At 29.2% G+C, this 144,179-nt stretch overlaps 1 protein-coding gene, 2 long non-coding RNA genes, 1 other non-coding gene and 1 pseudogene across 6 annotated transcripts; 2 read left to right on the top strand and 3 right to left on the bottom strand.

Annotated features, from left to right (window-relative positions):
- The first annotated feature begins 12,217 nt into the window (after nt 1-12,217).
- Nucleotides 12,218-29,291, top strand: LOC129959503 (uncharacterized). Its single transcript, XR_008783449.1, has 3 exons — nt 12,218-12,283; nt 15,667-15,809; nt 29,209-29,291. It is a non-coding gene; the product is annotated as an uncharacterized LOC129959503 (long non-coding RNA).
- A 26,238-nt stretch (nt 29,292-55,529) lies between these two features.
- LOC129959342 (uncharacterized) lies at nt 55,530-56,204 on the bottom strand. Its single transcript, XM_056072161.1, has one exon. The coding sequence runs from the start codon at nt 56,202-56,204 to the stop codon at nt 55,530-55,532; it is 675 nt and encodes a 224-aa protein (XP_055928136.1).
- A 28,448-nt stretch (nt 56,205-84,652) lies between these two features.
- On the bottom strand, nt 84,653-122,213 carry LOC129959494 (uncharacterized). 3 transcript variants are annotated; one of them, XR_008783447.1, is made up of 8 exons: nt 108,653-108,757; nt 106,908-106,963; nt 104,809-104,869; nt 96,464-96,538; nt 92,387-92,442; nt 91,698-91,797; nt 90,596-90,656; nt 84,653-84,855 (listed from the first exon to the last, which is right to left on the bottom strand). It is a non-coding gene; the product is annotated as an uncharacterized LOC129959494 (long non-coding RNA). The 3 variants fall into 3 exon arrangements; XR_008783446.1 differs by lacking the exons at nt 84,653-84,855; nt 108,653-108,757 and adding exons at nt 89,260-89,584; nt 122,003-122,213; XR_008783445.1 differs by lacking the exon at nt 84,653-84,855 and adding an exon at nt 89,260-89,584.
- A 4,805-nt stretch (nt 122,214-127,018) lies between these two features.
- On the bottom strand, nt 127,019-127,113 carry LOC129959576 (U6 spliceosomal RNA; annotated as a pseudogene).
- A 575-nt stretch (nt 127,114-127,688) lies between these two features.
- On the top strand, nt 127,689-127,849 carry LOC129959581 (U1 spliceosomal RNA). Its single transcript, XR_008783469.1, has one exon. It is a non-coding gene; the product is annotated as a U1 spliceosomal RNA (small nuclear RNA).
- The last annotated feature ends 16,330 nt before the right edge of the window (nt 127,850-144,179 follow it).

Here is a 144,179-nt window from a genome sequence, read left to right as displayed (position 1 = left end):
GTTTGTCTTCACACTTTAAAAGATGTCCGAAAGCTAGCTATCTTCAGCATTCAGCAAAAAAAGTGCCATTATCTTATCAGAATAAAAGTCTGACAGGAAACGAAAACAAGCAGAACTGTCCTAACAGTCTTTTCCTTTCTCCATAATGTTAAAGGAAGGCCAATGCCACAGCCTTTTTATTCTATGTGAAGGGAGGGATATTGACATTTCTTGTAGAAGAAAATTTTTCTTTCTTTGTCTTTTTATAACTGAGAACTGTTGATTTGTGAATCAGTTAGCGAAAGAAAGAAAGCTAGAACTCACTTATCCGTAAACAAACTTGAAATAAATAAATCCTAAGAAAAATATTCTAAAATTTGAACTAAAGTTTATTTAAATTAGAATTAATTAAAATACAGCATCCGTGTAAATTAAAATAAGTTGCCTATTTGATTTAGAAAAAAAAAGGATTTGGATCATCGTGCAAAATAGATTTTGAGCCCCTCTCCTAGGTATTCAGTCACGAAGCCATCGCCTTCAACGCCAACGCGAATAATCACCACTGATAACAGCATTAAGTTAAACTAAGCAAAAGATTGATAGCACAAATTCGCAAATTTGGTCATCAGTTGCCAGGACAATTTGAAATGATCAAAAGGCAAGCCGTCAAAACTACATCATTCTCCGCTATTTATCATTATTTTAAAATATAATTTAAATGAGAAAAAATTGAAAAATTTAAAATATTTAACTTACAGGGCCTTCTTTCTCAGTAACTCCAGGGTTTCCTTTTTGACGTTTAATTTCTCGTGCTTCTATTTTGAAAATAAAAATAAAACGAATATTTTAAAAGGAGTGCTCCAACATAGAAATTATACAAAAACAATAAATAAACTCGCCGAGTCCCCCCCCTAAAAAACTATATTCACGGTTTGATAATAGCTGCCACAAGGTTCGTTACATAGAAGCAACGAAAATAATCCAATACCAATATTAACTCTAATAAATTAATACATTAATTACAATAGACATTAACAAGTTTATGAATTTTAACTGTGAATCGTTTGAAGACAAAAATTTGGCGTTGGAATTCCTTTGAATGCATTATTAGATTGAAAAGAGAATACCAAGTTCTTTTAAATGAAATTAGAAATATAAATTAAAAAAACTTTATAAACTTACCACTCTCAAGGTCACTAGCCTTACGTTTGCTTCCTCGGAGTACTCTTTCTTCAATTGGAGCACTTTAAAAACAAATATTATGTTATTATCCAATCTTATATAAAAAATAATTTGCCTTTAATTTTACATACAAAGTGTACTATTTTGGATGCAATGAATCAGCTAAGATAGAAATTGAAATAAATTTTCCAGAAAAAGAAAAATTAGTATTCATAAATTTAAAATATAAGAAATGTTCTTAAATATGATGTTTTTATTAAAGATAGCCGCCTTTGGCGACCAGCCGGTTCGCCATTATCAATGCTCATTAAAATTTTAATAATTAAATATTTTATGTAACTCCTATTTTAAGAGCTTCTTCATCAAAATATTTTAAAGCTTCAAATTTTGATAATCATATAATTCATTCATATTATAAAGACCTTCAGCCATAACGTAATATGTATCTCTCTAATTTTCTCTTAGCTCACGTAGAATTTATGCTATAAATTAAAGTGGAAAAATGGTTAAATTGCAATTAATATAAGAACAATTTTTACTGAAACGAGGCATTTTTTTAAATATGAGTACTAAAAACAGAGTCTCTCAGTATTTAAACCTTATGAGTACTAAAAAATCTCTTTCTTAATTTATGTAACATCTCAAGAAGTTTTCCACAAAACTTTCTCAGATTCATCATGAACAGATCAATTAATTAACAATGTTTAGTTTTAAATGCATGAAACTCTAAGAAAATAAACAGAATCGCTTGAAATAATTGGTCGGAAACATGTTAAGCCTTCAAAACCAAGTCCTTATACGTTGAAAATAGAGTTGTCAACAATCAGAACACAACGCGCATGCGTGAATTTTTTATGCCAGTTGGGGGTAATGCTACGCAGATTAGCATGCGTGAATTTTTTACGCCAGTTGGGGGTAATGCTGCGCAGATTAGAAGTTTTTAATTTCCTTTTTTCTGTTTTATTTTAATTCAAAAGTACTTCAGAATGAATCTCAGAGATCGATTAAATAACAATGTTTAATTTTAAATGCAAAAAACACTAAGAAAATAAACAGAATCGTTTGAAATAATCAGTCGAAAATATGTTAAGCCTATCCTCGTTAGCGTGGTAAAAAAAAACTGAGGATTTACTCATTTGGCGGTGGAGAAATGGAAAGATTTTTTTGCGGGAAAGTTAGTTTTTAATTAATAATTAAAATTCTAATTAAAAATTCAAAAAAAAGGGACCCAGGTGCACATTCCCGACCTCCAAGATATGCATGTGCCAAATTTTGTAGCTGTAGGTTGAACGATCTGGTCTGTAGAGTGCTAACACACACACACACATACACATTGAGCTTTATATAAGTATAGCTTTCAACGTCAAAAAAACCATTAATCCATTAATATTTTAAAAATTGGAGGATTTTTCGAAGTTATTTTCAAAGTTATATATATATATATATATATAGTTTGGTCTATATTATTAAAAATTAAAATCACGGAAAAAATCTTTATAAAATTAGCTTGGATAAAGCAACTGTCGGAAATCTAAAATTTCTTTCATTAAAAAACTGACATTAAATTTTCTATAATTTGTTTAAGAGTGATATTGAAATTTCAGTATTTTCATCAAATTGTCAACAAAACACTAACAGCGGATTATAATAAAAGCTCATGAAATACAAATATGAGGGGGGAAAACAATAACCCTTTATTTCATTTTAAGATTATTATTTTTAGAAAAAACTGAAATAATCAAAAATATATAATGCTAATTCAATAAAAAATAAATTACTAATGTGCAAAGTATCCACGCTCGAATACTGTGTGGTTATAATTAGTCTCACTTTCAAAATGCTGTAAATGAAAAAAAAAATAATAATAATAAAGAATCATTGATCAGAATGCTTTCAAATTTTAAATGAACATCCTTGAAGAAGGGAGAAACAGCATGGCATAAGGAAAAAAAGTTCCAAAGTGTATCAATAGATTGCTATGCAAGCTGTATTCTATGCAAATTAAAAAACATTTATGCCCATGACACACTGCATTTGTTATAAAAACGCAGAGTGCATGGCGTTCTCCTCACATGGCAGATGAGGAGCTTGCCAAGAATCTCTCAGTGAAGGATCCTGCTCTGCTTGTGAAACTCTTTTACAAGAACGGCGACTGTGCGCTGGCAGCTTTAAAGAAATTCCGGCCATTAAAGGATATGAAAAAGGCCGTGATCCGATGTCTGCCAAGGATCTGAAGAAAATTATTAAGAAATTCGAAGAGATGGGTTCTTTTGAAGTGAAATCTGACAGAGGGAGGAAATCAATTGCTTTGACGTCAGTAGAAGGAGTCGCCACAGCATGACAGGAAGGCGAGAGCAATGGTGTGCAAATGTGCAATGCGCGGGTAATTGCCCGATCTGTAGACGTGCCTGTGAGCATGATGTATAAAATTGTAAGCAATATCTTACATTGCTATCTACACAAAATTACTCATGTTCAGGAGTTGTTTCCTACTAACCTGCCAGTAAGACATACTTTTGCTCTAGAATTTCTTGCTCGCACGGAAGTGGACAATGAATGGCCATGGAACATTTCTTGGTCTCACGAAGCCCATTTCTATCTCCGAGACTTTTCACAGAAAATCCATTCACACATGCACCAGAACAGCAAATGTAACTGCGTAGTGCGGGTTTATACCATCATTTACTGTAAGGTCATTCTTTTTTCGTGGAGATGTGTCCTGCAGGTCCCGTTACCTGTACCGTCAATGGTAAATGTCAAGAGAACAACCAAGTCATTCCAACACTTGAACAGCGAGCATACTTGGATAGAATCATTTTGATGCAAGATGGTGCTCCTCCGTACATTGTAAAACCCGTTATGCAACTGCTCAACAGACAATTTGGAATTGAGTGAATTATCAGCTGTCATATTCCAACAACCTGGTCTTCAAGATCACCGGATACTGTGACTTCTGAGTATGGGGTTATTTTAAAAAATTGTGTTCATTGGCCCTATTTATGGAATCGAAAGCACAAATTACGCAACACACTCACAAAGTGTCCTCTGAGACACTTATGCCTGTGGTGGAACATGCTATTTATAAATTTCAACTTGTAATAGAAAATAGTGGACAGCATATTGAACATGTCTTGCGCAAGTCTAGGAATAATTAATGGCATTTTCATTGCTTCTTTTTACGCGCGATTTGACCCCAGGACAATTAAAAACCGAATCATTATTTATCATTATCATTAATGCGCACTATTTGGTCTAAGGATCATTAAAAACCGATTTCTCTCATACAATGTGGTATGACCTTGCCGTGGTAGATGGGCTTTGCACTAAAAGTACCATAAATGTTAAATAACTTGGAAGTCATTTTTTCCGTCAAAAAACAATCATGCACATTCAATATACAGTTGATTTAATGTACAACTCAAGCAAAGGCGTCGTATCGAGAATCGAAATTCAAAATGTCACTTGTAGCCGAATCCACTTTCGTTACTCCACTCACAGTGCCATCTATTTGAATTTTTTTTCTTTCTTGTGCCATACCATTTCTCCCTTCTTTAAGAATATTCAGTTCAAATTTGAAGCTATTCTGACGAATGGTTATTTTTTACAGCACTTTGACAGAGAGACTTTGATTATAATTATCTTGTACATTTATGAGAAAAGAGCTTTAATCATCATGATGACACTCTTTATAAAAGTGTGTATCGTGAACTTTTTTGAGAGCCAGAGAGTGAATAAGCCTTGACTTATTGGATATTTTTAGGATATTCCAATTCTTTCAGATATCTGGGTTTGGAATATAACAAGCATTAAATTTTAAACATCTTTATATTGACTATGTTTTCAAAAGTAATTTATAAAGTTTGGCAATAATTTTCAAGAATTTTTTCAATTTTTATTCAATGAATTCAGGAAAAAAAAAATTTTTAATTTTATATTGTGAAGCTTCTAACTTGGAAAATCACCAATAGGTGGATTTGAGAAATGGAAAAAGCTTCACTTTTTAACGTTTCAACTTCTTTCAAATTTTGAGGAGAAAGAATAAACGCTAAGTATAAAAAATTATGTTATTTTAGTACGTTATATATCAGTATATAATAATGTATAAACAAACCAGTAAAAAGTAAGAGAAAGCGAAAAATAATTAAAACACAAAACTCTAACTGCTAAATTGTAAAGATTTTTAAAGAGAATAATGATATCTACATATAAATGTGAGAAGAATTGTCGTAAGTTTTAATTTAATTCGGTAAATGATTAATATCATATAGTAAAATATATCCTAATATTAATTACCTCGAAGTTGATGGCACATCAATAAATGGAACTCCTTCCTGTACAAATAAAAATACAATTACTTTTTGACGAAAAACGCAAGATAAATTAACCAAGTTATGAAAAGAAAAAAACATAACAAACGTAGAAAGCAGCATCATTTATCAATATTTTAGTAAAGAAACAACTTTTAATGTCAGGCTTTTTCGCAAAATCTACATTTTAAAATATAAAATACAAGTAAAAATTATTACAATGGAATAAAAAAAATAAAATTATTTTATTGCTTTTGAAAATTTTTCTTTAACATTTTTTTTTTTTCATTTTTAACAAATCACATTACTTTCCTCTAAATTATTTTTTTAAAGTATTTCATTTATTTATGTCTTTCTCAGTCAAGAAGAATAAAAACATCTATAACATAAATACTCCTGAAAACCTACAGTATTCTGAAAACTTACTGAAAATACGCTGAAAATATTTATATTTTAATGTCATTCATTTTACCTGTAATTTCAAGACTTCATTTTACCATCATTCATTTTCAGATAACTATCGGATTTTTATTTAAAAATAACTGAAACGCCGACCTCTATGATTCTTTAATGAAATTCGATTCTAGTGCATTCGATTCTAGTGCCGAAGTTGCCTTTAAAACTAACTACTTGCTTTTTATATGAATATGAAATAAACGATAAATCTGTTTTCCTGGTTGGTGTGTATTTTATGAATTTTGTAGTATATTTCTCTTAAATTTCTTTTAAGGTTTGATTAATAAAGCTGTAATTTTTTATTGGTTTTGATTTGCTGATTCCCTTCGAATTAAAAAATAATCCATTTCACTGATATTCTGAGATAAAGGAAAACTGATTTTATTCGACTTCATAAAGTCAAAAATATAACCAGATAAAAAATGTAAGTTTCATTTCTGTCATCGGAGGGAGAAAGGAAGAGGGGAATAACAGCAACAAAATAAAGGCATGGCTATCATCTCAGTTGTCACAGATGGTAACTGTATTAATTATAAGATAAGCATATTCCAATTGGTCGCTTTCATCATTGAAAAATCTGACTATTTTTTCTTTAGTCAGTATTTTCATCTGCATTTTTTATATGATTAACATTTACTTTCGATCATTAGAAAATTTAGCTAAACCAATAGTTATTCCATTTTCTGTTATTTTTAACACATCAGGTTTTCAAATTAAAATTATTTAAAATTCACAACTTAACACATAAAAAATACAAATAAATAAATAAATGCAATTTTAACGCAATTTTTAAATTATATATAAAAAACTTTGCAGTTAACTATTTTACCTAAACTAATTCATTCATTCAAAATGAATAATTTTAATTACATAATTATGTTAAAAATATCATTTAAAAGATAAAAGAGACATTTTTGAAATTGAAATTATTTTATCTTACCACTTCTCGTATCGTCTGAGTTGAAACTGAAAATGATAAAAGAAAGATAATTAAAAAACTTATATAAGTATCATAATGAGAAAAATTAGCATATTATATCCAAAAACATTTTTACACTTTACATACATCTCATTTAAACAAGAAATATTATGATACAATGTTTCAAAACTCTGATTAAATAATGACAATTGACAATGTGGCTTATTGATTAACTTCTCATGCTTTATGGTTGTAAAGATGCAATTTTGTAATGGATTTTTCATTTATTTCCTCGTGTAGAAGAGTTCTGAAATTTCGTAAGACAATTATTACTACAGTTGTTATATTATTGTTACTCTTTACTGATTTCAAATATTTTAACAATTTTAGAGTTCCTAATTATTAATTAATATATTAATTTAATTAAAAATTGATTTCATAGGAACTTCCACATATAAATTAATTTCAGAAACATAACTTTCCGATTCCGTAAAATATCTAACCACGAATAACGAAATATATTTAAAACTAAAAAGCAGAAAATAATAAAACTATAAAGGTATTAAAGATAATTTTCATAGCGTAGTAAAAAGTAAGAAATATTGGTTATTTTACTATCGAAAAATCCAGCAATATCATAGAAACAGTAAGATATAAAGCAGCCATAGAAATAGTAATAAATTCTTCTATATTTATTGAAAGTAGTATTATAAATGAGATTAAAATTTCAGAGTATTTTCTTTTGAATATCACATTTTTTACGGTCTTGTTTTGATATCCATGCTTTTGATTTAAAAAATAATCTGAAGTAAGAAATGAAGAATATTATAGTAAGAATTAAGAAATTTGTTGTTGAAACATGAATATAACTTATTCGAGCAAGAATATTTACTGTTCTAAAACAAACTGTATATACATAACGCTAATGTGAATGCAAAATCAGACCGAATGTGTTAATAGCTGCTTGGCAACAGCTCGGACGTTCGGATTGTTTATACTCTTGCGGAAAATCTGAGTCTTCAATGTTATTAATTAATTAATTATTATTACTTTGAGTGGATTAATACGAAAAATGAAGTCGAGTGGTTTCTATTACGAATCGATTTTAACGAAAATGGACTGTTAGCGCAATTGAAGGCTTTCATAAGAAGTTCTAGTCGGAATGAAGGAAATAAAGCGTTTTTATCTTTGGAGGAACATTTCCGATCTGCAGGAGCATCGTCAATTAATTTCGCCGCTTTGAAGTACAATTGACCATACAGAATGTTCCATCATTATTGTTCAAGTATAATTTGAAATAATATGATCAAAATAAAATGGCATCTTTTATAGATATAGTTCTTCAAAATTGACTCAAATGACTAAATTACTGACTGATCTTACTTAAACTACTTACTTATTTACTAATCTTACTGATACTCGCCATCTTCGGCCATTATTTCGAGCTTATTAACTTTAAGCTGATCAATTTTAATGAAATGCATTTTAGCAAAACAGGGAAAAAGAAGCAAATTTAATTTTGATTTTTAGACATCTTAGATTTATATATTTTTGTCTTCTAACATTTACATTATTATATCTCTCTGCTACCAGAAAATGTTAGTTTTATAAACTGACGACTTAGTACTTAGTAATTGAGGAAAAATTAATGTTAGTATTTCATGCAATTTAAAAAATTTAATTTTACTTTTAGTAATAAATGTATTTATAAAATCTTATTACTAGCAGAAATAAACGATGAGAGTGCGAAACAACATGCAATCATGTAATGATCTAGAGAAAATTACTACATGATTCTTGGAAATAGATGAGTGGAGAGAGAAAGAGATGTAATCTCCTAGTATTAAACTGGTTATGTACAAATTAGAAAATTTATTCTTATAAATCTAAAATTTTAATAGATGATAATTTACTTCATAACTGAATTTCAGATTACTACTTAGAATATGGATGTGAAATCAGTAAAAAACGCCCGATTTAATAAAATAGTTTTCTTATGGCGTTCCAATGCCAATATTAAAGAAACCATTTATAACCATATTTAACCATTATATAAACCATGTTTTAGATGTTTTGAGCCTTTTTTAAAATCTCAATGAGTTTCACAAGAAATAAAGTCCAAATCCAGATAATAATAGCTAGGAAAACGTTTTATTAGAAATTATTACGTTTATCAGGATACTAAAAAAGCAAAATATGATTTTTTTTTTTTTGAAGGTTGAAATGAAAACTGTAATAGAATGGAGCACAAAAAATAATATGAATATATATCGCAAAGAAAAAATAAATACCAAAATTTTATTAATAAAAATTAAGATACATTATAAATGTGATTACGCTTACATTTATTTAAAGGTTTTATCTGCATCCCAAGATTTTACTGTTTTTGTTTTGACTTCCAGGTATTTGATTTTAAAATCATTTTTCATATGCTAATGAAAATGATTATTTTCATTCTTTATATTAAATACAAATTTCTTTCAATGGGTAAATTTAATGGTGAAAGTAAAACAATGTTTAAGGTTAAAGACCAGTTGACGAGTTAGGAACAAAGAATCAAAGAGATTGTTTGGATGGATTAACGAAACATGGATTAACGAGAGATAAACATGGATTAACGAAAGATATGCTCAGCCGCGCTTGCAATTCCCATCAGTCGGAGTTATTATCAATAGTAATAACTGTCCCATAACGGCAAATTTTGAGACTATTCATTATAGCCACACTTGCATGATTAACATAAATGTATAAGCCATTTAAGAATTTAACTACATTGTTACGCGGGGTAGGAGCATCTGCATTACCATATCATGTCTTTTTCACGTTTCTGGAAACTGTGTTGTCTAGGGGGGAAATACACTACTTTTCGATTTTTGGCTGTTATAATATAAAAAAGAAAACTCGTTATTAAAGAATGTTTTTCATTTTTCCTAATAAAGGATTTTTATTCTTAAATCAGATGAGGTATTTTTTTTTTATTTTTTTATTATTATTATTATCTCTGGAACTGCTGGGACGCACACACCAGTGTATATATTTGTTTATAATTTTAGAACACTAAAATGTAATATAATAAATCTATAATTATAAAAGAAAGTGCCATTTACATGCAAATGTTGCTCAGACGAAACTTTCGTACTTGCAGACATAAAATTTGGCCCAGATGTACTCATATTTATGACTTTAATATACTTCGATACCTACAATTTAAACTTGAATTTTAAACTTTAATTTGAAAAGGTTTGATTGAATATGTCGTTGTTTTTGCTAGTTTTATACGTGGATTTGTCCACAATATCGTCTTTTGCCTAAAACCACGAATTGCACCACAAAATTGTTTGGTATCTTCCCGACATTGACCGGTATTCGGAATATCGAACAACAGATACTGTACAATAGGCAATAGATGCAATACAAAAGATATCATACAATATTTTGTGCTATTAGGGTGATGGTTATAGACAGGGAAAAATCGATGGCTCATCATGGATCACACAATCGCAATTCTAATGTATTTGTTTTGAACATTTAACGCACTTTTCTTAAGTTCATGGAATTTTAAATATATAATTAATTGTTCAAGATGATTTTAATAATTTAATTTAAAACTATAATTTTGTTATAGTTTTTTTAATTTTATGCGTCAGTAATTAAAATATTTCCAACGATATATTTAAAGCAAGAACGATTGAAATACTCATTTTTTTAATTGATTGCTCAGCTTGTAAGTCCAAAGATTTTATTTTTCTTTCATACCTGCAGTAAAATATATGTTGAGGCATACGTGTTTTGCTAATTTTAGTTAGCACTAAGCCAAATGAGATATTATTAGTGTTCCAAGAATCATAACAGAGTAACACAGCCACAATGCTGTTAGTAAAATTTAAAAAAAAAAATTAGTAAGTATGTTATAGAATTCTAAAAAAAAAAAAAAAAAAAAAATATTAATTTAGGTAAGGCCTGCTCAGATGAAGCTAACAATACGAAAGAAATGAATGTGGACAAAATATATATATAATGAATAAACTTCGTAAAACAGTTGTAAAAAATAACTTTTATTGCTTTACAGAAAAATAGAAATTGCATCATTTTAAGATTTTTGTACGTTTTCTTAGGCTTCAACTTATAATTTGTTATTTTAATTACCAATAAATGTTGAAATTAATTTTTTTTGTCAGGTGAAAAAACTAGTATTTATTCAGAATTTAAACATAAAAAATCAAATGATAAATAAGTTTTAGAGATATAAAAAAGTGTATTACCATCTAGAACACAGAAGTGTGCAAAATTTCCAAATTCTAACAAAGAGGTGAGTGGAAGATCGGTTACAAGAGGGAAAAATTAGCAGTAAAAATACCAATACACCATTAAGAGTTCTTTTTAACTTCAGAATACTTTCCATTTATCTCGTGAATATAAATTTCAACCATAGGTACTCCTTGGATAGATAATAATATTTTTATATTTGTAATAATTAATTTGAATTATGAAAATTGATGTGTTTTATTAGTTCTGAATGTAATGGCTTTTCGTTTTTAAAGAATACATTTTAAAAGAAATATGGGTCTACGAAGCCTGTTGAAATGAAAATTGGTACTAAACACTGAATAATCATTGAAAATAATGATCCGATTTTATGAAAAAAGCAAATTTTTTAAACGTTGAAAAGCTGTAAAAAAAATTAAGTCTGAAATAACCATGTTGCTTTATAGAAAAGAAGAACTGTTGCTCAGCCATGCATGAAAACTCCTGTTTGAATTTTAACTGTTATTTTAACTGTTTACGATAAAACTTTTGGTTTCATTTTAGCGCGTTTTTTCTTTGGTTGCTAGGGGTAATGAAGAGATTTTTTTAAAATTATAATTTAAGAAGTTATTAAAAAATAAAGAATGAATGTAAAAAATTATAATACTCTTTAAAAAGACCGTATTTATACAAATTTATTTATTTTTAAATAGGAGTAAACAGTAAAAATATTTCTTAGATGTGGTGTGAACCATGAAGTTACTAAGTTTCATTGGTAGCACATTTTAGTTTTTCATTTAAATAGTAACACTTATTCGTAAATAAATGTAATTTGCATCCAAAATGTCTGAATTTTCGAATAAAAATATTTTTTCAGCAAGCATTTGATTTAAAAAATAATTATAAAACTCTTCTCCAATATTGATTTCTATAGAAAGTTTTGGCGTATTTAAATGGTTCTTTAGGACATCAATTTATCTCCTCATTTCACATATTTATTTTCATTATCTAAATATGTGATTCAGCCTTTACCTTTTGTGTGAATTCAATTAATTTTTTTAATGAAAAGTCAAAATTCATTATTATTGTAAACATAAATTATATAAAAACTCTTTTTTTCTTTTAAATAGTTTCTGAATTAAAAAATATTACATAGAATAAGAAACTTTATTTTCTGGATTATTAAATTACACAGGTAAATAGAAAAACTTTCTGTTTTATATAAGGTGTGATTCTAGAATTTTTAACCATTTATTGATCAAATTTTTTTTTCTCATGGCTATTAATTTAAAAAAAAAAACTGATTTCATTATCATCATGAAAAATTAAGGTGTCTTTATAGCATTAACTTGCATAATATTTCCGTACATCCAGTGTTTTGTTGCCTTTTTAGTATATTGAAAATGTACTGGAATAAAAATAATATAAGAAAAAGCTGAAATATTTTTTACATCAGATTGATTATTTTTAGCCTTATAGCATTTTTTGGGGTTTTAATAAGGTAGTAAAAATATTTTAAACTTACCAGACACATTCTCTGCTTGCCTTTCTTCAGCAGCTTGTTCAGTTTGGCTTGCATCAGGTTGATTTTCTTCAACCTCTTCTATTTTGCTGTAATTATATACATCATTATCTTATTAAATATATTATATATAGGTGTAATTAATCTATAATTTTTTTAGATTGAAAATGGTAGAGTAATTGGTTGATGGAATACTTGTAATAGTTTTGGAAGAAACAGAAAATTAAACTTTTAAAAATCTTGAATTAAAAAAGTGTCAATTATGTTTAAGAATTAATTTGTACCTGCGAATCTATGAATTATCAGCTAATCTTTTTCAAGTTTAAGAGTTCAAACAGTATATTTGTTTATAATGTGTGTTTTCTATGATTAATTATTAATTTTGTGGAAATTTAGTCTTTTTCTTGTTCTTTAAGAAATCATTACAAATCTTTTACCACTGTCAGTATTCCAGTAAGGAACTATAAAACTGGAAATTTTTTTTAAAAAGGTTTAAACTTAACAACTATCTAAAATTCTGTTATCTAAAAAAATCTAAAATTCAATTTTCATTAAAAAAATAATAATACTAAATGTTTAATAAGTTGATTTTGTATGATATTTAAATTTCAGTGCTCAAACTAGAAGAGCAAGTTATAATAAATATAATCAAAAGAGTCAAATATAATTATAAATTAATTAACATTATGCATTCAGAAATATGATTATTTTTGTAAAATTGATAAGCAAAAAGTATATTATCATAATAACGGTCCATCATTCAACATTGTTTGGCACGCTTATCAAGTTCATGTATGTTCATACCAAACATGTTTAATATTTTACACAGATATTCATCATAACTATTTTATATGAATTTTTTTGAAAAACAATCTATTGAATGAATTCCATATTATTGTATACTAAACTTGAATCTATAAATGTTATCACAAATGCAAAAAAGAAAATTATGAATTAAGATTTTAGGAAATATATCTTAGTTCTTTTTTTATTCGGTAATTGTACTTTAATGCCTAGTTGTAGAATAGCCAATTGCATCTTTTTATGATCTTTATAAAGTTTGTTAAAAAAAACATTTTTTCATCCATATCTGAAAATCTATTTTGATCATTTGTTGTTGAAAGTGTGGGTAAGTAATAGGAATTCTAATTTTGAATAATAATTTGTATGTAGTACGCTTCATATTATGATGAAAATAATGTTAAAATAAATTTGTAATAAGGTTCTTATTAGATATGGGTGTGGCCGAAAATAGTTCAAAGATGACTGATTTTGGTTCCAGAATCGTTTAGCTAATTAGGAATGTACCTTGTACAGAAGTACGAAGCCTCAGAGCTGCATTTTTAAAATGATGTTATTGATCATATCTTTTGACAATAGATGACATTTCTCTAATTAGGTATGATATAATTGCTTGTCACCCCATTTTGCAGATACTCTCTTTTTCTAAAATGTGATCTGTCAACTGAGTTTCCTGTAACCTTACACTATTCATAAAATGGAAATATCCTCAAGGCTTCTTGAGCAAATCTCTTACATGGGATTTTACAATCCCTTACCTCTTTATTGGGAAACAGTGGTAGGTTTCAGGATATCCTCAGATGAAGAATTACTGAAAATCAAATTGTGTATTACATCTCAGTTTATCGGTAAAGAAAGCATAACCTAATCTGCTATATCTAAGAATAGCATTTTTTTTTTTTTTTTTTGCTTGATTTTACACATATAATATCCAACTATCTTTTTCTTCTAAATTACTCTTTTTATATTTGATTTGGAGAATCCATTAAAAAAATGCATTCTTTAACATGAATACCAATCTTTTAAATTATTAGAATTTTTCTTGAAAAAAATAAATCTATGATTGCTCATGTATTTTAAGGTTTTTCCCTTGCACTTGTATACAGGTATGTGGATTTTTATTTTCTTTCATTTTTAATATTGAATAGAAGATTTATTTTCTGTTTCTTTATATTATATTACAAATGGATATTTAATGTATTACAACAATATTCATGTGTAAAATTACTTTTCATAATCATTGTTTATAATTTTTTTCAAAATTTACTTTAGAATTTTGTTACAAAATTTAAAATGCCATGGTCTTCCAACATTTTAAAAAATGTTAGGCTTTTCTGTTATTCATGCCATTTGGTAAAAATAGGAATTCAGTTATGTAAATTAAGCCTATTAACTGTGTTATTACATTATGGCTACAAAACAAAAAGAAGTCAGTTATTGAAGTGTTATTTTTACAGTTTTTAAATGATATACAAACACAAATTCTTTGTAATATTTGATTTTTTAGTATTTAAAATTTAGTAATAAATTTAGTATTAGAGCATCTTTTTTTATTTCACTTCATTTTCATTTGCCTGTATAAATAAAAATGAAGTTAACAAATTGTTAATATATAATAGAAATTCGTGTTCCTAAACATATTTTTTTCAAATATGCTCAAAAATTGTAAGAAGAATGAGATAGATTTTTTGACATTTAATTCAATTATTCCAACAATCCTTCTTTTGATTGTAAAGCATATCCTCCAACAGCCATGGAAAATCGAGGAAAACTACAGATTTACAGATATACAGAGAAAAGCTACAGAAAATTACAAAAAATGCCAAATATCCTCACTCAGAGCAGTGCTAGTAGTGAATGAATTTTTAGCATAGTTAAAGAAAATAAATAAATGGAATCTTGTACTAGCATGAATACAAAAACTGGACTCGCTTTTCATTACAAAAATAAATATGAGAATTTGCTATGATGTTAAAATTAGCAATGATGACTTAAGAAAAACAAAAGTCATTGCTATTTAACGAAACAAAATTATTAATATCTAAAAAATAATGTGGTTTTATTTGATCAACAATATCATGTTGTGTGTGTGTTTTTTAAAAATTATTTCACTTATATATTTAGTCAATAATAAATGTCTATAAAATAATTTCGAATAATGTTTGAAAATATTTGTTTTAATTAATTAAAATCCTTTGGAAATATCTATTCTTCAGCAATGTGCTGATAGTAGATTATATGTAATATATTTCTAGGAAGTCCTACTGTTGACTGGGTAACCAATGTTGGAGGTATTGGTAAAGGAATTTTAACAAGCATCTTTTATCAGTAAAAGTTGGAATCCTGCACATTGAACCTATTTCTGGAAATCCATTGTGTGATCAGTTTCAGTTCAAAGGTATTGTCATCAACCAAAGAAATCTCTATAACTTTATTATCTATTATTGTATTTTCATAAAGCTAGTGTCAATTGCATTTACTCAACAAGACAGTTTATTTAAATTAAAAAACTGATTATATGAGTTAATTAGAATCTCAGAATTTCCCCATTACAGGAATTCAGATTTTCCCATAATTCAATCCAATATCGATTTTACGCATGTGTATCAAGTTTCATTCCAAAATTTGCATTGGGCTTTGCAATATAATTCATTTTATTTACTTGAAATTTTGCCTGCAGAGAAACTACCCACTAAGAACCATATATTAAGTAAATCTTAGTTTGTTTACACCAAACTTTGCATTTCTTTCATTTTATTTCACTGAGATTGCAAAAAATTAAATAAAAGTAAATTAAATTTATCTTGAATCGATGGATTTCTAATTTCAATGGGTGTGATTTTTTTTTATAGGAAATTTGAGCATTTTGTTTCTTTTCAAAATATTTTTGAATTCTACTTTACAGTTGATCTGGTTCAGTTTTAACCATAAACAATTCCCATTTATATGAAATTTTTTGAAAAAAATGAAACTTTTAATAATTGTACATCAAATTTTACTTCGCTGGGAAAAGACAAATTTGCATCATGAGTATTTAAGCCATTGAATTTTTCAGCATTTATATAAAAGAAGAATTTTTATTTTCATCTTGAAGCTATATATGGTATTTACACCAAAAATTTAGTATTCTGATTGAGTTTTGATTAAATCAAAATAAGAAAGGTTAACATGTTTGTCTAGCCAGCCACATGTATGTGAACATGTTATCTCAAAAAAGAAAAATCTGGATGGATGAAATTTGGTATAAAGTTTTATTATAAGACTTAAACAACTATATCAAAATTTTGACCAGCTCTATCTAAGGGTTGACTGCCTGTTATTCTGTCAATTCCTGAGTGTTCAAATGAAATTGCCCTAAGATGCATCAAGCTAAATATATAAAAAAAAATTTATATACTTTTAGCACTAAAACTGCAGTTATATGTTGAATTTTTCAATTTAATCAGTTAATGTTGAAAAGACATTTTTATTTACTTTAAATTAATTAAAAGATGAATTGCCTTTAGAATATTTTCATCAGTAGTACACATCTGCAATACAGACATAATGAGGGCAATCGAAGTTAGAAAAGCAGTAAGTGAAAGGATCGAATGGCCATTAATTTGTGTCTGAAATTAGTGATAATGAATTTTCTCATTCATATCCTATTACAGACATCAAAAACCATAAAAAGAAGTAAGAAAATGCAATCAACAGAATTGTATCAAATATGAACTATGTCATTATATATTTTTTAATATACCTTTGTGTTATTGCTACATAACTTTTGTTTTTTTAAATACTTATTTTAGATATCTTTATATAATAAGGTTATGTGATGAGAACAAGCGATTTATTATTCTAATTTGAATGAGAATGTTGTTATTGTTATTGCTAATCTCTTATAACCAAATTAACATAAAAGAATAAAAGGCATTTATTTGACAATTTCAAATGAGAGATTTAATTAGAATAAATGGCTGATTTAGCCGCAGGAGGGATATAAAAAGGAATATGTTTGAAAGAAAAGAAATTCACATTCATATCACAAAAGAAGATAATTATCATAAAAACATTTATTTTGTATCGACTTTGATTTACGCCGCCTCTGGTATTTTCTAAAATGAAGCTGTCTATAAATTAAACTACTACTTCAGATCAAAGCACGGGCATTTATTACTGCAACAAGAAAAGGGAAGATACATTTTATTTACTTCAACTTTTGTGATAATTGGTTGACTACCATTTAACATAGATTCAATGATTTAATTTCTTTGAATTATACCATCTCAATTTGAAATTTCAGGAAAAGTTTATAATTGTTTTTGAAGCACAGATGAGATAGAAATTTTAACCAAATGTCTTGATTGTAATTCCAATACAGTTTTATAAATAATTATAAAATAGCATTCTTTTTTTCATTTCTCGAAAAGAAAATTTTTAATATGAGAAAAAGAAATTTATAACTATCTTTGTCTGTCATGTATAAATAAAACAATTTTTATCACCCTTATTTGAAATCTTGTATTTAAATTATAGAATTTCTGCCCAAATTTTGCTTAAAATTTTATAAAAATGCATTACTTGTACATCTAATTATTTATCATTAAATCTTGGAAAGAAAGACAAAACTTAAATGATTCGTTAAAAATTGCAATCCAGCAACATAAGTATTCTTTCATCTAATAAGAGATTCTTCTACATCTTTTAGATCTACATCTTTTTCTACAGATTTTATATCAATTGATAAAATGTTTTTATTTTTGATAAGAAAGGAAATCCTACTTCATATAAAATCATCAGATCTAGAAATTATCCAAAGCAGTTTTATAACTGTAGTTAAAAATAATGTTCCTGATGAGTAGATCAATAGAAACAATTCGAAATTATATATAGTCCTTAAACAAAAAAGCATATCAAGACATTATGAATCAACAGTGGGAATTTTGCAAGTTTTTGGAAATATTTCAAAAACTATTATAGGTATGCATAATTTATGGGAATCCAATGTTTTATTATCTTATCTTTGCTGTCATGTAAAATTTTTACTTTCTTACAATTCACTTTTGTATCACAGAGAAATTTAAAGATGAGTAAAAAATAGATTTTTTTAAAATTTATAAATTTACTTCATCTATATGTGGAGTAAAAGTATGTTCTTTAAACAAATAAAAAAAAATCTTTTTGTGAAATATATTTTTTGAGATATCATCTAAAGTTTTTAACATTGGACGCTCAATGTTTTAAAGCTTTTATGACATTTGTATTTTTTTCGTGGCTAATTTCATTATGATCGATTAATTAAAGATAAAACAAGTAGGCGTAATGTTAAGATTTTGGAATTCTAATGAATTAACTTATAATTGGTTCACTCAATTAATTTATCTATCTAAACAAATGTATCCTCTTAATCTACTTCCATTGAAACCGGTTTTGTGAAGATGTGAAAATAAATAGTAGGGAAACAGAGGTGTTCCATTATTTTTGTAGATGACTGTACCTGTTGCTCAGAGGTGGGGGGGGATTAATTTATAATATGTGCTTTGATATTCTCATGCATAGCGAAATATGAAAACTATAAATTTGATTTTAAAATTTGAAATGTCAAAAATAAATTAGCATATTAATATAGTTAGAACATGTATTTCAGTTTGATGAGTTTGAAAAGATTATTTTTCATGGTCTACTAGTGAATATTTGATTTAATGCATGGATTCCAAGATTAACTCTAATGTAATTTATTTTGGAATCAAATCAAACCAATGAAATAAAATTATATTTTAAAAAATATACACTATAGACTTCATCTAGGCTAGTTAAACTTGAAATTTGTGGTTATTTTAGGACAATCATCATAATAGATGACATACATATTCATGGTAATTAATGGCGGACATAAACATGGTCTGCCAGAGAAATCTCAAAATTATACCCCATAGGAGAATACCTGAATCCCACTTTCATTTGAATGACTCTTTTAAAGGCTTAGTTTTAAAATTTAACAATTGTTTTTTTATATTGATCAGTATTGTGCTATCTTACTTGCTTATTAACTTGTACTATCTTAAAAAATTCATAATTATTACTTTCAAAGAATTAGTATTAAATTCGTAGCAATAAAAATTATCAAACAGAAAGACAATAAATACCTTGACTTTTCTTCATCACTGTGGCTTGAAGACATTATTACTGCCTAATAAGACGTGGAATTCAACTTTAGCTATATAATGGAAAAGAAATATGTCAAACTAAAGAATAATGTTGTACTTTTGTTAAAATGTGTTATAAATACTAATACTTCAAAGTTTATATAAATGAAAAGGTTTATCATTAATATTTTAGCATGTTTTGATACAGTTAATTCACTCATAGTTGAAGTTAAAAACATTGTTTACTTCTCAGACCGACATTATTTCATCTTTTCAGCTATATTATATTGCCTTCATCCTACAGTATTTTACTGAAGAAGAATAAAATGTAATTATTTTCCATACTGAAAATGTTTAATAGCAATACTTTCACGCATTTTTAATACCGTTATTTCAGTCAGAATCGAAATTAAGAAACTGAATGTGCTTTCTTTCTTTTTTAGACTGTCAACAAATTTCATTAGAAAATGCAAAATAATCTTTCAACATTTTACAGAAAATGAACGTAAAATGATTATTTACGTATTATTTAAAATGAAATTATAACTTTTCTTACCTTTCTGGTTTGTCAATTTCCGTAGGAATTTGAAGTTCGTTCTTTCGACGTTCGAGCTATTGTAAAGACCCGGATTGATGGAAGTGAACGGTTCTATCGCATACCTTATAACCGAAAAAGGCAAAGCAGTTCATATTATATTTGGAATCCAAGTCCAAAACGATATTCCATAATAAAATTTAATAGCAAATATATATATATATATATAAATTTTTAAAATATTATATATAATATTCTAAAAATTTATATACAGTAAATTTTGGATTATTCACAGATTTTAATCTCAAAATGAAATTTAAAAAATGTTCCTCACAAATATAAAAAGAGAAGTTTTAAAACAGGAGGAAAAAAAACCTTTTATTTTTTTAAAAAAAAAGGTATACCAACAAACTACTAAATGTTGAAGTCTACTAATTATTAAGTCGTGATAATATGTATAGACAGACCTTTACTATATTTAAAAACTGCCGAAAAATATTTTTGGATTTGGAAGTTTCTGTGTTTTTGTTTTTTTTTTGTTTTTTTTTTTTTTGTTTTTTCTTCCCCATTATGGAAATTCTGATGATTATCGAATTCGGATTCAATTCATTTTTCCAGTGATTCGCGAATTTGTATGTGCGAGTTTCTGCTGTGAAACAATTACGCGGTTGAAATTATCTGCATATAAATTTAAAATTACTTTTCCTTCAAATGAGATTCAATAGCACTTTATGGAAGGAATTTAAAAAAATTATGAAGTACAAATAAATATAGGGCTGTTGAATATTGATTTGCATTGTATAAGATAATATTGTTTTTCAAATTATTTTACTGAAAAAAATTTGTTTTCATTTCTCAAATCACCTTTGTTTAGTTGAATGTCAGAATTATATTGCTAAGCAACAACTTTCATTGTTTAGATAATTTATTCTTTATTGTTTTATTTATATACAGAGATTACAGATTTTTGGCTTAATTTAAATATAAATTATCAAAATCAGAAAGACAAATTGCATTTTATTTGGTATTTAATATTCTAGCTTCAGTGATCATTCAGTTCTGATGTCAGTGGTAATTTGTCTTTGTAAACGGAGGGTCCCTGTTTCGAATCTTTATTCCATGGTGGAGCTGTTGTATAAGCAAATCGGGTACAAGTTAAGACAACAAGGCAAAATCTTCTCTTGCCAGTTTCTACTGTTGTGTGCAAGTTTGTGAAGAGGGTATTAGTTCAGATATCGCCCTAATTCTGATCCTGGTTCGAAATTACTAGGTCTGTCCCAAAATACTTGTAATGTTGCTTCCAAATGGTACATTAGCATAATCAAATTAAAAAAGCTTATCACTTTTGAAACTCAAATGGAATGTATTTAAGCTTGTTATTTAGTGATGAATGATTGTATTCTTCTGATAATTATTACTGTGTATAAAAATTGTTTCTGAAATTATTTTCATGAGCTTGTAAATTTAAGTATTATATGTTAGGTAACAATTTTAAAGAGCAGAGGTTGAGTTATGTTTTGATAACCAAAATAGAATTTCTACTTTATGATATTGTTAATTCGCCAGTTCTACGCACACATTTAATGTAATTCACAACACAAATCAGATGGCAGAGACTTTAGAACAACTCCATTTTATTGGCGTGCTTTCCACGCTCTCTCTCTCTCTCTCTCTACACAGCCACTCTCGCGTTACAGAATTATTTTCGCTTCACTTTGGGGGCGCCACCATACAATCATTTCACAACACCGAACATCCACCCCAGGGTTGAATGATACATTCAAAAACTTAAAAGTAAACAACAACAATACAAATGAACACATACCACTTAATACAATAAACAGTATGCAACATTGCAAAAACAAGAAATACTCAATTTATCAAATATACACAGTTGAATTCACACAAAAGGTAACAAGTATAATACTCAAAAACAACCAGTGATCATAACACAAAGAGAAATTTTCGCACAAATTACTCGTTTGGGATGGGTAAAATACAAATTTTAGTAATAGGACGTTTAAAAACTCCATTTTTAGTTTTCACTAACACGACTCTGATTTTATTATCTTTACCATAATACACTTCAAGAATTCGACCAAGAGGCCAGTTACACACAGACAAATCTTCTTTCAAAATTACCATATCATTTATTTTTACATTATTTTTCTCAAAAAACCATTTATTTCGATTTTGAAGTGTACTTAGGTAGTTATTTGACCAACGTTTCCAAATCTGTTGTAAAATTTTTGTTAGTTTTTGCCATACCTTTAACCTGTTATCAGGCAGTTCAGTTAAACTCGGTTCAACAATTGCTGAAATCGGACGACCAACAAGGAAATGACCAGGAGTCAAAACATCAAAATCGTTAGGGTCACATGATAAAGGATAGAGGGGACGTGAGTTGAGAATTCCCTCAATCTGGTTAAGAATCGTTAAAAATTCTTCATAAGTGAATTTTAAATTACCCATAATTCGTTTTATATGATATTTGACGGCCTTGACTCCAGCCTCCCAGAGGCCTCTATGATTTGGTGCTCTTGGTGGAATGAAACTCCACTCAACACGTTCATCACACAAAAATTTACTCATATTATTGTTACTATTACTCAGAATTTTTCTCAGTCTCTTTAACTCTAATTGTGTGCCTACAAAGTTGGAAGCATTGTCTGAAAATATACTTTCAGATTTTCCTCTTCTACTAAAAAATCGTTTTAAAGCCGCAATGAAGGCTTCGCTAGTTAGATCTGAAACTAATTCAAGGTGACATGCTTTTGTGACCATGCACACGAAAACACACACGTAAACTTTATTGAAAACACCTTTTCTCTGATTAGGATATTTAATCCAGAAATGCCCACAGAAATCTACTCCCACTTTGTTAAAAGGAAAATTTTGAGAAATTCTCTCGGTTGGCAATTGACCCATAATTTGTGAACAAATAACGGGTTTTGCTTTAAAACAAATTGTACAGTTATTAACTAATTTCCTGCACATATTACGACCATTTAAGGGCCAGAATCTCTGTCTAACAATAGACAATAAAGTTTGTGGACCTACATGCAATTGTCTCTTGTGAGTCAATTCAAGAATCAAATTAGTTAACTTGTGATTCTTAGGAAGAATTATTTGGTGTTTTTTGTCATAATTTAAATTACTATGTGCCAGTCTGCCTCCTACTCTTAGTACCTTTTCAGAGTCTAGAAATGGAGAGAGATTTTTTTATCTTACTTTGAGGGCTAACCATACCCTTAGTGGACAAGTCCTTTAATTCTGATTCAAATTCTACCTGTTGCACCAACTTCACAAGCGTAGTTTCCGCTCGTTGGACTTCGGATATCTTCAATGGTCCAATTTGTTTGTTAAATGGTTGCTTACAATTATCGATGAACCTGTAAATATGACTAAGAACACATAAAATTTTCTGGAAATTATTAGATACAGAAAGAATTTTGTTCAAAAAACTATTGTCCAAAGTCACAGCCAAAGTTTTTCTCTCAGACGATTTTAGTTCTTCCTGACACACACTGTCATCACTAAGTATCACATCATCATTTTTAGGGACAATGTTTTCTTCATGTAGGAAACTCGGTCCATTCCACCACTTCTCACAGTTCAACAGTGAGTCGGCGCTGATGCCTCTCGTAAGAAGATCAGATGGATTGTCCTTTCCAGGACAATGGTGCCACGTATCTTTGTTTGTCTAGGATTGTATTTCCTTCACACGGTTGGCGACAAAGACTTTCCATCTGCTGCTGGAACCTTGAATCCAACTCAAGGCTATAGTGGAATCTGTCCAAAAGTGGTTGGTTGCTGGTATTTTCTCACTGAGGACTCTTGATACTTCTTTTGCCAATCTCGCAGCAAGTAACGCACCCATTAATTCCAAACGGGGAAGGGATAATGGCTTTAGAGGAGCCACACGGCATTTTGAAGCTAAAAGATACACACAGATTTTGTTAGGAGTTTTCAGTCTTAAATATGAGACAGCTCCATACGCTTTAATGCTAGAATCGGAAAATGTGTGTATTTCACACTCTGGGGGATTCTCACTATCACATTCAAGGACATATCTAGGAATCTGAAGTTTACCTAAGAAAGACGCTTCTGAACACCACTGTTCAAACTTCTCATTAACATCTGGCAGTAACTCTTCGTCCCAGTCTGTTTTACTTTGCCAGATTTCTTGAAATAAGATTTTAAATCTTATAGTGAAGGGGAATACAAATCCCATTGGATCAAATATTCTGCCTGCGGCCATCAACAAGAATCGTTTAGTATTTTTCCTTTTCAGAAGGAAGTCCAATAGACCTTTTAAATTAAGACTAACATAGTCATTCTGAGGACTCCACGAAAGTCCCAAAACACGATGTGGTTGGTTCACGAAATCGTTAATATTTAAATATTCGAAATGTTCTGTCTGCTATTGTTTCATTAAATCACAGTCATTTGAAATCCACTTCCGCAAATTCATCCCTGCATCATCCATGATTTTTGCTGCTGTGTTTGACAAGTCAAATGCTGATGATACGTCGTCTTCACCAGCGACGAGATCGTCCACGTAAAAACAACTATCGAGTGTCCGCACAGTAACGGGATATTGTTCCTTATATTTCTCAATATGGGTTTTTATAGTTGCGGCCAATAGAAATGGAGACGAGTTCACATCAAAAAGAACTCGATTGAATCTATACACTTGAACATAGTTTTCACTGTTAGCCACAAGAAACCTAACTGCGTCTTTATCTTTTGCAGTCAAAGAAATCTGGAGAAAGGCTTTTTCCATATCAGCTAAAATGGCTATTTTGTTCAAGCGAAAGGATATCAACAAATCAAAAATGTTTGGATTTAAATTAACTCCTTGATGTAAACAATCGTTCAGCGATAATTGTCCTATTTCATGTGCACTAGCATCAAAAACTATACGTAATTTTGTTGTTAGAGATTCATTTTTTATTATCACTTGGTGAGGAAGATAAAACACTGGGTTATTTGTTGAAGCAAACGGATCTGTTACCCTCTCAATTATCCCCTCATCTAGGTAACCCTTTAAAATTTAAAACACCTTATCATTTTGCATTTTTCTCATAAGACTGCTGAGTCGTCTTTTTGCTAAATTAAAAATTATCGCTCAACTCATTACTATCTCTTTTCCACGGGAGTCCCACCTCATACCTACCATTTTTAAAACATATATTTTCCTTAAACAATTCTAAATTCATGTCCTCCTCACTAGTAATACCCTCGTCCTTGACACCTATTGATTCTAACTCCCAAAAGGTCTTTAATGTTGTATTTAAATCACTATCTCGAATTAAACCACAGTGAATTTTGTTATTCACCTCCTCATCTACACTTCCGCTAGCGACATATCCGAACACTGTATTTTGCAAAAGTAGTCGAGAATCTCCTGTATAAATTTGACCTGGCCTAAGCAATTCATAAAATATTTCCGCGCCTAATAAAACATCAATTTTTCCAGGAATATTAAATTTGTAGTCTGCCATCTCAATATTGTTAGGTAAATCAATTGAAACATTAATCATTCTTGACGGAATTAAATCGGTTATTTATTTATTTTTTTTGACAACTAGCAAATTAAGCTCTTTTTTAAAACTCATATCAAGATTATTTATGGTTACCATAACACACCCATTAACCGTCACTGATGAATCATTTAAACAAGATACAAGTAAATTAATTTTCTCATTCCTCAACTGCAATCTATCCGCACAATCCTTCGTTATAAAATTTGACTCGCTTCCTCCGTCTAGGAGGCACCTCACTTCATGTCTCGCGCCGTATCTGTCTCGTATTAAGCATCGCACGGTACTCAATAAAACTGTTTTTGTTTTGTTTTGCAAAAAACTCGTAGCCACTACTGATGCATTTCTCTCGCTCTCAATTTGGGGGAAGGCAATATTTGCTGACTCTGACTGACGTAAGCATGTGCATTTGGATTCAACGGCGTCGAATCATTGGCTCCTGTTGCTGTTTGTGTCTGGGCGGAAGAGTTATCTCTTTTGGGATAATGAATTAATCTATTGTGCGGTTTCCCACAAAAACAATTTTTAGCTCTACACGGCTTCTTAACGAAACAATTTGAGGAAAAACATTTATAACATAAGCAATTAGTTTTCACGATATCTATTCTTTCGTCAACGCTAAGAGATTTGAACACAGGACACAAATACAGCGGGTGGGATTCCTTTGTTTTACAACTATTTACAATGCATTTCGCATTTTTAACGGAAGACAGATAAACACTTGAAGTATTTTTTGACCCACGACTATTATTTTGATTACTGACATCATAACGCCGCGGTTCATATTTAGATTTATAATTAGGTATTAAACTTTGTTCTCCTTTAATTTTTCCCTTCGACGATATGAAAATATCGCATTCTCGGCCTAACTCATGTGGTTTAAACCACGTCTCTCCTTGTTTTACACCAATATGAGTAGTTAATTCTCCATCCAACGTCTCGATTATTTTATCTGACACTATTAATTCACAAATTGATTTTAAGTCTTTTACCTCCCGTAACTGACAATAGTATTCAAAGGTTGCACTCAATCTAGATGCGAACTGCACATAACTTTCATTGGGTAACCTTTGCGCCTTTTTAAAGTGATTTAGACATTCTTGGGGTGTTGGTTGAAACTCCTTTAACACTATGGCTTTAAGTTTATCATAATTACTCAAATCTTCTTCTCGAAGATAAATCATTAAATTACACGCTTTCTCTCCAAGGATATTTAAAAGAATTTCGGGTTTTAATTTCTCGGGAACATCTTTGGTTTTAAATGCCTTCTCAATCGACTGAAAAAATAAATTAAATGATTCGGCTCTCTGAGGAATCGGAATAGTTAGAGTTTTAATACTCTTAATCAAACTCTCTACATTACACTCTGTTCCGATTGTTTTAATGTCATTTTGTGATGGCTCACTCTCTCGAGATTGTTCACGCAATTTTGCAATTTCTAATTCCCTTTCTAACTGGGACAGTTTAATTCTCTCAAATTCTAGTCGATTTTCGTTTTCTAATTTTTCCCGCTCAAGTTTATCTTTTCTCTCGTTTATTTCCTCAAGTACACAGTCAACAATAGCTTGATACGATTCTTTATCTGTTTTATAAATCTTACTCTCCTGTATTAACTCTCTTAAATCTAGAACTTTAGCATTATCAGGTATAGGTAATTTTAACTCCTCGGCAATAGCCTTTAACTCCTCTTTTTTAAACTTAGTAATACTCATTTTCACAAAAATTAACTCAATCACAAATGAAATTAATAAAACACAAATTAATTACGTCTTAAAACACTAGATATAACAATATCAATATCATAAAATTTGAATAACTAACCTCTCACCAAGTAACAATAACAACTGAATCTCCGTGAAACCCAAACTTGAACTCTGAACAACACAAGACTATCGCTTTCGTTTTCAATTAATTTTCGATGCACTATTTTCAAAATTTTTGTTCTTCGGTCCCAGCCACCTCCGGCTCGACGGACCATGTTAATTCGCCAGTTCTACGCACACATTTAATGTAATTCACAACACAAATCAGATGGCAGAGACTTTAGAACAACTCCATTTTATTCGCGTACTTTCCACACACTCTCTCTCTCTACACAGCCACTCTCGCGTTACAGAATTATTTTCGCTTCACTTTGGGGACGCCACCATACAATCATTTCACAACACCGAACAGATATTATGGAATTCATTCTTTTATACATAGAGTTTTATATAGAGAGTTTTATTATCCCACATTCCATTTCAATCGTAATTGACTGTGAAATAAATGAAAATACTAATTTGAACAATATATTCTGTAGCTTTCACGAATCTGAGTTTGCTGTTTGTTTGTGTTGTTTCTTGGGAATCCAAACATTGGGTAGACAGTTTGGCTGTCATACAGTTAATGTTGTTGAAAACTCTACCTGACTACTGTGATAGTTCGTGTTTAAAGTCTTCTTTGTGTTTTCTATAAGACTGACTCATTTTGTTAGTTATTAGATAAAGAATTATTTCAAAGGGCATAGATAAACTTAATCAACAATAAAATGATGGCAGTGATGCTAAATTGACTCATAAAAATATGATAATTTATATGAAAGTAGTTTTGAAACACATTGAACTGCAAAAAGAAACTTGAAGTATGAATATGTTACTTCTTTAAGAATTAGCAAAGAAGAATCATATTCATACTGCAAGCTATATAATACAATATCTATAAAACAACAACATCTATATAATATTCATCTTTCTACTTGCAACTTAAAGTTGCATACATCCATAAACCTGTTTTCACTTTCTAGATTTGCTTAAAGGCTGTTTTCACTTTTTTTAATAAGGTTGTTTTGAGTAATTTGATAACTTCATTTCCAAATATGTAATGACAGCTATTAATATATGATATAAATTAGCCAGGGTAAAACCAAACAATAGCAGGAGCTGGTGGGAAATTCAATAACAAGTGCCCTTTGATTCTCCTCATATCTGCCAGACTGACCATTGAAGTTTTGCTGATAATGGCCAATGCACATATTAGGATGCGAAATATAAAATTTTATTTATAAGTGAATAATTTAAGTATCCTTTTTTCCCTCTGCAGATTTTTTTTTTGTCTTTGTTTTTATAAACAATTCTGATAGAATAAAATGTTTCTCCAGCTGATCACTGTCAGTGCACTCCTATAATTTAATATTATGCTCAGCATATATTGTCTGGCTAATAATCCATTTATTCCAGCCGAATGGAAGATGAAAGGCTGCTGAGCCTAGGATCTTACTAGTAGGGTTTGACGATTTTCAAACCCTTTTTTAAAAAAACGGTTTTTTGAAATAAATTTGTCACATTCGAAAACCGGTTTTTTGAAGTAAATTTGTCACATTCGAAAACTGGTTTTTAAATTAAGAAAACCGGTTTTAAAAATTCATATTATTATGTAAAAATTAATTTTGAACTTATTTGATTTGCTATTCATTCTATGCAACGTGCAGCAAACATATTTTTTTAATGTTGCAAGTTGCGTTGGCCAGTGCTTGTGCACTGCACAGTTGCGCCTCGAATTCGTCAATTCATGTTTTTCATGAACATCCCTTTTCATTTTTTTTTCTAGGTGAAACAAAAGTTTGATAAAGTTAATCTCTTGCTTCTCGTCGGATGTTTTGTCTATCGATATGAAGTCGGTGCTAATAGAAACTTCAGCAATTTGACTGGCTCGTTTCGAAGAACATGTGAAAGGAATAAATAATTCCCGTTTTCTGCTTCTTGATCACAGTATTTAATGATATCATATAAAATTTCTTCGTACCACTCCTGAAAGCTTTTTTACACCACTTGAACTAGCCATATCAATACGAAATATTCAGTTAAAATAAAATTCTGTCAGAAATAACATAACACTCACATACACGTGAAAAAAAATAGAACTAAAAAAGTATCTAATGCGAGAAATCCATGATCAAATGTGCTCATCGTTCCGCGTCTCACCCATTAATGAAATGGAATTGTCGATATGTGTTCTCAGAATCCGATCCGTATCGAGTCACGACAGGTTTGTTAATATTGTGAACGTGAAAACTGGGAATAAAAATATAAAGTTGTTAGATTTGGTAAAAATAACGTAAATATTAAGTATGCTTAATTTTTATGTTTATATTTTCTATTTTCCATTTTAAAATTTAAATTTTATTATATAAATTTCCTCGATCAAAAATTAGTGTAAAATAAGAAGTTCTGGCTTCTGTTTAATGGAATTTTAAATAAAACACAGGGTGTTAAAATATTCCATATTTTCTTTCGCAATGTTTTAACATAAATTATGTCTTTAGCAAGCATCGTAATTAGATTAAGAAGTGTTTTTTTTTAAATTCCTAGAAAATGTGTAGATTAGATTATTTTAAATTGCATTAATATTAATAGTTAAAATAATAAAATTGTAAAGTAAACGTCAAAAATATTTATTCAATAACTTTAATTTCATTTTTAGATAAAAATGTGTAAGTAGGAAGTTTGGGATTGTTTCAAAAAGTTCGGGATAGACAAGGCAATCTAAAATCATTGTAATAAAATGTTGAGCTGCAAAGGATTGACTACGAGCAATCTACATAATCATTTGAAATCAGTTCATAAAATAATTGTCGGAAATAATATAATTGTTTAGTTTCTTGAAGACCCTGAAGAAAAACTTACAAATCCAAAGACACTGAAAGCTGAATTTTCATTATTTGAACAAACGAATAAAAGAACAAAAAACTTAGATTTGTAATTTGATGCCAAACTCAGTAACTAGTGAAAGAGTATTTTCAATTTCAGGAAATATTGTGTCCAAAATAAGAACGAGACTTAGCCACCGTTCAGTGGATATTTCATGTTTTTAAAAATCCTATTTTCTTAGAAGAAAATAAAATTAGTGAAATAATATAAATATTATTTGAAATTTTTGTTTGAATTTTCGTTATTTTATGTAAGTAATATGTATATGTAATCTTTAATTTTGTTTTTTATATTTTGGCTTTGATATTGATTTCGTTTTTTGCTATTTAATATAAATTAAAATAAAATAAAAAAATAGAAAAATATTATAGAATAGGGGAAAATACTTTATTTTTCCCTATTCAATTTTTTTTTACAAAAATTCGAAAACCGGCTAAAACCGGTTTTTTTGGAAATGTCGAATTTGAAAACCGGTTTTTTAAAAAGTCGGTTTTTGTATAAACCCTACTTACTAGCAACCACCAAAACATTGCCATTCACATGTAATCCCATGTAAACAAATTTCATATAAATTATTACACTTTACTTTATATTAGATTGCTATTGTAAGGACTTAAGGGATATGTGAAAATATTAGATAATTAAATTATTTTGTAGGAATATTTTAATCGTTAATAAATGAAATTAAAATCTTTGCTTTATAAATTACACTTTATTATGTAAATCACTAGAAGTGTATTTATTTTCTCCTATGTTTTATAAAAATTTCTTGACAAAATCGTCATAATTTAATCTATTGGCTAATTCGGATTTGTTGGATGAATTGATTAAGGTGATAAATTATTGTTGACTAATGCAAGATTCTAATTATTTTCTATCCTGAGAAAATTTGCAGAACTGTAAAAAAGTTTGGATACAATTCCAATATATATTGTAACACAATATTTGTCATATTGTGAGCCCTGTAAACAGAATTCAAAAATACGTTTTGATTTCATTAAATATATCAATGCATTCAATTTGGTCTTGGAATTCCATATAGCCTTTAAGCATAATTCTAATAATTTTTAGGGGCATTTTTCTAATTATATTAGAAATTATAGCATGCCACATATTATGATAAATTTTGAATATTTTCTTAAAAGAATTAATAGCTTTGTTGCACAACTAGAAAACAGTAAATTTGTAAATATTCTTTTCCTAATGTTGAATTAATTTTTTCCAACAAAATTTTGTGTGTCTTCCAGTTCTTAAATTTTTATATTCAGTTATCATTTTCAATCCCTTAGATATTTTCTTTGCAATTATTAAAAACTATGTCAATCTCAATGTATACTACTTTTCAAAAAATATTTAAATATGAATTCACTATACTGTATCTGTATTAAAATACTATAGTTATACTGTACTATACTTATCTGTATTAAAATTTTGTGTTATCTTGCATGCATTATTTACTTCATTCAATATTTCTTACCTGATGACCACACTTAATAAAAATTCAAATGAATGCCACTTTTGATTGATTGAATTTCACACTTCATTTGCATGTCACTGGTATATTTATAAAGATATCTAAGAAATTATGTTGCTTAATATCTTCCAGATTTCGCACTTTTGAGGCAACATTCCCTCTACATTTCCAGAACCGTACCTATATAAAGTGGTGCTAGTGCAAATATTTAAATAGTGCCTTCATAGAAATTAAATCTAAATAACTGCATAAAAACCCTCTTGAAATAATATTGTCTAGCTGACAATCCATGCTTTTTAATTATTCAATCAGATATAGTATAAAAATTAAATAATATAACAATTATAATGGCAGTCATAACACAAAATATAATTGGGATGTGTAAAAGCGTTTTAAAATGTAATAACTGACAAATTGAAATGTATGTTATTATTTTCAAGGGGATCCCCAAAATATTGTTGCTGGAATTCAGCGCCATTGTGATGGCTCCATAAAATTTATTTCGACTCTGATGAGATCAACGAAATACATATTCATTTTATATTTTTTCTGCTGTATCGAATTTATGTATACATATTCATTTTATATTTTTGCACAAACAATTGTTCATTTTTTTATTATTTAAAGGTAAAAGCATTAATGTATCAAAAATTTTCTGAGCAAGGTACACAAATTTCATTAAAATATTTGAAACCATTCTGTACAAATTTTTATATGTTCTTATGATATCTGTAAGAAAAATGAGTTGTTCCTTTTTTAAAATTCATTCTGGTAATATCTCTACTAAAATTACAAGGGAAAATGTATAAAAGTATCACTATATAAATGTATAAATAAATGCATTTATATATAAATGTATCACTATCTGTTTGTTTGTACAATATAGTCCAAACCATCTGATTTTATGTTATCTTATTTGATGTAAATACATTTTTGGAAGTTGAGAATATGCATCCCGGAGGAATTTTTTCAAGACTGTGATCAGTTTTTACTAATTAAAAAAAAAGGTAGCAAAACGTCATCGGAGGTAGTGATAATTTCTGAAGATGTTGACATGCAGAAATAAATATTACATCTTTTGATAATTAAAAATCTCATCTTTTCAGTGGTACATTCAATTGCTTTACAATTTTCTATAAATGTTAGCAAATTTTATAATATATTAGTAAATCTGATTGATTACAATAGTTTTCATTGTTGAAATTTATTTATTTTAATGTTCCATCAAATCTATAAATCGTCTTTAAAAAAAAATACTAATATTAAAATAATTTTTTTAGGGACAGAAAACTAGTACTTTGAAATTAAATGAAGATGGGGAGATTAGTAAGTATCATTTTTAAAAATAAAATTAAAAATTAGGCATGCAATTTCTGTATCTGAAAATATTTTGAAGTTCACTGAAATTTATAATTTTTATTTCTCTTTTAAAATTCGGTGAGTTTGCCATTTTTTTATTAATCATTCAGTTTTGAATACTATTTAGCAATTATTCTATATATTAAATGAATTTGATCTTCCTAGATCGCGTCAGGGCATAGTCCACAAGGATTTATCATCCATTTTTAGTGGCGTACTCAAAAGTCCCGATCGCATTTCACTTCATCAGAGGACGATAATGACCTGCAAATGAGTTGTGGTTTATCGCCAATTCCATCGAATGCTCTTAGTACTTCTCAAGTGACAGTTTCTTGATGGGTACTTTCGTCTCTTGGAACTGTCATGGTACTCGGTCCAAATTAAATGAAATCAGGACCATTCTAATCAAATTTCATCCCACTTGCTTCTGTCTCCAAGAAACTTTCTTCAAAACCAATATTCCGCTAAAATTGAGGGGTTATAATGCTATTCAGAAAGATGCAGATCACGACTCGCATAATTCTGTTGGCGTCTGCATCATAACCTCCAATTCCTTTCCGAGCACACCTCTCTCCTTCCATACTGAGTTGCAGTCAGTGGCTGTTCAAGTGCATGTGCAAACACTTATTACAGTCTGCTGTGTTTATTTTCCACCCAATTCTAAGATCAGCAAGATCTTGACAATTTACTTGATCAACTTCCTGTGCCATTTATTTTACTTAGTGATTTCAATGGTCATAGCACCTTATGGGGTTCTGAAAATACAAATTCTCGTGGGCGGCAGATTGAATACTTTATTAATAATAATTGCCTATGTCCTCAACAACAAAACTTACTTTCACCAACCCACACGCACTTTCCACAGTTTAGATCTTGTCAAATGTTCCCTCGTACTCTTGCCATTGATGAATTTTACTGTTAAAATGATTTGTACGATAGTGATAATTTTCCTGTAGTAGTGTCTCACGCTGATAGCGGGGATGATATCTAAGGTCCATCTAGTTTCTAGTTCCAGCGGGCAGACTGAGATTATTTCAAGCAATTGGCCCAAATCACCGAAACAAAGATTAACACCGTAGATATATAGGCTGCAGTATAGCTTGTCCTCGACTGCATTTTAAAAGCAGCAAATAAAAGTTTCTCCAAAAGGTGACCCTGTCTACAGAAATTCCGCAGACCATGGTGAACAAGGCTTGTCGCAACTGTTACAAGAAACAAAAACAGCTTTGGAACAAATTCCGTAGATATTCAACAACGGAAAATCTTGTTGCATTTAAGCTAGTCAAAGCTATGCTCACCGCATTCGACGGATTAGTCAGAGGGAATCCTGGCTGAAATATGTTTCTTATTCTACGCCCAGTAAAAAATTATCGAAAAAAAAGTCAAAGCAGCCAATGGAATTTATCCTGAATTTTCACTGCCAGTGTTGAAATCAGAAAATATAATATATTCCTCGCCTCTGGAAGTTGCTAATGTTCTCGGGCGAGATTTGAAAAAGTCTCCGCCATTGATTCTTACAGTCACACGTTCCTAGTCACTACGAATCGAGCGGAAGAAAATTGTTTAAATTTCACTGCTAGTAAGTATATTGCATATAATAGGCCTTTTAGTCTGAGTTAAAAAAAGCATTGATTCACACCCATGGTACTAGCCCAGGTCGTCCTGATGGAATCACTTATAATATGCTTCGTCATTTGAATGAGATAGAAATTTTTTAAAAGAATATGAATTGAGCAAATATTTCCCTCACAATGGCATGATGCTATAGTGATTTCAATCCTTAAACTCGGAAAGGATCCTTCTAGCCCTTTGAACTACAGACCAATCGCTCTGACGAGTTGTTTGTGCAAATCTCTCAAGCGCATGGTCAATGCCCGCCTAGTGTTTGAATTAGAAAAGCATGGACGCATCTCGCCGTTACAGAGTGACTTCCGAAGAGGACGCTGAACATTTGATAACATAGCCTTCTGGAAACACAAATTCGTAATGCTTTTGTTCGCAGGAATTATCTTGTTTCCATCTTCTTCGACAATGAAAAGGATTATTATCGTATACTTTGGTATACTTCATACACTTTTTAATTTGGACTTTAGGGGAAATCTCCCTATTTTTATTCAAAACTTTTTGACTTCTCGAATTTTTCGCGTACGTATCGGTAATTTTTATTCTGACTCTTTTATCCAAGCTGAGGGTGTTCCACAAGAAAGTGTCCTCAGTGTTACACTTTTTATCACTCACTTTAGCGAAATTCTATGCCAACTTCCTCCATCTGTTCACAGGACACTATATGTTGATGATTTGAAGATTTCTACTCATGGCTGTAATATGCGGTTGATTGAACGGCAACTGCAAAATGCAGTGAACAAACTGGTTTTCTGGTATGAAATAAATGGGCACACTCTTTTTCCAGAGAAGAGTCGTCGCGTTCATTTCTGCCGGAAGCGAAACATGCATCCAGACCCAATAATTAATATTCGAAGAATCGCTATCCCCATTGATAATGACGTGCAATTTTTGGGTGTAATTTTTGACAGAAAGTTCGCCTTCCTTCCGCATATTCTACATCTGCGGAAGAAGCGTTAAAAATCTCTTAACATCCTAAAAGTGCTGTCAAATACTTCTTAGGGTGCCGATCGCCCATCCCTTCTCCGAATATACCAAGCCGTCATTTTATCCCGCCTTGATGACGGGTGCATGGTGTATGGTTTTGCACGCTATTCTATTTTGCCTAGACTTGATATAGTGCATCATTCTGCTCTTAGAATTTGCTCTGGTGCTTTCAGCATATCAGCTGTGGAAAGTCTGTATGCTATCTGCAATCAAATGTCTTTAGATTTGCGACGTCGGAAATTAAATGCACAATATTATTTCCGAGTGCAGTCGATACCGAAACACCCTGTTAGCCAGTTGCCTCCTCCAGTTGGTCTTCGGAGAATTTATGATGCACGCCCCTTTACATTCTCCCCTTTAGTGAGAGTTAAAATTCTGCTTCATGTTGCGGGACTTCATGATGTTGCAATTCAGACTTTTAATTACTTTTCTTTCCTGCCTTAGGATATTCTAAAGTTTTCATTTTTAAATCCATTTGCAGGATTTGATAAATCCACAGCTGCACCGATTATTTTTAACAACTCTTTAACTATCATCGCTGTCAGTATTATTCCTACACAGGGGTCTTCATTGATGGATCAAAATGTAATAGACATGTCGGCAGTGGAGTTGTGTTACCAACTGAGACGCATAACTACTCTCTTCCCCCATCATTCTCAGTTCTGACTGCTGAACTTGTCGCAATAATATATGCCCTTCAAGTGATTTCGATTTCCTGTTCTGTCTATTTCTTACCGACTATTTATTATACCGACAATATGAGTGCTTTGGTTTTAGTTACAATTGTTTAGTTTAGTCTTTCCAATTTTAATTATCGAATAAATCCAGTTGCTTTAGAAATTCTGGTTTTTCTTCGCACCCTCGAAAACAGATGTTTTAAAATGTTATTTTGCTGGGTTCCGAGTCATGTCGGAATACCGGGAAATGAGAGGGCGGATGCTGCAGAAAAAGCGACAAGCTCTCTTCTTCAGCAAGAACTTCTACATGGCGATGCAAAAACATTTTTTCCTCGTCATGTCTGTATGTTGTGGCACCGATCTTGGGTTCAGCAGACTTCCAACAAGCTGCATTCGCTCGAGCCAATGATTCGTCTTTGGTCTACCATCTCAGTGCGTAGGCTCGACATTAAATTAACTTGGCTCCGCATTGGTCATACTGGCTTCAGCGACAAACACCTTTTATTTGGTGAACCATGTCAAACATGTACGACATGCCATACAGTTTTAAGTATACGTCATGTTTTAATTGATTGTCCTGTTTTTAATAATCAACGGTTACAATTTTTTAATTCAGTTTCTATAGACATGAATGAACTAGTGGGTGACAGTCCTCACCCTAATATTTTTTAAATTTTTACACACCATTGATTTGTTGAATTTTATTTAGGTTTCATATACATTTCAAAAAGAATCATATGTCGGTAATTAATGCAATTGTACTCTATTTCATGAAAGTTTTTAAAGTGCCGTTTAAATACATTTGGATTATTTTTATAATTTTACTTTTACCTAATTTAAAGAACCTTTTAATAGCATTGAATTTAAATTTTACCATTTGATTGGCGCAGCATGGCCAGATTTGGTTTTTGTGCCAAAATAACTTATCAACCAACCAATCAGATACCAAATCCAAACGAAACATTGAAATACTATACTCTTAATAGAATCACACTTGTAATTGAAGTCATAAACACATATCTCCAAAAGAATCCTTCCTTCTCACATTGAAAATCGCACATGCTTTAATTAGCTATCTGAGAAAAATCAACGAGAAAGTTATATTGAAAAGACACAAATATCAATGCAAAGATCTCGACATCATTGCTGACAAGCAATATAGCTTATGATCCAAACATTGATGTATTCACCAGCATTTTCGAGTCACAAATAAAGCACGGTTTCTATAATCACTTCTATAGAAGTAGTATTTTTCTTCATGCAAGAAAGAATTGAATAGAATGTGGTATTGTCTACATAAATAAACTACCGTTCTTCCTCACTGAAATTCTAATTAATTAAATTCCACACTAATAGAGCATTCCAAGTGAAAATACATATTACTCCTTCTACAAACGGTGAAATTGGTGCTCATCAAGGGAACATCCTCAGTCCCTTACTTTATACTAGTAACACTATCGCCTAGCCTCCCCCCTCCCCGATCAATTTTATTACTTATTGCTACTTTGCTGACAATACTACAATCCTTATCCAGGGAAACCACAAAACTTCTCATCAAAACTCTTCAGCGAGGACTATTCAATATTTAAATCTGGTGTATGCTTGTAACAATATTGAAAGACCCATGCTATCATGTTTAACCCTTATCGTGGCAAGATCGCTTTTTTGAAGAAAAGCAAAAATATTATATTATATAAAATTATTATTATATATTTTATAATTATACAAAATTATATATACAATTTCATAATTATACAAAAATTATATATCATATATTTTTTTATTTTTTATATTTTATATATATTTTTATTTTATAGTGGTAGTATATTTTTATAAAGTTGTATCTATGGTATACTATACAAATTGAACATAAGGGTTAAAACAAGATAGCCATTACCTACAACTAAAAAATGGGGGGAAAAATTGCAGTATCTTGGACCGATTCTAGATAGTAAACTCACAGTGAAAGTTGAAAAGCAGTATCCACTATCACAAAGAAATATTCGAGACTAAATTTCATCTCATCCTTCCTCTGATTGGCAAACGCTTCTTCTTTTCCCTAAAGAATAAATTACTTTCATATAAAAAAAAGTTTTAATACCTATTCTAACTTAAGCTTCTCAAATATGGGGACTTGCGCTTAAAACTAACGTGAACAAAAATACTTCGTATTATCATCAATTCTCACTGGTTTATTCAGAACACTGAGATCTTAAAATCTCTAGGCTTGATGATTTCGTCAAAGAACTCTAACGAAAATTCTTTAATCAAATCAAAACCCATGAAGATTAAATAATTAAGGAGCTAATCAATTATGCTCATTGCAATGGCAAAATAAACATTCCCTTATTCTACTGTTAAATGGACATTGCTATTAAAATCATCTTAACATCTTCCAAAATTAATTACTTCAATTCCAACCGTTTCTCTTCTCATTTTAAACGTCAATAAGAAATCTTTTTACTTTTCAATTAGATAAACTTTTGGAACATTTCCTATTATTTTTCCTCTACTACTATCAATCTCAAGACGAGTTAGTGTTAATGCGCTATGGCCCTTCGCATAACTAAGCAAGCAATTTGTTTTAAAATTAGAAGAAGAAAAGAAAAAAAAATAATAGTAAGAACAAAACATTATTTTCTAAGATCATTTTAAGATTCGAGAAATCAAATGATAGAGATAGCATGTTATTAAAAAACTATTTTTCTATAAGAGATCGCTTAAAGAATTGGTTAAGTGTATGTAACATTATTTCTATTTTTGAGATGCTAATTTCAATCTGTCTTTGAGAATTAAAAACCTTTCAAGAGATTCTATTATAAGCATGTCCAACATTACAATTTCAAATTATGTTAAAATAACAAAATGCAATAATTTCAAGTTCCAACAAGAATGTCTGTTAATATTTTATCACAGAATTGCAAAGCCAGAGGTAATGCAGAATAAAGCAATGGACTTTATGTGTGTAAAGCAATGGCGCTCTTGTCATTTCCTTCATGTTGGACAAGCGCTGCAGCGCCTCTCGGTCTAGAAAGTTCATTTTAATTAATTTCCTGACAATATGTATCGATTAATGCATTATCTCCGGAAGTATATCCTATAAAAATAAACAAACAATACTAAAGCTTCATAATAACTTTACATGGTCTCGAATTCTTGATTAAGTTTCGTCAGAAAAATGTACTGATATACATTCGCATTTCATTATACACAGTTTACAATCAATAAATTTGAAGTAACATTTAAGAGAAAATAAAAGCATTTTATTATATAACAACTTTTTAATAAATAAATGTTCCTGGTATAATCATACAAATCAATTACAGTATTCATTCTTTTTATTAATAAAAGGAAGGAAACATCCAAACCTTTAATTTCACCATTTTATAATATTTGAACTAGAAATTCTGTAAAGCAAGATATTTTATTAATAATTTTTATCTGCAAATAATCATACCACTATTTTTATAAAAATTTACCTATGATATTTTTCGTCAACCGTACAATTAGCAACCGCTTCAGAAATCACTTTTCTGCTATCTTTCATGGAAGGGCGTGAAAACGGGTTGGGATAAAACAGAAGACTTAATCGATGCTTGTAGTTTTAAGTACGTTTTAATTATTACCCTCTAATGGGTTAACCGGTTGTGAAGGGGCTTTACATTACTTTGCCCGCTGTCCTCAAGTGATAATATCGTAAATATATTTGGGTGATCCCCAAATGTAATTAATACATTTGTGAATTCCCACGACACGGCAAATTTAGAGAATAGATTTGATCATTTTATAATTGTATTTAATTTTTTTAGTTTTTAGTGGTAAAAAATGTCTCATAAATAAACCTGTTATTTGTTTTGCTACTACATTTCGTAGGTTTTCCAGTTTATTGATGTGAGTTTTGGCGACTGCGCCCCACATTGGGAATGTTGCCCCACTCTTAACTTCGGAACGGCTGCTGCTGTATTTATAAAAGTGGTATTTAGGTATACTGAGAGCGACTGCGGTGCCACCTGCTGGAGAACTGTGGAGTATTCCTCTGTCGAAAACAGGACGGGGATACTTCCGAAACTGTAGATGGTCTCCAAGAGGTTATCGTCAAGTAGTAAACAAACCGAGGGATAGCTCACCGACATCTGTTGCCTACTCGTTTCTTCTCTGCAAGTGTCATGATCCTATAATCTATTAGGGGTGAAGCTGTTCTTATGGCTCCGCTTTAGCAAATAGTTCTTAATTTATCTAGCTTCGCGATAATGCGGTTTTGTTCATCGGCTTTGGTATAAAGTTTCATTTAGTAATGATATTATTATAAAAAAAGAATATTAATAAAATTAAATAATAAAAGTTAAATCATACACTAATTAATAAATAAATTTCTTATATAATTGAAAATGCTTTTTATAAAAATAATTTACTTCAATAATTATTTTATTCAAATATATTTTATAATATTTTTCTAGATTTTAAATATTTAGTATTGATTAATTTAGTAGCTTTTTATTCCTTAAGTAATATTGAATAATTTTTTCCGATAGGATATTCAAACTTAATTTTTTAAAACAATTAATATTTTCTTTTCTTTTTCAGTTAAAATTTCGGTATTCGACTACAATTTCGAAACCAATGTTGATAAAAAGGTTTCAGATTTAAAAAAAAATGTATTATTTGAATAAAATACTTTAAAAATGACAAAAAGAAAATGCAAAATTATATTTATATTATCTCTGTTTCAATTACACCTACTTAATTTTTAGGCTCCTTTTCTTCATTATAATAATATTTTTGCGTGTTTCTTTTCAGAAGTTAGACTGAAATATTCAGATAAATGAGGAGGCTAAAATTTGCATGGAATCAGAAGAAGTCATGTCACATTTCTTTCTTATCTCTTGGGTATGCATTTTTAAGAAAATAGGGGGAAAAAATACATAAAAAATTATTATAAAGATTATTAATCATTATCATTCATTTTATATTCTGCCTATTGCTGAAGTTCTTATACCCATTAAAGAGAAGTATTAAATATGGGATATTTGCAAGATCGCCTACAAATAACAGTTTGATTAAATATTTTGATAGAATCTATTTTGGGCCCAGAAATTGGAGTGAAAAGCATTTATAACTTTTGATTACACAAGATATATATATAAAAAATGTTATTTTCTTTTTGCAATTTAAATTTAGAAAATATTGTGGAATATTTTTATTACTATGCAATTATTATTAACAAGCAAAACTAAATTTTGTACAGGTGAAAAAAAATACGAATATAGTTAGAGGATTTCATTTAAATTATCTTCTTATCTGTTACATAATCAAAAAATGAAAATATTCTCTTATAAAAAAAACTTAAAAGATGAGGCCCGCTTCAAAGCGGTACAAATAATTTGCAAGTAATATTGTGTAAGGCTGAGATGCAAAAATAAGTTGGAATAAACAGTAATAGATGTATAAGTTTTAGGTTTTAAATTAACAAAATAAAAAAAAATCGTCTTGTGGAATTAAAGGAACTTTTCTGCGATTTTTAAAGTTTTTGAAAATGTGTAGAGATTTCTGATTGAAAGAGATTTTCGAAATAAAATCTGAAACTGAGAAGCTAAGCAGTAATAGCTTATTGTTCTAAAAAGTTTCAGATAATTTATTAAGTAAATCGGACAATAAGGTAGGGATTCTAGCGAAACGAGGTAAATAATAAGGCTAATTCCAGGAAATTCTAATTTTCTAATTCTTCTAATAAAAAGATATGAAGTTAAATTTTGAATATTTTTTCATTATTTCCAGAAAAGGGTGTGGCCTAAATTTTACCTAATTTCGCCGTTGTTTGGTTAATTCATTTTAGTTAATGATTAACATATTTTTTTTAATTTAACAAAATGAAATATTATCTCCGAATTTTATAATAGATTTTTTGGAGTTGCATAGGTAGTACTTTTCTTTTACCCCTGTTTCGAAGTATCCTTTTAATTATCTTATATAAGACAGTATTCAATCTTTATTTATAAGAAATGTAAAGTAACAGGTTGCATTTGATTGGATCAGTTGATCCACAAAATATTTCAGTTCGAAATTCTTTCAAGAAAATTTTCATAAAATCTACAAATTTCAAATTAGTAATAGTAAATGACAGATAATTTTTATAATGGATAAAAAAAAACTTATAAGAAAAAAAATAATAAGGAGGGTTAGAGACACAATTATTGATTTTTGAACTAAAGAAATTCATCTGGTACATTTTAATATTTTTAAAATATTAATTCAACCATAAAACTCAAAAAACATTTCTGCTTTATTTTTTTTTTCTCAAAATATATAGTCACTTTATATTATCAAAATCCTCTGGACCCCAAACGAATGTATTAGAGCTTAAAAAAAGTTCCAATTAATGTGATCATAACATCATTTAATGTTAGAAATTTTGAAATAAATCATTGAACGATCCGTCATTTTTAAGAAGAGAGTGGCATTCTTGGCATTCTTTGTTCCTCTTGTAAAGAAATATCTGAACTCGGTGTGATTTTCCCCTTAGGATGGGAGTTCATATTCTTTTGTATGGACAAAAGCGATCTGGATTGCAGAAATCTGTTAAAAAGACATACACTATTCAAAGCCTATTCTTTTTTAAATTTTGAAAAATCTTGAGATTTTTGAGAGCACGACCAAGCAATAAACGTTGTTGATTCCGATGAGGACAAATGTGTTGAAGAAAGCCCACCAACCAACACCAAAATGAGTCAAACATTTGATTATCTTGAAACGCGATGTACAGCCTCAATAAATTAAAAAAAAAAATACAAATACGAACTTTATATGAATGAACTATTAAGAAATAATTAATAATAAGTAACAATTAATGAATTCTTTAGCTATTATTTTCGAAATAAATTATCGACAGCCTTTAAGCATAATTTTTCTCTTTTCTTTGAACTGATAAAAATATACTTGATTTTACCCGATAAATTTATTGTTATTAATAGTCTCGAAGTGATCCTAATAAAAGGTAGCTACACTTCATCAATATATGCTGAATGTCAAATAAAGCTATCAAAAACTTTTTTTAAACATCTATAATTCTAGAAATTTAATTCTGTAAGAGTGGCATTTTTATTGGCTATCTAACTTTAATTTAATTTAATTAAATGAATAAATATTCAACAAATAATCTATGTATAATTGGTATATTAAGTTTCATTTTCATGAAAAAAAAAAGTGATAAACAAACTGAATAAGTATTTATCATAAAAATATATTCAGCTTTTCTGTAGGGAAAATTTAGAATAAAATCAATTAAATGCAAACGGCTTTACTCCGCAATTCCTTTCTATAGTATAAGAAAAAATAAAAAAGAAAGTCCCGAATTTTTTAAATAAAAAAAATGGCTAAATAAGGAGGAAGTACAATTTATAACATAACAATGAGTGATTTTGAAATGGTAGAGAGCTAAACCGTTAAAAAAATAATATTGATGGATGAAATTTTTTAGTGTTAAATCGCTGTGCATAAAATGTTAATAACTGATTTCATCAATATTATAAGATATATTTTCATGATTTGTACTACTTTGAGATAAATATTTCATTTCAATTGAGAAAAATGGTAGAAAACACATCCAGGATATGCCTTTTTAATTAGATTTTGTTAAATGATCTCACTAATGTGGTGTAGATATTTAGAGAGGAGTCCCGACTCAGTTGCTGTCCTCATCACTTGATTACGGTTGAAAATTACAAGGTTTATCTCAAAATAGGCATCATAACGCGCCATTTTTCAATCTTCTGTGGTTTGCGTGACTTAAAAGTTAACTCGCTTAATTTAAGTTTTAAGTAGCTAACTCGCAGTCAGGTGAATACAACCGTAAAAAAATCCTTCATGTTCTTCTCGTACTAGCAAAATTCAGCTGTATCATGCAATTACTATATTTCAGATTAATTACAATTATTCTATGAAAAATTCATTCGAATTATTAAAAAAAAACTATTCCAGAGGAAATAATTTTTTAAAGTTGATATATTAAGGTTGACGATGCAATTTTGCTTACTTAAAGAAAAAATTTGAACTGGAAATTTGACAGTCGTAAATTGAAAAAAAATATATTAAGTCATTGACTTTCTACTAATTATAATGCATTTCAGTACGTTTAAATTTTAATTATTAATTTTTAAATAGTTTATCCTGATTTGTATCGCTTTTGACCAACTTTATACCCGACTTTATACCAGCATTAATTGCTTCTATTTACCAGGTTTGGCCACTGTTATTTTATTTATTTAGTTAGCCACAGTTATTTTAAAGAAGAGGAGAAATTAATCTCAAAATTTTTTACAAACTCTATAAAATTAAATATCTTTATTTACTCTTACATGCAATACGATATATTATAGATCATGCAATAAATAACAATCAACCCAAATAATATCACTTCATTTTATTGAAGAAGAAAATTATTTTAAATCAATCCACTTAATATTAATAAGTATAGTTTAAACTCATTCAAACTAAGAAATTTGAATTAAAAATAAAGAGTGACTACCATTGTAAATTTAAAATCTATAATAATTAGAGGTTCTTATACTATATGATTGTTAATTTTTCAAGATTTAAAGAAACTGCAAACAATTGACTCGAGTCAAATTTTTAGCACACTGCTTCAAGTGACAAATTAAAACGTTTCTGGACTTAAAACTGCAAATTAAAATGATTATTATAAAAAAAAAAAAAAACAGAACTTTAAAACTACACGTATAAAATCTTTTCAATTTTTTTCTGGAACTCTGGATTTTTATATCATCATTCATTTTTTTATTATGTTTAATCATCATCCGGTCAAAAGAAGAAATAAAAAAAACGTTGTGCTTCATTTTTGTGTTCTATGTGATCATTAAAAAACTCTATACAAACCTGAATTAAAACAGTTTTGAATTTTTGACTTATACCATCTCTTTGGGGGGAAAAAATAAAGGCTAAATTATAAAAAAAGAAAATCATGTAGTTTAGCAACGAATTTTATCAAATATTCAGTTGGCCATTTCAATACCGATTTACACATATCATATTCTTTAAAATACAAAAAAAAAAAAAAAAATGTATAATTATCTAAAAATTTATCATGATTTATCAGTAACATTCTTCATTCAACGCATTCACGAGAAGACAATCTTTTGCTAAATAACCTGAAATACATGAAAAAACATTTCAATTTCATAGAATCATATATGTAGTGTTTGGGAATAAATTAATGCTGTCCTCTTGTGAATAACTGCTATACTTATTAATTTATTTGAAGAATTTCAGGTGGTTTCATTGCAATAATCATATAAATAAGAGGAATATTTCCTTATAATGAAAAAAGATTTTAATTGCTTTGTCAAAAATTTTCACACCTAAATTTTAATGCTTATCGTATTGAAATGATAATGCAAGTTTAAACATTACTAAAGTTTCAACTATTTTATAAACAGAAAAAAATGAAATTCTTTATGTTAATGTTTCTGCAATAAAGCACAAAGATATCTTTATCAAATATGAAATCACAATAAAAAGAATTAAGTAATGATTCTAGCAAATTTGTCAGTTGATGACAGTTTGTCTTTCTTCTTTTTTTAAATGACATTTTTGAAATAGACCGACATTTCCAAAAAGAAAAAAAAAATATTATTATTATTATTATTTGGCTCCCATATAAATTTAGTTTATTTTGGTCAGGGTAACATATGTGTTTGATATCTTTGCTATAAGGAATGAGAGGAATTTATGAAAAAGTTAATCATTTTAAAATGTAACTGGAGCAATATTTTGTGTAAATATTTAAAATAAATTAGTGAATCCATGGGTCAAGAATTTTTTCATTTAATAAATGTCGGTTTTATGATACTTGTAATTTGATGTCAGCTAATTATGTATTTCATTATTTTTTTATTACATACAAGTTAAAATTTCTGAATGTTGATTCCAAAGAGATATTTAAAGCAGATTATAAGGGAAACTGGTAATGCAAAATATCATATAGGCATACATATTGTAAATAACGTATAAGCATGTAAATTGAAAATAGCAAATATTAGCAATATTTTATGACTAGGATAGTTATGAAAGGATTAAGCTACAGAATTATGTTAAAAAGCTTTCTTTTTATGCAAAATAAAATTTCCTATGCATGAAGTTTACGATGGATAAAAAGTAACTTTAATTTACATAATTTTTATAAACATAACTTTAACTTAAAAATTATTTTTATATATTTTTAAAGCAGGGAACATATAGTAATGTAAATATAAATCAGATTAAAGTATTAAAATAATTATGACTAAGCATACTAAATATCATTAAAACCGGCAAATTTGTAAATTCATATATAAAGCAAATTTATTCAAAGGGTAGATTACAACAAGGAGTTATAGTAACTCAATTTCTCAATTCTAAAATTCAATATGCTTTGCAAATCTAAAATAATTTTGAATAATTCAGAATATTTATACGAAACAAAGATGTCTATTTAAAAAATTACTGGATTTGAGTAATTTACTCACACCAGAAGATTGATTATTTCACTGAACTTGATATTATCGAAAAGTTTTACATTTTTCCGATATGTTACTTAGAGATTTTTTTTTCTAAAATAAAATACAAGATATTGAACCTCTGAAAAATTCTTGCTTCGATTTTTTAAAAAATAGAATATATTCAGTCTAGTACAATAAAAAAATCTCAAGCTATTCTAATATTTCATATACAAACTTAAGAAGAACGGCAAACAGAAGTATTTGCGATTATTCATTTCACTCAGATTCCGTATTAGGGATATTTAACTGGCCTTTTTAATAATTTCATTGTATAAGAGTAGTTGGTATTTGAATTAAACCAATCACACAAAAAATATGTGAATTCAAATTTTAATTGTGGAACACATGACTCATTATATGTACGCACAAATAAGTTTTCATTACATGATATGATAGAAATTTTAACAATCATCAACATAACATTCCTTTAAAAAAATAAAGAAAATTTATATTTAAAAAAATTCTCAGTATAGTGACTTATACAAAGTATTTTATCAGGCAAGTATTTTTTTTTTTTTCTGAATACATAAAAATAATGTTTGCAGTTCTTTTCTTTTCATCAGATTATGAAATCATAGCTGTTATACAGAAAATCCATACGGAGCATATTATGAAAACAAATTTTATTCTTAAATATCAATATCGCATTAACTTTTCATTCACAATGTAATTTATAAATTTCTAAAAATTTTCATATGCTGTTTATGAAATGTATCACAAGAGTTGTTTTTTTTTTTTTTAATGCAAAACAATAATTACAAAGATAAGAAATAGGGATTTAAAAATAGACATTAATAGAGTAAAATTTAAAAATAATTTGTCTCATTAGATAATAAATTTTTTTCAACAACAACACAAAAAAAAAAATGATATTCTCATTCACATATAGAAGCAATGACAACACTTTCCCTCGTGCTCAGCGATTCAATTGAGCTGGGAAAAGTGTTACGCTACAATTCAGCATTTAAATGACAACACTTACCTGAGTGCCGTTCTCCCCCAAATAATCATACCAGTGAAAAGTAAAGTTTGCGACGGATTCGCCGATCCCATAGGGATAACTATTGCGATTGAGAGCTAGTACAAAATACAAGCATCAATTGAGCCTCTTTTTTTAACCCAGCGCCTGTAGCCAACACCAGAGTGCTAATAAAATTACATTTAACTTTTTTCAAAATCAGTAAATCACTAGTTTTGAAGATGTATCGATAAAAATATGTGTCAGGCAAAATGTACTTTCAAATAATTTCCAAGGTTCATTAATATCAGGAAATTCAGAACCCTGTAAAAACAGCAATAGTAGTGATTTAAAAAAAAAAAAAACAGTAGAAAAAAAGAAAAAGCCACCGAAAAAAAATAAAGTCTGAAATTTTTCATTTGTACTGAACGATTAACACTATGTCATTTTCCTCCAGCATTCGCTATAATGAAATAATATACAAAGGAAAGCATATACAATATGAAACGGAATTTATATTAATATTATTAAATGGAATTCTATTTCTGAATGAATTTCTATAAATATGATTAAATGGAATGTGTATTAAATATCGAATAAATAATTAGAAAGGTTGCTGAAAAATTTGTTTTAAGCAAATTTGTTAACATAGCCTTTCGAAAGTAATACCATTCCGTTCCTAAAACGCCAGGACAAGCGTTGTGATACAAGTGAACATTTCAAAGACGGCACTTATCCCCGGTGCCCTTCTTGATCAAACTCTCCTACTTGTGAAAAGTACGGTTTGCTCTCTGGATTCGCCCATACCATTAGAGATAAATGTTGGATTGAGACGCTAGGATTAAAATGTAATACTCTACAAACAAACAGCTTCGATTAAACTTCCTTTTTTATAATAGCGTGGATTTCCTCGCTTTCACGATACTGATTTTCTACTTTTTGATATGCTAAGCAAAATATAAACAGATGAGAGAAAAATTTTATATAGAATCCTTATAAATATAGTGGTGCGTTTGTTTGCAAATAAAAGTTATTAATAAAATATCTGGAAAACCGACGAAATATAGTAGCAAAACATATAACAGGTTTACCACCTATGGTTTATGAGACATTTATTACCACTAAAAACATTAAGTACAGGTAGAAAATGATCAAATCTGTTCTCTAAATTTGTCGTGTTGCGGGAATCTCCCAAATATATTTACGATGTTGTTCTTTGTGGACAACAGACAAAGAAATGTAGGGCCCCTCTGCGACCGTATTTTACGCATCAGACGTTAGTTATAAAATGTATTACAAAAACTACAACCATCCATAAAGTCTGCTTTTTTTATTCGAGCGCGGCGGTCCCGAGCGTAAGAAATATGAGTAGCTCCAGATATGGCAAACGCAATAACTTCACTGATGAGGAAAATTCTCATAAATGTACTTATAAAAATAGTGGTATAATTATTTGCAGATAAAAGTTATTAATAAAATATCTTGCTTTACAGAATTTCTAGTTCAAATATATTAAAATAGTGAATTTCACGGTTTGAATGTTTCCCTCCTTTTATTAATAAAAAGATAAATACTGTAATGGATTTGTATGATTATACCAGGAACATTTATTTATTAAAAAGTTGTTATTTATTAAAATGCTTTTATTTCTTCTTAAATGTTACTTCAAATTTATTGACTGTAAACTGTGTATAATGAAATGCGAATGTATATCAGTACATTTTTCTGACGGAACTTAATCAAGAATTCGAGACCATGTAAAGTTATTATGAAGCTTTAGTATTGTTTCTTTATTTTGATAGGATATACTTCTGGAGATAATGTATTAATCGATTTTTGATTGTGTTAACCCGGCAAAAGCTAAGAACTCGTTCAGGAGCATAAGTCGGAAAACAAACCTCCATTTCTTACTTCCTATTAATCGATACATATCGTCAGGAAATTAATTAGAATGAACTTTCTAGACCGAGAAGCGCTGCAGTGCCTGTTCAACAAGAAGGAAGCGACAAGAGCGCCTCTAAGTCCATTGCTTTATTCTGCATTGCTTTAATTTACATAACTTTAATTTAAAAATTATTTTTATATAAGATTTTTAAAGCAGGGAACATATAGTAATATAATCATAAATTAGATTAATGTATAAAAATAATTATGACTAAGCTTACTAAATATTACTAAAACCTGCAAACCTGCTAAATATATATATAAAAAAAAGAGAGTACACAGTACAAATTGGTACAAATTCCGGTAAAGTATTAAACAATTCATAAGTAGCAATTTAAAATAATTGACTGAAATGTATTATAATTAACAGAAAACCAGTGAAAATAAATAAAGACGTGACTTTATTTTCTATTCCAGTCATCTACTATAAAATTTACATTTCATATTTTCTCTTTCAGTATCCAAAACTGAAGTTGCTATCCTTATTATATTAATTTAAAAAATTATTTCCTGTGACATAGAATTCTTTTAATAATTTTATTGAATTTTTCATAGAACTGATTTAATGTAGTTTAATTTATCTGAAACTCATTACATGTTGCATCTTAATTTTTTTTAATAGAAACAAATATGAAAGAATTTTTTTTTGTCTTTTATTTCATTTTGTTACATAAAAAGAAAGAAAAAATTCGGGGTTTAAAAATGTTTCAAATTATTAGGGAAAATAATCTTGTAATTAAATTTGGTTGAGGTTAGGCCAATTTAATAAATATAGGGTGTTCTGAAATAGACTGATGATTTCAAAAATATATAACAGGAAATCGGATAAAGTTAAAATAATAATAATAATAATTAATAAATAAGCAATTGATTCAGCAAATTAATGTGACAGGGCATAAATTTTTCTTTCACAGTTTTGGTTTTAGTTCAAAACTTTGTCGATAGATGACGCTGCAGACAGTAAACATGCAAATAAAGAAATAAATGAAAATCACACATGACAATACAATTTTGCGATATCTTCTAATAAATGAAAATCACAGTACAGTATTTACGAAATGTCCACTATCAGCCGCGGTCACATGTCATAATCGGAGGACGAATCTAGTAGACATTTTCTGGAAAGTGGCCAATGAAATGGCTCTACATGTCTCACTGATTATTTTTTCAAGTTCTTTAAGTATTCGGGGATTTGTCTGTTACACCGCATCCTTCTAGTGACCTCAAAGCAAGAAATCGCAAGGATTTAATTCTGGTGAATGAAAAGCATGGGTAATTTAAAGCAATTACACGGTTATCAAATGTATTTAAATCTCTACATTGAGTCAAACCTCATATGGATAGTCGTATGTTCATATTTCTGTATTTTGCCATGAATAACACTGAAAACTATAAACATTAGCATGATTAGGAGCAAAACGTCAGCGAAACATGTGAGATATTTGGGCAAATGAAAATTTACTTGAATATCTATGGGGCAGTATGAATTGGGTAAAATCCACGCTACCTAGTGGTGGCTTTGGCAAAACATGAGTCACGTGACTCTGTCTTGAGATTAGGAATGACCCTCAAGTAAGAATCAATTCGAAACTGTAAGTTAAGTAAGTTAATTCGCTTAATTTGTTTTAAGTAGTTAACTCGCAGTCAGGTGAATACGACCGTAAAAAAATCATTCATGTTCTTTATGTACTAGCAAAATTCAGGTCTATCATGCAATTAGTGTATTTCAGATTAATTACAATTATTCAATGAAAAATTCGTTCGAATTATTAAAAAAGTATTCCAGAGGAAATATTTTTTAAAGCTGATATATCAACATAACTAATGCAATTTTGGGTACTTAAAGAGAAAATTTGACATGGAAATTTTACAGTGGTAAACTGGAAAAAATATATTTAGTCATTGGCTTTCTATTATAATACATTTCAGTAAACTTAAATTGCAATTATTAATTTTTAAATACTTTATCCCGATTTGTACCACTTTTGACCAATTTTATACCGAGTTTATACCAATATTAATTGCTTCTTTTTACCAGGTTTGGCCACTTTAATTTCATTTATCTTACCGTTATTTTAAAGGAAAGGAGAAATTAATCTCAGATGTTTTTACAAACTCTATAAAATTAAATATCTTTATTTACTCTTAGAGGAATAAATAACAAACAACCGTAACATGCAATAAATAACAAACAACCATAACATGCATTAAATAACAAACGACCATAATAATATCACTTTACTTTATTGAAAAAGAAAATTATTTAAAATCAATCCACTTAATATATTGCAACAAATATCGAATAACTGAAGAATATTAATAAGTATAGTTTAAAATCATTCAAACTAAGAAATTTGAATTAAAAATAAAGAGTGACTAGCATTGTAAATTTAAAATCTATGATAATTAGAGGTTCTGATACTATAAGATTGTTAATTTTTCAAGGTTGAAAGAAAACTGCAAAGAATTGACTCGAGTCAAATTTTCAGCACACTGCTTCAAGTGGCAAATTAAAACGTTTCTGGACTTAAAACAGCAAATTGAAATGATTATTACAAAGAAATGATCAAAAAATAACAAAACTTAAAAACTACACATATAAAATTTTTTCAATTTTTTTCTAGAAGTCTGGATTTTTATATCATCATTCATTTTCTTAATTATGTTTAATAATCATCCGGTCAAAAGAAGAAATAAAAAAAACGTTGTGCTTCATCTTTGTGTTTTATGTGATCATTAAAAAAACTCTATACAAACCTGAATTAAACAGTTTCGAATTTATGACTTGTACCGTCTCTTTGATGGAAAAAAAAATCATGTAGTTTAGCAATAAATTTTAACAAATATTCAGTTGATTATTTGAATCCCGATTTACACATATCATGTTCTTTAAAAAAAATGTATAATTATGTAAAATTTTATTTTGATTTATCAGTAACATTCTTCATTCAACGCATTCACGAGAAGACAATCTTTTGCTAAATTACCTGAAATACAAGAAAAAACATTTTGTTCCACAATATTTAGAGTACTTATGTCCAAGTTATATATGACATGTTCTTTATTTTCCTCCTTCAAGTTCTCAGAACTCTCATTCATTAAATCCAACAAGTATTTTTCTTATTTAAGGAGGCAAATTGAATTAAATTAGAAAAATCATCATTCTCGCATTTTATTTGTGGATTGTTTTAAAAAGTTACTGATTATTATTTTGTGACTCATATGTCTAAATGGATAGCGTCTGGGATATCTCTCAACTCTCCTCGTCGTCTTACAGAAGAAAATGTGTTCTGTGAAGCATCTTTATTTAATCGACTGGTAGGGAAGAATTTGACTTTGATCAATAAATATTCTGAAATTCCAATCAATGCATTCGAAGTTAAAATTCAACCATTTTTACATGCTGCAACAATCTTCCTTTTTGTTGTTCTTGATATAAAATCCCACTTTTTTATCCATGCAGTTATTTTTTTCCTGGACGAAATGTGAAAATTGTCCTTTGTCACTGCACATAATTTTTTTTTAATGTTTTAATGTCTTTGAGTTAACGGAGTCAAATAGTTTGTCAATTTTCTAAATAAATTCTGTAATTTTAATTCCTTTGTTCTCTAAATTATTAGCTGCAACCTGTAAACTCAAAGGCAACTACAAAAGAATAAGTATCTAAAGAAATGAACAAACTTTATAGGAAATAATTCAATCAACCTGTTTCAAAGTAAAAAAAATACATTTCCTGCATGAATTTATATACAAATATACAAAAAATAATATACAAAAAAAAACACATTTCCTATTTATATTAATATTTCCTATTTATGAAGTCTACAATGGATTAAAATCTCAGAAAAATAATATTAATTTAAAAATTATTTTTCTATCCGATTTTTTAAAGAGGGAACATATAGTAATTATTACACATTAATGTAAAAAAATAATCATGACTAAGTATACCAAATATTGCTATAACTTGCAATTTGTAAATTCATATATAAATTAAACTTATTCATTAGATAGATTACAACAAAAGGTTATAGCAACTGCATTTCTCAATTCTAAAATTGAATATGCTTTAAAAATCCAAAATAGTTTTGATTAATTCAGAATATTTTGTGCAATACAGAGATGTTAATTCAGTCATCTGGAAATCGCAATTTTATGGAAGAAGTTTTCGGGCTTGGAAGCTCCGCGCTATTCTTAGTTGCTATAAAAGCAGAACTATACGATTCAGCTGCGGAAACTTGCGCAAAAGTCTGTCCAATAATATTGGCGACATCCATTGGTGAGGAATATGTTATATTCCCGGATTTCAAGACAGGAAATGAAAACTCCTGGTAAACTCCATTAGCAGTTTTTACTCTCTTCCACAACTGTTTGCTTGAAGTGCGATATGTAATTGAGGAAATAAATATATCTTATCCAGGACTCCCTCTGACTACGACGTAGAGCACGACGAGCAATGGCTCTCGCTCGTTTAAATGCAACAAGGTTTTTCATCGTCGGATACCTTCGGAAGATATTCCACAATTTCTTCTGTTGTTTGTGACTGCCGTGACATGTTTTATTCCACGAAGGTCTTCGAAATTTTCGCGAACCTGGTGAACTTTTAGGAATGGATTTATTAGCGGCGTTTATCAAGACATCATTGATATGTTGCACTGCTTCCGAAATGTCTGTGGTACTGACCACTGTCTGAGTAATATCTGCCAATTTTATATATACTGATCAGTCTGCTTTCTGGAAAAGGAAATGTTGTGAATAGCGAGTTCCACAGTTTCTATCAACATGGGAAATTATTAAAGGGAAATTATCACTACCATAAAGATCATCTTCGACTTTAAATTTTAGTGATGGCAATAACTCAGGAGAGCAAATGGCCAGATCTATGCTATGGAATGCGCGTGTTGCCTCATGGAAGTACGTTTTCTCTTCATTGTTCAGTAGGCAGCGACAGTTATTGGCAATAAACTTCTCAATCTGTCTCCCTCGAGAGTTCATATTCTCCGAGCCCCAAAAGGTGCTATGTGCATTGATATCGTCTATTAATAAATACGGTTTAGGAAGCTATTCTACTATTTTGTTAAGTTCTTGCTGCCTTATGACATCATGTGGTGGCAAGTAGATGCAGCAGACTGTAAGCAGTGTTCGAATATGAACTTTCACAGCCACAGCCTGCAAGGAAGTATGTAAGTTAAGTGGTGTGCTCGGATACAGATTTGATGTTAAAATACAGACTCCTCCTGAACTATGAGATACAGAATCTGCGCCTTTCCGAATACAGTTATAGCCACGCAATTTTAATGGTATATTTGGCTTCAAGAAAGTTTCTTGGAAACCAAAACAAAAGGGATGAAAAGTGTTAATGATTGACTTGATGTCTTGCAACTTAGAAAGAAGGCCACGACAATTCCATGAAAGGAAGGTACCCATTAAGACAACGGTTTTTCTGGAGAGTTTATAGAAACATGCTGATGAGTTGGAGAGATTTCACAACTCATGTGTAGGTCTTCATCCTCATCTGACGGATGGAGAGAAAGGTGGTCGGGACTATTAGGCGTGTCTCCAAAGATAGACAATAAGTCTTTGTGGACAACACCCTGCGTTGCTAGCCCCAAAGCGACTGAATTTTTAGAGGTTGATTTCTTCATTTTTTTAAAGCAGATCTTTATGTGTAAGACCACGTTTCGCAAGGTTTAAAGTCAGAGAAGTTTGCGATTTTGTCTTTGATTTTCGTTTTACGGCTTTACGAGTCTCAGTTGCAAGATAAGTGGAATGAGTGGAGTCAGAATCAGATGCTTTTGGAGAAGCGTTATGGGTTTCGGAATATTTAACACAACTGTAACAAGAACAGTTTTTGAAAAATGTTTGTTTAGTAACGAATGCATAGCTGACACCAGGGATGGGTGTTTGAGCCTGGACCCGACGCCTGGCTTCAGGGTAAGATATATTTTCTTTTACTTTAATAGATGTAATTTGTTTTTCAAGTATCCAGCATGGGCAGGATCGAGAGTATGAAGGATGATCGCCGCTGCAATTTATGCACTTTTCTTTAGCAGAACACTGTTGGATCTCATGCCCTTTTTGAGCACAGCGGCCACAAGTGAGAGACCCGCGGCAATTTAATTTTGCGTGTCCAAAGCCCTGGCACTGATAACACCTTAATGGATCAGGGATGTATGTTTTCACAGGCAACTTTATATAACCGGCGTAAACTGATTCGGGTATTGTGGGTATCTGAAATGTAAGGATGTGGTGCTTCGTTTCAATGAGTTGTCCGTCCCGCCGAATAGTTATGCGGCGGATGTGTATAACTCCTTGAGATTTCATTTCGCAGTTATTACGTCTACGGGAACATTTAACAATTCACCGCAGGTTATTACACCTTTCGAGCTATTCAGTGATCGGTGAGGTGTTACTGTAACTGCTATTGTAGCCAAATATTTCAGTTTTAGTATCTGCTGCTATTGCTTTCGAGATGAGACCTCTACCACCAAGTCGCCAGATCTCATCTTTCGAATAGATGAAACTTCACCGACTGTTGCTTGCATGGCCTTCTGGACAAGGGAAAGAAAAACAGTTTCAAAAGTTTCCTTGTGTTCCGAAACACGTTTAACAATAAAAAAAGAATCGAAATGTTCATTAAGATTAAAAGACGAAGGTTGTTTACGGTGTCCACTGAAGGGACCCTTAGAAGAAGCGCCCATACGATATGATCAATGATTCGGGCCCGACGGTAACCACGGAGCCCAACAAGGGATGGCAGTCACCGGCTCTAGATATTCCCAGCCTCGGCGCTTACCATAGTGCTAATCGGTACCTATACGCTGGGAGTCACCCCGGTGACCAACCCTTAACGCCAAGCCCAAGAAGTGACCCCTTCGCTTCATCACTAGCAAACTAACCACTCAGGTGATTAGCCGATTGATACACCCGGGACCAAAGTGCACCACCCGTCTAGTGGGTCGCCACGCACGACAAACACATGGGGGTATTTGCTGTCCATGAGAAGCAGGAAGCAAACAGAGCGGTGACAGCTCCTCATGGAGAGCTCCCTCGCCTACCCTCGAGGGAAAGAAGAAAAAAGGAGACAGCAGAAGGGGCGGTGGAGAGTACACATAATGGGAGTAGAAATCCCTGGGTACCTCGGGATTGGGACCCCCGTACTCACCTATAGTAGGTGAGCCCCTGAGGGGCCAAGTGTAAAGGTGTATGGCTTGAGGTATTGAGAAATGTCTTAGGTATCATTGCTTTTAGAAGTAATCTTGATCAGATATTTTCACTGCATTTTTTTCATCAGCGCTTATTTTCCCTTGCATTTCATTTGTAACTGTTTTAAGATAAATTAGTCATTTAGACGTACATTTCGCTAATTCATAAAGCATAAATTAATAACAGAATCTAACAGATGATTTCTTATTATTTAAATTAAATATATCCAAAGCTTTAGGATTTTTGGTAATCAAATAATTCATATATATACAAAATCAATCACTTAATGACCCTAATATGTTTATAAAAATACACCAAATCTCATACTTAAAAATCTAGTATTCACATTTATATTTATATATGAAAACTTTATATTTTTATATATAAATATAAATGGAAGATCTTAACTATAAAACGCATTTGATATCTGAGACCTATACGTATATTTTTTAACAGTATAAAGACACATCCTAAAGACTGATTTAAGTTGCGTATTTAATTTAATCAATTAAAAAAATTAATTAAATTTTTCTAAAATGTATAATAATTTACATTTGACATTATTTTTGTGCGTTATTAATTTTTGATTACATTCATGACACACTTTTTCTTCCCAAATATATTTATTCTAAATTTAGTAACTCTACGTACAATGGTCGATCTTGTAAAATGGACCATCAAAATCAATAAAGTTCCTGTGAAAAACAGAATTAGTTTAATTTTTTCATATATGTTTGTTTCTAATATTTTTGTGGTTGATAGAAACAAACTTCTGAAGGTCTTGGCATAGTTAAAATAATATACACCTTAATACAATTTTAAATAGTTTCTAAAATATATTTTATGCAAATCAAAATGTATTTGCTCATGATCAATCAACATTAAATAAAAGATTATTCTATTTTAAAAGAAAATCATTAAATACTAAATAATCTCTACGCATAATTGCTTTTACATGCACTATAAACAGAGTTTATTTTTATTTGCTTCATTTTGTATCATCATACAAAAATAAAAGAAGAGGTAAAACATTTCTCTACACAAATGATAATTAGTAACAATAGTAATTTATTAATTACTATAATTACTAATTATTATTACTATTCTTACATTAGTAACAATAGTAATTTATTAATTTCAAAATAAATGAATGATGAACAATGATAATCGTATTTTTATACTTTAATAGTGTTAAACATTCTTTGTGATAGGTTATTAATATAGTAATTTTAAAATATAAATGTCATGCAAAAATAATTCAAATTATTTTTTATGGGTAGTAGCATTCAAACGTGAATGTTTTGTTAAATATCCCTTCAAATTTAATGCCAAATCAAAAAATTTTAGCCTATGTTCAGAAAAAAATTACAGCTGTTACATAAGTATTACAATACATTTTTTTTATTTAACAATATATTAATAGAAAATTATTCATTTCATGTTAATAACACGATGACAAATATCTATAACGAAAATATACTAGAGATGTAATCAAGGTTTCATGTACTGCGATTGAAAATAAATTACACAAAAAGAAAGGAATGTCATTCTCATAATTGTGAGGAGAGAAAATATTTTGTTAAAACATTTTTAATGTTAAAGCAACAATTTCTCCTGAAATGACGGATTGAGTAACAGATTAAAAATTTACAAATCATCATAACAGTGATAACTTTATTCGGCAAAAGGTATTCACCTCGGAGGCCTTTGCGTTAGTACTTTTAGGGGGGGGGATTATTTTTTTTTATGTTTTCTTGTTATACATATTCTATTCTTTTTTTATTTATTTTTTATTTTTATACGTTGAATCCATTGCCGTTCCAATGATGAACGGTCAACACTATATTGCCGCTCAGCGGTCAACACAACTTGCCACTCAATGGAAAGATCTCTCGAAGAGGTCACGTCAAAGAGCGGTCTACACACTACACTGCAATCACCTCCCAGGCAGACACCTTAGTAGCTATCAGCTTCAATCTTTATATATAGCATTGAAAGATTCATTTATTAAGATAGTGGTAGAAACACAGAAAGATGTAATTGGCGGAATCTTACTGATTGTAATATCATTTGCCCTTAAACTATTATTATTGGAAAAAGATGCATACGTAAATTATTTAACTCGGAAATATTATTACTTACTAAAATTAAAAAAGAATTTTTATTCAAACATAATTGAGGTATCATATCCATTATCTCTTTTTAATTTTTAATGAAAGATTGTAGCGCCGCCATAAATCAATAAGCAAACTGATTTCTTGCACGACCCCTGACAGCGCCATTTATCGGCACATTTTGGAACTTTTTTTCCTTCTTCAAACAAAATTCCATTACCTCACGATTGTTGTGTTAAAATACCAAATCATTCTGACAAGTAACTTTAAAACTATCCATTTTTGAAATCGTAACTTTTATTCCAATCACAATGAATGATGATCATGTCGTTACCGCTGAAAGGGGGATGCAGTAGCTTCTGAGAGTGAAGACTCGAGAGCAGAAGTCAGACTTCCAGCTCATATGATGGTAGCACTCACACGCTCGCTTTCACAACCTCTTTTTACAGGGGGGGGGGGTCTTTCACACACCTCACAGAAAGAACACAGGGTGAATAATAACCATGTTCGAACCAGGACTCAAACCCAGGACGCCCAGATCACAGGGAAGACGCGCTACTCCTTTTAATTTCATAATAAATGAATGCTGAACAATGATAACGGTATTTTTGAACATTCTTTCTGAGAATTTTATAGTAATTTTAAAAATAAATGTTTTGAAAAAAATAATTTAAACTATTTTTTATGGATATTCGCATTAAAATATTAACGTTTTGTTAATATTTCTTTCAATTTAATACAAAATTACCACAATTTCAGCCTATGTTGAGAAAATAAAATTACAGACGTTGCATAAGTGTTACAATACATTTTTTTTTATTTAGCAATATTTTAAAAGGAAATTATTCATTTCATGTTAATAACACGATGACTAATAATGAAAATATACTGAAAATTTAATCAAGGTTTCATGTATTATGATTGAAAATAAATTACTTAAAAAGAAGTGAAGGTTTATTCAAATAATTATGAGAAGAAGAAATATCCTTTTTAAAATTTCTTTAATGCTACAGCAACAGTTTTTTCTGCAATTCAATAACATAAGTCTGATTTTATTACTTTTAATAAAGAAACTAACACTCTAAATTCACTTGCATTTCTTGAAATTTTATATTGATCCGGATTGGAGTTCTACGACCTGTGAGTTCATTGTGTAGCCAACTGGCCTTTTACCATAGCAAAATGTCTACAATATGCACGTAGTTTTCACAAAAAAGAATTGCTAAAGAACATCCAAATGAACGGGAACATCCGAATGAAATGTATCCTTAAAGCCGTTTCTAATAAATATAATTAAATTCCCAAGAGTTTTAAAATTACAATACGGTAGCTTTTATGTCAACACACTACAGAAATTATTTAAATAATTCTAATGAAGAGGGGGAAAAAAGAGCCGATTTATTAAATAGGCGAAGTTGGCAATTGACCAGAGGCTACTGAACTCTCAAAATTTTTTAGCGGTATTTTGAAGGTTATTTAATTTTATACTTTCATTTAATTATAGAGGCCATGTAACAAAACTCTTCAAATCAAAATCAAATATTGCATTAATTAACTTTGGGACTCTATTCTAATAATATTCGTAATTGCCATTTGCAAGTTATTTATTACGCTATTTTATAACTCTAAAATTTAGGCGCTTTTTATTTTAAAAATATATCCCCTACTTTTATAATATTATTTAGAGTATGCTAAAAAAAGTTGTATTTTTTTACTATTTTGTTTAAAGTTACTTTCAAAGTTTAGCTGCGTCCTTTTTTTATAAGTGAAAATTGAGATCGACTTTTTAGAAAGAGATTTGAGATTGCATTTTGCCAAAATTTGCTACTTAAAACTGCTGAATAATAAGTAACTTAAAATCAATAAAAAATACTATGTTTTAAAAATTTGTAGGGAAAAGAGGGCCTAGAGATTTGCATTGCGTCACGGCCCCTGAAAGGGTTAATTCAGTCCTGAATTCTTCAGAAATTGTAAATACTCACATGGTTTGAAATATGGAAAGCGAGTGATTAAATTCAGTGTAAATTCATTAGGTCTCTTGTTTTATAAGCCTTGTGGGAAAAAAGCATAGATTATGAGTGAAAACTTATAGTAAAAGTGTAGATCAACATTGTTGAAAAGTGCATTACAAAAGCTTCATTCATCACGAGTTTTAATAACTCATCTTATATATAAGAACGATCTTTAAAAAAAATTTAAATTCCTGAATAATATAGACTGCATATATTAATGTGTAAATCAAAATTTTTATTCTGTTTTATTTTTTAGCAGTAGATTTCGATTCTTGTTTTATAGTGAGTGCATCCAGAAGAAATGTAAATTTGAATTCAGCTAATATCTCATAGATTTTCACAGCAGCAAATGATCAGTTAGTGAAATATTAATATATTTCGGCGTCATTAAGCTCTCTTTTTATGCACTCTGTACTTGCAGTATTTCATATACAAAGTGAAAAGTCATATAACGGACAAATAATTTATCCTTATCAGATTACATATTAAAAAAAAATGTCAGATTCGTGAAATTAAACCTATGATGATAGCCAGACAAATTTAAATTTGTAATAGCACTTCTACTCTGGAAATTGAATTTTTGAAACTGATATAACACGCCAACTCATGGACACTTAACATCCGTACGTGGATATTTTCTTACTATTTATGACATTTCAAGAATTGCTTTTGTAACCATTCCCTCTTTACAAATCATTCCAATACCGCTAACCTCATTTAAATGCACTGCAAACTTAAGAAATATTATTTAAGTGTCTACATTTAAATAACGTATATTTCTGTGTTCGAACTTATTGAATCAAATAAACGAATCAAGAAGAAATAAAGCAAAAACTGATGAAACCAAACTCATTTAGTTTGATGCAAATTGTTATATTTATGTAAAGTAAATTACTTTCTAAAATATAGAAGAAATGGTTATTGTTTCGAAGTGGATACTTTATTTATATTAGAAGAATAGTCCAATCGTCCTAAATTTTTATCATACATTTTTGAATAAATTTATGGAAAAAGCAATTCATCTTTCATAAAAGACAACAGGAAAAGTATTCAGACTGTATTAAAACGCATGAAATTGTATTAACCCTTTCTAAGGCCGTGGGAAGTATGCTTCCCACCAAATTTATCAATCTTTGTATGAAATTATGTAGATTGGCATAAGTTCTGACAAATTTTTTTAGTAAGTCAGAAACTTAGATGCTTTAGTTCTTTATCTCAGACAAAATGATGTGTCTTGATTTGTTACTTAATTATTTATTAACCAAATTAATTAATTAATCAAATTAAATTTATCTAATAAGCTAAATGAATCCCTTTTCTTATTCTAATTTCAAGCCTAAAATATTTTAAGATAATATGATTAGAAAAAAATGGCCCTTTAAAGGGTTAAAGAACTTGTCATTAAGTATTCAAAATTGCGTTAAACATCATCTTAAATTTCTCGAAATCTGACACTTTCAGATAACGTTTAAAATGCTGTAATCTCTTGTGGAACTGATTCTTATCAGTAACTCAACCGGCTTGTGGACAAGGCCATTGATTGACAGTTTTATGATCGGTACGGAAATATCTCGTACGGAAAAGTCATACAACCAATTTATAGTACATGTAAAAGCAATCATAAATAAAGATTATTTAGTATTTAATATTATATAAAATATTTAAAAAAATTCATTAAATTTATATAAAGAAAAATTATATGGTAAAATATTTTGTATCATCAATAAGATATACTTTTTTAATTTTATGATGCTGTAAAAGCTTTTTTCTGTTATAAAATTTTAGAAAGTTATCGCGAAAAAATGCCAACATTTCTCTTAATTTTTGATTAATTATAATTCTAATTAAAAATTTAAAAAATCGCTCTGAAAAGCACATTTTTACTTCCCAAAATATATATTTGAGAAATTTGGTAGATATGCATTCGATACAAGCCAAACTGGGCACCATAGAAAAAAAAAAAACTTGTACTGCCAAAATATTTTAACTAAAATAAATTAGAAAAAACGCGAAAAGTTTTTTTTTCGGCAGTGAATTTATTGCACATCTAAAAACAAAAACAAATAGTGCAAATCATAAATTATTATTAATAATTTAGACATAAAATTAAAGTTTGTCGAAATGTGCACGTAAGCCAAACTCGGTCATCTCACAATTAATTATCAAATAATTGCGACCCTTGGCAAAAATTATTGCCAATTTTATGATCAACGTTGTAATTATTCAGGGGAATTTCCCAGTTATGTTATTTTCATTTACTGTGGTAGTAAATATTAATTTAATTAAAATGTCAAGGTAAAAGGGCCAAACGAACACTGTTAAAAAAATTGGTTAATGAGCATGCTGAAGATGAAAAGGCTATCCAGAAATATCAGAAATTATCCACAGAAGTTATTCAAAGATTCATTATTACTATTACCGCCGAAAAGGAATCGGGAAAAAAAGTCAGACCATTAACAATAAGAAATGTGCTTCATAAGGCGGATCTCTATGGAAGAAACACCAGAAAAACGCCTTTCATAACTAAGCGAAATCAGACCTAAGACTTCAATTCATAAAACAAGGACTTAAATTCGCAAGGAGCATGAAAGCAAGATTTTTTTTCTTATTAGAAAAATATCTTATCTACACATTAGAGCGAATTTGACATTTTTGGATCTCATGGCAAGCCTAATGCCTGGAGAAAATCGAACGAGGAATTGTGCACAAAAAAATTTGAAAGCAACTGTGAAGAATGGTGGAGGATCAGCAATGGTCTGGGGTTCGTTTTCAGCTGCTGTCCCAGGAACCCTACATTTTATTGAAAGGAGAATGGATAAAAATGTATACCTCGGCATTTTGAAGAAAAATGTACTGCAATGTATGCAGAAATTTTCCCTTGGTAGCAACCGGCAATTTTATCAGGATAACGATCCGAAACATAAATCTTATCAAGTGCGTTCCTGGATTCTATATAATTGTCCTCACATAATCAACACTCCATCCCAAAGCCCCGATATAAATCCCATTAAAAATGTATCGGAATACCTTAAGTAAAACGTCATTAAGACACGTCATTTCCAGTAAAGATCAATTAAAAAGAGTATTGTTACAGGAAAGGGAAAATATTGAACCTAATTTTTGTGAAATATTGGTACAATCTATGCCTAAATGTCTTAAAATGATTATAAAAAAACAAGGACTTAAATACAAAATACTAATTCATTAAATTTTTAAAATCTTCTTATCTGTCTGAATTTGGATTCTGCATTATTATTTTTTTTTACCATTATTTATGGTTAACGAAAATTATAAATTAATTCATTTTATTTGTTTTCATAATTACAATAAATTTACTATTGAAAATTCATTTAACTATGTTTCATATAATTTTTAGTTTAAAAATTTTGACAGTATTAGTATCATTTCTTTGAAGTCCTAGTTTGGCTTGGAGTAATTGTAAGTTAAACGGCCTGTTTTGTACAGCACCAGCACATACACACAAAAAGAGATAGAAGATTTTCCCTTATGTTTAAGTACCAAAATTTAGCTAAAATACCAATACATTTTCTCTCCAAACACTCTTGCCAACAGCTAATATGTTTTTAGCAATCCTAGACTATTCACTTCCTAGACCCTCTTTTCTATGAGCTACGAATGATTTATTGGACGTTTATGAATCGTGCGGAAGAATCCATCACCATTGCACACATCCTTAAAATGCTTTCTTTTTAAAACAAAAATCTGAGTGGTGAAAGCAGATACTAATACTTCACTCATATGGTATCCCTTTAATGACGTCTTCATTTGGACACATCAGTTGTCCTTGATCACAGCGTCTGGAATGATATGAGACTTTTCCCCATATGGACATTTACATCCAATCGCCTTTGCGTACAGAGTTATAAACTTACAATCAATCATTGGTTAAACAAACAAACAAAAAATGCGTTGATTTTGAATTAAATGGGAATGCTTAAAGAAAATGTGGATAAAATTATTGATAATATTGCATTAAGTCGTTGGTAGCTACTAAACACTAATAACTTTAATTCATTTTCATGAAAATGTACTGAAGGAATAACTTTGCTCCTTATGAATATTAGCTACTCAGCGTACAGGAAATTCATCATTATTTGATCTAAATTGTGATAGATAATGATAAGGAAAATCGTTGAGTTTTGCTTGTTATAAAGCAAAGTTAACAAAACGGAATATTGGTAATTATAACACATACAGGAATAAAATTAATTATTGCAAATATTCTGAAGCTAAAATTAGCAAATACTTCTATTTTTTAAAAATACAACATTAAATACGACAAAAAACATTCAAGCCATAGAAGCCATCTGAATCATTCATCAATATCCAATAAAAATTGTAGGCCAATGATAAATTTAAACTGAAACCTACCATTTGCTCATAGTAACATGCATGAGAAAAAAATTTGATCTCAATTAACTGTGGAAAAGAATGCTTCAAATAATAAAATTCTATGCTAAAAAATACATTGAATTTTACTATTACAGCCACAGATAGCTACAATGTTTATTATAGAAATTGAATCACCCAGCTTATAGAAGAGTGCACATTTCGGCTAATGAATAAAGTATAAATGACTGACGTATTCAGTAGCTAAAATATTCTAAACTTAGAATAAAGAAATTACACTTTTTTTAATCACAAGGATAATTAAATACTTTCATAGTTTTATAATTTCTGGTTACCATAGAAGAAATTCATACACACATCAACACACACCACTTAACGAATTTAATACAGAAACAAAAATATACCAAATCTCATACCTAAAGATCCAGCATTCACATGCTATGGAAAAATTACTTTTTCACATTTAAAAATAAACGGAAAATGATAACTGGAAAACGTATGTGAGATCTAATGATATTTTTAACGGAAGAGATCAAAGATTTTTTTAACATGATAAAAATGGAATGATAAAAAATGAAATGCAGCAAAAAATAATTAAGTTAATTTGGTTATAAATACACTTCACAGCTAACTATTATATCTGAAATTTTATGTGGAAATTTTTCCGATGGAAAAAAAACTATATCCATATATTTTCTAATTTAGACAGGCCATAATGACTATACTTAAATTTTCTATATGCAGTGTATTGTAAGCTACGAAATCACTAAAAGTTTTAAGTTATATTAAACTGTTGAAATTTCCATGAAAAACTATTAAGGCAGAATCAGTTAAACATTTTCCCATAGATGGTATGGATTATTTTTATATAAATATGAATATATATTTTATAAAATTATATGGCCTATTTTATATATTTATATTATTAATTTTATATAAATTCATATCTTAATTAAAATAATATACATGTGTATGGAAATTAAAATGATTTCTCAAGTGTATAGTATTTAAAGCTTCTGGTACGTCATATATTTCATGAATAATGAAAATTAAATATATTTTTATATTTAAAGAAATGCATAGCATGCTAAAGAAATCATATGGGTATCATTAAATGAGTTTACTTTAATTGACCTTTTTTTTTTATTTCATTTTGCATCACACAGCATGGACAATTGCATTGGTTTTCTTCCAGCGCAGAATATTCTCATAACTTTATAAAGTTCTTTTTTCCACCTTGAAAGATTTCTATTACTGAGTAATGCACTTAACTGTTTGATACATTTTATTTCATACTAAATATCATAAATAATTTTCTTCAGTTTTCAATTCAGTCTGTCATATATGTTTCAAGTTCTCTTACATTTTTCTGCAAAATGGGGTAATTTCGTTTTCAGTGACTTATTTACGGTAGGAATTATTGCTTAGTGCATAGTTTCCTTTTAAGTTATTCTTTTTAATGCAATATATCTTTGAAAATAAAATTAATTTTATTCTCTGTCAAATACACGATATTCTGGAAAAGTATTTTTGCCATATTTTTCAATCTAAATTGAAATTTTTAATTGACATTAAGCTTTCTTCAATATTTTTGCATGAATCATATCTCATCTAAAAAAATTTCTTCTATTTTTATAATTCTATATATTTTTAATATTCCACTGAACCACATTTTGGAGCAAAAATGAATAATTTACAACACAATACATTCAGAATTTTCTGTGTGCCTTAATTATATTTTTTGTGAAATTAAACTCAGATTTTCAAAATTTATGATTCTGCAGATTGCTTTATCAGATCCAACAAGAAAATTTTGTGCAAATTACACTTCAGCATAATTTTAAATATAATATGCCTTTTTGAGAAACAGTGGCATTTACTGTACATTAGATGGCTAGACATATTATTTTTTTAATTTTAAATTAAGTTTACTTTTTTTAATGATATTTCTTTGTTTGTGACTTATATATGGTTTATCTAAATTAAGAGTAATATGATTTTCGAATTGACATTGGATATCTATATGCTTTTTAACCTGTCACTAAATTATGTTGTGTAATTTTTTATATACATTCAAAAGTGCTTTAATTGTTGTAATATTGTAAACAATATTTTTACATATTTATTTCGTGAACAATATAATGTGTTTTATTCTTTTGGAACAAATTTTTATTACATTATAAAAGTTTTTTTTTCTTTAGTTTTCTAGATATTTGGGAGATTTTTCCTTTTGAATAATTAATCTGATATATGCGTTTTTGTTAAATTTTATTCCAACCATCTGAAATTCTTTATCTGAAACATAATTGTATCTCTTATCTAAATCTGTCTTCTTTTTGCTCGGATTTTTATTCTCTGAAAAGTGAAAATTTTCTTTCCGTTGGATTTTTTTGTGATAATATTTATTATTCATTTTATAGTTCCATTTCAATGCAATCTGTGTGATTTAAAAACTCTACCAATAAAATCAATATGAATCATTATCAGATGGAAACTAACCTGCAATCGCAAGTTTTTTTATTGATTTCCCAGAAAATTTATTTTAAATTTTTAATTGAAAGTAAACATTATGTTACGTTTTGCTTGCCTGAAACGTTCTCCAAATAGAATGACTATTCTGATTTTTCTCTTACTTTTCCTTTTTAAATATCTTCTTAGCCAAATTTTCGAAGAGAAAAAAGAAGCACTTATTATTTTGCATTAAACACAACAAAAACTTTTGTGTATATATCACTTCAATGTAATTGGAAATCTAATGTGTGTTTGCATCAAACAATGTCCTTTGTATTTTTTTTTCTTTTTACTGGTTGTATTAAATTTTTATTTAGACTTATGTTCACCTGTATTTTAATGGAATATTAATTTTTCTCTCTATAAAGATATATATAGTTCATCTTGATTTGCGTTAATTTGGCTTTAGAGTGGTCTGAGAACAATCAGACTATTTTTCCTGTCTTTGAATTAATTTTTGCATTTTCTTTATTTGCAAACAAAATTGTTTTGATGTTAGGAATACTAAATTTTTTTTGTATATTATTATTTTTAATATCATGAACAATCTGATTCCCAACTCCTCAAACACAGAAGATTCCCTTTACTCTCTTTACAAAGATAGTTTCTGTAATTTCATATATATATATATATATATATATATATATATATATATATATATATATATATATATATTTGCATATTATACAGGATGAGCACAAATGATAGATCCGATTTTAAAAAATCTTATTTTCGAAACTACTGCACATATTAAAATAAGTTATACATGAATTTAAAGAGAAATATACCAAGTTTTTTTTTCAGTTATAAATATTCGATGTGTGACTCTCTTGTTACAGGGTATACATCCAATCTGCAATCCAGTTCGTTCCAAACATTTTGTAGCATCCCTCTGTCAATGGTTCTGAATGCTGCACAAACGCGTTCTTTAAATTCTGAATTTTATTTTGTGGGATTATGTCAAAGACATTGTTTATGCACTACCAATGCCGAAAACACTGTCAGAATTTAAAGAACGCATTTGTGCAGCATTTAGATCCATTGACAGAGGGATGCTACAAAATGTTTGGAACGAACTGGATTACAGATTGGACGTATACCCTGCAACAAAAGAGTCACACATCGAACATTTATAACTGAAAATAAAATTTTAAAAAAAAAACTTGGAATATTTCTCTTCAAATTCATGTATCACTTATTATAATATGTGCAGTAGTTTCAAAAATATGATTTTTTAAAATCGGGTGCATCATTTGTGCTCACCCTGTATTTCTATGTACCTTCCATTCAATTCTGTTGTTTGTTTCAAATCAAGGAAATCAGAATAATTTTTTTAAAGGTTTCTTTTATTTATTTAAAAATTTTAATAATTAATATGTGTGATCCCTTTGTGTTTGTGTAATTAGTATATGTTTGTCGGTAGTATGTGTTTATATATTTTGTATATGTCATTAAAGCAAAGACATTATCATTTTGCAATTTTTGGCATCCATTCTAATTTGTATTTTTCAGTTTGGGTATAAAGTATTTTTTTTTTTTTTCATTTTCTTCTGCTTTGTAAAATTTACTTAAAATGTTTGTAAGACATGCCAATTTTGGCAACCCTTCTCACCCCTGAGAGTAACCCCGCTTGCCTAGCGGAAGTGGGGGAGGAGAAAGAAGGAGAGAGAGAAAACTGACTGAGAGGCAGCAGAGGAAGGTCGCTCTGCTAGATCGTGATGTTGTTTCTTGTAATATTTTCATAATTTTATGTCGTAATCTGTGCTGTGTCCCTTATGAACCTGTGAATAAAAATTTTGGGACTAAAAAGGTGTGATCACTGTCTCTACCGCTCATACAAAAGAAACCCCTCGCCAAAGAAAGGGTTTTTACATTGGTGGCAGCTACATGGGATGTGAGCAGAGACAAATCACAGAATAGGTGACCGGTACAGTGACCCTCAATACCCACCGTAATCAATGGAATTCCTGGTCGTCGTAACCAGTGGAAATCTTGGTCTGCAATGGAGTTCTTTCTCATCTTGGTCATCGTCACCAGTGCGGAGTTCTTGAGTTTTCAAGTTTTGGTGCTCAGGAGATTCAGTGCTCAAGAGTTCAGAACCTGGCTCCAGAAAAAGATCAAGCCTACTGAATGGTTCTATTTGGGTTCATCCGTGTGGGAAATAATTTTATTACCTCCAATGACAACAAACCGTGAGTACTGTAAACCTTTGTGCAATTATATCTCAAGTGCTGAAGAAGACCCTATTGCTTCGATTTTTTAATGCTAAAAAATAATTAAACGTTGCATTGAAATATAAATTTTCATAGTATACTGATAGTTTGGAAATATTTTGTGTATTTGTAATATGCATGATTTTTTAATGCTAAAAAATAATTAAACGTTGTATTGAAATATAAATTTTCATAGTATACTGATGGTTTGGAAATATTTTGTGTATTTGTAATATGCATGTATTTTAATGAAAACTAAAGCAAAGCCAGACAAATTTGGATTCTTCTTGTCTTGAGCTGACGGCCAGTGCGACATTTTGTTGTGCGGGTCAGAAGACCACCCCGCCCAAACAACATCTGGTTTCTGTCTGCCCTGAGCTGGCGCGGATGCATTTTTTTTTAATTTCATTTCGTGTAGGGGAGAAACGGATGCACTCTGTTTCCCTTGATATGTTTATTGCTTTGCAGATGTTTGTACGAGGTGATTTTGAAAACATCAGAATAGTGCTATTTTGTTTCCGGTGATACGTTTAATCTTTGTACTTGTTCTCTATGAGATTAAGAGTGTAATATTTTATTTTAAGGATCTATCATTTCCGGTTAGAAGTAATAAATTGCTCTCTTTAGGTATAAAAATACTTAAGTTGGTATTAAAGATAAATTGTGTGATGGAAACCTTTTTATTTTGTTAAAAATAAAGTAAATGAAATTTTGTTAAGCCTGTTTATACATAGTTTAGGGGTATTTTTTTTAGTTTTGATATATATATTTATGTATGTAAATTATGTATATTGTTATTTCTATTTGCAAACATATAATTTCTTCAAGTATTTAAAATCTAAACTCTTAATAACAGTATCTATAGAACATATCTTCCAGAAATTTCACTGTAAGATTTTTTTATTTTATTTTAGTTCATTTTTTTTAGTTAGTATCTAATTTCGATTTGAATTATTGTAAGGCAATTTGGCATTAGGTTTAGCTTGAAAAATGTCTTTCTTAAATAAAAGTAAAAAGGCAGACCTAATCTGTCTAGCAGAAGATTTAGGTGAGTCGCCAGACGAAACCATGTCTAAAGTAATTCTGAAAGAATTAATTTTAGCTAGTAAACATTATAACGAGGAAGAGGCAAAAGAATATTTAGAAGTTATCGTAGCTGGAAGGTTAGAACAGGAACAAAAACTTGAAAATGAAAATAAACTAAAACAAGAGAGGGAATTTGAGTTACAAGTACAGAGGGAAAAGGAAAAGTTCGCACTCGAAAAACTTCGGCTAGAAGTGGAATTATCCAGGATCAATCAAAATTTGGTTCAAAATAGTGATCAAGTCGTGCGTGCAAAATCATTCGATGAAATAGTTAGGATGGTTAGGCTCTTAACAGTTAAAATTCCTAGTAAGTCAGACGGATGGGACTATTTCTTTTCAAGCTTAGGAAAGGCATTTGTAAATGAAAATGTTAGTGATGAATTTAAACCAAAAGTGTTGCTTTGTTTATTAGGAGACAAAGTGTCTAATTTGTTAGTTAATATAGAAGAAGGCGAATTAAAAAATTATGAATCTTTGAAGAAATTAGTATTACAGGAGTACGAACCTTCACCGAAATTGTGTTTAGAAAATTTTCGCAAAGCTAAACGTAACAACGATGAAACATTTTCTCAATTTGCATCTCGGTTAACATCCATGTGGGTGTATTATTGCAAATCAAGGGGTGCTAGTGATTTTGAGACTGTGAATCAACTCATTGTAGCAGATAAAATGTTCCAAACATTGGATTCCGAAACGGCAACCCATATAGGTGTGCTACAGGGGGAAAGTTGGTTTAAGCCAAAGGAAATGGGTAAACGTTGTGATGTATTCTATGCATCCAAGGGTAAATCCTATGACGGGTCAGTGAGAGCCAAAAGAAATGATTATGATGAAAGAGGTTTTCAGGGTAATTGGGGAAAACAACAGTTCAATGAGAAGAAGACCGTTAATAGTAATTTTTGCCCTAAGAAAAATTCTGAAAAATCAAAAATCACAGAAGTTAGAAAGCTAACTTGTTACACTTGTGGCTCCGATAAACATTTTAGACGAGATTGTCCGAAAATTAAGGGAGCAGACTATAAAAAGATTAAGGTAAACAAGGTTTCCGCTGAGGGTGCAGAAGCAGAATCAAAAGGGGAAACAGTAGCTGCTAGGGTGGATTTACTCGGTAGTGTAATTCCTAGGCATGCTATTGAAGACAAACTTTGTAAATTGGCAAAGGTATCTGTCAGTGTAGCTGGGAAACTAGCCGAAGCATTAGTGGATTCTGGCACGGAAATTACAGTTGTCAAAAGGGACTTAGTTCCTGAAGTTTCAGTCGAAGGTGCTTCTACAATATATTTGAAGGGTATTTTTGGTCCGGCGGTTAAATGTCCTTTAGTGTACGTTCCATTAAGTCTTGCTACTGGTGGCCAAGTTAATGTGGTGTATCAGCAAGTTTTATGTGCTTTAGCAGATGTTTTGGTGGAGGATGTGTTGCTTCCACCGGATATTCTAAACATGTTGGGAGGGGCCCGGAGTGAAGGAAATTCACTGGCTCAGAACTCTCAGAAATTGAGGGGTGATCTGCAGGAGAAAGCACAGGATAGCATTATCTTTGAGAAAACTCAAAGTCAAATTACTTCATGTGGGAATGAAGTGGGAACGGTTAATAATAAGGATGAGGAAGTAACCACTGAGACGGTTAAGGGAAGCATGGTCGCTGATACTTTTCGCTCTGAGCAGGAACAGTGTGTCGAATTAGCAATGGCTTGGAAGCATGCTAAAGAAGGCAAAAGTAACTACTATGAGGTAGACGGTTATCTGTTTCACAGAGACAAAATACTCGGGGAGAGTATTGGGCAACTGGTAATTCCAAAGTGTAGACGCGGTGAGGTACTCAGACTTGCTCATACCTCAGTGTTTAGTTGTCATATGGGTTCTAAAAAGACTCTAGAACGAATCAAGTACTCTTTCTTCTGGGAAGGTATGCGGACGGATGTCAAAAAATTTTGCGACTCATGTAAAGAGTGTCAACTCACTCAGACTGTTAAAACTCACTCAGACTGTGACAGAACGCCAATTACGCCTGTCGTGAGGCCTGAATTACCATTTCAGGTAGTGAATGTAGACCTGATAGGTCCAATTGATCCTCCTAGTGCGAAAGGACATAAATACATATTATGTCTGGTTGATCAACATACTAGGTGGGGCGAAGCCATACCGTTGACTAGTCTGAATGCTAAGGCAACATGTGAAGCTTTGTTAAGTATATTTTCAAGGACAGGTATTCCTAATGTTATCGCGTCTGATAACGGGACCAATTTCACGGCCGAACTGACTAAAGAGTTTGAAAAACGAATAGGGAGCAGTCCAAGATTCTCTACCCCTGGATATCCACAATCAAATGGGTTGGTGGAGAGGTTTAATAGAACTTTAAAAAACATGTTGCATAATGTAGTCAGGGAAGAAGGTAGGGGATGGCATTTACAAATTCCTTATGTGCTGTGGGCGTACAGAGAAATACCTCATTCAACTACAGGTGTGTCGCCATTTCAGTTACTCTATGGTAGACCACCACAAGGTCCTTTGTCTATCCTAAAAATAGTACTACCGTTTCCAAATACCTGGAAAATTTAAAATCAAAACTAGAGAAGGCTGCAGAGCAGGCTAAGCTTGTTTCAGCAGTACAACAGGAAAATGCGGCGTATTATCACAATTTAAGATCGTCTAACCGAGTGTACAAAGTTGGAGATCAGGTGATAGTATTAATACCTGATTCGACTAATAAATTATTTGCCAGATGGCAAGGTCCTGCAACTATCGTTGAGAAACGTAATCCCCATTCTTTTTCAGTTAAAATGTCGGATGGTTCTACCAAGCACATTCATCAAAATAAGTTAAAACATTACATAGCTAGTTCTAACTCTATAAATGTCATTTTTGAGGAAGAAAAAGAATTCGGGCATGTTGAAACTTTACCAACCGCTACCAAAGAATCTAAATTTTTCGAAATTCTTGATAATCTTGAAATTAAACATTTAGACAATTCTCAATTAGAAACTCTTAAAAATTTAATCGTAAAATTTAAACGCATCTTTACTAAACCCGTGCAACCAGCTGCGGTTGGCACTCATAAAATTGAACCATTGCCCAATACAGTACAGGAAAAGCTTCATTGTTATAGTGTTCCTATAGCATACAGAAAGGAAGTTGAACGTCAAGTTCAAGAACTTTTAGAATTAGACTTGATAGAACCTTCGGTATCCGAAATTGCTCATCCGATTGTTTGCGTTGCTAAAAAGGATTCTTCAATGAGAATGTGCATTGATTTTAGAGCATTAAATGCACTCACCAAAGTTCCAGTCTTTCCCATGAAAGATTTGCAAGAACTGATATTCACTTCAGGGTCAGGCCATTGGTTAAGTAGCTTAGATCTTTTAAAGGGATATTGGCAAATAAAAATGGACGAGGAAAGTAAACGGTTGACGGCGTTTGCTACGCATAATGCTGTGTACCAGTGGAAGACCATGCCTTTCGGTCTTGCGGGAGCATCTGGTACTTTTCAACGTGAAATGAACCGTGCATTGAAATCTCATTCAGAGTATGCGCAGGCGTACATGGATGATGTAGTCATTTATTCTAAATCTTTTAAAGAGCATCTGTTTCATTTAAAACTTATACTGACAGAATTAGATGAATTAGGATTTTCTGTACGGCTGGATAAATGTACTTTCGCCACCAAACAAATAAAGTATTTAGGCCATATTATAGGTGGAGGTAGACATGGTCCGGATAAAGACAAAATTCTAGCAATACAGAAATTAGCTAGACCTACCACTAAAAAAGAGGTCAGGTCCGTATTAGGATTAATGGGATTTTACCGCACATATATACCAAAATTTGCGGAAATATCCACTCCACTCACGGAATTAACCAAGAAGAATAAGCCAAACAAGGTAGGTTGGGGGGAAGAAGAACAAAACTCGTTTGAGAAACTGAAAGAATTACTCTGTGAGGTAACTAGTCTTGCTACCCTTGATGCCAACTTGCCATTCCAGATACACTGTGATGCGTCTGATCATGGTGTAGGATGCTGTTTAACTCAGCAAGATGCTGACGGGTCTTACAAACCAATAGCCTTTGCCAGCCAAAAATTCAACGCTGCACAAAAGAACTGGGCAAGCATTGAGAAAGAAGCTTGGGCAGTGCTATATGGTCTGAATAAATTCGATAAGTGGATTTATGGTGCTAAGGTGGAGATCATATCTGATCACAATCCTCTTAAATATCTGAACCAAACCACTCCTAAAAGTCCAAAGCTAACCCGTTGGGCTCTAGCTCTACAAAGGTGGAATCATTCCATCACACATAGACCTGGTGTACAGCATCGAGGTGCGGACGCTCTATCACGACTGAAATAATTCATCACTTGTACAAAAAAAAAAAAAAAAAAAGTTATGTCTGTATTTTTGATATTTGCATATGTGTGAAACCAGTATACATGTTATATTAGTTTTTATCCTTTTGAATTTATTTGTTTTTGATTTTGTAAGTAGGTTATAGTGTTTTTGTATATTTATATATTATTCATGAATGTAATAAAATCAGCCTCTGTGGGCTAATTTTATGCTTAGGTGGGGCGTGTAAGACATGCCAATTTTGGCAACCCTTCTCACCCCTGAGAGTAACCCCGCTTGCCTAGCGGAAGTGGGGGAGGAGAAAGAAGGAGAGAGAGAGAACTGGCTGAGAGGCAGCAGAGGAAGGTCGCTCTGCTAGATCGTGATGTTGTTTCTTGTAATATTTTCATAATTTTATGTCGTAATCTGTGCTGTGTCCCTTATGAACCTGTGAATAAAAATTTTGGGACTAAAAAGGTGTGATCACTGTCTCTACCGCCACACAAAAGAAACCCCTCGCCAAAGAAAGGGTTTTTACAATGTTATTTCTTTTTATGATACAATTTTACCTATCTTTCAAGGCAATATGAAAACAAAAATGAAACCAAAATGAGTTGGATGAAAAAGCGAGACAGTTAAAGCAAACCTTTTATGTGAATAAGGAGGTAGGGATAAGAAAATCATTTTTTTTTTCTTTCTGCTTTTTCTCTTCGCCTGATGTGTCACTTAGTTGTGCACATTGCAGTGGTGGATTTAAGTATTTTGCGAATCTAGGAAATGCACATTATGAGGCACCTCTTTTCTGGACAACTTAGTTTCACGTTTCAACATATTTTTAACTTGTTAATGATTTTTTTGAGGTGGATGGTTTTTTAAAAATTTTATTAACTTTGTAAAAATGTATTTGTTTTTATTTATCTATTATGATTTTAAACTGTCCACTGTGTCAAATTAGCACACACTATTATGGAAATGGAGGTTCCGTATTCATAAATATTCTAATAACTAAGTGGATGTAATAAAACATAAAGGGCCAGTTATACTGATTAAATCTTCGAGTACACGGTTATTTGATTTTTTGCTTTCATTTGGAGCACATTTAATGTTAAGTGCCTGTAGATTTTAGCAATAATTCATTTATTTCCTATTATTATTTTATACCTATTCAAGGTATGTATGCCTGCATGATATGGAGATAAATTAAGGCAATTAGTATAGAAAAAAATTAAAAGATAAATCCAAAGAAATGTATGACTTTCTGATACTTCAAGTGTATCACAACCTTCAAATCGAGTATAATTAGCCAAAGGGTTTTCATATTCGATAAATTGTACTTAATAAAGTATTAAAATCATCCTAATATTTTATAATTCATAGAATTTGTATTTTTTACAAAATTATTTATTTGGCAACCAGGAAGATTAAGTATTTTTTTGTACAACTTATCCTACGTCTCTCTTACTAGTCTATTTTTTTCTTAGATATCGAATATGTTATTAAAAATTCTAATTAAATTATATTCATTTTCTCACAACTGTCTCTCCTTTTAGTTCGAGACGTAATAATAAGAGTCCCGAATTGGAAACAGCAGCAATATCGCCATCTTGGAGAGGAGATCAATCAGTGACAAGATTAGAGGCAAAATTGTGCTTGCACCGCCATCTGTCGTGGCTGAAGATAACTCGTCGGTAGAATGCAGAGAGAAGGGAAAGCTCAGCTCTCTTCCTCAACTAGAAAGGGGGAAACGGTGTAAAGGTTGAGGTAGAAATGGAGACCAATGAATGAGCTTCAAGATGCCTTCAGAAATCGATAAGAGGCAAGAGGAGCAGCCCTGCCCCTTTTTCCATGCTGTCAAAATTTGGAAGGATATTTTAAAATGAAATTTTATATGTGAAGTCAGTAATTTTTTTCCGAATATTTACTGACATTCAGTTGAAGAAATTAAGTTATTGAAGGAAAAAGTTCGTTTCTACGGAATCAGCAAAATTATTGCTCGCCTGTGGCGTTTTTTAACTATTCAGCTGCCTAAGGTCGCATAGCTAATTAAAATTTAACTAAAGTTTATTTTGATGAATTCTAGTCATTTATTTCACGTAAAATTATTTTCATGTATATTTAAATGTGTTTTATATTTTAAGAAAACTCTACTAAAATGTACTTAGAATTTCTAAAAATATTTTTAAATTCATACCTTTTTCAGATGATGACTTTTTTTTCATTTGTAGCACAAGAAAAATTTTTGAGTAAATATTTCTCGCCATAGAGATCTTTAATATTCAATTAATATATTTAAACAAATTTAGTGATCAAAAATGCAATTTCCTTATCATTTACTGTATTTTAAAACGGAGTGATAAATGTCTCTCTGGTCTTGATAAATTTGTCAGCCAGTAAGAGATAACACTTAAATTTATGCATTAGTTGCTTATGCTTTGAATTGGATGTTATGTTAATAATAAATTTAGATTAGTTCTTAAATTTTAAAATTGATTTCATATAAATTAGTATTCACTAGTATTTTAAAATGAAGGCATTTACAGTGAAAATAATATTTATTTCAAAGCACAGCGAAATAAAGGATTATCATGAGAAAAAAATTAATTCTTTAAAAATACAAGCACATTTAAAAAAAAATGTTTTACCAGAATTTTTTTTTCAGCAGTAGCAGAACTGCTAAAATAAAGATATTCCTGTTTTAGTTTTTTTTTAATTTTACAACTCAAGGAAAACTAAATTATTAGCTTCCATTCATTCTTTTTTTTTTTTTTTTTTCCCAATGAAATGTACTGGGGTTTTTTGGAATGCCCCAGGATCTCTTTTAGTTTACTAACGGGCTTTCGTGTTCAGTTTCTTTATCGGAACAAAATAATTGGAAATATTCACTTAAAACGAATTTCTAGTAATTCCCAATAGAAGGATAAAATTCTATTTGTATCAAAATTCAACCAAGATAGCCGAAGTTCTTGACACAATCCATTCATTATTCTGAATCCATTAAAAAGGACAAAATTCCTGACAATACTATAAAACAATACCTGATTTGAGAGCATTGCTGATTGTGGGAAATTTTTTTATCACAATTTGCAGATATAGACACGCTCCAGGTATTTGACAAAATTGGTCTCAGTAACGAAGTTCATGCCCCCAATGTGAAATGGAAATAACAAACGAAGACATGATTCTCCAGGAATATTCAAGCCCTTTGAAGCAAAAAGACATGAGTAGTCCCACCTCCTTGCGAGATGAAAAAAAAGGCAGAAAAATTACTTAGATAAAAAATATTTTATTTTACAGGTATAGAACTCCGACCATGCAATTTTCAAAGATGAAAAGAAAAGTTTTGTAATGTAGACCTCTCAAAATAAATGCAATTGTTCATTCTTTTAAAAAAAAATTTAATTCTTGATGCTAAGAAAAGTTGCTTTTCTTCTGTTATTTAATTTATTTTAAGAAAAGCTTCCTTAGCATTTAATTCATCATTCTTTCATTACTAACTTCTCTTAGTTGCTTTTAACCTTTACAGACCTGAAATCAATCTTCTCTAAAACAAATTTCGTTATCTTTTCTTCTCTACAATTATTTATTGTAATTAGTTACAAAAAAGACCCAAAACGTATAAAAAAAAAATGCTGAAAAAATATTTCTATTTTCTGAAAAGTTAATAATTCTAATGAAGACATTTGGTCTTATGTTGTATTAAATAGCAAATTTAAATTTATTTTATATTTCAATAATTATTTTAAAACTTAAAAGCATCTCAATGCACCAAACATTTCATAAAGCTTTGTTTCTTTTATGCCTACCACAGGCAATGGTAGCAGGGTGGAGGTTAAAGATTGCGTCTAAATGGATGTACGTACATACATACATACATACATACATGTGCATTTTTAAAAATTAATTATTTTCTATCCATTTAAATTTAACATTGAAAAACACTTTAATTCTAATAATTGCACAAGTTTCCCAAACTTCTTGGGATATAAGAGCTGTAACTTTTTCTTAAACTGCTGACTCAGCCATTCTTTAGTTTAACTCCAGGTTAATTTCATAACAGGGAATATTCTTTTCTGAGATGTTAAAAATTGTGTACTTATTTCATTTTTTTTTTTTTTTTTTGCTTTGATATTCTTTTTGGTAAAGCTTCATAGTATTTCTCTCCAATAGTCATGGTTAGCTGACAATAATATGTAAAAACTACATCAAAGATTCCTCTTTAATTCTTTGAATTTAAAATAAACTGATTTGTGGCTTTTTTTTTTTTTTTTCATGGCCGTATTTTCTCTAAGACTTTACAGAAAAGCACTGTTCATCTTATATTAAACACATACATATAAAATTACTGCATAAGACATACAGTCTACAAAATTTCCCATACATTTATGTTACTAATTAAAAATAAAATAATGAAACATACATGCATACGAAATAAAAAATGAGCCAGATTCTAATTACATTTATGTATATTAATCTGTTAGTATTGCAAAATTGTTATTAAAATAATTAACAAAAATTAATTTCCTTTACAAAAATTAAATAAAATTCTTTCCTTTAAAATTTATTTCCAGGGGGAAAAAATACAATCCGTTATTATGTACTGACATGGAACATCGCAAATAAATGGGGTATTTTCATTTATATAAATATTATTCAGCATCAGTATGAATTTACATTATACTATATACTCCAGTTTAAAATCGAATAATAAGTAACCTATACTGATGTAGAGTTATGCTGAAGAAGAAAATAAGAAATCCTTCAACTATCAGAATAAATATTTCAACATATATCTTTCTAGAAAGGAATACTGAATACTTTATAAATTGAAATATAAATTAGTTTCAGAGGGAAGTGAAATTAATTTTTTCACTAATTTTCCTAATATATTCATAAGACTTAGTGAATATAGCTTAGTGAAAAAACAATATAATCAGGCTGACAATAAAATATTATTTAAAATAAAAATAAAAAAGTTGTCCAAGTCAAATTTTTTGAACATATCTTATGATTTTTCAGAGGAGGCAAGGATCCTTTGTCTAAAAGTGTGATGAGCTAAATAATTTTTTAATGGCTCAAGTCACGAAAGGCATTCACCAAATCTCTTAAAAAATACTGCTTATAATTAAGAAGTAAAATATGCTGGAATAAATCTACCAGTCTGTATTCTGATAGTAAAACCATTGAAAGATATTTTTAAAAGTCATAATGTTACACAAAATTAATAAAAGAATTCACACTAATTATGTATGACTATTTATTGAGAAATGCCACACACATCAATAATACAAAATAAAAAAATTAAATAGTAAGTCAGGAATTATGAAATTATCATTCATTTACAAATATGTAAGTTTTGTTTACATTATGTAATACAAGTCTCCTTCAGTGATGGGCTTATTTGCTCATCATATTCATGAATAAATATGTATGTGAAAAACAACTTTAAAATCTATAAGTTTTGGTGAGTTGAAAGCATAAATGGCTATAAAAGAAAAAAAGCAAATAGGAAAATAAAAAAATAGTAAAGAGTAAGAAATATATCAGAATGACATACTGTAGTTGTTCTAAATAGCACAGCAGTTCAGGAAGCCTAGTGTTGTAATTACATGTTTTATTGCTATCAATAAGAACATTAAGAAACTACAGTCTGAAAAGTAAATATTTAGTCAGCATCATCCTGTTTATTATATATCTAATGCTACTACTCATGTTCAATATAAAGATGTGAATTTTATCTTAGAATTATGACTTTTATAAAGGTGAAATGCAGTGGACCCCAAAAAGTATTTCAATACTACTTTTTGTTCAATACAACTTTTTGAAGACTCTCTTGAATACTTTGGAAGAAGTAACACATTGTTCCTCAGGATATCCCCCCTAGATACAACAGTGTTCGTAAGAAATATAGAATTTTGTTATAAAACACATAAGTTCATCCACTTTATTTAATGCAGGTATATATATATATATATATATATATATATATATATATATATATATATATATATATATATATATATATATTCTTAAATAATTTTGTTTAGGAAAAGTAAAGTAATGTATTGTTTAGATTGTCAAAAATGATAAAAATTCAGATAATAATAATAATGATATTCAGTTATTAATGAAGTTGTAAAATAAATATTTCCTCCAAATTTTTCTTTCTAAAGTGTTTATTTTAATATCTTTCCTTAGCAGAAATGTACTTAGTATTGTGCTGGGATATGCTAACAAAGAAGTAAATAAATAAATAAAAACCCACACTTTAATATGCCCTTGAACAATTATAATGCATTTCTTACATGACTAAGTTTAATATAGTTTGAACGGCAAAACTTTAAAGCTGAGCTAATAAATAAATAAAAAAACTATCCCGAAGTACAACATGTTTCTTTATTTGGTCCAAATTTTGATGCATTAATAAAATGACATGTACTTAACTCTTATAATGAAAACAGATTTAATATTTAAGTAACTTCAATGCTAACATTCATCGAAATAATGGATCCTGCAATTTAAATATGATCACAATGATTAAGAATGCATCACAAATAGCATCCCGTTAATACTTAAAAATAATAATAATGATAAAACATTAATATCAGACATCAATAGTACATGGCTAGTTTTTAATGTGAAATTAAAATTTTGATGCACAGAATGTTGTCAGAATCAACCTTTTGCATGATGAAAAGTAATGAGGTGCATAATTATGCATGTGTGAAGTGTTTTGTACATTAAAAAAATATCGTTATAGGTTTGTTATGATTCCAAAAAAATAATGTAAGAGTTTTTGCTATTAAATAACTTTTGTAATAATCATTACTTAACAAAAATATGAAAATAACGTATTTTTCAGATTGTGGTAAATTACACTTGATATAGGAGTGCAAACGGTAAAATTAAAAAACAGAAGCAATAGATACATGAAAAATTTCGTCTTGATTCATCGTTGAGAAATGTTTTACATGTTAACAATGTTATTTTGCATTACTAATTTTAAAATTTGGTCACAGATTTATTAAGCCAATATGTTAACAATATTAAATTAGTAATTTATTATTTATCACTGATATGAAATGAATTTTCTTCTAAGTATTTATCAAAAGTGCTATCAAATTTATCATTATGTTGATTTTTAAAAACAAAAATTCTTGATGTCAGGAAAATTTTTCAATAAAAACTAACTTTTACTCCATTATAGAAAGAGTAATGCAATGATACTATTTATATCTAACACACTGTAAATAATTTTTTTTAACCTCAGACATGTTTTATGAAAGAAACTAATCTCCAATACATTATTTTTTTACTGAGCTTTGTAATGCTAAAAATAAGGAAATGGTCGACAATATGGAACAATAATATCAATCACACTGGAACTGCAATTTATATATGCACCTTCTAACAACAATTTAATTTTTGATTATTTTTTCACAATGACATTAGATCAGAAATATAAAAATTGCCCTACAGTTAATACTGTCTCATATTTTTTTCTATCTTGGATCAGCAATGGGAGATGAACAATTTTATAAAGTATCTTCATTTCTAAATAAGTAATTATTCTTGTAATAAAAATGTCTTAACATGCATAAACATTTTGAAATTAAAAAAAAAAATACTTATATATATTTTTATTATTCTGTCTGATTTATAATTCGTCAAAATAATCACACATTAATAATCAGATACATAACTGCAAAATTTCATATTTTGAGAAGGGAAAAATGAAACTATGTAAACAATTCTTCATACATACTAGTGATAAAACATTACATGTTGAGCCCACCAAATTCGAATGACTGAAAAAGTAAATAATATGATGAATACTGAAAACAAGGAATTCTGTAAAATATCAAGAAGCCAGACCTCATTTACAAATATTCAAGCATGCACGAGTTTCTTACTAAAGAAAAATAATACTGAAACAAATAGAGCAATAAATTATGAAACCAATTTTCTCAATGCTTAGCTACTTTTTATGAAAGATAATTAAGGTTTAATAAATGACATATCTCTTCAACTTAAAAATGACAATAATATCTGCCAAGTCTGAATATGAGATAAACATGAAACATTTAAAATACAGTATTTTAAAAAACAACCTGGATTCAATAAGATATTTGCTTGAAATCAATACTACGAACAAGAATCACAAAAACTCTACATTATTAAATATTTAGATTATTTGCTTAGAGTTCCAAGCATGCTATTTAGAAATATTAAATCACACCCTAGAAGAACTTATTAATGTAAAAATATTTATCATATAAGGAATATATATGAGAGAGAGAGAAAGAGAAATAATTTCAATTCTAACAATCATTTTAATAAATGCATATGACAGATAATTAACAAAAATGCACTGATCTCAACAAATTCAAATCTGACCTTTAATTTCTTAATTTTCTTATCTTGAATGCTTAATGCAAATACACACAAAATTATAAAATACCATACACAGTATTCCAAAACATATTGCCTATTATTTATAAGACATATTTAGGCTTTAAAAGAACATGGAAGAAGAATATAATTAATGAAAGCTACATTGAAAGCTTCTATGTAGGCTGGCAATCCTCATTTGCATCTCTATAATGGAGTTTACAACAAGGTATTTATTTACTTTGAAAGAATATAAACAAAAAAAGTTTAATTTGCACACAATCTCTCATCATAAAATATATACCAGAACTTTTTTAATCATCATAAAGGGATTCCATTAAATGTGCTATATTTTAATTTGAACTTCATCAAAATATATTTAATAGACACTATTATTATTAAACTACAAAAAAAATTAAGTATGTACCAAATAAGAAACAAAAAAATATTAGTAATTTCTGAAAATAACTATTTTGATAGATTTTAAAATATAATTCACTAATTTCATTCAAAGTGAGTATAAAAGAAATAATTTATGTGCAGCCTATTAAATATGAAAGAAAGAAGAAAGATATTTAAAAATTAATACAGCAAGAATGTGTATACATTCTTTTGGTTTAACAAAATATAGAGAAATAGTACATTTAATGCAAGATACCATCTAATCTTTCAGGCAAAATTTCATTTATTACTTACCTCTGTTCCAATATTAAGAATATATTGAAAATTCCCAGAGTCATATTCAAAAGCACAATCTAAAAGAGAAACATTTTATAATATATTTAGCTTCATGAAGGTCAAAATTATACTGAGAAATATGAAAAGCCACCTCAGCAGCTATTAAATAAAGAACACTGTGACATTTCTCGGCACAATGGAATGAAACTCTGACTCATACTATATTTTTGTGTGTGTGTGTTAAGAAGACTTTCAATAATGTAATATGAATTTCAAAAATTAGTTATGAGTTATAGAATGCATACTAAAATGCAAGAATAAAAACAAGAAGCATAATGAAAATCATCCTTCTACATTCAAACAGTTCTAGAATATTAAAATTGCTTTCTAGATGTATTTAAGACATATCTGACAGAGAAAGCAAATAGTATGGTGAACAGCCTACTCAAGGTAGGTCTCATTTAGTTCAAATATACATAGCTTATGCATATACTTTGCAATTTCTGTAGCAGAAGCAACAAAGCCATGAATGCTTCATAATAATAACACTCCAGTTTACAGCCCCACCCCCAATAACAAATTAACAGTTAAAATGCCACATTCCAACACTTCTTCAATTTATTCATTCCTTTGATCTAATCTCATAAAATTTTTTCCACATGAAGAATTTGCCAAAGAGAAAACAATTTTCAACTTCCATAAATAAATAAATAATAAGAAACCAAGTCTCTCAGGAAAATGGCAAAAGAAGGCTTATAATCTTTCTTTACATCCTTATAAGGACAATTCTGCAAAATATTTATTGCCTTAAAACAGAGAAGAAGGTTTAAGATTAAGAAGAAGGCTACAAGGTTTAAAATTAAGCAATATTTTTAAAAAATCAACTTGTGAAATTAAAGGACTTTAATAGGATTTTTAAAACATCAGCAATGGCTTTTTAACAGAAGCATCCCCTGAAAATGGATGCTGAAGCAAACAAACTAAGCAGCAATAGTATATTCTAAGTCTCCAGTCAATAAATATTTAAAGTGTGATTTTAGAACACGAAATTGGTAAAAGCCATTCCATAAGAGTAATGTTTTTTAACTATTAGCAACACAATAAATTATTATTTAATATATAAAAATTTGGAAAGGTATAAAATTTGGAAGTTGTTTATATGTTATACAGAGTTATATATGCGTGTTAAATCTATTGTTTCAGAAAAATGTGAAAATGGTTTTTAGTGCAAAAGTTGATGTAGCATCGAATTAGGTATGATAGTTTGTATGGTATAATTTAATAATTATATAAGTAAACTGATAGGGAGAAACAAATTTTGCAGTCAAGACCCTGCCGAAATGTTTTAAACACACATAAAAGTTTCTTGTTAATGCCTAATGCTATGCATGATTTCAAAATTCTTAGTAAAATACCACAATCAGCAAGGTTAAAAATATAAAATAATTTATGAAATGTAACATAAAAATGAATCTAATGAATGAATGGACATTTGTTGAATAAAATTATTTCTTAAAATGTCACGAAAATTTTGCTATAATGCTTTACAATCTGAAATCTAGGTCAGCCCATTAGAGTTTGATTTAATAAATGTATGCATTAATGTCAATAATAAAATTCAATCTAGAATTAATTACTTCATTTTTAAATATATCTCATGGTTCATTCATACCTATTAATTATACAAATAGCTACAGTCTGGCATATTGTGAATTTGCTGAAATCATATTAACTATTATGTAACAAGAAATGTTACCTTATAAATTATTAATAATATACTTATTACATTAATTACTTATTATATTAATTATTTGTTTTCCTACGTTTATTTTCAGAAAATTATAGCATAAAATGCTTTGAATAAAGACAATAACAATTAACTTCATAAACCAATAGAATAAAAGTTAATAATATTCATATACTAAATTCAATAAATAAAGTTGAGTCTTATAATAATATACTTAAATTTTACTGACATTAAATATGAACATTACTTGAAAAGACAAAGTTAATCACAAGTTGACTAAATAAGAAGAGAATGTTTTTGCAGAATATAAAATATACTGCATTTAAATAATCAGTGGTGCATTTAAAATTTCAGAAAATTCTAAATTTAACTATTGAATGAGATTTAGCATGCTTCCCAGGGATTCAAATTAGTATAAATAAGGTAACAACCTAAAATCAATGTCTTTTAATGAGTGAATTCAATTACACTTTTAATGGATAACTGAATAGAAAAATATTGAAGAAACGTAAAAAAGTTTTTTTTTTAAAAAAAATTCACATTTGAACAACTATCATTTTGAAAAAAAAAAATTTCCAACCAGTCTAACAAAGCAACTTCAGTAGCACATTTTCTATTAATGTCAGGAGGCTTATTTTTTTAAAAATGAAGAAATAAGAGCATAAAGGAAACACTTTAAATATTATTACTGTATAATACATTGATATTTTTGCTTCATACTTCTTAAAATTTAAATGGTAACAATAGAGAGCTTTCATTTTCAAAAATAAGAAAGCCATTCATTTAATTACATTATAAGAAAAGAGGAAAATAGAGTTTCCTGTTAGAACATTTTCAGTCAAGGTCAATGATAAAATTACAACAATAATAAAATTAGAAACAATAGCTATTTTTGCAAACAACAAAGAAAGAACAAAATAATGGCAAAACATGAAAATATTTCAGAAAGCAAATAATAGAATTAATTTATTTTACTATTACCATTGCCAGAAGGTAAATGGTGACCAAAAACTACAACATGCATAACATTATTTCAAAAATCTTACTACTGGAAGATTTTTCACTCTCGAATCACCTTTAGATTTTTTATTTCAGTGGAAATGGAAGAAAATGAAATTTTCTTACTGTGCACTCATGGAAATGAAATTAATGTGAGCAATTTTTTTTGTGTAACAGAAATATAAAATTATGAAAATGGAACATAAAAATGGATTTAAAAATTCTACATTATTCAATACAGAAAATTCTATCAACAAATTTCAGATACATAATATGTTTAGCAAAGTTTTTAAACTCTTGAATACAAGCATTATATGAATGTGAGAAACAAATAGATTAAATAAGAAGAGAAAGTTATACATTCAAAGTTAAAGCCTGTATTTTGAAGTGCTCAAACAGTATCTTTTGTTTTAAAATGCAGAAACAAAAACGAAATTCACAGATTAGAAAGGGAAGATCATAAGATAAGTTGAGAGCTCAGTATGGCAATGGTGGTAGTATCTGTAGTAAAGCAATTTGGTTGTATACGATTATGTGAGAATTATTCAGTAACTTTATATTGCAATTTAATTGATTCACAACACACTATGTCAAGAGATAAGAGGAAATTCTTCTTAGTTAAAATGGAAGGAAACAGATCTCAAAATCAGATTTTCACCATACAGGCTTCCAAAAGAAATTTCAGCTGTCAGATATTTTTGATAATAAATATGCATAATGGGTTAAATATTTGTAAGAGATTAATATATTGTTTGAACAGAGTGCCTGCAATTTATCAGCATTATACAGATGAATTATTTAATAGTCTGGAAGAAGTTAATGTGTTTAAAAGATGATGCTAGAAGAAACAGAAGCAGCAAAACGCCTCATTTTAAAACTCCAGAAAAATTTTTTTAGATAAATATAAAGAACAAGGAATAAAACAAAATCCAACACTAGAAAAGCAGTTTACTCTGTACACCTCGAAAAATCAGCAGTAATCATTTTGACAGCTCTTGTTAAATTATCCAAAACAGCACACTTTTCAAGATTAGTTTGCTAAAATATGTTTTTAAATTATATTTAGCTATTAATTTTTTTTATATTTTCATTGCATTTTCTTTTCATTGTTATGTTATCATGTTTGAGAATATTGATTGAGTGCAGTTTTCCTTTTTTAAGCACGAATAATCTCAGTACTTCTTACTTATTAAGCTTCATAGTAAAAATAAAGCTAAGTCCTCTAATTTGTAATGTTTTGGTTAATAAAAAAAATGTTAGTTACAATGTTTTGTTAAATAATATGAAACAGCTCTGCGAAATCGCAACCTCACTAGTATATCATGAAAGGGTCTGTTCGAATTTTTCTGATTGTAGAAAGCCAATCAACAAATATTGTGACAAAACATCAGCTACCATCGAAAATTTAAATCGAGAATTCATCAAGGTTTCCCTACATGATTCCCTACCAATATTTGCTCATCTACCATTGATTTGAATAGCTTTTTAAAAAACAAATAATTTTGAATAAGCATGTTCAAAAACACTAATATATTAATACAAATTGATTTGTCTGAAGAACTTTTGATTTAGTAAACTTCAGATCAAACAGTAAATATCTTAAAATTACTCTCACTCTACTGTGAATAACTATTTCATGAAAAAAAGTTTAAGTCATGCAACATAATTTTTTTTTCTATTGAAATATTTTCCGAAAAAAAGAGCTTTTAACTTATCTATAACACAAAGCTGCATATCAGCAAGAGTTGACAAGCTTTTCTGTATGCATAATATTACATGAAGTGCAGAATATTTTCATTTATATAGAGTATTCATGTACTAGCAAAATTCCAAAAAATTACATGCCTAAAGGCAGATGAATGCAGTCCAGGCATTTCTTTCAACATATTGTATTGTTGTTGTCGTTCTAAAGAATATCAGAAGGAAACTGCAGCTTACACTTTTCTATTTTTTGAAGCTTTCTCACTTCACTCATTTTTGGGAGATAGATATCAGTATCTTTGCTTTTGAGCTCCTCTTCACAGCCAGGAATTCATTTTGAAAGAAATCAAATTTTCCATCTGAATAAGAATTGGTTTCAGATAAGTTTTGCGACAATTGATATGTCACTGAATTGGATATTGTTCTGAGACGGTAAATCATATGCATGCATGCAGTTAATGAGGTTCTACTATTCTTTACTAATGTTTCATTGCTATGTTCCAATGCATATGTAATATTCAATTAAATGTGTATTAAGTTAACTGTATTAATTCAAAACCCTAAATGTAGTAGAAAAGACAAATGGTAGATCTGGGCAAATAATTCTGCTTAAAAATGTATAATTATTTAAAAGGCATCACAATAAAATAAATACATACAAATAAATTAAATGGAACATAAAATATGCAGATGAAGATATCTTAAAATATAATAAAAGATATGATATTCACTAAAATATGAAAAATCGATACAGTGAAAAAGAGAAGACCATATACAAAAAATTGAACCTTAATTTCAAATAATGCAAACCCACAGCATTCAACACAATTTAGAATCATTCTTTAAAATACAATACTCAAAAAATAAATGTTTAAAATTTCTTTTCTGAAAAAAATTTAAATTTATATATGTAGTAGTCTCACAACTATGTGACATTAAAAAAAATTTGATTTATAAAATTATTTTATTTGGCTTGGTTTTAAAAGGCTTACTCAAGCAGTTGTAGAATTTTTAATATTTGAAAGAAAGAATTTTAATAAATTTTTCACTAAAATGCTTAATATCATGAAACAAGAATGTAATTTTCAAAGGTACATAAGAGATGCTTTAATTTCTTATTTTAGATGCCAAGGTTAGAAGGAATTAATTGTTTAATATAAAACTAATTTTCTTATCATTTAAATAGCTCAAAGACTATTAGGAGCAACTATTATTTTTTCTTCTTCTTTTGTTTCCCTGTCCAAGCATGAGATATAAGTGGGAAAAAATTCTCAACTGTATATAATTTTGTTGTGTAACTAAGCAATAGATATACTTCCTGGTAAATATAAAAAATATAACATGTCTAAAAAAATTTCTAAAATGCTTACCATTTTTGTATTATTTAGCCTCAAAGTATGCAGAGAATGTGCAATTTTACTATCATTAGGCCTGGAAGAAAAGACAGATAAAGCATTTTATTCTGAAGGAAAATATAAATAAATTAAAGTGTACCATTTATTTATTTTTTTTTTCTGTAGAGAAAAAATATAACTAAGAAAATATTGAATTTTCCCACAAGCTAATTAAACAACTAAACTGTTTCAATCTATTCAGTTCATCATTATCATTTAAACAGTGAAAACATCTAAACTGAGATTTAATTTTTAAAAATAAATCAATCATATTTACAATGCTAAATAACTGTTTCTAAATATGATGCATATTTATGTGTATCTTCTATAATATAGTGAAGTATTTTTGAAGAATGTAAAAATAAAAGCCTTCATACCTTTTCTGCCATCTAAATATAGGGGTTCATGACACAATTAACATGACAGTTAATTCATCAAATATTTAAAATAATAATAATAAATAAACCAACAACCAAAAAAATATTCATAAAGATTGTCACTGTACATATATTTTAAATTGTAGTATTATTAACATTTTTAAAATGGAAACTTTTAATTTTAGTTTTTAAAAAATAATCAGTTGTAATATATATAACATTATATTAAAAAAAATTTTCACAAAAAGCCCATTGATAAATTTGAGATATCTGGGAATATGCTGCATAAATTTTACTGCAAAAGTATAAGAATGTCATCAGAAGTAGAGAAAGTAATGCTAAAGTGGATTAAATAGGGAAAGAAAATTTTTCATGAATATAAAAAGAAACATAAATGACAAGAAAAAAAATTGACAGGAATCAGTGACATGCATAAAAAATTTAAGTTCAATAGTTTCAATCACAGAAAAATATTTTTAATGTCTTACTTTTGACAATTTCAGCATGAGAAAAACTGAAAAATTCAAACAAATTACCGCTTGTGGATAAGCCAATCATAGATTTTAATCAATTGTTGAGTAGCAAAAAACATCAATTTATAACAAGGATTAAGAAGAATTCACTAGCAAAACAAGAATTAAAAAATATATAAACAGGCTAGGATTGTAACTTGGACATTTAATTTTGTATTAATTTCATACCTCTTATTCTACCTCTTCTACCATTTCATACCTCTTCCAAACCATTCAGTAGGCAAAATATGGGGTTTCATAGCATAACATGACAGTTGATACATCAAATCTTAAAAATAACACACAAACAAAAAATATTCAAAAAGATTTTCAATATACATATTTTTTTTAATTGTAGCATTAAGGTTTTAAAAATAGAAACTTCTCATTTTAGTTTAAAAAAATAATCAGTTGCAATATCTATAACACTATATTTAAAAAATTCAGAAAATTTAATTATTACAATTAGAACATCAGGTGAAAACTTAAAATATTAACAAATGTACAGTCAACAAAGCATTTTTGTTTGCTACCCACCATATCTAAATTTTAAATGGTAAATTTACGGATTACTAACTTAAGTATCATTAAGTTTTTAATCCTCCCAACTCAAAATAACAATAATAATAACAATTCATAACATTTATTTTAATTTTTAAAGGCAATTATAACAAGAGAGAGGAAAAATGAAATTCTTTAATTGCCACAATTAGAATCAGAGATAACAAACACTATAGAATACATAACTGTTTTAAAGCATCAGAATGAAAATATTTTAAAACAAATAATTTAGAAAAAGTGAGCATTGGAATTATTTTACTGCCATGGATTCCAGAATTTCAGAATAAACAAAAAATTAGGATCTCTGAAAAGTTTACCACAGGTAGAGTTTTCAGTCTCCATGAGGATAGCTTCAAAATGCATCCAGTTAAATCTAGGGGGAAAAAATGAAATTAAATTTTGTTACATTGAATGCTCCAAGAAATAAATCTAATGTTGATAACACTCTTCTAAAACAAATTTTGTTGTGAAGGAAGAATTAATTTTTAGGGTATATTGAGGCTGTTGATTCTAAAACCAATGTTAATTTTGTCAAATAAGTACTAATTTTAAAACACTAATAGACTAAATATCCATTGGCATCTGCAGCCATTAATGTATGCTGCTAATTTTTATAGATTTTCCACTAATATTCCTTCTATCCATATATTTAAAAACAGGCATAAACTATTCAAGTCAAATATCAGTAAACTCAATGGCAAAAATAGAAACATGAACAAAAGAAAGTTTGCAGTATGGGATGGAATGCTGGTTAATCATCACAGTGTCAGACATTTGTATTGCGTGTGTAAAAGGCTTTGATCATTAGAAAAGTGCAAGTAGGAATATCTATCAACTAATTTTAGATACACTGTAATATGTTTAATAAATTCTACATAATGTGAACAATATTTAAAAATACAGAAAAATTCAGGTCAGATAAGAATAAAAAGTTTTTTTTTAATACAGAACATATTTCACCAAATATCAGGTGGGAAATTAGTGGCATGCATCAAAAATTTAAGATAATTTAACAGTTTCCTTTACAATAGAGGATTTAGAATAATGTATATATTTCAATGTAAATAAGCACAGAGAAACTGGAATGAATGAGAGATTATTACGATATATTTTTTTAAAAACAGTTGAATACTAAAAATCTTAATCAGGTTTATGAATGTCAAACTACCAATATGTCCCAGATTTTAAGAAAATTTGTCCAAATTACTTTGTAAAAAATGAGCCTTTATTCTTATATTGGAATCCAATTTTCCAGAATTTTTCGGCATACATGCAACTTTCTCTGTTGCTTTCTGCATTGTTATAGCCTAAAAGATTATCAATAACTAATGTAAAACAACTAATTTAAAAACAGTTGAATACTAAAAAAAAAAAAAAAAAAATCTTAATCAGATTTATGAATGTCAAACTTAAAGAATTCCTTGCTAAAAAATTTAAAAAGTAAATTCCCAGATTACAAACTAAATTAATTTTCATTGCTAAAAATAAGGTAGTTTATAGCATCACTTTTAAATTAAAATTAAATTTTTTGGTAAGTGAAAAGAAAAATACTGCTAATTAATAAAAAAATTCATATCAGAAACAAGTGAAATCATAATAAATATGAATAAATTAGCATATATAAGTAGAAAATATGATTTGTTTTTATTTGCTACTATAGATTAAAGAAGTTGAGAATAAACCAGAAAATACCCATGCTTAAAATAATTTCTGAAAAAAAGTTATCAATGGTAAATATTTTATTCTTGCATCATATGGTTAATTTGCATTTCCATTCAGTTATCTGGATGACCAGTAAAAGAAAAACTCAGAATCTTTAGAATCTAAATTAGAGAAAGGAGGAGTGAATTTTTAAACATTAAAATAACTGCTTTACAGAACAAGGGAGGTGAAAATTCTTCACACAAATACCTTGTATATTGCAATAATAATCACCAGCTTCTTTTTTGTATGGAAAAATTATAGGATTTTGATTTGAGGCCTATTACAGACAATAAAAGCAGATGTTTAAATGTTGCTACACAACTTCTAACAGTCATTTTCACTTGGAAAAGGAGAATCTCAACCTGGAAAAGGAGAATATCAAAAGGTCCTAAGGATACTCTGCTTTCAGGAACATCAGAGGTCTATTCATGAAGATCTAAAAATTGCCTTCTTCCAACAGTTACATGAGATATGATATTCCTGTTTTATTTGATTAGAAGATAGTAAGGAATGCACTAATCAAAAGCAAATGAAATGGCATTTTAAACAAAACTTAGCTTTAAGTGTAGTACATTTTATCAGGGATCCTTAAGATGATAGACATTATATAATTATTCCAATCTCAAGAAACAATTGATTTGGACTCAAAATAATAATGATGGTTGCTTCCAATATGTTTAAAACAATTTCTCGGCTGAGTAATGAATATTTAATAAAGCAGAGATTTTTTTACTTTCTAGTAATTAATAAATTTAGTAAAGAGAAAATATCTTCCACATCTATGTCTGATATAGAATTTTTTCTTTTATTTTTCTTTTGCATGGCCATATTGTTTTACATTAGTTATTGATAATATTTTAGGCTATAACAATGCAGAAAACAACAGAGAAAGTTGCATGTATGCCAAAAAATTCTGGAAAATTGGATTCCAATATAAGAATAAAGGCTTATTTCTTACAAAGTAATTTGGACAAATCTTCTTAAAATCTGGGACATATTGGTAATATACAAAAAGAGATGTTCCATTAGGATATGATAGTAATGAAATAAAAACATCAAAGCAGGTGGGGTACACAACCTTTGAAAATTTACTGCATTATTTCATTCATTCATTTTGTTTAAAATTTTTAACTTTAACTTATATACAATATCAATTTGTATATTGATTTAACTTTTGTTTGATATGTTGATTACTTTTCAGAATAAAGATAGTTTAATGCAATGATTTAATTATATAATAGTATTTTCAACTGAAACAGTTTCGACGTGATTTGTGTGCTACACATATAAGAATATGAATTAACAAGAAATTTTGTTTTCACTTTAGCAAAAAAATTGGAGGCAATTTTGTAAAAACAATTCCAGATTCATAATTACTCATATAATCACTGCAGAATAATTAACACTAAATCAGTGTTGTACAGATAAGTATCTTTGGTCTAATAGAAAAATACAATAATCAAGAACAACAACAAAACACAAAAATGTTTTTATTAAAGTTTAAAACTTTTAATATATAAAAATATATCAACATATAGTATATACATTATCATATGCATAATAAATCTAACTCATACTAAATATAAATAATATTTGAACAAATAAGGGTCAAATATGAAGAGAATGTATGATGAAAAAAATGCATTGCATTAATAAATTAGGCAAAAAATCAGTGGCACACATAAAAATTTTTGTAGTTTCAGTAAAAGACGACTATTTAGAATGCTTCCCTGACATCAGTTCAATGTGTATAAATTAACAAACTAAAATAAATGCATGCTCATAAATATATCAAGCTATATTTTTAATAAACAGCCGAGTAGCAAAATGTGCAAAGAATCATCCCAACAACAAAATTTACAACAATTTCTGACTGGCAACTACGGTATTCAAAAAATAATCTCTAAGTGAGCAAACAGACCAACCTCTGCAGTTCATTTTCTATTAATTTCAAACACTTTACTCAATAAGGAAGAAATAAGCAAATGAGAGGAAGACTCAAGATATTATTATTGTATATTAAAGTAAGCACCTTGCATTAAAAATTGGCCACCTTAAATAGTAAATTATTAACAATATATATTTAAAAAAATGAACTAAGAGAAAATTTCTATCAAAGGCATGCCAAAAAATAAGAACTATTTTTGCATCATATTAAAAAAGAAATTACTATTAAACATGAATATATTTTAGTAATGAGGTGAAGATGTCATCTAATTTACTTTACTTTGCTATCATTGATTCTAGTAATTTATACAAACCAATAAATAATATACACATGAAAGAATTTGTAAAACGCCAACCTTAGGAAGACTTTTCAGTCTTAGATCATGCAGAGACCTCTGATTTGAGTCTTACAAATTTTAAAAGAAAAGAAATTGAAATTTTTTAAATAATAAAATTTGTATGAAAAAAAGTTATATGAAATAAATATTTATAATTTATCAATAACAAATCTAAAAATAGTTTTGAAAATTTTATACTATTCAATATCAAATAATCCACCAACTAATTAAAGATACATCATAAAACACTTAATAAAATTCTTCTTTATATAATGTGCAGAACTAAAAATTATATAAATATATCTCTTTGTATAGAGAAATGATTTAAATGAATTTTAAATTAAGAGCAAAAACGTATATTGTATGTATTAATAAATATGTTAATATTTAATTTTAAAAGCTTACTTTCCAAAAGAATGTTCTTTAAATGCTGAACATACCTTCTTCCTTCCACAAAGAGATACTTAATAAGAATGCAATCTATTAAAAATTATTGAAACATTATACATGTAATAAAATATAATATGCAATAATATATATTTCTATTGTGGTTTAAATTGTTTATAATTTATTCTGTGTTTATTAAGCTTCAACACTAAAATGTTTTTAAACTTAATTAGAAATTGAAGTTAGCTTAATATATACAAGAGGGAAGTGGGGGGGAATCTTCTTCCTTTTTATTTACTAATATATAATTTATATAATCAAGAATAGAATTTAAATTACACAGAAGCAGTTCTGAAGAAGATAAAATATTTTATTATCTGATTGAAGAGGGTGGCATTAAAAATCATTGATTTCTTATTGTAATTTTGTATGATCTCACTCATTACATAACGACAGTTCAAAAAGGCTTTTAGCAAAATTAGAAAGAAAAAACTAAAACAATAAAGGCCCAATCAGAAATATACTATCTATATCTTCAGAATGAACTTACTGTTGCAAGACAATGGATATTGTTTATATATATATATATATATATATATATATATATATATATATATATATATAAAATTGTGAGGTAGGTAGTATCACGAAAAAACAACAACATGAACTTACTTTATGGAACAAAAATACAAATAATTAGAAATAAATACATTCCTATCCACTGAACATAATAGACATTTTCCTGCAAAAAATATTCTTAAAATTCTACAAGAAACAAACAAATTCTACATTTAAACAATTATCATACAATATTTCATGTCATTCAGTTTTAAATGATGATTGGCTAAACTGTACAGAAATTTGCTTCATTTGGAAACTTTTATGCTAAAAAATGAAACAATCTAGAAAACCTACGAATGCCATATAATCGATGGAGTATATTCTTTCTGATTTACATATACAAAACTCTAAAAATTCTTAAGCATTATTATTTAATTATTTGAAAATAAATAGTATAATGCTCTTTCTTTCAACATACATCATCCTAGAAAAGAATGCTGAATACATAATACACTGAAATATAAATGAGTTTCAGTGGGAAGAAAAATTAACTTTTTTCATGAATTTTCCCAATATATTCAAATGACTTACTGGATACAGTTTAGTAACAAAAGAATATAATCGGGCTGACAAAATATTATTTAAAGTATATAAAAACCTGTTCAAAAGCAATATTTTTTAATATATTTTGTGACTTTTCAGAGAAAGCAAGGATCCTTTCAAATATAGAATGACTATCAGGGAATGAGCTAAATCATTTTTAAATGGCTTAAGTCTTATGAAAGACATTCACCATGTCTCTTTTAAGCTGGAATAAAAATACCAGCCTGTATGTCGATACTAAAAAACTCTGAGATATTTTTAAAAATCATAATGTTAAATAAAATTAATAAAAGAATTCATACTAATTATATATGACCACTTATTTAGAAATGCTACACACATCAATAATACAAAATAAAAGTTTTCAATAATAATTCAGGAATTATGAAATTATCATTCATTCACAAGTGTAATTTTTGTTTACATTATGTAATACAAGGCTCCTTCAGTAATGGGCTTATTTGCTCATCATATTCAATGAATAAATACTTATATGAGAAACAACTTTATTAGTAGTTTTGGTGAGTTGAAAGCTTTATTGTCTATAAAAGAACAAGAAACAGAATTAGGAAAATAAAAAAAAAATAGTAGGAAATAGTGTAGGAAATATATCAGAATGCGCTACTGTAGTTGTTCTAACTAGCACAGCAGTTCAGGAAGCTTGGTGTTGTAATTGCATGTTTTGTTGCTTACAATCAGAAAATTAAAAACTATTCTCTCATAAGTAAATATTTAATCAGCATCATCCTGATTGTTATGTCTTTAATGCTACTGTTTGTATTCAGTGTGAATTTTATCTTTGAAATATGGCTTTTATAAAGATTAAATACAGTGGACCCCAAAAAGTATTTCAATAACTACTGTTTATTAAAATACTCATTGCAGTACTTTCGAACAAATAACATGTTGTTCCTCAGGATATCCCTCGATACAACAGTGATTGTATGATATGTAGAATTATGTTATAAAACAAATAAGTTAATTCACTTTATTACACACAGAGACATATATATAATCTTAAATAATTTTGTTTAGGGGAAAAAAAATGGTATCAGGAAAAAAGGTAAGGTTATTCAAATTGTCAAAAATGACAAAATTGCAGATAATAATAATTATGAAATTTAATTATCAATGAAATTAAAAAATAAATATATTATCCTGATTTTTCTTTTTAAAGTGCTTATTTTAATCTCACCTCAGCAGCAAGTTACATAATATTGTGCTGGATTACATTTTCAAAGTTGTAAATAAATAAATTTAAAAAAACTACACTTTATTATGCCCCTGAATAATAATGATGCATTTCTTATATGATTATGTTTAAAATAGTTTGGAAGGCAAAACTTTAAAGCATAGCCAAGTTAATAAATATATAAATAAATATCCCAAAGTACAACATCTTCCTTTATTTGGTCTACATTTCCATGCATTAATAAAATAACATGCACTCACTCTGATAAACAAAACAAATTAAATATTTAAATAACTTCAATGCAAGTTAACTAACATTCATCAAAATAATATATCCTGCAATTTAAATGTGATCACAATGATTAAGAATGCATCACAAATAGCATCTGACTAATATTTAAAAATAAAAATATTGAGAAAACATTAATATCAGTCTTCATTAGAACAAGGCTAGTTTTTTAATGTAAAATTAAAATCTTGATATACTGAATGTTGTCAGAATCAACCCTTTGCATGCTAAAAAGTAATGAGGTGCCTAATTATGCATGTGTGAGTGTAAGAATTCCTTTCATTGTTTTGGACATTGTAAAATATAGTTACAAGGTTTGTTATGATTCCAAAAATATAACGTAAGACTTTTTGCTATAAGTCGCTTAACTGTTTTGCCCGTATGCCGTATGTGCATCGATTTATCGAATTTTGATAGTTGTAAACAAAAAATAAACCATTCTTAACGATTATAATTCAATATTAAATGTACTTTGAATACATAGATAAGTCAAGTATTCAATGGATTGCCATTTGAATCAAAATAAGAAAATATTCCCAAAATAGAAGGTGTCATCTTATTAGATAGTAAAGAAAATAAAACAGTTAAGTAGTTAAATGACATATAATAATCATTACCTAACAAAAATATGAAAATGACGTATTTTTCAGAATATGGTAAGTTACACTAGAGTGCAAAGGGTTAAATTAAAAAACAGAAGCAATATATACATGAGAAATTTCTTCCTGATTCTTCTTTGGGAAATGTTTTGCATGTTAACAATGCTATTCTGTATAAGTGCTATCAAATTTATCAACATGTACATTTTTAAAAATAACACAAATTGTTCATGTTAGAAATACCAATCACATTGGGACTGCAATTTATATATGCACCTTCTTACAACAATATAATTTTCGATCATTTTTCCACAATGCCATTAAATTAAAAATATAAAGCGACTCTACAGTTAATATAATATATCCTTATATTTTTGTTTCATCTTGGATAAGCAATGGATGATGAACAATTTTTAAAAAGTATTTTCATTTTTAAATAAATAATTATTCCTGTAATAGCAACGTATGCACAAGAATAAACACATTGAAATTCAAAAAAATACATTTACATTTTTTTTTATTCTATCTGATTTATAATTGATCAAATAATCATACATTAATAATCAGAGGCATGACTACAAGATTTCTTATTTTGAGAAGGGAAAAATGAAACTATGTAAACAATTTTTCATAGAAACTTGTGATCGAACATTACATATTTATTAATCCACCAAATTCGAATGATTGGAAAAGTAAATAATTTGAACGATACTGAAAAAGAGAAATTCTGCAAAATATTAAGAATGCAAACCTCAATTACAAATATTCAAGAACACATGACTTGTCTACTGAAGAAAAATAATACTAAAACAAATAAATTATGAAACCAATTTTTTCAGCGCTTAGCTAGTTTTTATGAAAGATAATTCACGTTTAATGAATGACATTTTTCCCCAACTTAAAAATGCCAATAATATCTGCAAAGTCTCAATATGAGATAAATATGAAATAGTTAAAATACAGCATTATTAAAAAAAAAAACTAATCTAAATATTGAATGCTGTAGAGTTATAATTTCCAAAGAAGACAACAAGGGTTCAACCAAATATTAGCAATGGATAACTGAATAGAAAAATATTCAATAAACATAAAATAGCTTATAAAAATTTAACATTTAGACAACTATCATTTTGAAACATAAATTCCAAGTGGGCTGACAAAGTAATATCTGTGGCTCATTTTTCTATTAATTTCAGGCATGTTATTGAACAAAAAGTGAAGAAATCAGAGCATAAAGGAATCACTTTAAACTACACCAATGCATAATAAATTAATCATTTTCCTTCATATTCCCCAAAATTTAAATGGTAACTATAGATAGCTTTCATTTTCAAAAATTAGAAAGCCATTTATTTAATTTTATTATGAAAAAGAGAAAATTAGAGTTTCTTGTTATAAAAATTTCAATCAAATTACAACAACAGTAAGATAAGAAACAGTAGCTATTTTTGCAAACAACAAAGAAAGAACTAATAATAGTAAATTATAAAAATATTTCAGAAAGCAAGCACTAAAATTAATTTATTTTTCTGTTACTAATACCAGAAGTTAAATGTAAAATAAAAAATACAACATGCACAAGATAATTTCAAAAATCTCACTACTGGTAGATTTTTCATTCTCGGATCAATATTAGATTTTTGATTTCAGTTTAAAAAAGAATGGAAGAAAATGAAATTTTCTAAACATATACTCATAGAAATAAAGTTATTGTAAACAAATTTTTTGTGCAACAGAAATTCAGAATTATGAAAATGAAACATAAAAAGAGATTAAACAATTTTACATTATTCAATACAGAAAATTCTGTCAACAAATTTCAGATACATCATAATATGTTTAACAAAGTTTGAAAAGCTTTGAATACAAGCATTGTATGAAGATGAGAGACAAATATTAGATATAATAAGAAAAGAAAATTTTTGCAAAATATAAAGTGCACTGGTTTAAAATAATAGGAAACCAAGAGCAGGAATGAAAATTTCAGCAAATTCAACAGTTTACAATACAACATTGCCCTTCTGTGACCATTATTTAAATATTAATAAACCCTCAGAAATCAACATGAATAACAGATGAAGAATAAATCTAATTTTCTATACCCAAGAACTGTTCAGTGGAAAAGGAGTAAAAAATATTACAATCCTTTTGAAAAAATAACTAAAATTTCAGATTCAGATGATTATGCTCAAAAAGAGGAGAAGGGATCTAAGAAAGGAAAGAGAATATTTGCAACATTTCATTTTTGATTTGAACGCACTACAATGAAATTAGAATATAAGTTAAACATTTAGAATAATACTACTGCATAGTACTATAAACATTTATATGTATAAAGAATCCTACTTCTTACAGAAAAATTTCAGATAAAAAATTCCACCTACGAATGTAATTTTGAAAAATTTTAAGGAAGACTCATAAAAGACAGTGGAGCAAATGTCTGTATTAAATATAAGAAAATCGGAATATGAATCTGTACAATGTTGAGGAAAAATTAGACTGAAATTCAAGGCTCTATAAAACCTATTTGGAACGGTACATGAGTAAAGCAGTTAGAACTAAAATCAAAAGAAACTTTAATGTACTTTTAGAGAAATATAAAGACATTGTCATGGTAAAATTGTTAAATAATTCATTTTGAAGTAAAATTCAAACTTAAAGACCCGTTGAAGTTGTAGAGTTCAAACAGTACCCTGTTTTTTCAAAAAGCAGGATCGAAAACGAAATTCACAGATTAGAAACAAAGAATATCATAAGAAAAGTTGAAGAACTCTGCATGGAAATGACAGTATTTGTAGTAAAGCAAGGTGGCCATATAGGATTATGTGAGAATTATATAGTAACTTTATGTTGCAATTTAATTGAATGAAGACACACTATGCCAAGAGATTGAAGGAAATTCTTCGTAGTTTAAAAGCAAGGAAACAAATCACAAAATCAGATTTTCACCATACAGACTTGCAAAAGAAATTGTCAGAAACGTTTGACAATAAATATACATAATGGATTAAATATTGTATGAAATTAATGTATGGTTTGAACAGAGTACCTGCAATTTGTCAGCATTATACAAATGAATTATTTAAGAGTACAGAAGAAGTTAATGTATTTAAGGATGACGCTACAATAAACAAAAGTAGCAAGATGTCTCATTTTAAAACTCCAGAAAAAATTTATTTTAGATGAATATAAAGAACAAGGAATAAAACAAAATTCAACACTAGAAAGGCAGTATAATCTGTATACCTAGAAAGACCCACAGTAACCGTTTTGACAGCTGTCTTTAAATTATCCAAAACCACATATTTTTTCATGACTAGTTTGCTAAAATATGTTTTTAAATTATATTTAGCTATTAATTTTTACAATTTCATTGCATTTTTTTTCTTTGTTATACCAGTAGAGTTACGTTAACATGTTTGAAAATATTGACTGGGTGCAGTTCTCCTTTTTCAAGCAAGAATAATCCAAGTACTTCTTGCTTTCTAAGCTTCACAGTAAAAACAAAGTCAAGTCCTTTAATTTGTAGTGTTTTAGTTAATAAAAAAAGTGCTTTGTTCAAAATATGAAACAGCTCTGCAAAATCACATCTCAATGTTGTATTATGAATGGGTCTGTATGAATTTTTTTTTTTTTTTTAATCTGATTATGGAAAGAAAATCAACAAATATTTTGACTGAGCAACAGCAATCATCTAAAATTTAATTGAGAATTTATAAGGATTACCTCATATGTATTGCTTATCAATCCTTGAAATATTTGCTCATCTACTAATATGACTCGAATTGCTTTTTAAAAAAAATAACTTTGAATAATTATGTTCAAAATCTCTAATATTAGTACAAATTGATCTGTGTGAATTACTTTAGATCTTGTTAATTTCAAATCAAAAAGTATATATCTTAGTATTTCATACAATCTGCTCTGAATAACTGTTCCATGAAAAAAAGTTTAAGCCTTGCAGCACAAAGTTTTTTACTGAAATACTTTGAGGAAAAAATAGCTTTTAATTCATCGATAACCCAAAGCTGCAATCATGCCAGAATTGACAAGCTTTTGTGTCTGTACAATATTATATGAAATGCAGAATATTTTCATTAATACTAAATCCAAAAAGTTCCAAAATGTAGATGAATGCAGTTCATGCATTTCTTTCAACATATTGTATTGTTGTTGTCTTTCTAAAGAATAACAGAAGGAAAATGGTGCTTACACATTTCTATTATTTGCGGCTTTTTCACGCCACTCATTTTTTGAGACAGATATTAGTACCTTTGCTTTTGAGCTCCTCTTCACAGCGAGGAGTTCATTTTGAGAGTAACCAGATTTTCCATCTGAATAAGAATCAGTTTCAGATAATTTCTGCGACAAATGATATGTCACTGAATTGCTCATTCATGTGTTCTGAGATGGTGAAGCATATGCATGCCTGGAGGTAATGAAGTTCTACTATTCTTTGTTAATGTTTCATTGCTATGACCTTAATTTTAAATAATGCAAACTCACAAAATTCAACTCTATTTAATATCATTCTCTATGATACATGAATTAAAAAATGAATAAACAATAAGTTGCTCACATTTTCTAAACAAATAAATATGTTTGAAGATTTTTTTTTTTTTTTTAAAAATTAAAATTCATGTATGTAGTCTGACAACTATATGACAGACAAAAGCTGTAAACAACTTCAGTTTGTAAGGCTTAACAAAGCCAACCACAATGCAATACTGTAATCAGCCATGTATTATACTCACTGCAAAAGGAGTGCATATAATGTAAATAAAGAAGTTTAAGCAAAAGTACAGTTCACTGCTGACTTCGAATCAACATTGACCTTGAGTGACTTCTCAAGCACAAAAGGTTAAATTTTATATTTTTGAAGAAGGGATTAATCGGTTAATATAACAACTTGTTTTCTTATCATTTAAACAACTCAATAACTATTCAGAACAACACGATAAATCCTCTTTATTTTCTTTTGTTTCCCTATCCAAGCATGAGATTTAAATGAGAAAAGATTCTCACCTATAATTAATTTTGTGGTGTAACTAAGCAGTAGATATACTTACTGATGTACATAAAAAATATAACATGCCCAAAATGATTTCTAAAATACTTACCATTTTGATATTTTTCAGCCTCAAATCATGCAGAGAATGCTCAATTTCAGTATCATTAGGCCTGGAAGGAAAGAAAGATGAAGGATTTTATTTCATAACTAAATATAAATAAAAAACACCCATTTTTTTAATACATAAAAAAATATAAGAAGAAAATATTGAATTCTTCCCCAAGTTAATTAAACAAATAAACTGTTTCAACTATTCACTATCATTATAATTTAAAAAATGGAAACAGATAATCTCAGTGTTAATCATATTTCAGTGCTTTCAATGCCAAATAACTGTTTCTATATATGATGCATATTTATGTGTATCAACTATAATATAGTGAAGTATTTTAGAAAAATGTAAATTCTTCCCAACAATCTAGTTATCAAATTAAAGGGGTTCATGGCACAATTAACACGATAGTTAATTCATCAAATCTTAAAAATAACCAACAAACCAAAAAATATTCAAAAGGATTTTCACTATACATATATTTAAAATTGTAGTATTATCAACATTTTAAAAATGGAAAATTTTCAATATAGTTTTTTTTTTTTAAAAAATCAGTTGCAAACAAATAAACTGTTTCAACTATTCACTATCATTATAATTTAAAAAATGGAAACAGATAATCTCAGTGTTAATCATACTTCAATGCAAAATAACTGTCTTTTTATATGATACAAATTTATGTGTATCAACTATAATACAGTGAAGTATTTTGGAAAAATGTTTTAAAAAAAAAAGTCTTCCCAACCATTTAGTCATCAAAATGAAGGGGTTCGTGGCACAATTAACATGATAGTTATTTCATCAAATCTTAAAAATAACCAACAAACAAAAAAATATTCAAAAGGATTTTCACTATACATATATTTAAAATTACAGTATTATCAACATTTTAAAAATGGAAAATTTTCAATTTAGTTTTTTTTTTTTAATCAGTTGCAATATCTACAACATTATATTTAAAAAATTTAAATAGAAAGTCTATCAATAAATTTGAGATATCTGGTAATATGCTGTATAAATGTTATTGCAAAACGTATCAATATCATCAGAAACAGACAATAATACAAAACTGGTCAAACAAGAAAAGAAAATTTTTCATGGAAAAAAAATTGACAGATATCAATGGCATTCATCTAAAATTTAAGAAAGTTCAATATTTTCAATTACAGAAAAAGATTTTGAATGTCTTACTTCTAAAAATTTCAGCATGAGAAAAAATGATAAATTCAAACAAATTACTGCTAACAAACAGGGCAATCACAATTTATAATAAATTGTTGAGCAGCAAAAAATGCAAAAAACATCACAATTTACAACAAGGATTATAAAAGAATTTCACTAGCAAAACAAGAATTTAAAAAAACAAACATATATAGGCTAAGATGGCAACTCGGGCATTTAATTTTCTATTAATTACATACCTCTAATTCTATATAAAATGAAAAAATAAGTCTTCACAACTATTCAGCCATTAAAATATGAGGGTTCATGCAAAATTAACATAACAGTTAATTCATCAAATCTTAAAAATAACACCCAAACAAAAAAATATTCAAAAAGATTTTCACTATACATATGTTTTAAATTGTAGTGTTATTAACATTTAAAAAATGAAAACTTTTCATTTTAGTTTTTAAAAAATAATCAGTTGCAATATCTATAATATTATATTAAAAAAAATAACTATCACAATTAGAACATCTGGTAAAAACTTAAAATATTAAGAAATGGATAGTCAAAAACACATTTTTGTGCACAAAACAGCATATCTAAATTTTAAATAGTAAATTTATGGATTATTAACTTAAGTATCATTAAATTTTTAATCCTCCCTACACAAAAAAAAAGTAATTCATAACATTTATTTTAATTTTTAAAGGCATTTATAACAAGAGAAAAGAAAAATGAAAGTCTTTAAACATCACAGTTTGATCAGAAATAACATAAGAACTGCAGGCTAAATAACTCATTTTACAAGCAAGGAAGACATTTTAAAACACAAATCATTTAGAAAAAATGAGCAATGGAATTATTTTGTTGTCATATATTCCAGAATTTCAGAATAAACCAAAAATTAGGATCTCTCAAACATTTACAACAGGTAGATTTTTCAGTCTCAATGTGGAGGACTTCAATATGCATCCAGTTAAATCTAGAAAAAAAAGAAGAAGAAATGAAATTTTGTTACATTGAATGCTCAAAGAAATAAATATAATGATGATAATACTGTTCAAAAACAAATTTTGTTGTCAAGTAAGATTTCATTTTTTCGGGTATCTTGAGGCTGTTGATTCTAAAACCAGAGTTAATTTTGTCAAATAAGCACTCAATTTTAAAACACTGAATTGTCTAAATATTCAATGGCATCTGCAGCCATTAATGCATGCTGTTAATTTTTATATATTTTCCAATAATATTCATCCTATCCATATATTTAACAGTGGATAGAAACTATCCAAATCAAATATTTATAAACTTTAGAAAAATGGAATTCCAATATAAGCATAAAGGTTCATATTCTACAAAGTAATTTGGGCAAATCTTCTTAATCTTTGACATATCAGTAATATACAAAAAGATAAGTTCCATTAGGAACCAAAAACATCAAACCAGGTGGGGTAAACCACTTTTGTAAATTTACTGCTTCATTTCATTCATTCATTCATTTTGTTTAAAAAAAATTTCTAACTTACATATAACAGCAATTTGTATATTGATTTAATTTTTGACTTATATATTGATTACTTTTCACAAAGAGGATTATTTCTTGCAATGACTTAATTATATAAGAGTTTATTCAACTGAAACAGTTTCAATGCGATTTGAATGCCACACACATATAAGAACATGAATTAACAAAAATGAGAATTCACAAGAAATTTCACTGTTACTTTAGCATAAAAATTGAAGCCAATTTTGCAAAAACAATTCCAGGTTTAGAATCACATAAAATCACTGCAGCATAATTAGCTCTAAATTCAGAGTTGAACAGAGAAATATATTTGGTCTAATAGAAAAATACAATAATCAAGAACAACAACAAAACACAAAAATGTTTTTATAAAGTTTAGACCATTTAATATATAAAAATTTATCAACAAATTACATATACATTATCATATGCATAATAAATTTTAATGATACTAAAAAGAAATAATATTTGAACAAATAAGGGTCAAATATGAAGAGAATGTATGAAGAAAAAAATGTATTGCATTAAAAAAATTAGGCAGAATATCAGTGGCACACATACAAAATTTAGGAGTTTCAATAACAGAAGAATATTTAGAATGCTTCCCTGAGACCAGTTCAACATGAATAAACTAACAAACTAAAATTAATGCATGCTCATGAATAAATTAAGTTATATTTTTAATAAACTTCTGAGTAGCAAAATGTGAATAAGAACTATAAAAACAATAATAAAAAGGAAATCACTATAGAGCATGCATAAATTTTAGTAATGAAGTAAAACTTTTATCTAATTTATTTTACTTTGCTATCATCGATTCTAGAAATTTATACAACCCAGAAAATACTACATACATGAAAGAAATTCTCCTTTATTTTTATTTACTAATATATAATTCATATAACCAAGAATAGAATTTAAATTAAACAGACTGAAAGTAGTTCTGAAGAAAATGAAATATTTTACTATCTGATTGAAGATGTAGGGCATTACAAATCATTGATTCCTGATAGTAATTTTGTATGATCTCATTCATTACATACCTATAACCCATTCAAAAAGGCCTTTAGCAAAAATAGGAATTAAATAACTGAAACAATAAATGCCCAATCAGAAATATACTATCTTAAATTTTCATAATGAACTTACTGTCACAAGGCACTAGATACTTTTTATATATATAAAAAAAAATTATGAAGTATCTAACATCAAAAAAAAAGAAAACAAACTGCCGACTATCCACAGTAAGGTAAGAACCCCAAACAAAACATTTCTATTAATTGATTGATTGATTGAAATGTATGAGAATGGGATTTTTGACAACAAAGGCCGTTATCCCCTAATTCCAAAACAGTTCATTCAATAGATGTTAAAAAATTTCAGAGATCGGAGAAAAATCCGGAGATACTGCTTCTTAGAAACAGCTTTTTGAATAAACGTTTTGAATGAAGAACAAGAATGAAGACTAATATTAAGTTTTGAAAAACGATTTGACCTATGATTTGCGTATTTGGAACAAAACAAAATGATATGTTCAATGTTATTTTCAAGATTACAAACTTGGCAGTGAGGGTAATTTTGTAGTTCGAATCGATTCAACAGAGCTGATAATCATCTGGGTTAAATGTCATGCAGTTGTGATATCTTCTCTTCTAATTTTGAGCCATAGATTAGGGGAAAACATAGTGAGAACAACGCCGATAGATTCTTAATATTTGCTATTTAGGAAGATATGATTCGTTTTTTGTAGTGAAATTTCCTGATAATAAGAAATTAAATCTTCTGAAGTAATCCACTCCAGCAATGAGTGCGACTCCGTGATCATTTTTGCTAGTACATCCGCCTTTTCATTCCATCTGTGAATGTCCTGGAGACCACACCAAACATATTCTATGATTTAATTTTCTCCATGCTTGAATTTTGCTAACTAATCTATGATGGATTTTTGGAGATTTAATTGTAAGGGATTTTAGAGCTAGAAGGGCCGAATAGCTGTCCGTCAACAAAAGCAGATTTCTTCCTGTAACTGAATATTCATGCAGAGCTTGGCAAAGAGAAAAGGCATCCGCAGTAAATATAGAATTGATAGGGGGAATTCTATAAATGAAGGATTGATTACAAGAGATACCTGCAATAGAAGTGAAAGATTGGGATTTAGATGCATCAGTAGTGATAATATAATGAAATTGTTTGCATACAGTTTCTTCTGAGATTCTTGATCATATAACTAGGAAAAGCTTTATTTAGAAAACTAAAGTTTGAAAGATGAATTTCACAAAAATTGTTTTGCGGGACAATGGCGTCTGGCAGGGAAATAATTTGATTTGTCGTAGCATTCATGTTTGAAAATAGATCTTCAATTATTATTTCGCCTTTTTTAACTAATATGATTCCAGGAATAGGATTATGATGATAAATAGGTGAATGAATGTCATTGTCAAGTTGTCAGAAAAAATTGTACAGCTAATCTTTTAATTTTTTCTGATAGCATTTCCTGACCCTCGGTTTTCATTAAAACAATATTTGGAGTCCATTTAGAGAGCCCAAGTGCTTTTCTAAGAGCTATAGTTTGAGTCGAATTGCAGGTTTTGTATTGAGTTTCGGAGAATTTATTGGTAACAGAGCTGCTATACTAAAATACACTTAAAATGCTATTATTGGTTATGTTTACGAGATCCGTTGTTCTGAAACCGTAAGTTTTATACGCTATAGATTCTAAAGCCTTAGTTTTTATAAGTGCTTTATCTCGTATATTTTTAATATAGCCCCATTTTGGTTGGTTATTTGATGTCTAGATATTTAATATGTTGTTTCCAAGAGAGAGGAAAACCAACGTATGTTATTCGAGGGGTCGATTGCAATTTCTTTTTTGATAAGTCAGCAATTGAGCATTTCTCAGGGCTAATTTTAAGTTTCCAATTAGTACACCATTTGTGGACGTTTTCCATTATATTCTGCAGCTTCTTTGAAATGTAATCCAGAGATATATAAGCACAAAAGACAAAAATGTCATCAGCGAAAATTGAATATTCCACAAGAACATCGAGAGTTTCAAAGAAATCCGCAAGAAAAACTACAAAGAGTTTGGGCGATACAACTCTACTTTGAGACAAACCTTTCTGAGAAGTGTTTCTCCTAGAAAGAGAATTTCTCCAACGAACTTGAAATGTTCGGTTTTGGAGAAAGTTGTGTATGACCTTTGAAATGTTGCCTTTGATACCAAGCTGAAGGCATTTCAGCATAAGACCATAATTGTAAACGAGTCATATGCACTTTTAAGATCTAAAATAATGCGATCAAGTATTTCTTTAGATTGTAGGCTTCTGTAATGGATGTGTGTATTTTATATATTGCAACCTGATTGTCCCTGAAGGGAAGCAAACCATTCACAAAAGGAGAAATTTTCTCGCAATTATTAAATGATGAGTTATACGCTGAATCAAAATTCTTTCAAAAGTTTTTGAGAAAACAGATATGAGGGCTATTGTTCTATAAGAAGTGACTTTGTTTTGTCCTTATTAAATTTAGGAATCGGGACAATGTTTCAATGCTTCCATTTCTCCGGAATAAAAGATGTTGTAAGAACCTCTTGAAAGATGTTTGTCATGTTTATTAGATCTGTGATGATAAGATTTCTAAACCAATTTGCTGAAATAACATCAGCACCATGTGTGGAATTCCATCCTTTTTTTTTATATAGCGTATCTGACTTCCTGAAGGTGAATAGGGTATTAAGACAAAAAATGTAGTCTTCGGTATAATCAAGTAGAACTGGGTCGCGCTCAAAACTACTGCCTGCAAAAAAAATAAGCAAAAACATTGCTTTGTTGAAATGTATTTGCGATAAAACTATTGTTATGCTGAATGAGATTTTAAATATTCAATTCTAGGCTTCAATGATTGTAAAACTTACTGAGCATCGAGTAAAACATTCTAGGATTTGGAGAAATGTTGCAATTTTTGTCCCAATAATTCCGACTAGCCTTTTCGATATGAAAACGAAGTCATGCTGCATTGTGTTTTATCCAGTCTGGTTCTGAAACGAAGCGAAGGGCTTTTTCTTCGAAGTAGAATCTTCAATTTTTGAGAAATATGACAAGATAGTTCCACCGGGGAGGATAATTATTAGTCGGAAATGGTATTAATTTTGTGTTTTCTTTTATAACTTCCAAAATCCTGCGTGTCAATGCATTTAGATTAGTTCTTGTAGTCAATACTTTTACGGATTGCTCAATAGTTCGATTCCAAACTATTGTTTTTATATACCTTGCACTAAGTTCTAAATTTGACCATGTAATTATGACCGAGCAATTATCACTTTCAAAGGACGAATCCGAAACATAACAAGTAATGCCATGAGATATAGATGCAGAGCAGATCGAGGAGCAATGCTGGTCCAATACAAGTGGCATACGTAGGGTTCGAAGTATTAAGGAGGGCAAAAATGGAATTTTTAAGCCATTCTACGAAATTATTACTTAGAGGAGATGATTTATTTCATCCCGAAAGTGGGTGATGGAGATTAAAGTCACCGAATATAAAAACAGGGATCGAGAAAGAATTAAAAAAAAAACCCTTCACATTTTTTATATTGAGTCCTTCGGGGGGGCATATAAGTTAATTATAATAAAATTTAAACCTTTATGGTAAACTTCAGTCCTTTATGGTAAACTTCAGTTGCAAGAATTTCAATGTTGGTATTGTGTGTAGCACTAATTGGAGTAATTCTACCATATGCGTTTTTCGGAATGCCGGTAATTGAACCACCTCCAGGCCGATCTTGCCTGTCGAAATAAAACAAATTTTTAGTTGAACAAACAAAGTAATATTCCTGCTTGAAGAATGTTTCTTGGAAAATCCAGAATTCGCACGTATAAAAAGAGTAAACATTGAGCCATTTTTTTTTTCAAGACCTCTACAATTCCACTTACGAAAGTCATCGTAAAAAAGAAACCCATAAAAATTCACAAAAAAGCAGTCCTAATGGAATTATGGGGTAAAGAAAAGGACAAAAAAGGAATGAGGGAGTCCAAGAACTAACCAAAAGCACCTGCATCTAATTGCATTGGAATAACAGATGTTTTACGAATATTCTGTAATAATTTTTTCTTTCTTGATGGCGAAAGATTTTGGCCTCCAACTTCGCGTCAAGATACTCATGCTGGTAAAGTTATGCGACAACGATTCCAACAATTTTTCGAACATCCCAAGGACAATGTTTATTTGCTCTTCCATTTTGATTTTAAATGTTTGAATGATTTACTAAATCCTTTCGTTCATTTTATTGAGCATAGTCAGTCTTCATTTTTTAGCTTATTTTTTCTTAGAAATTTTTTTATTGGGGGTATTTATTTTTACATCTACTGTGTAACTAGAATTCTTTGACAGATTATAGATTCATCTTGCCTCACCTTTTGTGATAGGGTTTTTACATTTTAGTTCTAAAATATCGTTTTCTTTGATAAAGAATGGACATCTCGACGTGGCCGAATGCTCACCCTTACAATTTATGCATTTCTGTTGTGAATGGCAGAGTTCCGCGTGAGTGTCCCTACACAGATGACAAATCTTTTCCTTTTCACATATCCTTGAAAGGTGCATGAAACTGTAACAATTTGTACATTGCCGAGGATTATCAATGAAAAGTTGTACTCTTTGGTTTGTAAACCAAATCTTAATATCCGCCGGCAATCGTGTTTCTAGTTTCGTGATAAGCACGGGTGATGTCTCCTGAGAGTCGCTTTGTTTAAGAAATCCCCTCATTTCCACAATTTCTATTTCATTATATTTTGTTATTTCTTCGGCAATTTCCAGCAACGAGACTTTAGAGGGGATATCATAGAGGAGAAAACCAGAGTTTATATTTTCCCATATGATATCCATCGTAACTGGAATGTTTACTAATGAGTCTAAGTTAAGTAGCTTGGCTGCACAAACAGGATCCTGTGTTGTAAACATGATTTTCCTCTTGCGAGTAAATTTCTTGCTTAGTATATTTGCATGCCGATTTATTATTTCTTTTATGAAAGCTTGTAGCGTAGACGGGTTCATTTGGGGAATTCTTAATTTCGGATCAGCATTTGTCATTACAATATTTATTTCTTCCTATTCGTTCTGTCCAAGATGTGATACCAACTCATTTGGGGATTTTCTACACTTGAATATTTTTTCTGACATTGAGGATTGCATAATGTTTACAGGGTAGCAACTATAATTTTCTTCCACCACCATATCCTTGGAATGACTCAGTTTTTCTAATTTTCAAAAACAATAAGGAAGAAACTGCACAGGTCTCACCTGACTTCAATGCCCTATGTCAACCAGCAGGTAAAAATGGAACTTCTAATAAAACACAGGAAATAATGGCAAGTTCTTTTACGTCAAAAATAACAGTATAAAACTATTTAGCCTATTAAAACAAGACGCCTTTTTACAAATTGCAAAAATATATAAGTTGTATAGTTTGGAGAAAACGAAAGTTTATTAATTGTCAACAATGAATCTATCGTGAGCTCCTATGATAAAAAGATAGAGAGGTTTTAAATTTTCTTTTGAAACACCTTTTCTTCAAATTTTGACACGCATGGAACACATTCTATTCATTGCAGATGCATAAAACCTTGTACAACATTATTTACAAATATGCATCTGGGAAAAAAATATCGTTTTCTTTTTTCTCAGTGCAACAGTAATAATATTTTGAGACTATTTAATCAAGCAAAATATCATATATTTCTTTGATTTTCAATTTACAGGGCATGCATTTTTTAAAAAATTTTTGTCAACATATTTAATGTAAAATAAGTTCATTGTAGTTATTAAGCCGATGCTTTCATATTAATCTAATTTTGTAGTGGTTTTTCACACAATTGTTTTATCCAAACGTTTTCACTTCAGTAATGTATTTGAAAATTACAGCATCACATGAAATATTCCATTTTTCTATAAAAAGAAATATTATTCTTTAAGAAAAAAACATTTTTCAATCGTTTATAATTATAATAAAAACAGGTGTTCTATGTCTCAAATTTTCCATCCACTGTTTAGTATATTCGCATATCAATCCTTTTTACTTACGAGTGAAATTGTGACAATTTCCCTTGTCATGAACGTCCTCGTTCCCTTGAAACGAGCAATCAGGTTTGAAATGTTAACTTTTCATCAGATTGACTGGGTCTATTTACTGACTAATTCATTTTATAATGAAATGTCTCTTGAAAGTTCTAATCAAATTTCAAATGCCGATTAATTATATTAGAATTAACATCAAAGAATTTTGAAACGGCTTTTTGCATTTACCGGAATCAATTGTTAATATTCAAATATTTTAATCTGTTAATAATGTTATTGATAAAATTGATAATTTTACTGATTTGGCTATCAATCTCAGTAAGTCTTCCAAGATGGTACTCGATTGCTTTTCAGTTAATTTCGGAAGTATTTCTAATAAAAAAAACCTTGACTACTCTTTTATAACCTTCAAACAGTTGAAATGTTGATTTGTTTGGCTAGGATTGTATATGTACAAAAGTGGAATTATTTTATGATCCTATTTTCAGTTCAGTAACAAATAAATTACATTAGTATTCATTGAGATATGTTTTTATATTAAAATATCCAGAAAGAGATTGTGAGGTTTCAACGGGGAATTTGTTAAATGATCGCAGCACTGTATGTACATCAGTTTGAACAAAGTAATTTACTTCACCCTCCTCCCCCATTTTTTTAACAACATAATTTAAAATCTCCTATTAAGTTTTAAAACGAAAGCTTTTCCGAACGCGTATCACTTCTAAAAACTGTTAGTCGACCAGCACCCAGATTAGATCAAAATAAATTTGCACTTGATTTTTATTGTTGTTACGTATGGCACTTTCCAAGACCTCTGGCAGATCTGTCAGCGATTTAAGCTGAGTGAGCGTCTCTTGTTTTTTCAGTAGCGCCAACTAGAGCCAAGAGTACGACTTAGCTACTTCATGCGTAATATTCGCTTGCACAACCTCTTTTTACAGGATGGCGCATTCACACACCTAACAGATAGAACGCAAAAGAACAACCATGCCCAAACCGGGACTCGTACCCGTGACGGCCAGATCACTGGGAAGACGCGTTACCCCTATACTAGGAAGCCGACTCATGATTTTTAGGAACTTAAAACGGTGCGAATGAAATAAACTTGTGAATTTTATGCAAGAGATCTACGTCTGGAAAATATTCGCGTAATATGACATGGATGAGTAAAGTTGACTAGACGGTAAATAGAGTTTAACTATGCGCAAAGAATTTTCATGCACTTGCACATTAACTATGAATTGCCCTTTTAATTTAAATTATTCACTGTGAAATTGGGAAAAAAATATTTTTGATACTTATGTGAGAGAACGATGTTTCTTTGAAAGATGTATAAACAGAGAAGATTCAGAAGTATTATTGAGGAATTTTATATACGATCGAGATGCTTTAGGGATTTCGAACTCTGGAATTCATAAACGATCGCCGCAATCCTTTTTTTTTTTTAGACATGACGAATCTGCACACTATGCTTCCAGCAATGAGAGAGGACGGTTTTCAGAATATAGAGAGCAATGGGGTAAAATCATGCGCGGTAATGATGTCTTTTAATGCATGCGCCTATCGAAATGTAAAGCATAAATCGATTTCAAGAAGGGCTAACACTATAGAGATAACTTTTCTAAATTCTACACTCTGGAAGAGGATCTTTGCTCCTGGGAATATTATTTAGACACTCTCTGTTAAAGTATCTTTATCGCAATTTCAAACATATTCATTGATCAAATGTATTTCAAACCTGTGGAAATTTGAAAAAGAAAATTCATGTAAAAATGACTACAACTGAGACGATAATTTGACTTGTGCGAAAATTATCAAGATCCAATTCAATAACCCGAAAATATAGAAATGATTAAAATTTCTTGCAAATCTAAAAAAGTGCATAACTATTTAATAAAAATATGCATACAAATACGACTTTCATTCTACATTTTCATCTTAAAAATATCTAGCAACGGCTGAAATAGCTGGTGAAATAAGAATAAAGCATTTCATTAAACAAGCATCCAGTGGGTGGAAATAGGAGGATGAAAAGGTCAATGAAGCAGAATTCAGCGAAAATAAAATCAATATTTTTAACCTATCGTCATGTATATTATATTTACTTAATATGTTTTCCAAAAATGCTTGCGACAATTTCCGAGAATTCGGAACATTTATTTCTTCAAACAATTGCTTTTTCACGTTTAGCTTAATAAAAGAGGGGCTATGTTACAGATTATAGAAATATATAAGTAGTATAGTTTTGAAAAAACAAAAGTTTATTAACTTTCAACAATGAATCTATCATGAGCTCCAATGATAAAAAGGAAGAGAGATTTTAAATTTTCTATTGAAACATATTTTCTACAAATTTTGACTTGCATGTAACACATTCTATTCATTACAGGTGCAAGAAATCTTATGAAACAATTATTATAAACATTATGCATCTGTAAAATCTGTACATTTTTTCATCGCAATAGCACATTAATATTTAAAGGGTAATTATCATACATTTTTTAGGTTTTTAATTATTACGCCGTGCATTTAAAAAAAAAATTGTCATGAACATATTCAAATTAAAATAAGTTTCCTGTAATTAAACCGATGCTAATCTAATTTTTTTAAACTGATATTATTCAATTTTTTCAAAATTATTTTTGCAATGTTGATTATATATTAATTTAATTTTGGAGTGATATTTCTGAAAATTATATTTTCCAGACGTAATCGTTTATAATTATGTGCTTGAAAATTATCGCATCACATTACATATCCGCTTTGCCATTATAAAGAAATATATTACTTCAAGAAATAAATATTTCTCAATTATTTTATAATTAAATATAAAAATGTGTTCTATGTCCTAAATTTTCTTTCTGCTATATAATTTACTTGCGAATAAATCCTTTTTACTTACATGTGAAATTTTGACAATTTCCCTTGTCTTAATTGTTCTCGTTCCCTTGAATCGCATTACCTGGTTTTAAATATAAACTTTTCATAAAATTGCTGGGGTCCATTTACTTACTGATGCATTTTATGATCAAACTGCATTTGAAAGTTCTAATAAAATTTCCTGTGCTGATTACTTATATTAGAATAAACATTAAAGAATTTGAAATATTATTTCACATATAATGGAGAATACTTGTAAATATTTAAAAATTTTAATTTGTTAATAACTTTATTGATAAAATTGCCAATTTTATATACTTGGCTACAAATCTAACAAGTTCATCTCATTACGGTACTGAATTTCACATCAGTTGATTGGGGAATTATTTCTTATCAAGTAATAGTGCAACTATTTTTTTTTTTACAACTATCGGAATGTTGGAAATATTGATTTGTGTTGCTTGTATTTGATATGTAGAAACTGGGAAATATTTTATATGCCCGATTTTATGTCAGTAACAAATAAATTGCACTATTTTTCATTCATATATGTTGTTATGATCGAAATTAAAGAAAGAGATTGCAGCGAGGTTTCAATCAAGTTTGATGAACTATCGCAGCGCCATCTAAACAACAATTTGAACAGAATAATCTATTATCATTTTTTAAAACATTGTCTAAATCAGCTATCAGTGCGAAAACGAAATGTCTTGCCAATCTGTATTATTTCTAGAAACTGTTTGTTGGCAGGCGCTCCCGTTAGATCAAAATAAAATTCAAACTGCATCTTTAAAAATGTAAAAAGGTTTGAATGATATAAAAGATATATTAAATAAAGATTAATTATAAATGATGAATTAAAGATAATAATTATAAAAGATAAATAAATAATTTTCAAAGATAAATTAACTCGGACATTATCATACATAATTTAGAAGTTTTATTGCGGAATTTTGCATACAATTAACATTTTTTTGGAGTTTCCGAACTTTGGAATTCAAAAAAGACCGTGGTGTCCTCTATGAAGCGGTTTGTACAAAGTCTATTAACAGTTGTATTATTTAAAACAGCAATTGGTTTGAAAATAAAAGGTCTTGCCAATGAGTATTAAGGCCTAATCAGACGGGCAAAAACCGTCTACGCTTTCGCGGACAGTTTTCCGTTTAAGCCCGCAGGCAACCGGTCAAGAAAGATTTTCGTCATCGTTAACTCTTTTCAACCTGCTTGAAAGTGTTGACGATAGTGGCGGAAAAATCGTTTGCAAACGAAATTCAACCAATCGTGTATGGCTTTGGTAATGATGTATTTGTCAAGAATAGCACTAGTGACGACAACATGAAACTAACTAATCTCTGTAAAAAAGAAGACAAAAAAGTTGTATGGTAGTGTGATAAAAAATAATCGGTTTTGATTGGTTTTATTCATGAAAAACCGGCTTTTTGGAATGAACTGAATATTTATTATTAAAAAAAATGTTATATGAAGAAATTCGTACAAAAATTATCAGTCAATAGTCATCAAAACCACGAAAAATTATTTTCAGAATTAAAAATTTATTAATGTTTATATCAAGTCTTCTTTTTGTGAAATATATTTGATCAGATTAAATCTTTAATTTTTTTTACATATTGGTAGAATTTTTGATTATATGCTTTGAATTTCGAAAATATGTAATTAACATCTTCCATACAATTAAAAAATTATTTAACAACTACGCTGATGTGAAAGTTAATAAGATTATGCAGTTATTAGATTTTTTTTTATGTAAACCTGTCATTATTACAGAAAAATTAACAAAATTGATGTTACAGCAATGTATCCCAAGATTAATGAAACAAAATTGTTACTAAAAGTAAGTACAAAAAAGTAAAAATAGCAATAAGAAGCCACTATATATTGTAAGTTCCCTGAGTAACATTTGTACGATCAAACGAATATTTATACTTCAGGAAAGACTTGTTTGCAGTGACGGATAAAAGTTAACAGTTTATTTACATTATATTTTTCAAATAATATTTTGGGTATAAACACCAGAGTAAAACAGAATTAAAAAAACAAAACATAAATTTCAAAAAGATTATTATTTTAAAAAGATTATCATTATCCGGAACTTAATTTCTCAAAAAGATTAATGTTAAAGGAGTTTAATGTTTCTTAATGAGGAGTAAGAAATTTTGCAAAGTATGGAGCTAGTCAATATGAATTCATTAGAAATTGGAAGTGCGGCGTAAATATTACTGTCACAAAAACAAATTCGAACAGTGGATTCTTTCAAACCATACAAATTAAGTGACGCCAGGTCTTCGTCGAAATATTAAAAACTGTATCGAGGAACAATACTCATAATAAGAAATAAATAGAATATGAGTTGTCGATAGTAATTTTTTTAACAAAAAATTTTTATATCCAAATTAATGAAAAAGGTGTAAATTGAATTATTTTAACAGAAATATTAATTATTCCTTTTAAATGGCAATATGATTATTAATAAAAAAAATTATTCATTTAATTCTCGATTATGGAATCTTAATATTAAAAATTAATATTTAGGTTATCGATTTTATTTAAATTGTTTTTAAAAAGGGTCCAGTTTGTTTTATTTTTTCCTATGCTATTTGGTAAGGTGTATTTAATGAAAAAGTTTAAGTGAATGGGGTTGTGATCAGAACTTAATTCAGGTAAGGAGTTTATTTCATATGGGTAAATAAAGTCTTTAACAAGTGCGAGGTCTATTGTGGAGGTAGAGTTATTTCCAAATCTTGTGGGGGTTGTAGGAGCAATGATGTCTATACCAGCTCTGTTGCAGAAAGTGTTAAGGGAATTACCTCTATGTGTGTTATAGTTACAATTCCAGTTCTTATGATGTGCATTATAATCACCGGCTATTATTTGGTTGGGGCTAATTTGAATTAAATTTTCAAGATCAAATGTGAAAAGTGAATTATCTGAGTGGGGGGTATGTAAATAGAGGTGAGCGTTATAGGTTCTATATCTTTAAAATTAATAACTATTGCATTTGCTTCTACGTGATAGAGGGTTGGGAGTATAAGTTCGTAATGGGGTATGTAATTTTTAATTAGTATCGCAGTTCCACCTGCTGCGTTTTGTGTAGGATTAGTTATTTTTCGGTAGCTGTAGTAGGAAGCGTAATTTGCTAGAAAGACTTTCTTTTGTGGTCTCAGATGGGTTTCCTGTAATAAGATAATGTCGGGGTTATACTTATTTACGAACAGTCTGAATTCATTTATTTTATTCTTGATCCCGTTTGCGTTCCAGTACACAATATTTAGGGTGTTTAACTTGAATTAACTTAGTAAGGGGAGTTTGTGTCGTGGCTTTGAAAAGCCAACATGAGTAGCTGTAATTTATCTTCGATTGTATGTGCATTTTTGAGGTCTTTTAATGCTCTGAAGAGATTAGGGAATTGTTGGACTAGTTTCCTTAATTCCTGTGTAGCTTCGGCGATATCTTTAATAAAACTATCGCCTAGCGTGGTTGAAAGGTTGATATCTTCAGTGTTTCTGTGTTTGTTTACAGTGACGGCAGGTTGTTCTCGTGGCGCCCTCTGTTGAGGAGTGTCGCCGTTAAAAAGATCGGCGAAAGATTTGTTTTCCTGGATATATGCTGTTTTATTATAGTTGTTATGTCTATTTTGGGAATAGTAATTGTCTCTTATAAAGTTATTATTTGGTAGTTTTGGGAAAGCTTCACAACCTCGGTAGGATGCAACATGACCTGTTTTGTGGCAGTTGATGCATGTTGGGTCTTGTATTTTTTCAGTGATAGTGCACTGACTAGTGAGGTGAGCTTCGTTACATTTTAAGCACCTAGGTGCCATTTCGCAGCACTCAGCAGTGTGATGGAATCTGTTGCATCTGAAACATTGGTTGACCATACGTCTTTCCCTAAAGGGTTCGACCGTTATTTTAAGATAGTTTATGTGTTGAATATCAAATATATGTTGAGCTTCATTATTTCTAACTAGTTCAACTAGGTCGAAGGGGAGTGGTCTTTTCGTTTTGAGCTGAGTCAGCTGAGAAACTTTGGTTACAGGTAGGCTGTGTTGATTTATTAGAATGTCTTTAATCTCATTTGGCTCCTCATTATGGGGTAACCCTTTGATTACCACTTTGAGTGGTCGTTCATTGCGGGGCTTGATTATATAGAAATCATAGCCTTGGGTTTTGCAGAAGTTGGTTATGTTTCTGTGTTGTTCCGCGTCGTTGGGGAAGATTTTTACATAGCCTGATGAAAGTTTATTGTCGGTGTTACCACATGTTTTTCTGATTTGGGTAAGGACATCAACATATGCATCATGGTATCTTAGCATTATTGGGGTTTTTTTGGGTTTAATGACTGCTTCTTCTTTTTGCGAGTCTATGTTTTCTAGTGGTTTGAATCTGTTTTGGAGAATAGTGGTATTTGCCTGGCTAAATTGGGTTGGGCGGGCTGTTTTTCTTTTTGGTGAGAATTTAAATTTGTCTTGGGAAGTAGCATTAAGATAAGCTCTATCTTGGTCACAACAAAAAGGAAGAAGGTCCAACTCACCTATTAATTGTCCTTTCTTGGCTAGGATATCCTGATGTTTCTGCCTGAGAGTTAGGTACTCTTGATTATCGTTACCAATTCCATTATCCATAAAGTAGTTTATTGCTTTGAGCAATCCTTCCGATTTCGATTTAATGTTTTCATCATCAATTTGACGCTCTAAAAAGAGCCGTTCATCACAGTGCACGGTTGCTGAGATATCTCAGCATCCATTTCCATCGCGTCCGATCGAATGCGCTTTGCGCTCTCTTCCTCCGAATCACTACCGATCATGTAGGTGACTTTACTTATAAAACATATCTTTTATTTAAAAAGTGGTAATGTAAACAAGCATTATAATCTTTAAAAATAACATTCTGGACACTAAGCAAAAATTTAAATATCTATTTAATTTGTATATAGACAACTTTTTCCAACAAACCTGTTTTGCCTTTCATTGTTTTGAGCATCAGGGGATCAAAATAATAAAAGTCAGCAAACTTCAGTTAAGTATAATGAAGTGCACCCATTCGCCTTTCGGAGTTTCATCAACGATCGTAGCGGCCTCTTACTGAGAGACTGCAATTTAGCATTGTGTATCTTGGGTTTTCAAACAAAAACAACCTGGAAAAGATTTTTTTTAATATTCAGAATAAACAAAATGAAATTTTATTTTTATTACTGGTATGTTGTATATATTCCTGCTAAACTTCGTTCAACATTACGTAGAATATATCAGCAAAAGTTGAAAACTAGGTGCTAATATATGAAAGTAGTGATAATATATCGCGCATTTCCTTCTCATTCTATAGGATTACAAATGATAAACTAGTTAAGTTTGAAATACATCTCGAATTCGTTTCGAATATCATGCGGGAAACCCATCACTTTTAGTCATCGGCTGAGGGTAAGAATTTGCCGTTTGTTGTAAAGCGAAGCGAAATGTAACAGCCACCAGGCGGCGGTGTTGTGTCGCCAGCCTGCGAGTTGCATGATATGTTCAGTACGGATTGTGATTTCGGCGTTGGAGTGTGATTATTTATTATAAGTGTGTTTGTATCGTCCATTTGTCAATAAACGTTATGTGTCTGATAAACATTTGAACTTATTTTGACTTAAGTACCCCGCATCTGGTAGATGCAGACCTATTTAATTTCTGAAAGATTCTATGTTTTAGTTTTGGTTTTTGAAAATAGTGGCGTCCGTGACAGGACCGCGTACTTTTGATTTGAATTTTTCTGAGTTTCATGACAATGGATTTGACACAGTTGAAAACACAGCCAAAATCGTATCGTACTTCGTTTACGGTATATGCGAAAAAGCTTGAAGAGCCTACGAAGGAAGTACATGAACTAGAAAAAAAAATGTGATTTTGAAGTCGCAAATTAGCGATAAATTTCATCGTTTGGAAATATGCCAAACCGAACTTACATACCGAATCTTGGAACTGGAAGATAACGAAACGGCTTACGAAGACTTTTTGTCGGCTGAGGAATATCGGGATACGTATTCTGAGCTTTGTTCTCAAGTCGAACAAATGTGCTTGATGGAATTTAGTACGAACGAATCCCCTGAAAGACGCAAATTCAAGCTCGAAAAAATTGAGCGAAAGAAATTTAGTGAAGATGCCAAAGAATACCTAACCTTCTGGAGTCAACTTAAGAAAATCGATGAAGACGCAAGCATTTCGAATGAAAACAATTTCCAGCATTTACTGCAAGCTGTTGTGCCAAAAACGAAGGCAGCCCGTGTTGTGGAAAGCTTCCCGGCTACAGTTGAAAACTATTCAGAAGCCATTGCTCAGCTAAAAGAAAGATTCGGACTAGAAGACTTACGTGTTCAAATATACGTGAGAGACTTGCTGTCCATGGTGATGAAGAATGCGGCCTCCGGACATTTCAAGATGGACCTTCCAGCATTATATGACGAACTGGGAGAGAAAATACTCGCCCTAGAAAGCCTAGGACGTATTCAGGAGAAATATGGCGAATTTCTGTGTCCACAAGTCGAGTCCTGTTTGAATGAAGAAATTTTATTGTCCTGGGAAGGGAGCCGAAATCAACGTAGCCTGTCAGAGATCCACGAACTAAAGAGATCTAAAGATCCACGAACTTTAGAGGTCTTAATGAACGTCTTACGCCAGGAAGTAAAAGGTGAAGAAATGATCAACCTTGCTAGAGCTGGATTTGGAAACCAGCCAGGCCGTCGTAGAAGGGATAATTACAGAATCCATAATGAACAGTTATAACCGATTGAATCAACAACCGCATCAGCTTTGGTAAGTCTTCAAACGCAAGGTAAGAGGGTTCAAAACTGTATTTTTTGTGACAAATCGCAACCTAGTGAGAAATGCTTTTCAGCTAAGAAAATATTTTTAGATGATAAGAAATTAATATTAAAGGAAAAAGGAGTATGTTTTTCTTGTTTAAAAAAATTTGGGCTTATAAGCAAATTTTGTAATGTTAAAAATCAATTGAATTGTTCTTATTGTAATAGCCATCATTTTGATTTAACGTAGAATAAAAAAAAAAAAATGAATCTAAAAGTGTTGCTCCAAAATCGTTTATTATTTTGAACGCCTGTATTTCTGTATGCCAAATAACAGATATTGAAATTTTGGCTTAGTATTCATAACGTTATTTTTAATAAGATCTCAAATACTGCTATTCGTTATATACTCAATACCACTTTCTACATAAAAATATGTTTTATAAATAAATATACCTATTAAAAGTAATAAATCCTACTACGTTTTCATTCTGTAATATTTCTTCGAAAACTTTTCTCTTAAAAGCTGGTAATTTCTGAATTTAGGTCACGCCGTTATCCACGGATAAAAACGGGAGGTCTTTTCTGTTGGTTACGGCTAAGTCGGTTCGATTTGCACTTCTGGATTCGCTTAAGTGGGCGAACGTTTATATTATGGGCGAACGAATACAAAAAATATTAATTAAAAGTATCTCGTTTCTTCTTTATATCCGTATTTCAGCAAAATAGTAATATTTATACGGGGAGCCTAGGCGGTCAGCCTATAATCTCCGATCCCTAGTGGAGCTGTTGAACGATAGCAGTACAAACATGTTATAACGTAATAATGTATTGCATAAAAGTTTAAGAATTTTAGTAGTTGTTAATAAGGAAAAAAAATCCGTATTTCTTCTTATGAGAATTACAGTTTTCAATAATTAGACGAAGAAATGGTGCCACTTATATTGTATGGTTTGATTTTAATAATAGAATAATTTATAATGAAATTATAATTATTCCCAAGAAAACCTCTTATCGTATGCGTTATTTTTAAAGAACACTCTTCGAGAAAAAAAGATAAATTTAGAAGTCTCGTACTGAAACGGTTGAGGAACTTTCCAAAAATGAGATGGTCAACATCGCCCATCAAACGAAAGCAATCATTATATTGAAATATGGGTCAGTTCGAATGTCTGAGAGATATCGGACCAATATTTAAATTACATTTAAAATGAAGTTATAGATATACTAGCTCATGTTAGCAATTTCAAAATATTGGTAAATTATCACTCTTTTGTTTTACTATACCTATGTATAAAAAAATTTTTTTTCAGTAATGAGTTCTTGAATTACATTTTTTTTTACTCAGTAATTAATACGTTCCCCAAACGAGTTTCGTACCATGATTTTATAATGTGATATTTCGCGAAAAACGGCGTCGAATTTTACATCTTGTCATCAGTGGCTTACCTCGAATAACTGGCATAAATGTTTTTTCCCCCCTTCCTTTCTATGTCAATGGGTTTGCAACTGGAAACTGTGCATGACTCTTTTTTCGTTCTCAAAATACTTATCGTTTAAAAAAAAAAAAACTCATTAATGTTTTTCCTCACGGTGTCGTCTGAGACAGGAACTCAAAACATCTATATCCCAACTCCCTTCCGTCATCGCTAAGCAATGTTTGCCATACTATAAGTGCATTTCTAAAGAACAAGTGCTAAGATGTTGCTTATTTCAGACACATACAAGAAAATCATAAGGATAGAACTATGTAATCGCTCGACAATAGCATTTTAAAATGTTGCACGTGACGATGTGCATTTATTATTGTATGCCTCAACAGCTCAAAAGATTTTTTTTTTACAGAAGCTTATTTTTAAATAAAATTTTTATTTCTGTATTTTTAACCTATCTTGCACTATTCGTTTGTAGTGTACTCTTCTGCTATCTTGGTGCTGACATTTCACTTCAACCGTTGTTGGTTATTTATAGAGATTCAAAAATAAAATACAAAAACAGTATTCAATTTTGGTTGCCACTCTAATTGCTTCCTTTATTTTCCAAATCCCACAATAGTTTGGAATAGATTATTTAACAAGAACGGTTTTGGAACTAGATCTGAATTACTTCCAGTACTGTGTATAATATCAGTAACTTAATTCATTGTCTTAATTTTAAATCGATGTGAGAAAGTCAGCCAATCAAATCATTCTACTTCTAAAGGTAATGTTGTGGAGCCATTGCATTATTTCTCTTGAATCGCAAATGTGACGTCACATTCCTTACGACGAAGAGAAGTTGAAGGGATGTGACGAGGCGATATGATTTGGTCTGTCATTGCGTCATTCTATAATATCCGATGTAAAAGACGCTTCTGTGTAGTTCGTTTTTGTCTTTGTGCTTTGTGTTAATAAAGATACTTTAATTTGTAAGAAACGAGCATATCTAATTCCTATTTGTGTAGCATAATTTCGTCCCTACGTTTAATTTAAATATTTATCAACATCCAACGTACGCCTATTAATTTGATTAAAAGTTACTCTTTGGAAGTGGCGCAACTATAATTAAAACTGGAAGTTTTTTTTTTAATAAAAAGTCTTTCATGAAGGGAGATTATAAAATGATATTTTCTTAATTTATAATATTCAAATAGCATTATCGCCCTGAAAGATGTTATACTTCATTCAGAGTTCGATGTTTGGTTTAAGAGCACATTTTGTCCAGATAAGAAACTACCCGGAACTTTTGTAACTATCCGGAATATGCGATTTAAAACCAAAAAATAAATAAAAAATTGTGGAGCTCATCACGATTTTGCGTGTCATCCAGAGCATGCTAATCTTCTCTGCATCGTTACAATTTTAATACACATGTACTACCTAAACTAACAAAAATTTCACAAGTCACGATATACATATATATAGTACGGCAAATCTTGTTTATTTTTCTAGTGGTGTTCTAATTGGTTCTAAAATGTACACTAAATTGTTGTTTGTGGAAGTTTGGATTCAGCATTATTCTTTGATCCACAAGATACACAATAGTAGCTGCAATCCAACTAATTGACAATTCTGGAATGCGATCATTGAAATTCAGGTTGACATATAATAATAATGGATGACGTCGGAAAAACCATTAGATGTAGCTATTTACGGATATGAAAATTTGATTTACAGCGCCATCTACAAATCGTTGTTGATTGTCTAATATGATATTTTATGATTCTTTTTCCCCTCTTTTTTTATTTAGCTGGGTAAAAAATGTTTAGGATAAGATTGTTTCACTATTTATAGAATGCAAATAAAACTACTTTAAAAATATATAAGAAAAATTTAAATTTATGGATTTCTAGAAATATTCAAGAATTTTTCGACGGAAAAGATTAGATTGTCAATAGAGGTATTACCACTTTTAGAAATGAAAAGTAATCTATATGAAATTTCTGAAAATAAGTTCAGTCATACTTACCTGGCACTGGGGATGCTTTGATCAACAAGGAAGCTCCCCCGAGCAGAGACCCTCCATTGCACTTCGGTGGGTTGACGTTCGCCACATCCGCAAATTGCGGTTGCTTGGGGTGCACAATTTTTGGTAGCTGGGACTGCGTTCGCGCTGTCCCTCATAATAAGAAAAGTATATGTGTGTGCTTAGAATACATATGCATCGAGGGTTTTCTGTTCAGAACTGTTGCCCTTGTGAAACCGTTTCCATTGTATTACTGTGGGAATTGCTGCTCTTACTCGCATAATAGTATGCTTCTCGGTCTATATGGATGAGAGCCTGTACATAACTTATCATTCGTAGGAGTAATCTAAACCTAATTCAGGTATGCATGCATAGCGGATACAATTTTTTATGAAATTATGGGTAGAGAAAAAAGGGGGCAACTAGCTTTTAATTTTTGCGTTTAATTGTATACTTCGAATAACGAAATTTCATTAAATAAGGTGGACAATTTAATGAATATTCTGGGACTTTGTAAATTCATCATTAAAAAGTTTTTTTAATTAAATTTTTATAGATCCACAAAATGTAAATCAGTAAAATGCTTTTCTTACATGCACACACAAAATTTCTCGCTTCATTTAGAAAATTTACGTAGATATCAAAATTAGTTATTTTATTATAGGATATGTCTCTTATTAAGTGTTCCTTCTACTTTTATGTAGCATCCGAAATATTTCAGTTTTAAATTTGTTTACAATTCCTTTTTCTTCCCCCCCCCCTGGAATGCCCTTTTATTTTTTAAGAACGATCGCAGCGCTCTCTCCTGACAGATAGGAAGCTGATATCGTGCATGCTGTCATTTCAAAGGAAAACACTCTTTAAAAAAATGGTAAATATGCAGAATAAATTAAATGTAATTTTATTTTTATTGCCAGAATTATATATATAGGGTGATTATAATTAAAGTTACGATTTCAAAAATCGATCATTTTAAAACTACTTGTCAAGAGACTTGATATTTTAGCACAACAGTCACGAGGCAATTGAATTTTGTTCCGCGAAGGAAAGAAATAGTTCCAAAACGTGCCAATAGATGGTGCTGCCAGGGTGAAGAGCGAAAATGGATTCGTTAAGTACAGGAATATTGTTAGCCAAAAGGAAAAACATGGGTTCAGTCGTGACCTCTGAGAGACTAATCAAATTTTTTGTTTACAACAATTTTTATTTTCTACAAGTAAATCTTTTACTATTAATTAGTTTCCTTTTTTTAAAAAAAAATCAAATTCCTGAGAACTAAAAAGTTTCCATTTCAAAGAAAATTTAATGTAAACACCTATTTCACACAAATAGATAATAAATAATTCGTAAATTAGCAATTATTATGCACCTATTTAATAATTCGGTGAATGTGTTTTTAATAACGAAAGTTGTCAAGAAAGTGTGATATACAATATCGGAATTTATCAAACCACGATTGTAATTGTTTAAATGTCGAATTTTTAAATACAAAGTAATATTCTTTAATTAGTATCTATGCAATTTGATAATTTAGAGAATTGACGAGGAAGCACAACGCTATACATCGCAAGCTACGCGTTATGTTAACCTCCGTCCTTCTCGGAGCGTCCGCCTAGCCGTGAAGACTCATTACAACAGCCAGCAGGCCTTATCTCTCGGAGGTCACATTCTCTCAAACGTTCTTACTTTTGAAAATAAGGTTTGCAATGGATTTGCCCATACGATAGGGAGAAATGTTGCGAAGTAGACGGTAGTAATAAAATACAATACTCTACAAACTACTAGCATCGGTTAAATTTCCCTTTTTATTCCAGCACTATAACCAACCTCAAGGTTGGAAGCGTTTCGACTGGATACGTTCAGACAATCACGCAACAACTGTAACTAGCTTAAAGAAAATATAAAACTTGAAATTTGTTTGCAGATAAAAGTTATTAATAAGATATCTTGCTTTACAGAAGTATTTCTAGTTTAAAAATATGAAATAGTAAAATTAACGGTTTGGATATTTTAATCCTTTTTCTAACCAAAATGAATACTGTAATTGATTTGTATAATTATACCCGAAACATTTATTTATTAAAAAAATTGTTAAATATTAAACTGCTTTTATTTACTCTTAATTTTACCTCAAATTTATTGATCTTAAATACGATGAGCATGTATATGATTCAATCCATTTTTCTGACCGAACTTAGTCAAGAATCCAAAACTATGATAGGCGTTTGTGAAGCTTTAGTATTCTTTGATTATTTTGATAGGACATACTTTCAGTGGTAATGCATTAACAGCTGTATTTTTTCAGGAAATTATTTAGCATTAACTTTCTAGACAGAAAGGCGCTGCAGCACCTATCCAACCATCGGAGACGACAAGAGCGCCCCTCAGTCAATTGCTTTATTCTGCATTTGCATGTTTTTAAACGATGTCAACCTATAATTGTTGAAATTTAATTAGTTTTATATACTGATCATGATAACGTTACCCACTTTTAAAAATCTATTTTATCACAACGTAAATATAACAAAACCATAGAAAATAATTCAGATGTTTTTATAAGTTTATTCTCAATTCATCTTGAGCAAAAATGTAGCGTGGTGGTATGTTAGTAAAATTTATCATAAATAATTTCAGGTTAGTATTGAGTGGAAATTTTAAAAGTAGGGAGGCAACTAATATTTCCCTCGTGGTCACAAAACTCCAATACATTAGAGAAATTTGTAATCAGAACTTTAATCTTATAAATCAAATCCACAACAATTCTAATGTGAAAACTTATCTTATATGAGTGATACAGGGCCAGATTCTTGATTGCATGAAAGTAAAATCTCGAAACACAACACAAATACAAAATAAATCAGTTATCAAATATGCGAATATCTATTCTAATATTCATCCGGTGATTCCAAGTATGTACGGTAATTAAATACAGGGTTCTCGAATCTCGAATTACGGCACCAAATGGATTATTATTAAGGTCACGAACAGTTCGTAGCAACTCGTTGTTTCACATTCTAAATTTTTATTTTTGTAATAAAAAAAATTAAACAAATTAAAAATTCTTTAAACGTGACGTATAACTAAAAATATGGAAAAGTGCCAGTAGGGGGATATCGCCTCTCTTTCCCTGGTTTTTTGTCAGAATGGGCAAATTTTTAAAATTAGTCGTCTACATTTGAAGCTATAATCAAACAAAATATTTTATTCTGCAGATCGCTGTGATTACAGTGTTAAAAATTGCAATGAAATTTCACTTCTGAACTCGGTACTTTTAAAAAATATGTACTAAAATTTTATTGAAATAAACACTTGTTGCTTCTGCGAAAGTGGCAAAACTATGTTTCCAGTGAAAAGCAAATACCGATTCTATTTCATATGAATATAATACTCATATTCGGAAAAATCAACGTTTTAAATACTGTTTCAAAAATTAGTTATTTTTGTATAGATGAGGAAATAATTTATATTACTGTTTCAAATATATGTATTCTATAGATTGGCGTACTTATATAAATAGGAGCCCAGGACAGATATCAAAACTGCAACCATAGTCTTTTTTTTTTTTTAATTCAAACTCATAATGGGATACATGGTAAGTTATTTTATCAGTAACCGGTAAATTCTTCAAACACAATCAGGATTTTAAGTTAGTAAATTAACCTCAACAATTTGTATTAAAACCTGATGCTATGACCGCTTCAGACGCCATCAACAGAAGGGTGCAGGAAAATCCTTCGGGAAGCGATAGAGACGAAGCCTTACAAAGAAACCTCAAGTACTAAGAAAGAAAGAAAATATAAATTAAATAGAGTGGCTCGTTTTGTTTCCTGAAAGACACATTGTATTTTGTGTAAATAAATCCTGTGACTCTTCCCACCGTTAAACCCTGAACTGCCTAATTAATTCATTGATCTTGTCTGATATCAGTGACATCATTAATCTTCGCAGTTTGTTATCAGGTAAGCGAAAAAAATTGACGGATAAAATGTCTTTGGCGATAGATCCAAAAGAGAAATCCTTATATCTTCTACAGATTACTAAATTTCTCTCATCAAATATATCAAAAACTGTAAAAAAGGATTTTAAAAAATGTTCTGACGATTCGAACCTTTTATTGGCAACATTTTAACTTGATAATGTTTTAGGCTTGATGTTCGTCTGTCTTTATAATAAAGATTTTTCTTTAATTATAACAGCAGTAATGTGTACATAAAGAATGTGTTTAACACCATCTATTTTAATACATTTTTAAGCATAATTCCAGTAATTGAAGCAATGAAAAGTATTGTTATAAGATGTTTTCAAATATTTAATTAAATTAAAAAAATAGCACTGAAATAAAATTAATATTGCTCTACAGCTAATATTTTGAAATGGCATAAGATTGGATTCTATTCAATAATACACTCCAAAATTATTGTAAAAAAAAGTTGCATTAAATTTTTAATTAAAAACCTAATTAAAGTTTTAAAAATTCTTTCCTATTAAACAACCACTAAAGCCACAAATCAGCTTGGTTACTCCAGGTCCAACGGTCGGCTCTGTAGAGCATCTTGAATGTTTTTTGCCTCATGCATGTTCACACTCAGTTTATCGATAGTATGCAAGCCATAAATTTCAACATGTTAAAAGTACAATAATTTTGTAAATAAGGCAATATGCTTTGCAGAAAAACGTCCTGGATATACTGACAGAATTCCAAACTGAGCTCAATATAAGAAAACAAAATAATGAGAAATAAATAAATAATATTTTAAAAACTTATTAAAATTTCTTCTTTATCTTTCTATGTTGAAATCAGTTTTGAACTTATTTGAAATAATGATGTAATCAAAGTACATCTCGTTATGAAGATTTTAATATATTTTAAACATAAATAGTATTAGTCATAGAATACATTCAGCTGCATACCATCCACAATCAAATGGTATGATAGAAAGACTACATAGACATCTTAAAGGTTGTCTTATGACTCACGAAAATATAAAGTGGACAGAAACTTTGCCTATAGTTTTGCTAGGTTTGCGTATTGCTATTAAAAAAAGATCTTAATGCTGCTAGTTCTCAGCTCGTATATGGTACTACATTGCGTTTAACATCTGATCTTTTGAGTGATGATTCTATTGTGAATGCAACTGTAACACCCACTTATGTGACAAATTTAGTTTCATTAATGAAAAAACGAAATCCAACAAATCCTACTCTTCATGGAAATTCTAAATTTTTCGTAAATCCATCCTTAGCTTCATGCAGTCACATATTCCTCAGAAATGATAAAGTTAAACCACCATTAACTTCTCCTTATTCTGAACCTCGCTTGGTCAAATCTCGAACAGATAAAAATTTTGTTATAGAAATAAATGATAAAAATATAACTGTCACCATAGACAGATGTAAACCTGCTTATGAAATTTCGGAAAAAATTCACCACCAAAAGCAGCTTTGCCAAGCAAAATGGTAATTCTAAAAATAACCATATATGGCAGAGTTATTAATTTTCCTAAGCGACTGAGCGAGGAAATTTAAAACACACACACACACACACACACACACACACACACACACACACACACACACACACATATATATATATATATATATATATATATATATATATATCCTTTATTTTTTCTGGTAGTAAAATTATGTATTAATCGATTTTTTTAAATTTAGCCTACTGGGTTTATTGCTTTACTAAACAAAATAAGTTATAAATTATAAGATTATCATTTTTGGTCAATTATAGTTTTTTCCCTCCATTTTTCATGATTTGCACATTTCATTATCATCATATTTTAGAAAAATATAGTAATTGTTAAGTAGAGTTGGAATTAATTTTGAATATAATTTTAAAATAAAGTAAAATTTGATATATTCAATTTCAATTAAAAAAAATTCTGTATAGTTTATAATGTAACATTCTTCCCTATTGTATTTTTATGATATTATTATGCAGCCTCTTCAAATAAAAATACTTTATTCTAGATTTATTCCTATTTTCTCTTATTATTTAATTTAAGAATTATTGATTTTATATATCGGAATATGTAATAAAATAGATGAAGGAAAAAACTTTTGATTTCTACGATTAGAAAATGAAGAAACTAACAAATTTAATATATAAGCTTGATCTCACACATTTCGAATTTTTTTAAAAAAAAGCAGAAAATCCTTAATATTAAAGCGGAAAGGCACTATTTGCATTTCATATTTAATTTGTATTTTAAAGTATAAATCACCATTGTGGAAAAAAAGAAAATTAATTTAATTTAAAAATCGCTTAAATATGAATTATCTGCGAAAAAACATAATCTAAATAAAATATTGAAATGGTTGAATTAATAGAATTCATTAAAATCGAAATAAAATGTAGAGACGCCACTATGTTGATTAATAACTCTAAGGGTTAACTTAACCCTTGAATACGTGAAATACTTATGAACAAAAAAGAATACATTCGAACACATCCACAAAGAAAAAGAATTCCCTGTCTCAAAAAGTCGAAACGATTCGTTCAAAAAAGAAAAAAAGAAGTTTTATTTATTTATTTTTTTACGAATTTATTGAGGTTTACATAACGGATCAATATCACACGATCTTAATTCACTGAAAGGTCAAATATCTCCATTTGTTGTGAAATTTATGAGAACTGAGAAACCTAATGCAAGCAGATGACTCCTTAAGTGAAAGCCAAATACATATTTTGAATGAATTAATTTTGGAATATTCAATAGGTCAAAATATCTGATGATTTGTAATTTATTTCACAAGAAGAGAGCACGGGGTTGAAATCTGAGATCGAGATGAGATTTAATATAATGATAGTATACATTTAGAATGTTCATTCATGAAAATATTAAAACGCAATGGCCAGCCAATTTCGAGAAAATGGTCCTCAAACTTTTGGGAAAGCTTATATACAGATAATTTGACTCCCGTTGCATTATTCCGATGGCATGTTTATCTAGGAAATCATCTCGTATACGGTAAGTCAGGGTTCGAACCTGGCTGGGATTTTTTTCTTTTTTTAATAATTCCTATTCAATTGAAAATTTACAAATACTTTTAATTAATATGTTTTTAATTTTTTTATCCAAAAATAAATAATTATCGAAATACATAATAATAAAATTAAAATTAAAAAAAAATTATAAATACAAATGCACTTTAAAAAAATAAAATTAGTTAATTTAATTAACAATTTACGGTAAGTTTTAATTAATATGCTACTTATTTTTATGCAAGGATAAATGCTTATTCTTTTAATACTTAAATTATAATTTAATGTTTAAAGAAAAAAATAATTAAAAACGTAACATTAATGATACAATATGTTACACACTTGCATATTATAACTGTATTATATCTGCAAACTTCGTGAATTTCAAAACTCATCGATTATTCCAGTTAAGTTTTATTTTCTTTTCTTTCCATGCGTTATTACCGTTCCTAACCTTATTTTAGTTCTTGATCAAGTTGGGACCCTCTCAGACGCAGGGCCCCGGTGCATAGCATCCGCCCACCGCACCCGCCAGAAGGCTGGCCCTGGAGAGGGGAGAGGGATAACAATTTTATTATAGATCGTCGTAAAGAAAGTTTTGGGCAGAACACTCCCGTTAGTTAAAATAAATATTTGACATATATAAGATGAAAAAAAAAAAAAAAAAAAAAAAAAAGAGAAAGAAAGAAAGGAAAGCAGTCTTAAAAATCTCGATGAAAAGAGTTACGATTGTATCAAAGCTTAAAAGAGTCATATAAAAATGTTGTACGGCCTGTAAAAGAAACCATCGGTTACTTCTAAAGCATTTTATTAAAACCTGTGGGATTTATATCCATTTTTCTCGTACACTAATGCACTAAGCATGTTTTGTGTTTTGATTTGTCATATGATGAAGATAATCTAGTTTAGATTTTTTATTTCTAATCAATTTTATTTAATATTTAGTAACAGCTCGACAATTATGGTAAAATTTTGTACGCGTCAAAAAGGCATACAAAATTTTATTCATTTAGCTGGATGCGTTTTTAAATTACATGCACGACAACAGATATATAATTCAGAAACAATATTTCAAGATAAAAATAAAAATCTCTATATATAAATAAATATACAAAATTTATTTGATTTATAAACCAAAATCTGTATATACACTTAAAAAAAGAATTCAAAATTAAGTGTCTCCTGAAATATTCCTACAAGTGGGCCCAACGTTAAATGGGGTTTATCGGACTATGTTATGACGACTTAAAAATATTCTGGCGTCAAAATGAATAAGAAAACCAATTTGAGTTAACATATTTCACTAAAACATGCTGAACAATTATTTTAAAATATAATTATTTTTATTTATCAAAAATTAGGGCTTTATTTTTGAATTTATTTCAACATATTGAAGACGTGATAAATTTTTTCAGACGAAAACGAATTCACCAAAATTTTCGTCTGAAAGTATCAAGGTAATTTTACTGATGCCAATTCCCGTCAAGTTTAGTTCCATAAATCATACAAACATCACTTTTCTCCACACTCTGCTCCCAACTGAATATTGATTTTTGCTCTCCCTACTATTGTCCCCGGGATTTCAAACGTGACTCACATGCTACTGTCGTCATGGTTACCTTCCAGCCTATGCCTTGGCAACAGTTCTCCACATGTGCCTTGTTAAATCTTTTCATAAAAAATGTATTTCCAAAATGAAATTGAGAAAGCGCAGAAAACAGGTTGAGATTCCCCTCGCCCTCTTCTTTTTCAGTAAATATTTTCAAAATTTTCTGACTAGTTCCGTAGCTTTAATGAAAAATAAGTTTTTTCTCAGAAAACTTTTAAGCCAATTTTTTTCATAGAGAAGATTTATATCGCTTTAAATGATATTTAAAAATACCCGACATTCGCTATATGCTTCCCTATTTTTGTTGTTGTTGGGAGGGGGGAGTAGGTGATTTAAGCATAGGTTTGTGACCAGGGACTTTATATCGAATGTAACGGTATAAAAATTCCGTTTAGAACGTTTTTTGGTATGAAACTCATACCAAATTAAACTGGTCAACTAAATATAATTCAAACTAGCTTGAATTTCCTCTCCAAATTTTCAGGCCACATTAACACTCCGCTTTTAGTAGACCTTCATACATATATATATATATATATTCATAAAAAGTAAATATCTATGCTTGGAATATTTATTTATGCCTCTTATTTGAATGCATACATCGTCTTTCTGGGGGGGGGGGATTTTTTTTCTTTGCAAATTGGAAAATTATTAGAATTTGAAATAGAATTAGTATTTATAGCTATAGTACAAAATAAGTGAAATTTGTATTCATCTTCTGCAGTATTTACGCTCTACAACTTTTCGGTTTGTCAGTTTTTGGATTGAATGTGTGATTTTCGAGTAATTTAGGAAAAAACAAACATCATTTCACTTCATTTTTTTCCAATTAGTAACTAAATTTCAAATCTCCGCAATGAGCGAAGTAGGAAAAATCATAGTGGATCTTTGCTGAAGTGACTAAAGTTATAAAATTTTAATCATAATCTATGTTTAAAAAATCCTCGCTTACTAACTAATATTCAAATTGCTAAAATACAACATTCTTACTTCAAAAAAATAGGCAAGCATAAAGCTGGATGTCGTAAAATTTTCAAATATCATTTAAAATGATTTAAATACTGCTTATGAAGAGAGAAAAACTTGGTTTAAAATTTTTCCAAATAAAAGTGCTAAAGTTACTGGTCTAGAATATCATTTCTGTGACCTTCATTAAAAAATATTTAATGTGATATAATTAAAAACTCTATTAATTTTAACGCTTTTAATATGAGTCCGTAAATAATTTGGTTTCTTTTCTTTGGTTCTCTTTGCTATTAAGATAATATTTGAACACCATTTATAATTCGAATTTAGTTTGATTTATGTTTGTGTTTCTGTATTGTTTTCTGTTGTTATAAATGTGTCCATGTATGTGATCTCGGTGATAATCAAGCGAATAATCTTCTAAGACAATTCAATTCAATCGAGAACTTTATTGCGGTATAATCAGAGACAGCCTTCTCTATGAAGGGGCCCGGATGCAAGGAACCATTTGGGACTAAAGCAAAAAAAAAATAAATAAATAAATAATGCGTGATTTTGTTTTTGCTGTTAATCGTACCGTTTTTGCTGTTAATCGTTTTTTACTACTCTGCAGGCATTTTTAATAATCAAAGTTAATTAAATAAATAAAACTTCAAAATGATGCACTGCCTTGAATGGCGACTGATAGTCACCATTCGAGTGCAAAGGGTTAAACATAAAATATATGTCATTTCTTGTATTGAATCAATAAAATTTTAACCTCGAATATCGCTATATTATTTTTATGTGCAACAATAAATTCTTCTAAGGCATTACAAGTTTGTTCAAACTGTATATACACTGCTTTAACAGTATCTATTTTGGCTTTCCAACGAGTATCGCATAATGGTTTAAGAGTGATATTTAAATGTCTTTGCGGAATTTTCTATCTTTTTGTACATGCAGAAAATAAGCAGTATAAACGTTGCAATATCAAAAGAAAAAAAATGCAATATATACAGCTGGAAGCGGTATCACAAATTAATAAATTAAAAGAATGTGAAAAGCAAAGCGCATAAATTGCGTGAAGGTTTAAAGCAATTATTTTAGATTGTACCCCTTTCATGTTGCTACCATTGTCGTATGCCTGTCCACTACAATCCATAATATTTAAATCTAGCTCATTTAATATTTTTTGCTAATCCTTCTCCAGTCCCATCAATTACTTCAATAAATACTTTAAATGACTCATTTATACTTAATTTTTTTCTTCAAAATTTACATAAAATCAATAAAGATTGAAGTTTGTTTTTTATGGGAAATATCAGGAGTAGAAACCATTTGGATAATGTAATACATGGCTACTTTTGTATCCTCTTTAATTTTGTTAAGAACATTTCCTAACGCAGGATTAATTTGTTCTTGTGATCTATGTGTTAAATCATGCACAATTCTATTTTTGGTATTTTTTATTCTGTTTATATGATCCATAAGCACAGAGTCGTATTTATTTAATAATTCAATTAAAAAAACATTTTCCATTATTAGGCGGTCCTATTATTTCATGGTTTCCTCGAAGTTGCAGGCTAAAAATAGAATTACATCTACAATTCTTTGAAATAATAATTTAAATCGTTCCGCTTCCTTATTTATATTAACTTGATTTGTTTTATCAATAGTCGAACATACACTTAGTCGTTTCAGTAATTTTTCCAAGCAATAAATGAATTAAGTGACAAACAGAATGCCCATGATCTTGAATTACAGTTGACAACTTTTTTCAATTATAGACACCTATAAATCGCGTATATTTTCATTTCCTCTGAAAAATAATGTATAGCAAAAATAAAATACTGAGTCTTGCGTTTTTGAATAAATCAACCAGTTGCAAAGCTGGTATACAATACAAGTATACAATAATAAATCTGAATCGCGCATTGAATTACTAAATTTTTAATTTTTAATCTGCATTAAGTAAATAATTTAAAATGAAAAAGTCACTTGAAAACGCATCATTACCTCAAATGTTTTTATAATGTTCTCGGGATTAAAATAAAAATAATTCCCCCAAATAAGATGTGCCATCTAATTAGGAAATAAGTAAATTCGTATGTCAAGGGGTTAATACATATGAATATTCTACGAATAACTATTTTAATCATCATTTTATTAAAACATCTTTATTCAAAGTCTATAAAAATTTAGAAGCATCTCAAATTATATAGTTTTTGCCGTGAATAGTAATTGAAAGAAAAGTATATATAAATGATACGTTCTCTGATTACATAGTCATAATATTGAATGCAGAGTCTTAATCATTTAGGTAGTAATTTATTAAATTGCGTTCTTATGGTTAAATACTTTCTTAATTCGAAGTTATTTCAAGTCTATATTCCTCATAAAGGTGAGTTTTATCCCCTCAATTGCATGCATTGGTTTTTCTTAATGCCTTTGTATACAATGGCGAGTCTACCTCTCGTATGGAATTTTTTAATTTTAAATCTACAATTAAGTGAAAGTATTAAGTAATTTAAAATGCAAAAATCACTTGAAAACACATCATTACCTCAAATGCCCTTATAATATTCTAGAGATTAAGATAACAATAATTGTCCCAAATAAGATTTGCCATCTAATTAGGAAGTTAAGTAAATTCGTATGTCAAGGGGTTAATGTGTTATTTATGAATATTCTATGAATAACTATTTTAATCATCTTCTTATCAAGATATCTTTATTTCAAGTCTATTAAAAATTTAGAAGCATCTGAAATTATATATTTTTTGCCAGGAATAGTAATTGAAAGAAAAGTATACATAAATGATACGTTCCCCGATTATATATAATATTGAATGGAGAATCTGAAGAATCTAGGTAGTAATTTATTTAACAAATTTAGTGCATACATGGATAAACTCTTTTAGTGTAGCTAAAAAGCTACCATACCACAAATTTTTTTTATCGTCAACTGCAGTCGGTAATATTTCTTTAGGGTAATAATTATACAATGATAAATTAGATTGCAAAATAAAACAGATATTTTACTGTTAAATAAACTTAATTTATAATTATACAATTTACTTACTCCAGTGATTTATAATAAATTCACATAATTTGGCTACAACAAAGAGACTCTTCTTAGCATGCATAAGCATAAGTGTCAAAAGAAAAGAGCTTTTTACTAAATTTAGTTTAACATTAACTCGATTTTAGTCAAAGAATTCTCATAATGAAAATAATAAAATAAGTTTCCTAATTCGTTACCGAGGAAGTAACAATTAGATGAAAAAAATGACGATTAATTTTAAAACTATTATTTTATTGAATTTTGAATTAGGAAAAACAACTTTATCGCCCTATTCATGTATAATATCAAAGTATATTTCTCTAATAACTCTGCTTGCAGGTAATCGAAATACTCGATGAAAACTATTTTTTTTTCTTCTAACCTATGATAATATCTTAGCCGAAAGAAAAAGATTAGTTGGCAAAAATGAGACGTATTTTTCACTTGTCAGCTTATTGATTATTCTGTTAAATATAACACAAATTATAAGCTGAATGAATGACATTTAAATCAGTTATCTGAAATTCTGCGAACTTAACATCGTCGGCATCCATCACATTGAGTTCTTAGTCAACCGATCAAAAATTTTTGGCAAAATCCGATATCTTATTCACCTGTCACTTTATCGGTTATACTGCAATACACAGTACAAATTATAAACTTAATGAACGCTATATGAATCAGATGTCTAAAATTCTGTGCATTTCCATCGCATTTAGTTCATAGTTTGTTTCGGCAAGCTAGAAATTGTAGGCAGAATGCAATATCTTATTTACCTTATCGAATAAACTACCCAAAGTAATTCAGATTATAAGCTTAATGAATGATATTTCAATCAAAAGCCTAAAAATCTGTGAATTTAACTTCCTCGATATCCATCGCATTGCGTTCATAGTCGGTCGATCAAAAATTGTCCACAAAATGCAGCATCTTAATGACCTGCTACCCTATACACAGATTATTTTGATAAATCGAACTGCTTTAACCGTTGCTTGAATATTTCGACTGTTTACAACATACTATGTTTAAGGTAGTTTTTAAATTATTATATTCGAGAATGTGCAGCTCTTCACAACCATCCTGAAGTGGTGAAGATTTTCGCCGACGAAACTCTCAATCTCTCACCGACGGGGTGCAAACGGTTGCTGACAGGGGGGCAATTGCCCCCCTGCCCCACTGCTAACGCCGCCTTTGACATTATGTATGTTTACCTTATATTACACCTAACTAAACTGTAATATATCTGTAAACTTCGCATATTTCAAAACCCATGGATTATTCAATTTAAATTTCTTCCTCTCTTTTTTCCATTCCGTTTTTACCGTTCAGAACATTATTTTAGTTTTTGAGGCCCCTTCAAATGCTAGCCCGGTGCATAGCATCCGCTGAACCCCCCCCCCCCCCAGATGGCTGGTAGAACGTGCTAATTATTCTATTTATTTAATAATTCTGTTATATTTTCAGTTAGTTTATGCCTTTATAACACAGAAATTTAAATTTAATACATATGTCTATTCATAATGAAATATTTCAGCACCCAATCTTAAAATCTGCAACCTTTATAAATGAAAATGTTCAATATACATGTCTTTCTTCTTTGAGAACATTTCTTCATAAATTATATATAATAATTCAGAAATAACTGATTACTTTTAGATGGAACAGTGGTTTTGACTATGCGAATAGAATTTTTAAAATTAAAAAAAATTGTTTAGAAAACTTTTTCAGGTAAAGGTATGTTGAAATGAATTTATTTGTATAAAATGAATTAAAATATTTTGTAATGAACAAGATAAAATTGCTCTAACATTAAATTTGTATTCTGAACGAAATTTCATTATTAGCTTCTAGTAATATTTTTTAATTAATAATTTTAGCTATTTCGTTGAATGTTTAAATATTCAACTTCATTTAACAAAAATATTGAAAATAAGAGACATGAAATTTATTTCTGGATTAAAATAATAGAAAACGTTTCAATTTATGTCCATTTAAGGGGAAAAAACGCTCCTGTAAATGATTGAGCTTTTTCATGCTCTCATTGTCTTTAACCACGAATTACATTCATAATATGAGATTCATGAAACTTAAATATGGATTTATATGATTAAATCATATTTTCTCCTCTTTTATAAAGAAAGAATAGGTTTTACCTTTCTTCAAAAATATTAATTTAACAAAAGTATGAATATTCTTGGAGTGTAACTAATCTTCCATCTATTGGCTAAAACATATTGGACGAAAGCGTCTTTTCAAAAGCAACCTTAAACCTTAGCCGCTTCCACGATTTCCATTACAATAAACAACAAATTAAACGCATTCCTGCAGTAAATAAATTATATGCATTTCTAAAAGATTTTTGATTTATCCATGATTTCTAATTAGACGCAGAAAGCTTATTCTTAAATTCTTCTTATTTATATATCAGATCATACAAAGCCCATAAAATTTAAGGAAGATTGTTTTTTGCAGCTTTTCTCCCGGTCACCGGTTGCACCCTTGGCGGTGTGTATCTCTCCAGCCAATTGGCAGGTCTCTGATTTTTAACCCTACCTTTAAAAACTGGTGTCCGAAGCTCAACAGGTTTTCTTGCTTTGTTGCTATAAGCCAGTAGGTAAGCGTATAGTAAAGAAGCGCTCACATTGTCTTTGTATATTTAAAGGTAAACTTCTACAACTTAACGTAACCTAGATTCTTATATTATAAATTATTATTATTATTTTTTTTTTTTTTTTGCAAAAATTAAAAAGAATTAAAAATTAGGTAATTTACAAAAATTCTCATATTGTGAAATATTTCATTTTCGATCGATTTTATTTTTAGTTAAAAATTATTTCTTTTTGCTGGAAACGGCGAAAAATCTTTTTGGAAGGTTCTAAACATTGATGAGCTAGGAGTAATTTAATAATTTTTGAATGCATCATTATTTAAATAAATAATATTATTTGAATCTCCTAAGTAATTCATTTGCATTTAATACTTTAGACATTTCCAATGGTGGATCCCCTATTCGTCTATTTTTTAAAGGTTCTAGGAAAAAGAACAAAGTAGACACGTTTTATAAAAAAAAAAAAAAAAAAAAAAATGCTCTTACCCTGGTTGTCAAATAAATGAAACTGTAAAAAATATGAATTTTTTGTTATTATAGAATATTCAGATTATAATATGACCGCACATTGGGTAATTAAATTGATTACATATTATATAATTACTTATCATAACTAATATTTATGGTTAATTTTTCATCAATTTTATTGCTTGAATCATTTTTTTTTTTCATGACATGCGTATTAAACAAAAAACATTCTTAAAAAAAGTTACTAAAATGTATCATTAAACTAAAATAAATCTTAGCATGTTGATTAAGTTAAAAATGAATTGAAATGGGAAGCTAAATAAACCAATAGTTAATAGAAGGGCCTCATAATGTGTTAAGTCTTTGGCCACAAATCGAATCTGATTTTGAAAAAAAAAAAAAAATGTTATTCTGACAAATCCTGTAAAAAAAATCCAAATTCAAAAAGAAATAAAATCTATTATTTGTAATCTATAAATTCAGCTACTACAAATTCATAACATAACAGTAAAGTAAAATTCTCAATTAAAGTTATACGGAATGTAACGAATTTTTCTAAAACAAAAAAAAAGAAGAAAAAAAATCGATCTCGAATTTTGTAAAACATTGACATAAACTTCACTTAATATATTCGACTAGGTTCTGCGGGTTTAAAAAAATGAATAAATAAGTAATGTTTATTTGGTGGTTTTTTTTTTTATTAAAATAAGGATAAAATGTTCAATAAAAGTGAAATTATTTAAATGGAAGCAAAATAGATTTTGAAGAAAAAGTATATTTTCATGTAAAT

This window comes from Argiope bruennichi, chromosome X1, assembly GCF_947563725.1.
Source record: "Argiope bruennichi chromosome X1, qqArgBrue1.1, whole genome shotgun sequence".
NCBI classification, from domain to species: Eukaryota; Metazoa; Arthropoda; class Arachnida; order Araneae; family Araneidae; genus Argiope; species Argiope bruennichi.
Note: the sequence above shows the minus strand (reverse complement) of the source record. Positions and strands in the feature narration are given on the sequence as shown.

Excerpts from the sequence above, each read along its gene's own strand:
- LOC129959342 (XM_056072161.1), bottom strand. The coding sequence starts at position 56,204 with ATGAAATCTCAAGGAGTTATACACATCCGCCGCATAACTATTCGGCGG.